We start from the raw sequence: 144,179 nt of genomic DNA, 5'->3' as shown, positions 1-144,179 counted from the left end.
CAAACCCAAAACAATTAAGAAAATGGTAATAGGAACATACATATCAATAATTACCTTAAATGTAAATGGATTAAATGCTCCAAGCAAAAGACATAGACTGGCTGAATGGATAAAAAAACAAGAACCGAATATATGCTGTCTACAAGAGACCCATTTCAGACCTCGGGACACATACAGACTGAAAGTGAGGGGATGGAAAAAGATATTCCATGCAAACGGAAATCAAAACAAAGCTGGAGTAGCAATTCTCATATCACACAAAATAGACTTTAAAAGAAAGACTATTACAAGACACAAAGATGGACACTACATAATGATTAAGGGATCAATCCAAGAAGAAGATATAACAATTGTAAATATTTATGCACCAACATAGGAGCATCTGAATACATAAGGCAAATGCTAACAGCCATAAAAGGGGAAATTGACAGTAACACAATATTAGTAGGGGACTTTAACACCCCACTTTCACCAATGGACAGATTATCAAAAATGAAAATAAATAGGGAAACACAAACTTTAAATGATACATTAAACAGGATGTACTTAATTGATATTTACAGGACATTCCATCCAAAAGCAACAGGATACACTTTCTTCTCAAGTACTCATGGAACATCTCCAGGATAGATCTTATCCTGGGTCACAAATCAAGCCTTGGTAAATTTAAGAAAATTGAAATCATGTCAAGTATCTTTTCTGACCACAATGCTATGAGACTAGATATCAGTTACAGGGAAAAAACTGTAAAAAATGCAAACACCTGGAGGCTAAACACTATGCTACTAAATAACCAAGAGATCACTGAAGAAATCAAATAGGAATTAAAAAATACTTAGAAACGAATGACAAAGAAAACACGATAGCCCAAAATCTATGGGATGTAGCAAAAGCAGTTCTAAGAGGGAAGTTTACAGCAATACAATTGTACCGCAAGACACAAGAAAAATCTCTAATAAACAACCTAACCTTGCACCTAAAGCAATTAGAGAAAGAAGAACAAAACAACCCCAAAGTTAGTACAAGGAAAGAAATCATAAAGATCAGAACAGAAATAAATGAAAAAGAAATGAAGGAAATAGCAAAGATCAATAAAACTAAAAGCTGTTTTTTTGAGAAGATAAACAAAATTGGTAAACCACTAGACAGCTTCATCAAGAAAAAAAGGGGAGAAGACACAAATCCACAGAATTAGAAATGAATAAGCACAAGTAACAACTGAACCTGCAGAAATACAAAGGATCCTGAAAGATTACTACAAGCAACTATATGCTAACAAAATGGACAACGTGGAAGAAATGGACAAATTCTTAGAAAAGCACAACATTCTGAGACTGAACCAGGAAGAAATAAAAAAATATAAACAGACCAATCACAAGCACTGAAATTGAAACTGATTAAAAATCTTCCAACAAACAAAAGCCCAGGACCAGATGGCTTCACAGGCGAATTCTGTCAAACATTTAGAGAAGAGCTAACACCTATCCTTCTCAAATTCTTCCAAAATATAGCAGAGGGAGGAACACTCCCAAACTCATTCTACGAGGCCATCATCACCCTGATACCAAAACCGAGGAAGATGTCACAGAAAAAGAAAACTACAGACTAATATCACTGATGAACACAGATGCAAAAATCCTCAACAAAATACTAGCAAACAGCATCCAACCACACATTAAAAGGATCATACACCATGATCAAGTGGGGTTTATCCTAGGAATACAAGGATTCTACAATACATGCAAATCAATCAATGTGATACACCATATTAACAAACTGAAGGATAAAAACCATATGATCATCTCAATAGATGCAGAAAAAGTTTTCGACAAAATTCAACACCAATTTATGATAAAAACTCTCCAAAAAGTAGACATAGAGGGAACTTACTTCAACATAATAAAGGCCATATATGACAAACCCACACCCAACATTGTTCTTAGTGGTGCAAATCTGAAACCATTTCCACTAAGATCAGGAACAAGACAAGGTTGCCCACTCTCACCATCATCGTTCAACATAGTTTTGGAAGTTTTATCCACAGCAATCAGAGACGAGGAAGAATAAAAGGAATCCAAATCAGAAAAGAAGAAGTTAAATTGTTACTGTTTGCAGATGACATGACACTATACATAGAGAAACCCAAAGATACTACCAGAAAACTACTGGAGCTCATCAATGATTTGGTAAAGTAGCAGGATACAAAATTAATGCACAGAAATCTCTTGCCTTCCTATACACTAATGATGAAAAATCTGAAGGAGAAATTAAGGAAACACTCCCATTTACCACTGCAACAAAAAGAATAAGATACCTAGGAATAAACCTAACTAACTAGACAAAAGACCTGCCTGTATGCAGAAAACCATGAGACACTGATAAAAGAAATTAAAGATGACACAAAGAGATGGATATACCATGTACTTGGATTGGAAGAACCAACATTGTGCAAATGACTATACTACCCAAAGCAATCTACAGATTCAATGCAATCCCTATGAAACATCCAATGGCATTTTTCACGGAACTAGAACAAAAAATGTCACAATTTGTATGGAAACACAGAAGACCCTGAATATCCAAAGCAATCTTGAGAAAGAAAAACGGAGCTGGGGGACTCAGGCTCCCGGACTTCAGACTATACTACAAAGCTACAGTAATTAAGATAGTATGGTACTGGCACAAAGACAGAAATATAGATCAATGGAACAGGATAGAAAGCACAGAGATAAACCCACACACCTATGGTCACCTTATCTTTGATAAAGGAGGCAAGAATATACAACAGAGAAAAGACAGCCTCTTCAATAAGTGGTGTAGGAAAACTGGAGAGCTACATGTAAAAGAATGAAATTAGAACACTCCCTAACACCATATACAAAAATAAACTCAAAATGGATTAAAGACCTAAATGTAAGTCCAGACACTATCAAACTCTTAGAGGAAAACATAGGCAGAACACTCTATGACATAAATCACAGCAAGATCCTTTTTGACTCACCTCCTAGAGAAATGGAAATAAAAACAAAAATAAACAACTGGGACCTAATGAAACTTAAAAGCTTTTGCACAACAAAGCAAACCATAAACAAGACAACCCTCAGAATGGGAGAAAATATTTGCAAATTAAGCAACTGACAAAGGATTAATCTCCAAAATTTACAAGCAGCTCATGCAGCTCAATATCAAAAAAACAAACAACACAATCCAAAACTGGGCAGAAGACCTAAATAGACATTTCTCCAAAGAAGATATACAGATTGCCAACAAACACATGAAAGGATGCTCAACATCACTAATCGTTAGAGAAATGCAAATCAAAACTACAGTGAGGTATCACCTCACACCATTCAGAATGGCCATTATCAAAATATCTACAAACAATAAATGCTGGAGAGGGTGTGGAGAAAAGGGAACCCTCTTGCAGTGTTGGTGGGAATGCAAACTGATTCAGCCACTATGGAGAAGAGTATGGAGGTTCCTTAAAAAACTAAAAATATAACTACCATAAGACCCAGCAATCCCACTACTGGGCATATACCTTGAGAAAACCATAATTCAAAGAGTCATGTACTACAATGTTCATTGCAGCACTATTTACAATAGCCAGGACATGGAAGCAATCTAAGTGTCCATCGACAGATGAATGGATAAAGAAGATGTGGCACATATATACAATGGAATATTACTCAGCCATAAAAAGAAATGAAACAGTTATTTGTAGTGAGGTGGATGGACCTAGAGACTGTCATACAGAGTGAAGTAAGTCAGAAAGAGAAAAACGAATACCGTATGCTAACACATATATATGGTACTTAAAAAAAAAAAGTTTCTGAAGAACCTAGGGGCAGGACAGGAATAAGGACGTAGATGTAGAGAATGCACTTGAGGACACGGGGAGGGGGAAGGGTAAGCTGGGACGAAGTGAGAGAGTGGCATGGACATATACACACTACCAAATGTAAAATAGATAGCTAGTGGGAAGCAGCTACATAGCACAGGGAGATCAGCTCGGTACTTTGTGACCACCTAGAGAGGTGTTATAGGGAGGAAGGGAGGGAGATACAAGAGGGAGGGGATATGGGGATATATGTATACATATAGCTGATTCTCTTTGTTATACAGCAGAATCTAACACAACACTGTAAAGCAATTGTACTCCAATAAAGATGTCAAAAAATTTTAAAAAGGACACATAATCGTTTTCTACATAGCTAGGGGTTTTAGATAGACAGACAGTATTTCAGGATAAATGGAATTCCACCCAAAAGAGTTGCGTAATTTCTACAAGTTTCGATTCTTAATATGGTGCTAATTCTAAGTTAGCCGATCGTTTTAGGTTCAGAAGAGGCCTGAAGAGATCACCTTGCCTCACCTCCTGTGTTCTGACCACCAAGATTTAATTATGTCCCTGTCCTCATTTTATGGAGTGAAGTTCAATGTTATGCTGGGGTTTCACTGCAACTCAGAGAGCATGAGAATCCAGGACAACTGCCTCTTGTGGAGGGCCTTGATCTACCACTACACCATGCTGTTTCTCTCCTAGACCACTGGCTGATTTAAGCTATATTATTATAAACCAGGCCATAGACATTAACTTAGTAACTGAGTCCTGTGAAATTTCCAAGCTAGATTACAATGACTCAAGAGTGTCTTCACAATAAAAATTTCATAATTAAAAGAAATGGTTTTGTAGAATATTGTGGGCAATAAAATATATTTCTTTTTAATAAAGTGGTAAATAATAGGAGGCATTATTGTTAATTATTTTGATTCCCATATGAATGCATATAATTATAGAATTCCTACATATCATAGTGAATGTATTCCTGTCTGAGATATGATTCTAGAATCAAGAATTGCAATCAGAGAAAGAAACCAAAAAAATCACTATACAGAAAGATGTGGTAGCACATGCTGGTAAAATATGGTAAGAAATTTGCTGTGATCCCATGTGTCCTTTAGTAGATGGATCTAGAAGGGGTTAATAAAAAAGGATACGGGGGGCTTCCCTGGTGGCGCAGTGGTTGAGAGTCCGCCTGCCGATGCCGGGGACGCGGGTTCGTGCCCCGGTCCGGGAAGATCCCACATACCGCGAAGCGGCTGGGCCCGTGAGCCATGGCCGCTGAGCCTGCGCCGGAGCCTGTGCTCCGCAACGGGAGTGGCCACAAGAGTGAGAGGCCCGCGTACCGCAAAAAAATAAATAAATAAAAATAAGGTTACAGGAAACCTAGGATTAGACATTTCCAAATGGGAATGATGAGCTTTACACTCTTCCTCCCTTGCTCCAGAGAATGCCCTCACTCCCCACCAAGCATAGCTCACTCAAAACCCTGGTTTTCCAAGGAAGCAGATTACCATGCAACATGCACGAAAAAGAGGGAAGTGGTATTTCCACAGATAGTCTCAAGAAGCTTGGTGGTGTCTCAAGCCAGTCTTTGGGAAATCCGCATGTCCAATGAAAAACAGGGATATGGAAAATACAGTTTACTATTAAAAATACATCTTGTTATAAAATGTTATTAAAGTAATTAAAACAGGTATTTCTATGACATGGTTTCAACATATTTTATGAAACTGAACATTTGATTCTTGACATTAACAGTGAGAACGAAGACTTCTATCTGGTAAATTAACACTCCTAACCGCAAGTGCATGTGACCACGTGTATTCTTATTTTTGCTTTAGATAAAATTTTTCGGTTTTTATATTTACCATAAAAATACAGACATTTTAAAAACAAGATCCACAGGGACTTCCCTGGTGGCACAGTGGTTAAGAATCTGCCTGCCAATGCAGGGGACATGGGTTCAATCCCTGGTCTGGGAGGCTCCCATATGCCACAGAGCAAGTAAGCCCAAGCACCACAACTACTGAGCCCACGTGCTGCACCTACTGAAGCCCATGTGCCTAGAGCTCGTGCTCCACAACAAGGGAAGCCACAGCAATGAGAAGCCCTTGCACCACAACGAAGAGTAGCCCTCACTCGCGGCAACTGGAGAAAGCCCACGTGCAGCAGCGAAGACCCAACGCAGCAAAAAAGAAAAAAACCAAGATCCACAAATTTCTTTTTCAAGCATTGTGGTTATATTTTTTAACAATCTCGTGTAAATTCTATATGATTGATGAAATTATTATTTTTAAAAGCAATATTCTTATGTATTTTTTATTTATGGGTGAGAGTATTTCTAGGCAGGATGTCTAGATTTACTTGTTTATATATCACTTTATACATTGCTATGTCCCTGAAAGAATGTAGGGGAAAATAAAAACATATAACCCATATGAATCTAACTTTAGATGATTAGATTAATTCAAGGTTATATTGTAAACAGTTGATTTGTTAGTATAGGCTAGACTGTGCTTTGGTTAAAAAAAAAAAAAAAAAACACCACCCCAAATCTTAGCAGCTTAATAAAATAAAAAATTTGTTTTCTTGTTTACTATATGTCTGTTGTGAGTCAAGGTAGCTCTTCAGGCAAATATCCTTCATTAGGAGACTCAAGAGATTGAGGCTGCTTTTACCATCTTCTAATGGTGATATCATTTTTACTTTTATCAAAATTATTTGAGTGAGGGCATTCTTTAAGTGCTGTATGATGCTATCAACTGTAATTTTTATTCTAAGCTATAGTATCTTCTATAAATATAATGCTAGCATAGGTTTTTTTTTTTTAATCTATCTTCACAATATTTATACTTGCTACATTGCTTGAAAGGCGTGCTTACGTGATTATCTTTGTAAGGTCACACATACCGTCATCACCTCCCACCCCTGCCAGAAAAACTAAAGCAGTTTACATTATTGTGCCTCCTTTTTTTCTCCCCCTTTAAAACAGTTCAGTCAAGTGACTTATATAAGCATTTAAAACTAGCATTGATTTTGGCCATATCAGTTTAATTGTTTTCCCCAAACAGTATTTGTTTAAAATAAATTTAGAAAATGCCCTAAAATATGAAAGACTTACAAGACTCCGAATGTAAGACAGTATCCTTTTATTCTGAGGCATACTTTTGGGTAAAATATTAAAAGTCTATTAAATTCTTAGCATTATGCTAAGTCCTAAAACGAAGATAATGCACAGAGGCAGGGATGGACCTGAGAACTGGGGGTGTGGGCACGGGTGCATGTGCCATTTTGACTCTGATATGGAGGGTAGGCTCCTCTCAGGGGTGATAAGCATGCTGAAGGCCAAGTGAGATAGACAGTGAACCATGTGAAGCCTGGCGGAAGATCATTCCTGCCAGAAGGAGTATTAAGCACAAAACACAATAGCCGTAAGGTATGAACAAGCTCCGTTTGTTCAAGAGTCTGAAAGTGAAAGAAGGTCATTCTCTGGACAGAGAGCTGTAGAAGATTAGTTGAGAGAAGTAGGTAAGGTGTGACTCATGCAGAGTCATACTGGCCCTGGAGTGGAGTTTTGATTTAAGTGTGCTAAGCAGTAGCCCTTGGGGTATTTTTAGGATGTAGTATGATCTCGTTCCTATTTGACAAAGGCCACTCTGTCTTGCACAGAGAATTGGATCCAGGAGACAGAAGTGGAAGCAGAGACTTGGTAGGAGGCCGAGTCTCTAGTCCAGGTGGGAGCTGATGGAGGTTTGGACCAGCAGTGGAGAAGGAGAGAAACAGAATTCCATAGGAAATTCCAAAGACACACAATGAACTGGAGAAATATTTGCACTTCATATCACAAAATGTTGTTTTTCTACAGATCAATAAGAAGAAGACCGATAACCTGAAACAAAAATGAACAAAGAATATTAACACGCAGTTTGCATGTTAAAAAAAGGAAATTAAAAAAGGCTTCTAAATATATGTTAAGCTGCTCAATCTCACTCCTAATAAGATAAATGAAAATTAAAATTACACTGAAATATTTGTTTAACTAGAAGACTGGCAAAAAGCAGAGTTTAAAAGAACACAGGAGAGACAGAAGATGGCGGAAGAGTAGGACACAGAGATCACCTTCCTCCCCACAGATACATCAGAAATACATCTACACGTGGAACTGCTCCTATAGAACACCCACTGAATGCTGGCATTAAGACCTCAGATCTCCCAAAGGCAAGAAACTCCCCACGTACCCGGGTAGGGCAAAAGAAAAAGAAAAAACAGAGACAAAAGAATAGGGACGGTACCTGCACCAGTGGGAGGGAGCTGTGAAGGAGGAAAGGTGTCCACACACTAGAAGCCCCTTCGCGGGCTGAGACTGCGGGCGGCGGAGCGGGGGGAGCTTCAGTGCCACGGAGGAGAGCACAGCAACAGGGGTGCGGAGGGCAAAACGGAGAGACTCCTGCACAGAGGACCGGTGCCGACCAGCACTCACCAGCCCGAGCGGCTTGTCTACTCACCTGCCGGGGCGGGTGGGGCTGGGAGCTGAGGCTTGGGCTTTGGAGCTTAGATCTCAGGGAGAGGACTAGGGTTGGCGGAGTGAACACAGCCTGAAGGGGTTAGTGCGCCACGGCTAGCCAGGAGGGAGTCCGGGAAAAGTCTGGAGCTGCCAAAGAGGCAAGAGACGTTTTCTTGCCTCTTTTCTTCCTGATGCCGAGGAGAGGGGATTCAGTGCAATGCTTAAAGGAGTTCCAGAAACGGGCGCGAGCCGCGGCTATCAGTGCGGATCCCAGAGACAGGCATGAGACGCTAAGGCTGCTGTTGCCGCCACCAAGAAGCCTGTGTGCGAGCACAGGTCACTATCCGCACCCACCTTCCGGGAGCCTGTGCAGCCCGCCACAGCCAGGGTCCCGGGATACAGGGACAACTTCCCCGGGAGAATGCACGGCGCACCTCAGGCTGGTTCAACGTCACGCCGGCTTCTGCCGCCGCAGGCTCGCCCCGCATCCGTACTCCTCCCTCCCCCCGGCCTGAGTGAGCCAGAGTCCCCAAAGCAGCTGCTCCGTTAACCCCGTCCTGTCTGAGCGGAAAAACAGACGCCCTCAGGCGACCTACACGCAGAGGCGGGGCCAAATCCAAAGCTGAGACCCTGGGAGCTGCGAGAACAAAGAAGAGAAAGGGAAATCTCTCCCAGCAGCCTCAGAAGCACCGGATTAAATCTCCACAATCAACTTGATGTACCCTGCTTCTGTGGAATACCTGAATAGACAACGAATCATCCCAAATTGAGGAGGTGGACTTTGAGAGCAAGATTTATGATTTTTTCCCCCTTTCCACTTTTTGTGAGTGTGTATGTGTATGCTTCTGTGTGCGATTTTGTCTGTATAGCTTTGCTTTCACCATTTGTCCTGGGTTCTGTCCGTCCGTTTTTTTGTGTTTCTTTCGTACTTTTAAAATTTTTTTTTCTTAATTATTTTTTATTTTAATAACTGTATTATCTTACTTTATTTTATTTTATCCTCTTTCTTTCTTTCTTCCTTCCTATTTTTTCTCCCTTTTATTCTGAGCCGTGTGGAGGACAGTCTCTTGGTGCTCCAGCCAGGAGTCAGGGCTGTGCCACTGAGGTGGGAGAGCCAACTTCAGGACACTGGTCCACAAGAGACCTCCCAGCTCCACGTAATATCAAACGGCGAAAATCTCCCAGAGATCTCCATCTCAACACCAGCACCCAGCTTCACTCAACGACCAGCAAGCTACAGTGCTGGACATCTTATGCCAATCAACTAACAGAACAGGAACACAGCCCCATGCATTAGCAGAGAGGCTGCCTAAAATCATAATAGGGCCACAGACACCCCAAAACACACCAACAGACGTGGAACTGCCCACCAGAAAGACAAGATCCAGCCTCATCCACCAGAACACAGGCACTAGTCCCCTCCACTAGGAAAGCTACACAACCCACTGAACAAAACATAGCCACTGGGGACACACACCAAAAACAACGGGAACTACAAACCTGCAGCCTGCAAAAGGAGACCCCAAACACAGTAAGATAAGCAAAATGAGAAGACAGAAAAACACACAGCAGGTGGAGGAGCAAGATAAAAACCCACCAGACCTAACAAATGAAGAGGAAATAGGCAGTCTACCTTAAAAAGAATTCAGAATAATGATAGTAAAGATGATCCAAAATCTTGGAAATAGAATAGAGACAATGCAAGAAACATTTAACAAGGACCTAGAAGAACTAAGATGAACAAGCAACAATGAACAACACAATAAATGAAATTAAAAATCCTCTAGATGGGATCAATAGCAGAATAACTGAGGCAGAAGAACGGATAAGTGACCTGGAAGATAAAATAGTGGAAATAACTACTGCAGAGCAGAATAAAGAAAAAAGAATGAAAAGAACTGAGGACAGTCTCAGAGACCTCTGGGACAACATTAAATGCACCAACATTCGAATTATAGGGGTTCCAGAAGAAGAAGAGAAAAAGAAAGGGACTGAGAAAATATTTGAAGATATTATAGTTGAAAACTTCCCTAATTTGGGAAAGGAAATAGTTAATCAAGTCCAGGAAGCACAGAAAGTCCCAAACAGGATAAATCCAAGGAGAAACACGCCAAGACACATACTAATCAAACTGTCAAAAATTAAATACAAAGAAAACATATTAAAAGCAGCAAGGGAAAAACAACAAATAACACACAAGGGAATCCCCATAAGCTTAACAGCTTATCTTTCAGCAGAAACTCTGCAAGTCAGAAGGGACTAGCAGGACATATTTAAAGTGATGAAGGAGAAAAACCTGCAACCAAGATTACTCTACCCAGCAAGGATCTCATTCAGATTTGATGGAGAAATTAAAACCTTTACAGACAAGCAAAAGCTGAGAGAGTTCAGCACCACCAAACCAGCTTTACAACAAATGCTAAAGGAACTTCTCTAGGCAAGAAATACAAGAGAAGGAAAAGACCTACAATAACGAACCCAGAAAAATTAAGAATATGGGAATAGGAACATACATATCGATAATTACCTTAAATGTAAATGGATTAAATGCCCCCACCAAAAGACACAGACTGGCTGAATGGATAAAAAAACAAGACCCGTTTTTCTGCTGTCTACGAGAGACCCACTTCAGACCTAGGGACATATACAGACTGAAAGTGAGGGGATGGAAAAAGATATTCCATGCAAATGGAAATCAGAAGAAAGCTGGAGTAGCAATTCTCATATCAGACAAAATAGAGTTTAAAATAAAGACTATTAGAAGAGACAAAGAAGGAAACTACATAATGATCAAAGGATAAATCCAAGAAGATATAACAATTATAAGTGTTTATGGACCCATAATAGGAGTACCTCACTACATAAGGCAAATACTAACAGCCATAAAAGGGGAAATCAACAGTAACACACTCATAGTAGGGGACTTTAACACCCCACTTTCACCAATGGACAGATCATCCAAAATGAAAATAAATAAGGAAACACAAGCTTTAAATGATACATTAAACAAGATGGACTTAATTGATATTTATAGAACATACCATCCAAAAACAACAGAATACACATTTTTCTCAAGTGCTCATGGAACATTCTCCAGGATGCATCATATCTTGGGTCACAAATCTAGCCTTGGTACATTTAAGAAAACTGAAATCATATCAAGTATCTTTTCCAACCACAATGCTATGAGACTAGATATCAATTACAGGAAAAGGTCTGTAAAAAATACAAACACATGGAGGCTAAACAATACACTACTTAATGACGAAGTGATCACTTAAGAAATCAAAGAGAAAATAAAAAAATACCTAGAAAGAAATGACAATGGAGACACGACAACCCAAAACCTATGGGATGCAGCAAAAGCAGTTCTAAGAAGGAAGTTTAGAGCAATACAGTCCTACCTTAAGAAACAGGAAACATCTCAAATAAACAACCTAACCTTGCACCTAAAGCAATTAGAGAAAGAAGAACAAAAAAACCCCAAAGTTAGCAAAAGGAAAGAAATCATAAAGATCAGACCAGAAATAAATGAAAAAGAAATGAAGGAAACGACAGCAAAGATCAGTAAAACTAAAAGCTGGTTCTCTGAGAAGATAAACAAGATTGATAAACCATTAGTCGGACTCATCAAGAAAAAAAGGAAGAAGACTCAAATCAATAGAATTAGAAATGAAAAAGGAGAAGTAACAACTGACACTGCAGAAATACAAAGGATCATGAGAGATTACTACAAGCAACTCTATGCCAATAAAATGGACAACCTGGAAGAAATGGACAAATTCTTAGAAATGCACAACCAGCCGAGACTGAACCAGGAAGAAATAGAAAATATGAACAGACCAATCACAAGCACTGAAATTGAAACTGTGATTAAAAATCTTCCAAAAACAAAAAGCTCAGAACCAGATGGCTTCACAGGCGAATTCTATCAAACATTTAGAGAAGAGCAAACACCTATCCTTCTCAAACTCTTCCAAAATACAGCAGAGGGAGGAAAACTCCCAAACTCATTCTACGAGGCCACCATCACCCTGATACCCAAACTAGACAAAGATGTCACAAAGAAAGACTACAAGCCAATATCACTGATGAACATAGATGCAAAAATCCTCAACAAAATACTAGCAAACAGAATCCAACAGCACATTAAAAGGATCATACACAATGATCAAGTGGGGTTTATTCCAAGAATGCAAAGATTCTTCAATATACGCAAATCAATCAACGTGATAGACCATGTTAACAAATTGAAGGAGAAAAACCATATGATCATCTCAATAGATGCAGAGAAAGCTATTGACAAAATTCAACACCCATTTATGATAAAAACCCTGCAGAAAATAGGCATAGAGGGAACTTTTCTCAACATAATAAAGGCCATATATGACAAACCCACAGCCAACATTGTCCTCAATGGTGAAAAACTGAAACCATTCCCACTAAGATCAGGAACAAGACAAAGTTGCCCACTCTCACCACTGTCGTTCAACATAGTTCTGGAAGTTTTGCCACAGCAATCAGAGAAGAAAAAGAAATAAAAGGAATCCAAATCAGAAAAGAAGAAGTAAAGCTGTCACTGTTTGCAGATGACATGATACTATAAGTAGAGAATCCTAAAGACGCTACCAGAAAACTACTAGAGCTAATCAATGAATTTGGTAAAGTAGCAGGATACAAAATTAATGCACAGAAATCTCTGGCATTCCGATACACTAGTGATGAAAAATCTGAAAGTGAAATTAAGAAAACACTCCCATTTACCACTGCAACAAAAAGAATAAAAATATCTAGGAATAAACCTACCTAAGGAGACAAAAGACCTGTATGTAGAAAATTATAAGACACTGATGAAAGAAATTAAAGATGATACAAATAGGAGATATAGCATGTTCTTGGATTGGAAGAACCAACATTGTGAAAATGACTCTACTACCCAAAGCAATCTACAGATTCAATGCAATCCCTGTCAAACTACCAATGGCATTTTTCACAAAACTAGAACAAAAAATTTCACAATTTGTACAGAAACACAAAAGACCCCGAGTGGCCAAAGCAATCTTGAGAACGAAAAATGGAGCTGGAGGAATCAGGCTCCCTGACTTCAGACTATAGTACAAAGCTACAGTAATCAAGATAGTATGGTACTGGCACAAAAACAGAAATATAGATCAATGGAACAGGATAGAAAGCCCAGAGATAAACCCACGCACATATGGTCACCTTATCTTTGATAAAGGAGGCAAGAATATACAGTGGAGAAAAGACAGCCTCTTCAATAAGTGGTGCTGGGAAAACTGGACAGCTACATGTAAAAGTATGAAATTAGAACACTCCCTAATACCATACACAAAAATAAACTCAAAATGGATTAAAGACCTAAATGTAAGGCCAGACACTATCAAACTCTGAGAGGAAAACATAGGCAGAATACTCTATGACATAAATCACAGCAAGACCCTTTTTGACCCACCTCCTACTGAAATGGAAATAAAAACAAAAATAAACAAATGGGATCTAATGAAACTTCAAAGCTTTTGCACAGCAAAGGAAACCATAAACAAGACCAAAAGACAACCGTCAGAATGGGAGAAAATATTTGCAAATGAAGCAACTGACAAAGGATTAATCTCCAAAATTTACAAGCAGCTCATGCAGCTCAATAACAAGAAAACAATCAACCCAATCCAAAAATGGGCAGAAGACCTAAATAGATATTTCTCCAAAGAAGATATACAGACTGCCAACAAACACATGAAAGAATGCTCAACATCATTAATCATTAGAGAAATGCAAATCAAAACTACAGTGAGGGTTTCCCTGGTGGCGCAGTGGTTGAGAGTCCGCCTGCCGATGCAGGGGACACGGGTTCATGCCCCGGTCCGGGAAGATCCCACATGCCACGGAGCGGCTAGGCCCGTGAGCCATGGCCGCTGAGCCTGCGCGTCCGGAGCCTGTGCTCTGCAACGGGAGAGGCCACAACAATGAGAGGCCCGCGTACCGCAAAAAACAAAAAAAAAACTACAATGAGATATCATCTCACACAGGTCAGAATGGCCATCATGAAAAAATCTAGAAACAATAAATGCTGGAGAGGGTGTGGAGAAAAGGGAACACTCTTGCAATGTTGGTGGGAATGTAAATTGATACAGCCACTATGGAGAACAGTACAGAGGTTCCTTAAAAAACTACAAATAGAACTACGATACGACCCAGCAATCCCACTACTGGTCATATCCCCTGAGAAAACCATAATTCAAAAAGAGTCATGTACCACAATGTTCATTGCAGCTCTATTTACAATAGCCCGGAGATGCAAACAACCTAAGTGTCCATCATCGGATGAATGGATAAAGAAGATGTGGCACATATATACAATGGAATATTACTCAGCCATAAAAAGAAATGAAATTGAGTTATGTGTAGTGAGGTGGATGGACCTAGAGTCTGTCATACAGAGTGAAGTACGTCAGAAAGAGAAAAACAAATACCATATGCTAACATATATATATGGAATCTAAGAAAAAAAAATGTCATGAAGAACTTACCTAGGGGTAAGACGGGAATAAAGACACAGACCTACTAGAGCATGGACTTGAGGATATGGGGAGGTGGAAGGGTAAGCTGTGACAAAGTGAGAGAGTGGCATGGACATATATACACTACGAAACGTAAAATAGATAGCTAGTGGGAAGTAGCCGCATAGGACAGGGAGATCAGCTAGGTGGTTTGTGACCACCTAGAGTGGTGGGATAGGGAGGGTGGGAGGGAGGGATACTCAAGAGGGAAGAGATATGGGAACATATGTATATGTATAACTGATTCACTTTGTTATAAAGCAGAAGCTAACACACCATTGTAAAGCAATTATACTCCAATAAAGATGTTAAAAAAAGAACACAGATTTAGGGACGGTATGAAGAAATAGACACTCTCATACATTTCTGGTACGAATGTAAATTAGCATACTCTGTGTAATAGACAATTTGGAGATGTGTATTAAAATTACAAACATACTTGTCCTTTGACCCTACAATTCTGCTTATTGTAATTTATCCTCAGATGAACCTTTATTCTACATCCGTGTAACAGATGTTGTCAGTGCTTTGCCCATATCCCTCAGATTTGCGACCTCAGTCAATGACTCTCAGATGCTGGTGTGTATTTACCTCCTCTCTCTCACTCTCGAGACTGAGTAATCGGAAGGGATGTGTTTTGCTCCTTTCTCGGATTTCCCCATTTTTAACTTCCTGTGAGGTTAAGCTCCAGTTACCCACTGAGGTACCTGGCTTAACCGTGCACCACTGGTTGCCTCCTTTTCCCTGGATCACTTTCCCTTCCTTTACTAGTCTTCCTAGTGCCTCTAAACAAACTACTTATAACCAATGTTGCTTTCTGGAGGAACCCAAATAAGAGAATTCTCAACCTCTTCTCTGGTTAGATTCCCAATGCAGGTGCTCCTGGCATTTGGGCAGAGTAAGTCTATGTTGTACAGGCCTGCCCCTACCTTTGAGGACTTTTAGTATCCGTCTTCCCTGGACACTAAACTTTGATAGCACTCCAGCTACTTAATGAAAAACTTAATCCATGAATTTCTACGTCTCCACATGTCCCTGTCTCTTCCCTGGGAACAAAGCTTCTCCACAGCCCTCACAAGCAGTACCAATGTCTTCCCTCATGTTCCTCTTACCACTGGGCCTGGTGGTGGGCTAGGCATCCTCCTTACTGTTTTCTACTGCTTCCAGATCATTTTCTCTTACTCTTCCCCTCCAACTCCAGCTTTGAATCCCATTCCTTCCCACCATAATATGTACGGTTATCCCTCGTCACAGGGGTACCACCTGAAGACTCCTCCTTACTCCTTGAAGATTTTAGCCCCTAGCTAACTGTCATTTTATCCAACACTACTCCTACAATAATTCTTGGTGACTGTAATATTTACCATGGCCTCTCAGTTCCTTGACCTTCTCTCTTCTCTTTTGCAGTGACTGTATCTGTCCTTCAAAAGAGAACCTCCAGAAGTTCCCACTACGACATCTATCTACTTCTCTGCATCTATGCCACATACAGCCTTCCTTTCTGTTACTACAGATGACCTGTCCCTTCCCCTATCTGGACCAACACGTTCTCTAGTATCCGAACTGCATACTTTCTTGCCTACTCAAGGACATGACTCCAGGAAATCACATCTCTCCATCTGCATCACCAATTTTTCCCTTTCCATTGGGTTACTACTTTCAGCATTCAAGTACACTGTAATTCTGCCCATCTTAAAATATTAATACACTCACCTGGGTTTTGTCCTACTTTACTGGCTGCTTCATCATAGCCTTCCTTGCTGGTTCTGCCTTATTCTCCTGACTTCTAACGATGGAAGCGCCCCAAGGTTCAGTTCATGGTCTCTTCTCTATCCATGCTGCCTACATTAGAGATTTCATCCAGTTTCATGGCTTTAAATTCCATATACACATGAACAACTCCAGGATTTACTTCTCTAGCCCTCTCCTCTGAATTCCAAACTCATATATCCAACTCTACTTGATATCTCTATCTAGATACCTGATAAATGGTTTTAAATGGAAATGTTCAAGTCAAACGTCTTATCTCTTCCTACCCAAACATGCTCCTTCCATGGTCTTCTCCAACTTGGGGAATGGCATACCCATCCTTCCAGTTGCTCAGACCATACTGCTGGTATCATTTGATTCTTCTTTTTCTCTCATGATCTACCTCTACTTTAGTAGAATAGAATTCAACCACCACTTACACCTCCATTACCAACGCACTAGTCCAAACTATCACTTTTTAAAAATTGTAATAGTTTTCTGAGTTTCCTATGTTCAGTTTTGCCACCCTCCCCAGGCCAATTTCAAAACAAAAATCAGTGTGACCTTTAAAGACTTGTTAGATCACGTGAGTACTTTGCTCAAACTCCTGCATTTCATTTGGAGTAAAGGTGAAAGTCCTTACAATGGCCCACAACTGCAGAGTGGGGCAGATTCAGCATATATTTGGGGGTTAGAACTATTAAGACCTGCCAATGGGTTAGATGTGGTAAGATTAGGGAAAGAGAGCAATCAAACATGGCAAATGACTCCTTGGTTTTGGGCCTGAGCATTTGGGTAAATGATTGTGTGTTAACTCTCATAAGAAAGACAAGGGAAGAGTAGTAGAATGGGTCTGATATGTGTATATGGGATGGGGTTACAATGAACAGATAAGAATTGTCATGTACATTCTGGGTTTTAGGGACCTATTAGACATCTAAGTGAAGATTATGCATATGCAGCTGGTTATATAAATTTGATAAAAGAAAACTAGGTGTGATTTCATGGAACAATACAAAGTAAAATGATATTTTGAAAAGGATGCAGTGGTAAACTATTTTTGATGTTGCTAAGAGTGAATACAATTAGGACACAGGTTGACAATGAATTAGACAAATGCAGGTAATTGATGACCTTGAGAAGATTGTGTCAGTGGAGCTGTGGGATGGATTAAGGAGAGAATGAGAGGAGTTAAATGGAGGAGAGTTTATATAACTGATTTGAGAGTGGGAAGGTAAGTTGGTTCCCTTCTGATTATAATCATTCTTGAAACATATTTATTGTGATATAATTAACCATAAACTTTAAATTGAATTATTCATCTTATTTTTGAGTTGTAAAACTTCTTTATATATTCTGTATACAAGTTCCTTATATGATATATAATTTGCAAATATTTTCTCCCATTATTTTGGTTGTCTTTTCATTTTCTTGATAGTGTCCTTTAATACATGAGTTTTTAATTTTTTTTTTTTTTTTTTTTTGTGGTACGCGGGCCTCTCACTGTTGTGGCCTCTTCTGTCACAGAGCACAGGCTCCGGATGCGCAGGCTCAGCGGCCATGGCTCAGGGGCCCAGCCGCTCCGTGGCCCGTGGGATCTTCCCGGACCAGGGCACGAACCCATGTCCCCTGCATCGGCAGGCAGACTCTCAACCACTGTGCCACCGGGGAAGCCCATGAGTTTTTAATTTTGAAGTCAAATGTATCTAGATTTTCTTTGGCTGTTTGTGCTTTTGGTGTCATATCTAAAAAACTGTTGCCTAATCCGTGGTCATGAAGATTTACAATCATGTTTTCTTTCAACTGTTTTATAGTTATAGCTCTTACATTTTGTCTTTGATCTATTTTGAGCTAATTTTTGTATATGTTATGTGACTATTATTTTGATACTGCTATGCACACAATTCTTTTATTAATTTCATTCTTAATTTCCTTCTGCCTGAGGAATGGCTTGTAACTTGTCTTATAGGATCTGCTGCTAATGAATTCTTTCAGGTTTTGTATGTCTGAAAATATCTTTACTTCACCATTGTTTTTGAAAGATGTTTTAGTGCGACATACAATTCTAGGCTGACAAGTTTTTTCCTTTCATTACTTTAAAGATGTTGCTCCACTGTGTTTTCACTTGGATTGTTTCCAATAAAAAAAAAATCTCATGTCACTCTTACTTTTATTGCTCTGTATGTAACATGTCTTTTATCCTGGATACTTTTAGGTTCTTCTTCCTTATCGTCATTTTTTTGACAATTTTGTGATAATAGACCTAGGTGTAATTTTCTTCATGTTTCTTGTGATGGAGTTTCATTGAGCCTCTTGGATTTATGGGCTTATAGTTTTTATCATTTGGAAAATTTGGGGACATATTTTCCCAAACATTTTTTTTTTCCCTACCTTCTTTTCTCCTGTGGAGACTCTAACTGCTCACACCTTAGGCTGCTTAAAGTTGCCCCACAACTCACTGATGCTCTTTAATTTTTTTGGATTCTTTTTTTCTCTCTGTGTTTCATTTTGGATGGTTTCCATTGCTATGCCTTCGAATTCACTAATCTTTATCTCCTGCTATATGTAATTTGCTGTTAATCCCATCCAGTGTATTTCTCATCTTGGACACTGTACTTTTCATCTCTAGATATATGATTGGGATCTGCTTGTAAAATCTCTGCTTAACTTTCTGAGTATGTATAGTATAGTTACACTAATTGTTTTAATGTTCTTTGCTGCTAATGACATCAACTGTGTCAATTTGGGTCAACTTTGACTTATTGGTTATTCTCCTCATTATGGTTGCATTTTCCTATCTCTTCGCATGCCTGGTAGTCTTTGGTTGCATGCATACTTTGTGGATTTTATTTTGTTGGGTGCTGGATACTTTTGAATTCTCATACATTTTCTTGTGCTTCGTTCAGGAATGATGGTAAGTTACTTGGAAATAGTTTGATCCCTTCAGTTTTTGCTTTTATGGTTTGACAGCTTGGGAGCAGTTCTCAGTCTAAGGCTAACTATTCCCCACTAATGAAGCAGGACCTTCTTGAATAATCTACCCAGTACCTTATGAATTATGAGTTTTCCCAGCCTGGCTGGTGAGAACTGGCAATGGCATGGGTTCTCTCTATTGCTTCCAGATGATTCTTTCCTGGGCTTCACGTAGTTTCCTCATTGGTACATGTTGATCAGGACTCTGCTGAATATTGGACAGGGGTCCCTCTGCAGACTGCCGATGTTCTCTCTGTGCAGCTCTGTCCTCTTTGTCACTTATCCTATCAACTCTGTCTTGATTTCCCTGGACTCTCACCTCTGTCTCTTCAATTCATGGTCCTAACTGGGCTTCACCTCGGTTCCTGTTCCATATGTCATGGCCTGAAAACTCTCTTAAGTGAATACACCTGGGCAATAGTTGGTCCCATCTCTCATGTTTCCTTTCTTTCAAGAATAACTGTCATTCACTGCCTAATAGCCAGTATCTTGAAAACCACTGTTTCATGTATTGTTTTTGTTTTGTTTTCTTTTTGTTTTGTGTTTTGTTTTGGTTGTTACAAGTGGGAAGGTAAATCTAATCCCTGTAATTTAACTCTTGGTCATATACCTTTTCTTAATCAAAGATAGCAGGGAGGAATCTGAAATGGCCCATCATTAACATCTTTCATTCCCTGTTTATGATGAGAATGGGAAATTTGGCTCAGATCATTTCTATACATATTTACAGTTTTTCGTTTCTCAGATCTCAAAAAACATATGAGGCAAACACTGATACTTCAAATGGATTCCTTCTCCAGAAACAAGAGACTTCCACTGGGGAATACTGATTTATAGTGTGGGATGCTAGCCAAAGCTTTGTTCTGGCAGAATTTACAGATCCAAACATGTCCACAGGGGTCTGATAGATGCGAAGTTGCAGGCCAGAAGTCATATGTGATAAACTGGGGAAATGGCAGTGAATGTAGAGGTAGGCCTGGTCCAAAGTCATCTAAATTCAATAGTAGGATAGCAAATAAGAGGACTCTAACTTTCTGAACCAACTTAATGGCACTGTCTACATCCTAAACTCCTACCACCTACCTCAATCATAAGATTGTTTTTTTAAAAGTACTTTATGAAAAAAACCTTTAAGAGCAATATATAATACTGAAAGCAAACGCAAGTCTGTGTGCCCGAGGCACAGTGAGGCCAAACAATACCAAAACGTAGTAGTATGGAGCAGAGAAAGGTTTATTGCAGGGTCATACAAGGAGACAGGTGGCTCATGCCTTAAAAACCTCAGACTCTCCAAAAGCTTTTAGCAAAGCTCTTTTATAGGAAAGGTGAGGGAGGGACGTAGTTAGTTGCCACAAACTTCTTGGTGTCAGATCCTTTGTTCTTGAGGTTAGGTCACAGTCAGGTCACAATGTTCCTGTAAACCTCCACCAAAACAAATGTTATTCTTTGTTCTGACAAGAAAGGGCAAGGTCCCAAGGCTCAACTTTCGCCCAGGCCCCGCTGAAGTTAGATCTCAGCTGGCGGCGCCCTGAGGGCCAGGTCTGCAGACCCTGCTCAGCCGTCATGGCTGAGCAAGCAAGGCGCCCAGGACCCAACCAGCCCTTAGGCTTTTCATTTAAACTGGAGAGAATCACTTATATAGGATCAAATACATGTTGTAGCAAACACCAATCAGGTGAATTCCCAGCTCACAACAGCTGCCCTTCTCTGAGAACAGCCCCAATCACACAGGTAGACCTGAAGTAATGCTGCGCCGTGTCCTTGCAACTTAACCCTGACCTCTGGCCACCACCTAGCGGTAGACAACAGATCTAAGGGGGACCAATTTTTAAAACGTGGAGAGACTGAAGGCTGGTTGAAACTGTTACCTTAATGGCAGTGTCCATATACTCCAGTTGCTGAGGTCTCCATGGACCGCGACCCACAGAGACTGCCGCCGCCATTAGGTCGAGGAAGTGGGGACTGGGGAGAGGCTCACTGCTGCCTCAAGGCCTGGGCGCCGCCAGTGGGCCGCCATGGTGAGGGCTCTGGAGCTCTGCGGAACACAGCTCTCAGCTTGTCCCCAGGCCCCCCGGCTCACCCGCCAGCCCGAGGCCACAGGACCTGGAGGGCCTCCAGGGAGAAAGCCACGATCCGCCCCTCACTGCACTCGCTGACGCGAGCACCACCGCGAGGCTCACTGTCGCTGGAGCGGGACCACTAACCACCAAGCTCCGTGTCTCGCGATAACAGTCTGGCGCTGACGGCCGCGTGCTAACAGCTGCGTGCCCGCTCCACCTCTATTACAGTATTAACCATTTTACTGATATTATTGTTGATGCTGATAAGTCCTTCAAAGAGGGTCCATATGAGCCTGCGCGTCTGGAGCCTGTGCTCCGCAACAGGAGAGGCCACAACAGTGAGGCCCGTGTACCGCAAAAAAAACAAAAAAGAGGGTCCATAGTCCCCCAAAGAAGATTAACCAGGATAATGCAAAAAATATCATAGATGAGGAAATGAATTTAATTCTCCTGATGCAGTATCCTTTTTTACCAATCCTGGAAACATTGTGTGTCCACAAAGCTTAGCAGTATATTCGTGTTAAGGATAATACAGCTTTTCTGTCTTCCCAGCAAAAGTAGCCCTATTGCTACAACCCGTTTCTCCTGTTTTACTATCTGCTTTGGTCAATATTTTCTTAAGCTAGTAAGAAAGCTAACTGACACAGTTGAGACGGGAAACTGGTTTTAGAAATCTGTTGACAATATAAGCTAGAAGAGACAGTTTTAGAGACCTGGCATCAATATTTTTAAAATAATAATTTCTGGATTTTTTTTTTTTTTTTTTTTTTTTGGCCACACTGTACAGCTTGTGGGAGGCTCATGGGATCTTAGTTCCCCAACCAGGGATTGAACCCGGGGCCACAGCACTGAAAGTACGAGGTCCTAACAGCTGGACCACCAGGAAACTCCCAATAATTTCTTGATTTTAAATAGCTACAGTTGGGTTTCCAGTGTCCTAGAAATCCAATGACAAAAACAGTATCTCATTAGGAATCAAGAATATGAAAAGTTCTACTGATTATGACCTAGCAGTGATTCTCATAAAATTCTAACTCCTGCTGCTACTCAAGGTAGCCTGTATAAGTATAGATCCAGAATATGAGTCATATTATGACTGAAATATACGTTCCTACTAATATTCGAGTTCCCTTGCCTTAAAGGACATCAAAAGATATCAACATATGATAGTCAGATATAAAGTATTAGTGTGGTTTTGTAATACCTAGTAAAAATAACAAAAGGTATTAATTGTATGAAGAAACCCACTTAATTAGGCAGTCCAATCACATATTCAGCAGGAAGATGAGTCTCTCCAACATAAATACTTTACTAAGACACATGACTGCTATGATAGTGATCACTGACTTTCACTGCAGGGTTTATGCATCTCTAAGGGTATGTTTCATGACCGAACTGCATTTTAATTTTTATTTTATTTATTTATTTTTGGCCGTGTTGGGTCTTCGTTGCTGTGCATGGGTTTTTCTCTAGTTACGGGGAGCGGGCTTCTCATTGCGATGGCTTCTCTTGTTGCGGAGCACGGGCTCCAGGCACGTGGGCTTCAGTAGTTGTGGCACACGGGCTCTAGAGGGCAGGCTCAGTAGTTGTGGTGCACGGACTTAGTTGCTCCTCGGCATGGGGCATCTTCCCAGGGCTCGAACCCATGTCCCCTGCACTGGCAGGTGGATTCCTAACCACTGCGCCTCCAAGGAAGTCCCTGAACTGTATTTTTAAAAGTCCTTTTCCGATATCTTCTTTGAAAGTCAAACTTTTTTTTTAACAGCTTAAATTAAAAGGAGGTGACACGTTTCCCAAGTAGGTTTGGTTAGATCAGGGGTTCTCAACCTGGGCTTTTGTTTGTTTGTTTGTTTTTTGTTTTTTTGCTCCACCCTTCCTCCTAGGGAAGTTTGGCGATGTTTAGAAATGTTTTGATTGTCAAAAATGAGGAGGAAGGTGTTACTGGCATCTAGCAGCTAGAGGCAGGGATTCCACTAAACATTTTACAATGTACAGAGCAGGCTCCTACAACAAAGAATTATCCAGTCCCAAACGTCAATAGAACCATGACTAAGAAATCCCATGTTAGATGAAGGCTGTGTGATGCTATTAAACTTCACTATAAATTTGAATTGAGAAACACCTTTGTGCTAACTTTTAAAATTACGTTTGTTTCACGGACTTCCTTCGTGGTCCAGTGGCTAAGACTCCGCGCTCCCAATGCAAGGGGCATGTGTTTGATCCCTGGCCAGGGGACTAGATCCCACACACCGCAACTAAGAGTCCACATGATGCAACTAAAGATTCTGCACGGATCAACTAAAGGTCCCACATGCCACAGTGAAAATCTCGCACACAGCAACGAAGATCTCTCGTGCCTCAAAGACCCAACACAGCCAAATAAATAAATATTAAAAAATAAAATAAAATTACACCTGTTTCAAGAAAAGATAGTCTTATTCACTGTTTTTAAATAATAACTTCTTACATTTCATCATTTACAAAATCCTTTCATTAATCTCATTTGCTCTTCAGAGCTCTGATGAAGAAGTCATCTTTTCCCCTGTTTTACTACCAAGGGCACTGTTGTGCAGGAAGAGGCTGAGGGATTCAAGCAAGATCACAAAGACTCAAATTCTGGGTGGATAATCTAGTGCCCTTTTTGCTATCCTATAGCTGTGACACTTTTGTTAAGAACACTATATAAAACAGGATTTAAAAAATTTAAAAGCCGGTCTTCCCTGGTGGCGCAGTGGTTGAGAGTCCGCCTGCCGATGCGGGGGACACGGGTTCGTGCCCCGGTCCGGGAAGATCCCACATGCCGCGGAGCGGCTGGGCCCGTGAGCCATGGCCGCTGAGCCTGAGCATCCGGAGCCTGTGCTCTGCAACGTGAGAGGCCACAACAGTGAGAGGCCCGCGTACCGCAAAAAAAAAAAAAAAAAATTTAAAGCAAATTGTTGTGTATCTATGTGCACAGAAGACAGAAGACATGTCATATGCTTTAAGGATGGAGAATGGGAGAAGGACTGGGCCTGGGTTGGGTATTATCAGAGGTGGGAAGCAAGCATGGAAGGTAAGGAGCTAAAAGAACGATGACATTAGCCAAGCCACATGGAGGAGAACAGATAGATCCCTAAGTTTAAAAAGGTGACTTCTTGGGACTTCCCTGGAGGTAAGACTCTGTGCTTCCACTTCAGGGTTTGATCCCTGGCCAGGGAACAAAGATCTCACAAGGCACACAGCATTGCAAAAAAGAAAAGAAAATGACTACTTCTCTGTGAAAATCATTCCTTCCCCTATAAATAGGATAAGACCCTTATGAAAACATAAAATGGACAAATGTGCTGAGTCCAACCAGAAAAAAAGAAACCACACTCATTACTTCCAACAGAGGATTTGATACATCCATTGTACAGCTGACGGAAAAACTGAGAAGAATTCAGGGATTAACAACCACAGGAAGCCATTACACTTTTAAACAGGCCGGAGGGAGGAGGCAGTATTGCCAGGGCTGATTTGGTGATAGGCTTGTGCAGCAGGAGCTGGAGCCTGGGAGAAAACACAGTTGCTGCCGGGGAGGGTGCCTAAGGCATAAAAAGAGGGGGAATACACTGGCTTCTCCGTTCCTCCCTCCCTCCAGGATCCCGACAGTGCCTCCTATGGGCCGAAGCCGGCAGGAAGCCAGCTGACACAGGAGGCTGGGAAACAGCCTGCAGGAGCTGGCTGAGATGTGGAGCAGAGAAGGGAAAGGGCAAGGGATGGCTGGGATGGCAAACGGGTTCAGAACCATAGCATGTCCTGCAGGCTTTGTGCCAAAATAAGGACACCACGACTAATTAGCGTACGGCATCAGGTGAATATTCCAGGAGCTAAATCATGTTTTCCTTCAAGTCAAGGAAAACGTATCTTGAATCTATCCTGGACCAAACAAATAAACAAGTAAAATAAAAATCAAACTCAGAAAAGGAACGTGACAAATGAAGCACAACAGTCTGTGTAAATATCCAGACTTTTTATGGTTAAGTAATTACAACTGAGAAAAATAAAAAACAGAACAAAAGAAAGAAAACAGCTCTAACGGGTGTTCAGAAAGGAAGCTGGGCTTTTGTCACACCTGTTTTGCACACAGTAGGCTCCACATTCAAAACAGAAGCAAATTCTTGCTGAGCTCTTGACATGAAAATAAAAACATTCATCACTTTTCCTCTCAAAATTGTAGACTATAGCAGAACACAATTTTTAAAAGGCTAGCCTAATTTTCTTTCTGGGGAAAAAAAATATTAAGAAAAGACGACTGAAGAGGCAATAGTATATTGCTGCAGGCTCTCTCTCTTAACTGGTTCACTCTATGCACTGAATATGCATAATTCAATTTTAAGAAGTATATTGAAATTATAGAATCACTAGTATAAAATCCAGAAATCCTAGAAAGTAAAAGCCAAACTACTAATGGCTATTTCAGCTTAACAGTTAATACTTAGAAGAGATGTAATCTGGGGTAATTGCTGGGGACATTTTGGTTTCTTTTTTTTTCTTCTTTTTTTTAATATTTATTTATTTATTTGGTTGCACCGGGTCTTAGCCGCGGCAGGCAGGCTCCTTACTTGTGGCACACGGGCTCCTTAGTTGGGGCAGGCATGTGGGATCTAGTTCCCTGACCAGGGATCGAACCCATGCCCCCTGCACTGGGAGCACAGAGTCCTATCCACTGCGCCACTAGGGAAGTCCCTTGGTTTCTTATATATAAGCTCAATCTGCAAGAATGAGTAACCAGGAAAACTTCCAGAGAAGTGTAGCAGTGATGACATATGTAACAGAGGCGTACATAGTGCTTCCTTCAGGGAAGGAGACACTCAAAACAGAGAGAAATGTGAGCAGGCGCTTAAGGAGAAAAATGTAACGTGTGGTTTCTGATAGCTATTCTGCTTCAGACACAAGTGGGCTTTGCTGGTCAGTCCTAGCAGACAGGGTAAGACTGAAGCATCCAAAATGCAGTACGGGTGGGCGGTAACTGTCTCATACAGCAGGGGGTGGCGGGTGGAGCTCCAGAGAGCTGGATCGAGCCGTAGATTTACAGAGGTCCAGTCTGAGAACATCGTCATATCTACAGGGTCAAGCGAACAAACGCCATATTTAAAAGCTGCAGCCTCAGAGGGCGAAGGGGCTTCAAGACAATACCCAGGGCCCTCAGTGGTGGAAGGAGCGCTGTGAAAGGGAATCTAGGGGCTGGTGATGCTGTGAAATCCAGACTGGCCAGCCGGCATTGGGAATAAGGGGAATGTCACATGTGAGCAGCATGGGTAAAAGGTGAGTGACCAAGGCAGGGATCAAACAGAGAAGCCCAGTTATTAAAAACTGGAGAAGAGAAAGATTTCAGTGATGATGAGGTTGGGGAGAGAAGCCTTGAGAAGGAGTCAGGTGTGGAAGGGCTTACCTCCCTCCCTCCCAGAGCCATTTTCTTAATCCTTTTAAGGCTCAGGTTCTCACTATAGGCAAGTGCCCAGGGCCCATAAGTTTTTCCAGGTTTTATCAAATGGTTTGAGAGCTGGAAAAGAAACGGTTTGGGGCTCTAAAATACAAAGAAAACTGCAAAATGAAATTATTAAATATTTCAAAAGGAAAATTACATGAATCTCTTTCATTTTGCATAACAAAACATTGTATATTTCATGCGAGACACGGCTGCATTTTTTTCCGTGTTTGACAGAATGTGGGATGAGGCCTCTAAGAGGCCTATATAATCCAGGGGTTATATAGCCCTTGAGTTGGCCCGTCTCCAGCCTGGCATAGTTCAGGCAGAGAAGGTCAAGGGTGCTAAAACTTCAGGAAGGTTGGACAGGCAGGGAGGGGAAGGCAAAAAAACCAAACCACCTAGGCTAGAAATGCGGGGGTGGGGGGGGGGGAGGAAGGCTTGGGGGGAGGGTGTTTGGCACCATTGCAGAGGTTGGGCTTGACAGGCTGCTGGGAGGTGAAGGCGCAGTGTCCCCGGAGATGGCGTGGTCTGGTTTCTAATTTTGGAAATGGCCATACCAGGATTTCCAATTTGGCAGCCAGGCTGGCAGCGAAGGGCTCTGAATAGCAGAGAGAACCATCTGGAGGCAGGTGGCCATTCAGTGTTGTGTAGGGGTATGGATGCAGATTTGGCAACAGCTAGACAGCAGGGCTTAGTTTCTAAAGCAGAGAGATGGCAGAAGGGGAGGGAAGAGAGTGGGAGAACTCAGTCCTTCTGAGGCTGCAGAGCAGGGGAAAAGCAGCAAGTCAGGGAACACTGAGGCATGGAGGTTCCAAGGCTCCCGGGTTCACCTAGCGTCTGATTGGCCGCAGGACAGTCCCAGGAACACCGCTGCAGCTCACCCAGTGGGCCCTATAGGGCTTCTAGATTGCTGGTCTGGGAGCAGGGCCCAATTCTACATGCTTCCCCTTGGAGGAGGAGTGCCTAGTCTGAGGGAAACAGAAGTCCTTCCGAGATTCTGCTGGAGGCAGGGCCCCTTAATATTTCCAGAGAAAACGCCATGCAGCTGCCATTTCTTGAGCCAGGGTCAGAAGGAAGTGGAGTGAAGTGACCCCAATTTTCGGGGAGAAGAAGGCCAGAGAGGCAGGGATGCGTGGGCGTTGCAGGGACAGATGTTTAAACAAACTCCTCTAGCCAGAAATTGCCCTGATAGGCATTAGGGTGTGTCTCTCTGGGAGGGGACTGAAGACTCTGACCCGGAGGCATTGTGATGACTGAGCAGAGGTAAAAGAGGAGGAGACAGAGCTGCTACACCTCTAGAGCCATTTGGGGCTGCTGCAGAGGCTGCTGACCCTGGCTGGAGAGCACAGTGGAGAGCTCCAGCCTTCCCCTGGGACTGTCTCCAGGGTCCAGAATCAACCGCAACTTCTTGGGTTACCTGAGAAGCAGAGAAGGGGCAAGGCCAGTGCACCAGCAGAGGAGAGAGAACTTAGCTGGCCAAGCTGAAGAAGGGAGAGGTCATCAGGGACTGCTAGATCATGGCAGCAGCGACCGCCTGGATCCTGGCACAGTAAAAATATTTCCAGCAACCGTAAGTGACCTTGGATGAGAGTTCTCAGGGCACATCTGGAGCGATGCTGTAGGGGCTTTGGGTAATCTTGTAGAAGAGAACATTTTGGATGTTTTTCTCCTATTACACTGTGAATAGAGGACTTGCAAGTTGGGTGACCAAGCTTTTTCCAAGACGATATATTGTGTAGGTAGAGGTATCACTATTTCTCATTAACTGGGCATTACTGATCCAGAATCTAGGATTGCTGATGGTTTAAGGGCCTCAAAGTGTTTCAGACTTGGTTAAATTTAGTATTTAATTAAATGTCTAGAAAATGTAACAGTATGCCAACTAGTGAACTGCTGCAACTCAACCCTTACTCTTCACGTGGTGATAGAAGAACAACAAAAGTCCTCCCTCCTATAGCAGACCCGACAGATTATGCAAAGGACCAAAGCATTAAATATATGAATGTGTTTGAAACAAGGGAGCAACTTGAAATATTTGACATAATGTGGTTGAGGACATGAAAATAAGGGTTAAGACTTAAAAGACTTAAAAGACATAAGATCCTGTTCTCAGAGTTCTGGGCAGGTCCTGTTCTCAGTTTTCTGAGAATGGTTTTTGAGTGATAAGTACATGAAGTTTACTGGCCCTTTTTTTTTTTTGCTACAGGCATCACTACACAAGAGTTGTAGGTATAATGCTAGTGTTCTGAAGTTTTTAGATCCTTAAAAAGTGAATAATAATATAATGCAAAAGTACTACAAAAGTAGGAATTCATATGCAAGATGAAAAGCCAGAGACAGAAGAAATGGAGACAAGGGAACAGAAAATGAAATTACATGTAATTTACAGGTAATTTACAGGTTATTCAACAAGGGTTTTAGTGTTTTCCTCCAAATAAAAGGCCTAATATTTATAACAATGAAAAATTAACAAATGAGTTGTTCTTTTCTTTCCACCTAAATTCCAAAAACTAAATGTTAAGTGTCTGATCACAAGTGTTAGCTTGTGGGAAGTAAGACCTGAGTTTGGTTCCCTTGAAGAAAATTTAAGACAGGAAGGGATAATGGTTAGAAAAACATGGGGAAGCCAGCTCACTGAGAGAAGAGCTTGGTGGACCACATTAACAAGGGTAGGGGTATGAGCAAAATGTTCAGGGAAGCTCAGAGAGCACACCACTTAGGATTCATGAAGAATACAATGTTTGCTAACAAGCACATTATTACCTTTTTTTGCTCTCTAAACTGAAGATAATAATGGATTTGTTCATCGTTTGCCACTGTATGTTTTAGGTTTTGACAGAATTGGAAAATGATAATACAAAACAGAGTAGTGGCATGCAAGGCAGTGGCAAGTCCATTGTGCCATGAAATGGAAGGAGCTGTGATGTTTAATTTAGAAAAGAGGAATAAGATGCTGCAGTCACTAAAATATCAAAGTGGAGTGCTTGGATAGCTCCTCAGACAGAGCCTCATAGGGCTGAGTCAAGAAGATTCAAAATCTGGTCCTCATCTGCATGCATTAAGGTCAGAGAATAAATGGCTCTTCTGATCTTTACTAGCTGCTGACCTATTATCTACAATAAGTAGAACTTCCAAGTCAGCCACACTCATTGAGAAATCTGAATGGTTTCCTACAGAAAACTGAAAATGAGCACCAAAATGAGTATCATAAAGTTTCTTGGCATCTAAGGAGTTGGATGGTCATAATGGCTAATGCCTTAGCAATGCAAATATGAGTGGAAGCACACTATGCTCTACATCAGTGATAGAGCTGTTACTTATTTCTCTATCTATAAAAGTCACTTATGGCTGCAATAAACTAAAACCTATTTTTTCTTTTTCTTTTTTTTTTTGGCCACATGGCACGCGGGATCTTAGTTCCCCGACCAGGGATCAAACACGCGCCCCCTGCAGTGTCCTAATCACTGGACTGCCAGGGAATTCCCAACTAAAACCTATTTTAATAATCTAGTTTTCCAACAGTATCCAGCTAGTAGGAAATCAGATCAAGAAAGGGAGTTCTTTAGGGGATTGATAATATAGCACCAAGCTTTAATCCAGGTTTATTGACCATAGAGCCATCTTTTACTTTGCCAAACGATCACATTTTTGTTAGCATTATTTACAAGCCATATTTACTCTATTTACTATTATCAGTGGATAAAGTCACCAAATACTTCAAGAAAAGAATGATATATCCTAATACTGCAAAGAGATCAAGCCTAGGGGAAAGACTCTGATAATACCTTGACGAGCAGTCTGACATCCTTGTGGTGGAAGTTTATTGAACCACTCCCCAACTAGAACTCAGTCAAGTATCAAGAGTCCCCAAGTACCACTCATTTCTTAACTCCCAATTGGAAATCTACTTGAAGGATTTATTGCAGTTTGATTCCTTGAGCCTATTACATTCATTAGTGCCTAACAATGGTTGATTAGCAAAAGAAAGGGCATGAGTGCTAAGGGGTTGACAGAGCTAAAAGGCCTGGGCAAAAATTACATGTAATTTTCACCCTTTCTGTCACATACCATAAAGTTAACACAGACCCACAATGAGTACAGCAACTAATATTAACTGGTTTTTGTTCATGTTTGGAGAACGAGAAATTCTGCACTAATAATTTCCTCTCCCCACAGGCCCCAACACATCAATGCTCACTTCCACTTCTGTTTTTTTAATTCTTGGCCTAAGGCAACTTCGATTATGCGGATCCTATCTCCTTCCTGAAAATCTAGGTGGAGCTGCTTGTATTCCACGCACGTTTTTCTGTGTTAAAACACGTGAATAAGATTGCCAATGTAGTATCGTGGTCACCTTTCTCTGAACTCCGTGAGGCAGTCCTCTCATCTCTTAAGACATCTGCTTAGACATAGCCCTATTTACCACCAACGTCCAGTCTCGGGAGCCTGCTCTTCCGTGCTTCACAAGCATCCTCAGCAGCCCCTCGGCAGACCCCTCCCCTCCTAAGCCTGAGATTTCAGGTTCATCTCCAACCGAAAACCGCTCCACCGTGGCACTTCATCTTGTCTACCACACTGCTGTCTTTATCTTTATCCCTCTTTGGAGACTGTATACTGCTGTTTTGTTTGGGCAGTTCATACGGCTCTTGGCTCGCAACAAGAGCTTGGTACAAGTTGTACCTTGGCATTCTAGCCTGGTACAGCTCTAAAGAAACCGTGCACAGAAACGGCAGTCGCCTCTCACCCGACGTGGTCAATCAGACCAGCTACGAGGAGCTATTCAGTGGGGTTTTTAGTTAAGGAAAGTTTGACGCTGGGCCGAGGAGGCGAGGGGCGGGGGGGAGGAGGCGTCCTCACCAGGCGAGACTCGGCCCGGGATGCGGAGCCCGCCGGGCTACTAGCCCAGGGCCCCGCGCAAACAGCGGCGGCTACATTCAACCCCCAGTCTGATCCGATCCGGCCCGGCCCGGAAGTGCCCGGCGCCGGAGGGAGGAAGGGAGGGAGGAAGGGCCTTGCGAGCAGACGCTGCCGCGCGCACGCGCCGTCGCGGGCTGGTGGCTGGAGTCGCAACTCGGAAGCCGGAGCCCAGACGGGCCCGGGGCGGGGGGGCGGGAGCCTGCGCGGGGGCGGGAGCGCCGGAGACGGCCGCCCCTGGCGGCGGGTTTGTTTATCCCGGGGAAGAAGTTTAGGAGCGAGAGATAGGGAAGGAGGGCGGGCCGGGGAGGAGGGATGCGGTTCGGCGGAGGCGGCCGCCACAGGGACTCGCCGCCATCACCTCAGCCGCCTCAGCCGGAGAGGAGCCGCCGCCGGGGCTGCCCGCCGCAGCCCCGCACGTCCGGGTAGGTGCCCCTCCCCCTCCGGGGTCCCGACCGCAGCCTTGGTCGCTGGCTGCCCCCTCTTTCCTGGGACTCACCTGCACTGAAACCCAGCGACCTCCTCCTCTCCCATTTCGGCGCCCCCATCCCTCTCGGTCTGGGACCCCCGCTCCTGAGGCGTGCCTTCCGCCCCCGCCCTTCAGCCCCACCTCCGCCCCCCGGACCTCCCTAACCTCGCACGTCTCTACTTCCCCTGGGAATTACCCCTCCCCCATTGATCTCCCAGCTTCCGTCTACCAGGATCCCCCCGACTTTCCTCCACAAGCCTTGCGCCTTTTTTCTTTTCCATTCTCCCCCCTTTGTACCTGTAGACCTCCTCGCCCGCACCTTGATACCTTGTCCCTTGGCAGTACTGCCCAAAGCGAGAAACTGCAGGCCACCCCCGCGTTCACGTCCATCCCTCCTTATCCCAAACGTATACGCCTGAAACAGTCCCCACTAGCCCATTTTAGGGTGAATTCTCAGCTCTCCAGCCAGGCCACTCGGTGCCTTCACCCCAGTGGTCATGCCCTCAACCTGCCTACCTCCAGGCACACATTGCCCTCTCATCCGTTCTCTCTCCCCAGGTACATCAAGCTCACTCTGCAGTTCAGGGTCCAAGTCCTGACTTACCCCTTTCTGCTCCCTTCTGCTGCCCTTTCCCCTTACAGTTCTTCTTGCATTGATGCATTTGTGTACTAAATCACAGAAATGGGAGGAGATGGGTGGGATTTCCTCTCTCAAAGCAGTAGATCCAGTAGAAATAGGATTCACCTTCTGCTTAGCCCAACTTTTGGCATCTTTCTCTGTGAATAGTGCCATTCAGCCATACTTTTGAGGCTTCTGATGATTTGTCTGTATTTGAATACTCCTGGGCCTAGGTTGTTTTATTGTAGTACTCATCTTCCCAGTTTTTCCATATAGCTGAACCTCCTGTTTCTTAGACTGGGAACTTAAGTAATAAAAGGTTCATACCTTGGAAAATTACATTTCTCCTGCCATAATGGGAAAGGTGGAATATTTCAAATTATCCTTCTATTATTCTTGAGAGAAATGGTGCCTAGTGGTTAAGAGCTCAGACTCTGTAACTGAACTGCCAGGATCTAAATCCCTGCCTTTCTGTCTACCAGGTCTGGCCTTGGGCAAGTTATTTAATCTCAGTATTCTTACAGCTGTAGAATAGGGTTAGTGATGTACTTCATAAGATGGTGGTGATAATTGCATAACTTAATGCAGGTAAAATACAACAGTGCCTGGTAAGAGTTCAATAAATGTTCTTTATCATCATCTCTTAGCTTGACTTGGTTTGGCTATTGGTAGGATAATTTTGAGAGAGGAAGGGGGAATGGAAAACTGTCTTTTTGCTCTTTTTTATTTAACACCTCTTTTGAGGTAGCTATGATTCATATTTTGTTACTCTATAAATTAGTTCCTTCTGGTGTGAAAAGTACAGTTTTAGCTCCCTATTTTCAGGTGAGTTACCAGGCTACATGCAGTCCCATTTTCAGGTACCTGTTTGGAAATTTTTATCTTTGTTTTGGGAATAACTGAAGTTGAATTATGTAGCAGATTTATCATAGGGAAAAATGAGGATTTTTGCCAATGAGAATTTTAGTACTACAATTAAATACTCAAACCTGGTTGGATACTTCACACCTACCTGTCCTTTATGTTGAATTGCTACTCAGGATAGAGCTTTGGCTTCATTCCAAAGACTGGTGGCTTTTCTCTTACTAACATGTTATGTTTTATTCACATGACCATGCCATGATGTGTCCAAAAGTTTACTCTTTAAAACCCTGACAATTTCTGTCATATTTGCTTACCTCCTGTGCGTTATTATTCTTTTGATACATTTTTTAAACACCTCACAAAAAAAAATCTGAATAGGTACTGTTAACTCAATGTTGTTGTAAGTAGTAAAAGTTTGAAATCACAATTTGCTGTCCCAATTACACATAAAAATGTGTGCATATGGAACTATCAAAGTAAAGTTGTTTGCCTGTGTATAGCTTAAAATATTTTTTGTGTGTCACCAATGGAATGTTCATTAAACTTTGGGTAACACTGCCTTTGCTTATGCTATTCCCTGGCCTAGAATAACCTTTGCTCTTTCCCCTGCATATTCGAGTTCTACTTATCTTTCACCTCTTACTATTTTCATAGTTCTTGCCAACATTGGTTTCTATTCCTTGGCTTTCCTACTGTCTGTATTCTGCATTTGGCTTTGAATAATGCAGACTGCCCCAGTTCAATAAAAATGACTCCCATAGAATCATACTTTTAAAGTTTGTAGAAACTTTGAAGGGGTGGAATAGAATTGATAATTAGTATCTGCTCTGTGCTGAGCACTATTCCTTTGGTTTTGTAAATATTCATTCTTTCCAAAAATATTTAATGAGCACCTACTTCATGCCAGGCATTGGGCATACACAAGAGCAGCCCTTCCCAACTGGGGTTCCAGTAAATATTAAGCCCTAATGTTCTAAAGTATCCAAGGTATGTAATAACTACTCTCCTGTGCACCTAAAATGGTCGTATGTCCCATTCTTGAGAGAGAGAACTGAGGAAATAGTTACTTAACTCAGTTTCTGTAGGGTTTAAGTCTTTGAGAAAAGCTCCACCAGAGAATAATAGCACAGACTGTGCTTTTTTTGTAATTTATATCAGTGTGGCACTGGCAGACAATAAGCAAGTAAGAAGATAAAATTATCTTATAAGAGCACTGATAATGTTAAAAACACTTACAACCGCTAATACTTATAAAGCACTATGCCAGCCACTCTTTCAAATGATTTATATATATTACCTTGTTTAACCTCTCAACAATCCATTGAAGAAGGCTTTATTATATCTCCATTTCACAAATGAGGAACCTGAGAATCAGATTACTTCCACAAAATCACACAGCTAAGTAAGCAATGGAGCCAGACAATATGGTTGTAGAGACTGCTACCCTTCGTTGCCTCTCAGACCTTCCAACCTTCCAATTTTTTGTTGGTTACTTTAGACAAGATTCTTCACCTTTCTGAAAAATCGTTTTTTTTTTTTAAATCTCAACAATGAGATTCCCCTGTCTTTTAGGTTGTTTAGGGGAGTAAAGAAGATTTAACTTTGTAAAGCACCTGGTATACAGATGTATCCCAAGTCTTATATATGACTAGATATCGCAGGCATTTGCATTTCGGTGGTCCTGGTCACCATTTTGTTTCCTGACTTAGGTTTATTCACTTAGCAAAAGTTTATTGAACATCTGATCTGTGCCAGGCACTTGCTAAGCTGTGGTGACACACGTTATGGAAAGAGTGTACCTGTATTCATGATGGCAAAACTCTGTTGGGGAATAGAGAAACTAAGCAAATTATTACAAAAATAATAATTACAGTTACGATAACTTCCACAAAAGAAAATTATTGTAAACAACAAAAGCTCACTAATGTATCAGAGAACGTTTGTCTGAAGAAATGACTTTCAGGCCGAAGTCTGAAGGATGAACTGGAGTTACCCAAGCAATGCTGGCGATTTCAGCTTTCTAGGACTGAAAAGTCCTGTGGAGACTGGACCTTAGCACATAAGGCTGGGTGATATGAAATGAGACAGGAGCAGATCACAGTGGTCAATTATTGCTAAGCTCTTTGTACTTAATCCTAAGAGCAGTGGGAAGCCACTGGACAATGTTAAACAGCTGAGTAAGTTACTTAAATTTTTGCTTTAAAAACATCACTTGGCTGCTCTGTGGAGGACAGATTGGAGAGGCAAGTGTAAAAGCAGGGAGACGAGTTAGGCCAGGGCTCCTCAAACTTATCTGTGGTGAAGGACATGTTTTGTTTTGTTTTACTTTCTAGTTTGTGCTGGTACTTTAGTAATACACAGTAAAATGGATGTTGTGGCAGTGTCTGTCAAATTGCTATAAAAATTTCTAAATGCTGCCTCTCAGTTTCTGTATTTACCTTGTCTCACGCCAGTAACAGTAGTTCATGGGTCAGTATTGGTCCACAGCTCACACTTTGAGCAGAATTGAATTCACCTATTATAGTCATTTAGGCAAGAGATGATAGAATCTCGGTCCAGACTGGTGGTGATAGAGATAAAGCAGCTGGATTTGACAAATATTTGGGAAGTAAAGTTTAGGATTTGGTGATGGATTTGATTTGAGGGTCTACGGAGAGGAGAAGGCTGATTTCCAGGGTTAGTGGTTCTTGTGCTTAACCTGGGGGAATATTGGGGGAGGAGCAGTTTTTTGTTAGTTTATGGAAACGGGGGAGTATTGATCATAATTCAGTTGGGAATAATCAGTACATAGCTGATAATGGATGTTTCAGTATGGAAGGTGGGGGATGAGATTGCCTAAGGAGAGAGTATAGAGAGAGAAGATAAAGGGACGTGGTCCCCTATGATTCTTCAACATTTAACGTTGAGGAAAAGAAATGGAGCAAAGGAGACTGAGAAGATATAGCCAGAGGTTGGAGGAAAATTTCCTTAGCGTCACTGAAGTCAAGGCAATAGACCAAAAAAGGAGGGTGTGGCTAATCTGCTATGTTGATTGAAGCTGAGAAATCAATTAAGTTGGGAACTAAAGAGTACACATTGCATTTAGTGACAGGGAGAAAATTTTATGTCTCAGTCGTCAGTCCATCCATAAACTATTAGATGATTTTTGTTTTAATCTGCCAAAGCCACAATTCTAAATTTAGGGTAGAATTTTATCTGTAACATGAACCATGTCTTCCTTCCTGAGCTCAGACCCATGTTTCTATTTATCACCATCTGGGTGTTCTATAAGCATCTCAGACTCTACAACTTGTTCATTCAGAACCTACTCAAATAGAATATGTTTTTTAAGTACTGTATATTAGGCAGTAACTATTAGACTTTTAGGAATGCAATTAGACCTCAGAGTCTAGGGGCAATGGACAATTAAATATTGTTCAGTGTGATTAGTGCTGTCATAGCAGTTTATTCAGGTTGCCTTGTAAGCACAGAAAAGGAACCTTAAGGAAGGCTTTCTAAGGAAAGTAGAGTGTTGGGCAGAGTGTTTCTGAAGGACAAGTGGAGAGATGGAAAGGGCAATGCAATGGTAGAGGAGTTTAATTTGAAAGCATGCAAGTTTGCTGTTTTGCTTAATGTCATCACTACCCATTTAGTCACCAAACATGGAGTTATCTTCAGAGTGTCTTCAAGATTTAAAGATTTTCCAATAGAATTAGAAATGAAAAAGGAGAAGTAACAACTGACACTGCAGAAATACAAAAGATCATGAGAGATTACTACAAGCAACTTAATGCCAATAAAATGGACAACCTGGAAGAAATGACAAATTCTTAGAAATGCACAACTTGCCAAGACTGAATCAGGAAGAAATAGAAAATATGAACAGACCAATCACAAGCACTGAAATTGAAACTGTGATTAAAAATCTTCCAACAAACAAAAGCCCAGGACCAGATGGCCTTCACAGGCGAATTCTATCAAACATTTAGAGAAGAGCTAACACCTGTCCTTCTCAAACTCTTCCAAAATATAGCAGAGGGAGGAACACTCCCAAACTCATTCTACGAGGCCACCATCACCCTGATACCAAAACCAGACAAGGATGTCACAAAGAAAGAAAACTACAAGCCAATATCACTGATGAACATAGATGCAAAAATCCTCAACAACATACTAGCAAACAGAATACAACAGCACATTAAACGGATCATACACCATGATCAAGTGGGGTTTATTCCAGGAACGCAAAGATTCTTCAATATATACAAATCAATCAACGTGATACACCATATTAACAAATTGAAAGAGAAAAACCATATGATCATCTCAATAGATGCAGAGAAAGCTTTCGACAAAATTCAACACCCATTTATGATAAAAACCGTTCAGAAAGTAGGCATAGAGGGAACTTTTCTCAACATAATAAAGGCCATATATGACAAACCCACGGCCAACATCGTCCTCAGTGGTGAAAAAGTGAAAGCATTTCCACTAAGATCAGGAACAAGACAAGGTTTCCCACTCTCACCACTCTTAATCAGCATAGTTTTGGAAGTTTTAGCCACAGCAATCAGAGAAAAAAAGGAAATAAAAGGGATCCAAATCAGAAAAGAAGAAGTAAAGCTGTCACTGTTTGCAGATGACATGATACTATACATAGAGAATCCTAAAGATGCTACCAGAAAACTACTAGAGCTAATCAATGAATTTGGTAAAGTAGCAGGATACAAAATTAATGCACAGAAATGTCTGGCATTCCTATACACTAATGATGAAAAATCTGAAAGTGAAATCAAGAAAACACTCCCATTTACCACTGCAACAAAAAGAATAAAATATCTAGGAATAAACCTACCTAAGGAGACAATAGACCTGTATGCAGAAAATTATAAGACACTGATGAAAGAAATTAAAGATGATACAAATAGATGGCGAGATATACCATGTCTTGGATTGGAAGAATCAACATTGTGAAAATGACTCTACTACCCAGAGCAATCTACAGATTCAATGCAATCCCTATCAAACTACCACTGGCATTTTTCACTGAACTAGAACAAAAAATTTTACAATTTGTATGGAAACACAAAAGACCCTGAATAGCCAAAGCAATCTTGAGAACGAAAAATGGAGCTGGAGGAATCAGGCTCCCTGACTTCAGACTGTACTACAAAGCTACACTAATCAAGACAGTATGGTACTGGCACAAAAACAGAAAGATAGATCAATGGAACAGGATAGAAAGCCCAGAGATAAACCCATGCACATATGGTCACCTTATCTTTGATAAAGGAGGCAGGAATGTACAGTGGAGAAAGGACAGCCTCTTCAATAAATGGTGCTAGGAAAACTGGACAGGTACATGTATAAGTATGAGATTAGATCACTCCCTAACACCGTACACAAAAATAAGCTCAAAATGGATTAAAGACCTAAATGTAAGGCCAGAAACTATCAAACTCTTAGAGGAAAACATAGGCAGAACACTCTATGACATAAATCACAGCAAAACTCTTTTTGACCCACCTCCTAGAGAAATGGAAATAAAAACAAAAATAAACAAATGGGACCTAATGAAACTTCAAAGCTTTTGCACAGCAAAGGAAACCATAAACAAGACCAAAAGACAACCCTCAGAATGGGAGAAAATATTTGCAAATGAAGGAACTGAAAAAGGATTAATCTCCAAAATTTATAAGCAGCTCTTGCAGCTCAATAACAAAAAAACAAACAACCCAATCCAATAATGGGCAGAAGACCTAAATAGACATTTCTCCAAAGGAGATATACAGATTGCCAACAAACACATGAAAGAATGCTCAACATCATTAATCATTAGAGAAATGCAAATCAAAACTACAATGAGATATCATCTCACACCAGTCAGAATGGCCATCATCAAAAAATCTAGGAACAATAAATGCTGGAGAGGGTGTGGAGAAAAGGGAACCCTCTTGCACTGCTGGTGGGAATACTACGGGGCATATACCCTGAGAAAACCATAATTCAAAAAGAGTCATGTACCAAAATGTTCATTGCAGCTCTATTTACAATAGCCCGGAGATGCAAACAACCTAAGTGTCCATCATCGGATGAATGGATAAAGAAGATGTGGCACATATATACAATTGAATATTACTCAGCCATAAAAAGAAACGAAATTGAGCTATTTGTAATGAGGTGGATGGACCTAGAGTCTGTCATACAGAGTGAAGTAAGTCAGAAAGAGAAAGACAAATACTGTATGCTAACACATATATGGAATTTAAGAAAAAAAAATGTCATGAAGAACCTAGGGGTAAGACAGGAATAAAAACACAGACCTACTAGAGAATGGGCTTGAGTATATGTGGAGGGGGAAAGGTAAGCTGTGACAAAGCGAGAGAGTGGCATGGACATATATACACTACCAAACATAAAATAGATAACTAGTGGGAAGCAGCCGCATAGCACAGGGAGATCAGCTCAGTGCTTTGCGATCATCTAGAGGGGTGGGATACGGAGGGTGGGAGGGAGGAAGATGCAAGAGGGAAGCGATATGGGAACATATGTATATGTATAACTGATTCACTTTGTTATAAAGCAGAAACTAACACACCATTGTAAAGCAATTATACTCCAATAAAGATGTAAAAAAAAAAACCAAAAAAGATTTAAAGATTTTGTTTGTTATTGTCAAAGGTGGTGTTTTGTTTTTGTTGGTTAGCTTTATAATTTATTATATCTATACTTATGGAATAATTAAGTAATAGTAGAATGTAAATATTTCGGTTATGCTTTAATGATTTTTTTTTCTGAATGGGAGAAATTTTATACATACAACTTTTTCTCAGATTTAGCAAATTAAAATTAAAGCCTTGGTAAGGATTGCTAAGAATTTACTGCTAAACATCAGTTATATGGTCAATGATGGTGTTTTGGGCTCAGTGGTATAATAACACTCCCCTGATACCTTAAATGCTATTTTAGGTAGTTGTCTAAATGTCCCTAGACTTAAGTCTTACATCATAGTAGAACACAGTTCATCTTCAGGAATTACTTTATGAAGAATACTGTAGTTGGCAAAACCTTAATTGACAAGAAAATAGTGTATTAGAAGGGTAAATGATGTTAAAATGGATTTTAAAAACACAGTAAATAAAGGTTCTATAAGACATCTGTTTTAAAATAACAGGAAGATAGGGTCAATCAAAATTTTTGCTTCTGAAATACCTTCTTGAATTTTTGTAGAAACATCATTGTGTTATTCTGATCTGCTAAGGCAGTCTTCCTTATATTTTATATTAAGAAAGTTGTAACTTAAAAATTTTATTTTTATTAGTTCCTACTGGCTTTTACTCTTGTCTTCTCCCTGGTTTTTTTAAAAATCTTAATAAATTCTTGTACGACAACTATATATTTTTCATATATTATGGTTCTTATAGGTATACTTTCCCAGGCCTTTTGTTTATATGCATAAGTAGAATTCTTCTGATATTCTTCAGACTTGCCTACATGTTCTAAAGGACAGAATAATTATTAGCATTAAATTCTGAATTATATAACTCTGTGAAACAGCACTTTACATACATAAAAAATAGCAGTTTTTAAAAAATTTGACCTACAAATATAAAATTGCATTACCTCAGACTTTGGTTGGGGTATGTTGTTTATACACTTGAAGGGAAAGTAATATAGTAATAAAAATACTTAGGAGTAACAAATACAAAAGAAAGAGGTTTCACTCTGATATTAGGTAATGCAAAGTCTCAAAGGTTGTAGTGTAACTGAAATGTAGTATGAGGCTTTTAAAATCTTATTTGAGATATGTTAAAAGAAGATACTGTGTTTCCTGTTTGGGTATGTTTTCTAAGCAAATTTCAGTTTTTCCTTGTGAAAATGCATTTTAATCCCCTCCCTTTTGCCCCATCAAAATTAAGTGATTTTTAAGGTAAAGCGTGCTCAAGGTGGTTTTTTGTTGTTGTAATTTGGATGCAATTTTTGGTGTTTTAGTGGGAAATTACCCTGAAAGGTAGTTTTCATCCAATAAGACAAAGGCAACCCCCCCCAAAATATTGAATATTAATTAAGTCATCCTGAAATTACCAAGGCAAGTATTGACACAGGAATATTTAAATGAATTGAATTTTATTTAATTAAAATTTTTTGGTGGTCACTCTTAGTATCAGTTTAAACCTTTGTTAACCAGTTATTTAACATTGTGGTTAAGTTCAATATGTCCAGTTTTGTTAGAAAAGCTCAAGTAGGGCATGGGCACACACCAAGCATATTTAGTTATTTGCATTCAAAGTGTATTTTTTAAAAAGTGAAGATACTTTTTCATGTCAGCATTTTATCAGTGGCATTTGAGAACTGGCTTGAATCAAGTGGTACTTGGGAGGTATCTTGAGTTATGCTTTACTGTTGATAATTTTTATTTTCTCAGGTGTCTCATTTTCACTGTTGTTTTGTCTGCCTGCCTTCTCCCCAGCCAAAGTCCTTTATTTGTTCATCAAATTGTATAATGAAACCAGTTATTTTTCCCTAGTAGAATATAACCAGGTTTAGTTGAACATGGGCCTGAGAAACTGACAACTTACTACAGTGTAAATGGAATATCCTCATAGATCATTTTGGTTTAAAGGGGAAAAATGCCCTTTTTTAAAGCATTTGTACCAGAGTTGTCAAGTACTTTAGATATTTTATCTCATTTACTTCTTATCACTAACCCATGAGGGTCATACCATAAGTTTTTGAATCGTACTTACCTGCAATTACCAGATGCACCACTGCTTTATGTACGCCACAGAGAGACAGCACTGTCAGTTAAAATTGTAAAATGCCATCAATTTTAGATATGTTAAAATATGAAAAAAATATGGGTATCCTAGAATTTATTAACCGTGCCATTAGTGCTGCTTCATTTTATGGTTATCACGCAAGGTCTTCAAAATAGCTAACCTCCCAGCGTCAGGTGAAGTCAGGATAAATTTAGTTTTGCTTAACTTCAGAGATCTCTGGGCAGTATAGCACAGAGGTTAATAGAGTGCATCCAGTCTGCTTTTTAGTAGCTTTGTGACTTTAGGTAAGTTACTTAGCATCTCTGCCTCAGTGTTCTCATCTGTAAAATGGAAAGGATAACTACTTCCCTTGCAAGAGTTGTTACAAGAACCAAATGAGTTATATTTACATTTAGAATAGTGCTTTCCACATAAGTTGCTTTGTGTAAATGTCGTTTAATTAAAACAGTGATGCTATTTCTGATCTAAGATAAATAAGTAGACAGTGTTCTTAAAAGGAAGGGAAAAAGGGAACCATTAGAACCTTATCTAATGGTTCATTGGTGTTTTGTGCACACGATGGAGATTAAAGTATCTTATTAATTTGTCTTTTAAGTCTAATGTAAGATTGCAGTCTTGATGATTTCGATATCTAAATTCATAAAAATAATACCACTGTATAAAGGTTCAACTGAAATTCGCTTTCCTTTCATTTCTGTTATGACATATTTAGTCAGAATATTGATGTGCTATGATAGATGACTTAAAAATAACCTGTTATATACTTATGATTCCTGTCAAACTCATAGGAAATTCATTCAGAAATATTTTTAAAGGATTTCAGTATTAAAGAACCATGTTTAAATTTTAGTTAAGACATCTGACTTCTTCATTTTGAAGTATATGGAGGAAAAGTAATACTGAGGCAGTTTTTATTTATTTTAATGGTTTTAATATGTACCTGATTCTGTTGCTTCATTTGAGATTTAAAATCTTGTCATTTACCCTGATATAAAAATAAGGCCTTCCTTTGAACTTCTTGATATTTCCCGTTTTCCCACTTTTGCCTTGTTTTTATTTTATTCTTTTTGTTTTGAGCTCATATCATTTATTTACTCCATTAATTGACCAACTGTTAAATGCTGGGTTCTGTGTTTACAGTGATGAATTGGAAATAGCCCTTGACCTGTTAGAGTCACTATTTGGGATTTTTTAATACTGTTTAGTCATTGAGTGCTTAGGCACAGTGCTGAAGACTTCATATATCTGCTCTTTTTGTTTCAGTCCTCATAACTACCTTTCTAGGGTGTTCATTACTTTAAAAATATTTCCACTAAATAAATGGCAGAGAAGAGTGAACTCTTGGTAGATGGAAGGGTGGTGAAGATAATGTGGAGAGGGAGAGCTTTGGTGTTAAAATTCTTTTCAGATTAGTGTTTTCTCTCCTAAAAAGGATATGACTCTTGCATTCTGTTACCCTAATATAGCCGCCTTTGTTTTAATATAAAAATGTATTAGATTAGCATGAGGGAAGATTTTTAAAAGTGTTCTGTCCCAATTTTAGGGTGGAGGGAACATGACACTGGGAATAGGATTGTATTATAAACATTTAGGCATCAAGGTTGCTCATTTATTGAATATTTATTTGCTTTTTTATTTTACATAAACTTTTATGGAGTATAACATACATTCAGAGACAAGCATGTAACATCGTACAGCATCAACACCCTTGTTTATGGCTTCTTACATCAGTTTTTATGTGATCCATCCATGTAGTGTGTAGTGGTAGCTTCTTCATTCTCATTCTATTGTATTCCATCCCATTGTGTGACTATGTATATGTACCGTAATTTATCCATTTTATTGTTGATGAACATATAGGTTGTTTCCAGTTTTGAGTCACAATGAATAGTGCCCCTTATAGAATATTCTTTTATCAATACATATCTTTTGCTGCACATCTGCACATCTTGCTGTAGTAGAACTTTTTGGACCGTGTGTGCTTTTGTTCAGTTTTAGTATACATTACTCAGTGTTTTCCAAAGTGTCTTTTCAGTAGTGAATGAGAGTTTTATTTGTCCCACATACTCTGCAACGTTTGCTTGATATTGTTTCATTTATTTAGCTATTCTGGTGGGTGTAAAGTGGTATGGCTAGTTTTTCAAAATATACACGATTCCTTTCTTCACTCATACCCACGTACCCCTCCCATGTGCACACCAAGGGAAAGTGGAATAGAGACGTGTATATTTTCATAAAACCCATCAAATGATTCTGGTTGCCTTGTCAGTTGATAAGATGCAGAATATAAAACAAATGTAAGTATAATTTAAGGAAAATGAGACTGTCATGAAAATTACAACTTCACTGTATAGTTTACTGACTTTCTTACAAATGGTGCATTTCTGCCTAACTATTGCTAAACATGGGACAGGTTTTAAGATTTTGCAAGCTGGTGAAAAGTTTTGTAGGCCCTTTTATTGAGTGAGTCTGCAACATTTCCCCAAAGCTCTAATTATGCAATACTGGGATGCTCTTGCTCTTATTTGATTATCTACCCAGATTGTAGGTTATGTTCATTCATTATTTTGTGAGGTTTTGCTACCCCTTAAATAAGGGAAGTGCTGTCTACCCAGCAGAGTTGACTCAGTTTTCAGAACTTGAAAGTTGAGCAAATTTTACCAAATGCCCACAGCATGCTACGTATTGTTTTAGACTTAATTTCTTGTTATTTATGGAGTTTTTCTTGTGTCACAGAAGGCAGTGTTGCTACTAATTTTTTTTTAAAATTATCCAATTGTGTAGTGAATACCAAGGATGTGAAAAATACTTTTGCCTGTGTATCTTTTTCAGGGTTAGGATTGTGATTAGTCTCTTCTCATTCCCCAGTCAAGTAGATCATGTTAGAATCATATGTAGGGATGCACCATTCCTGTACCTTTTGTGAATCATAATTAGTTGTTGATTTCTTCTGTTAAGTCACACATACAGACTCATAACTGCAGATAAGCTCATAGTTTTCCCTTTTTAACGTTGTCTTATGCCTTTTTAGAGCTAATATTTTAATATCTGACTTTATTTCTTACTGCTGCAAAGTACTGTTCGTGGGTAGCACAGCTGTTTGATAAATACTTGTGCTCTACATATTCATAAGTAGTTACTGATTATTGCTATTCATAAGAATCTTGGAATTATTAGCTCATCATCGGAAGAACTGAGATGGCATTCATGTACTTAAAGTGTTCTCTTGAGGTATAAGAACAACTCAGTTTATTTTTTTGCAAAGCATTTCCTTGAGAGGCAGGGCTGGTAGGTGGATGGCAATAGCCTCCTTTGATTTAGTCTAGCTTGACCATTTGTTACATTATTTCAGAAAAGACTGGATTAAAATCCAGGGTGTCCTAACACAATGCTTTTCATGGATCATTTTGCTTCATTTCTTTCTCTTTCAACTTCTCTCTTTCTTTCCTTTTTTTTCCTCTTTTCTTCCCCTGTAAACTAAGTAACTATATGAAATGTTTTTCTTTAAGAAAGTTTGATTCCTTAAGGAGGAGTAAGCCATTTTAATGGTTGTAGACATGCAGGGTGTAATGATAGAGACATATAGATCCCTACAACCCTGTATCCTAAGGCATGCTGTTTTGCCCATTTCTTTCCCCTAGATTTTATGATTTAGAGTTCCCCAAAGTGGTAGTTCCTCTTATCTTTTTCAAGGATGGTGGTTTTTCCTGCTTTTGTCTAGGATAGTACTAGTTTATGTCTTTTGTCCCAGCATCTTGTCCAATTTAACATTTGTAATGATTGTTTAATTTTTACTGAAATACTATTATTAATAGTTGCATTAAAATAAGCCTTAGTGGGTTTGGTAGAATTTTTATTTCCAGCTGCTGCCATGGTCTAGTCTAGTGATAGGTGAGAGACATGTGTAATAATGAGTTCTGCCTTTAACAGGTGGTAAAATCTGAAAGGAATCTTAAGTACACCTCTCTTTCCCTAACCCATCTCCGATACAGTGTAACCAGTGACAGTATCAAGGTGAGGATCTCCATGATTAGAAGTGGGCTGGGACATAAATGATTAGGGGGTAACTAACTCCTCTTGGTCTCAGGTGACAGTAAGAGATTTGATGCCTTCGCCTTCATTGACTGCTTTGGGTACCAGCCTGTTCCACGTTCATGCAGCTTGCAAGATTCATGAAGTCACAAGGATAGCAATAAGTGGTGTCAGTGAGAAATTGTAGGTTATGTAAGCTGAAATAGTGGTTGAGCAGTTCTGCCATAGAATGAGTGAGCAGCACTGTTTAGTAAAGCTTTGTGTAATGATAGAAATGTTCTACGATTCCCACTTTCCATTATGGTAGCCATTCACCACTGTGTATGTTGAGCACTGAAAATGAGTCTAGTATAACTAAGGAGCTGAATTTCTAGTTTAATTATTTCATCATTTGGTAAGACTCTTATTTTGCAACAAATCCTCTTGAAATCAATTAGTTAAAAACAGAAGTACATATTTAATGAAAGTCTACACTTCAGAAGCTGTTCTGCTCTTTTTAAAGATTTTCTACACCATTGCTCAGCAACCCAAATAACAGCGTACAGTGGGTGGTTAGACTGATACAGAATGGAGGGTTTACAGAATTGTTGTGATAAAAGAACAAAGGAGTGAAATGTTAAGCGTGCTTACTAGAGAGTTTTTGAAGTGATCCACTGTGGGTTTTGAGTTTGATAAGGAAGGAAGGGAAGCCATAAGGGGGTAATGACTTAAGAAGAGTGGTATGGACTCAGTGAAGTGTTGGTAATAAGAGATGTTGGGGGATTAAATTGATGACAGAATAGGAATAAGTTCTGTTATTAAAATGATATATTCAAGTTTATTTCCATGGTTGATCAAGCTATCCTAGGTAGTAAGTTCCAAGTCAGAATCTCTGAAAAAGATTGCTAAAATTTTAAGTGGGTGAGATCATTCAGGAAGGTAAAAGAACTTTGATGCTGGTAGGGAAGAAGTCCACTGGAGTGCAGTCATCCAGGGTGGTGGCAGGAATAGTAAAGAAGACAATGGAGACAGTGGTTGAAGTCCTCCATAAAGGAGTCTAACTCAGAGAGGTGAGTAGGTGATTGCAAGAGAGAAGAATGTAAGAGAATTTTGTAAGAATGGACTCATGCAGTTGCCATACAGTTTTGTTAGGTTGCAAAAGTAGTCTGGAAGCAACAGTGGTGAGTCAGCAGAACTCTTTAACTACCTCCAACTCCTTTTACTATGGGGTTCGCCAAAAAGTTCATTTGGTTTTTTCCATAAGATGACTCTAGTGATGCTTAGGTGTCTTTAACTTCATTCGAAACAAATTTTGTAGATTGTATTGTGACAGCTGTCATATCAGCGTGCATTAAAAAAAACTTATCAAATTGGTGAATTTTTGTGTAGCCATTTTAATATTGAAGGTGGAAGAAAAACAACATTTTCAGCATAGTATGCTTTATTATTTCAAGAAAGGTAAAAACACAACTGAAACGGAAAAAAAAGATTTGTGCAGTGTATGGAAAAGGTGCCATGACTGATCAAACGTGTCAGAAGTGGTTTGCGAAGTTCCATGCTGGAGATTTCTTGCAGACGATGTTCCGTGGTTGGGTAGACCAGTTGAAGTTGATAACGATCAAATTGAGACATTAATTGAGAACAATCAACATTATACCATGGGAGGTAGCTGACATACTCAAAATGTCCAAATCAAGCATTGAAAATTATTGGCACCAACTTGGATATGTGAATTGCTTTAATGTTTGGGTTCCACATAAGTGAAAAAAAACCTTCTTGGCCATATTTCCGCATTCAGTTCTTTATTTAAACGTAACAAAAATGTTCCGTTTTTAAAACAAATTGTGACAGGCAATGAAAAGTGGATACTGTACAATAATGTGGAACGGTGGTGGGGCAAGTGAAATGAACCACCACCAACCACACCAAAGGCCGGTCTTTATCCAAAGAAGATGACGTTGTGTATATGGGGGGATTGGAAGGGAGTCCTCTATTATGAGCTCCTTCCAGAAAACTAAATGATTAATTCCAACAAGTTCTGTTATTAACATAATATATTCAAGTTTATTTTCGTAGTTGGTCAAGCTATCCTAGGTAGTAATTTCCACTGAATCCCAATTAGACCAACTGAAAGCATCACTCAACGAAAAGTGTCCGGAATTAGTCAACAGAAAACACATAATCTTCCATCAGGGTAACACAAGACCGCACGTTTCTTTGATGACCAGGCAAAAACTGGTTCAACTTCACTGGGAAGTTCTGATCATCCACCGTATTCACCAGACATTGCACCTTCGGATTTCCATTTATTTCGGTCTTTACAAAATCCTCTTGATGGAAAAAATCTCAATTCCCTGGAAGACTGCAAAAGGCACCTGGAACAGTTCTTTGCTCAAAAAGATAAAAAGTTTTGCGAATATGGAATTACGAAGTTGCCTGAAAAATGGCAGAAAGTAGTGGAACAAAATGGTGAATACGTTAAGTTCAGTAAAGTTCTTAGTGAAAATGAAAAATGTGTCTTTTATTTTTACTTAAAAACCAAAGGAATTTTTTGGCCAACCCAATAGATCCTTCACAGGTGTAAGAAAAGGATATGATTTTAGCAGTTCTATTTGATCTGCTTTAGTTAGGTATTTGCCTCTCTGACCTTATCTTTGTTTCTCCAGTGCCTGACCGATTTAGGTTCTTAATAAATGTTTGCTCAGTAAATGCTAGATGAATGTGAAGTTGTTCCAGTGTCCTGGAATTCTAGAACAAAGAACATTGCTTAGACACTTTTAAATTGAAAACTAGTAACAGGAATTGTTACTTTGTTTTGTTTTGTTTTTGGCAGCACCGGGTGGTTTGCGGGATCTTAGTTCCCTGACCAGGGATCCGAACCCAGGCCCTTGGCAGTGAAAGCGCGGAGTCTTAATCACTAGACCCCCAGGGAATTCTCACTTGTTTGACTATAATTAAATGAGAAGGAAGAGAAATATGAAGGCAAAAGACTGTATTATGACTTGTTAAAAAAAAAAAACTAAGGAGGCAAAAGCTTTAATCAAATGTTTACTCATATTTTTCTAAAATAAAAGAGATGAGGGGAAGAGTAGGAGAAGGGAGAGGGAGAGAATGTAGGTTTTATTTTGGAGGAATGTTTTAGGACTCAAATAAATCTGAAAAATGACTAGGGTTAATGTTAAGTGGATCCAGAACTGGCAACTAACTGTGCAGAAACTAAGTACTTTATAGACCTTATCTCCTGTAACACTCATTATATTCTTTCTGTATGAGAAATTATTCCCTTTCTGAAGTTGAGAAATCTAAGGGCCAAAAAGGGAAAGTAACTTGTTCAAGGGTTATAAAACCTAAAAAAACTTTTTTTTTAAACTTGCATTGTTTCATATACACATCTTTTCTTACGTGTACATTTCAGTGAGTTTTGACAGATACGTTCACCTGTGTAACAACAGCCCAGTCAAGAGACAGATCAATTCCATTACTCCAGGAAGTTCTCTAGAAGGTTACACAATTCCTGAGAGACACTTTGGATGTCAGTCTATCTTTTTACAACTATACCTCCACATTACTTGCATTAAAAGGGAGACGGAAGTTGTTAGAGAAAAGCAGTATGAGAGCAGCAGCGTGAGAGCAGTGTTCATAGCTCATGTAAATAGCTCATGGAGAGCCAAGTGATAAAGATTGAAAGATTGAAAAAGTAAAAACAAAACCTCAACAACATACTTAGGCAAATTTAACTCTGTTCTTCTTCATAGTTCATGAGATTATTACTGTTTTGTAAACTAGTTCTACTTTTTAGTTTCATATTAATACTCATACACATTAAACTAATTTATTGAGTGCTTTCTGTGTACCAGACACTATACTAGGTGTCTTCTATACATTCCCATTCAGTACACCAGTCATTTGAGATAATTACCATTTATTATTCCCATTTTACAAACGAAATTGAGGCCCAGAGAGCTTACACAGCTTCAGGATCTGCACCTAACTCTAAATTCAGAAACCAAATTCTCAACCCTGATGGTGTTCCATGGATAATTCTGTAATACTAAATTATATCTGGTACTTTGTTTTTCAGGAGGCAATAAATTATGTACTGTCTAGTAAATATGTAATACCTTTCTAGTAGTTGACTTCAAATCTAGTCAATATGTCTTTGCTTAGTATCTGCCATCGTATACACTAGGCAGTGGTTACGTAAAGGTGAAAATATAATCTCAAGGAGTTCAGCATATTTGATGGATTGAAAAAAACGATAATATTTTCAGTTAAAAATCCTGGATTCAGGGACTTCCCTGGTGGTCCCATGGTTAAGACTCCGTGCTTCCAATGTAGGGGGCGCAGGTTCAATCCCTGGTCAGGGCACTTAAGATGCCACGCACTGTGGGGCATGGCCAAAAAGTGGAAAAAAAAAAAAAAATCCTGGATTCAATTTCTGAATTTTTTTGTCTTTTTTTTTTTTTAAATTCTATGACCTTAGATCATATTGCTTCTGTTTCAGTTTCCCTTTCTGTAAAATAGAAGTAACTACTTCACAGGGTTGTTTAGAGGATCAAATGAGATAATATGTATAGGAGTAAAATTCTAAAGTGTGAAGTAAGATCTTACAGATTATTGTACTCATAATTACAATAAATTTGATTAATTCTATATAAGAGGCATTGGTTATGAAAGTGCTTGGGTAGCTAAGGAGTAATTCATTTTACTGAAGAAAATGGTATGGGAGTAAACAAACGGTTGGTTAGTAAACATTTTACAGAAGAAGTGGCAATCAAGATCAACAGATTAAAACACTGTTGGTGCTTAAAGAAGGAATAAGGTTAAGTTATCTATTGTTTGTTGATTGAGATAACTTACTCCTCTTGTGTTTGATAAAGAGTGTGTTGTTATAATTTATAAATTAGATCTTGAATAAAGATTCTACCTGAAGGGACCCCTGAGATCAGTTCAAATAATGCCATCCTTCCTTGTCTCCACAGGGCTTAACTCAGCGTAGAACCTCCCAAGATACTCAAACAGGTCAGTGAATAAGAGAGAGAGAGAGACTATAAAGGAAGAAATGAATGAGTAAAAAAACCCCAAAGGAATGGGGAGTGGGGTGGGGTCTTGCAGCTTGGCCATAGTGAGTAGTCTCCTGACTGCTAGTCTTGCCCTGTTTTGGTTCACCACAGTTTATATATCACTATAATTTAAAATCTTACCTCATGAAGTTTAATGACCATAGTCATAAACTGCCATGCTGAGTATTTAAATAAGGCTGATTTTTTTTAACTCCCAATACTGTCTTTATAAGATTTCTGGAAATAGCCTCCTTTTACTTATATTTTTTCCTTCACCCTCCTCTGGAAATAGCCTCCTTTTAAAAAGTGAAATATTTGCTTCATACATTTTAAGGGGATATGACTATTAATATAGATGCAGATAGGCTTATAATTTTCTTATTGTGCCTTGTATATGTTATTACACAAGTAATATGAAAACAATTGAACTTGTAGCAACTAGCATGACATATAAATCTAGTTTTGTTTTTTGGGTTTTTTTTGCGGTACGCGGGCCTCTCACTGTTGTGTCCTCTCCCGTTGCGGAGCACAGGCTCCGGACGCACAGGCTCAGCGGCCATGGCTCACGGGCCCAGCTGCTCCGCGGCATGTGGGATCTTCCCGGACCGGGGCACAAACCCATGTCCCCTCCATCGGCAGGCGGACTCTCAACCACTGCGCCACCAGGGAAGCCCCTAGTTGTTTTTAAATGACAATTTTTTTTTTTAAATGGTTGCCAAAGAGCCAGACTGTCCTTAATATGTAATGCTACAGGAAACGCAGTCAGGTTCTGAAGTGATCTGTAGTCGATTTTTTTTTTCCCCAAGTTCATTGCACTGTGAGGAAATCATGTAGTGATATTGAGTACATTTTAGTCTACAGTGTATGAGTCTTACTGTATAAGCTTATGTTAGAACTGGATAGGATTTAGTGATTCTCGCCCTGAATGCTTTGTTTAGCCAACAGCTCAGTGATGTGCAAAAGGGCATGTGTTCTGAAACCAAAAACGGCCAGGGTTAGAATCCAGGTCTCCCAACACATGGACCCCAGGGCTTTTTTCCATTTTTACCTTTGTTAAGGAAAATGACATTGCATCTATGTCAAGAAATGTTAAATAACTTTTAGTTTTAATCTTTTTTTTAAAAAAAATACATTAAAGCGACAGAAATGGAGTGATTTTTTTTTGGTTACAGTGTGTGTACACGGGAGTTGACTTTTAGTTTTTTGGGTTTTTTTAAGGGAGAACCTTGGCATTGAATGACAAGGCAGCAGTAAGCAGAGGCTTTAAATCCCTGCTTCTGTACAAACCTTCACCAACATGTATTAATGGCTTTTAGGATTTATCAAATAGAGAAAGAGTTCGTCTTAAAATGTCTGTATTTTCCTTTACTAATAAAGTTTCCATATATATGTTATTAGAACTACCTCCTTACTATCGGTGTTAGAGGGTGTTGTAGATTTCAAAACAGATTCCATAACACTGGAATAGGACCCTGAAACAAAGAAGTTGAAAACTAGCCCAAGAGATCTACCTCTCAGGATAATACTCAGGTAAAATGGAAGACTTAGTCATAAGTAGAGGACAGATGGATAGCTGCAGCAGGGATGGTGAGATTTTTGTATTATTGGTAATAATAGCTTTCTGGTCTAATCCTCACACTAGAAATGTGATTCTCAGTGTGAGATCCCTAGAAGAGCAGCATCAGCACCCTCTGAGACTTGTTAGAAATGCAAATTCTGGGGCCTAACCCAGACCCCCTGAATCATTAATCCTAGGGTTGGGGCTCAGTATTCTGGTTTCACAAGGCTTCCAGGTGATTCTAATGCACAGTTAAATTTGAGAATCACTGCCCTAGAAAAATATAAACCTGTGAGTCTACCATTTGTAATCACTTAGAGGCTGGCAGTACTTGGTTGGACCATATCAAATTACCCATAGTCTCCTGCTTTTGATTTACCAAAATTTCAAATTACCAAGTTTTAAAGAAAAGTCACCTTTTATTTTGGGCAGAGAGTTCAAACTGTAAAACTGCCATTTCACTTAGGCCTCTCAATAACCAAAGTAGGAAAAATTAAGGGCCCCAGTAAGAGACTATAAGGTAAATGGAAGTACTTGCGCAACGTGTGTGTGTGTGTGCGCTGACGCGCACGCCCTGGGTGATTTCATCATAAGCCGTGACTCCTGTGTGCCCGTCCACTCCCCCGCAGCTCTTTTAGCTTTCCTCTTCTATAGGAGTATATATAGTCAGGAAGCAGGAATGGTCTTCCCACCCCCAGCCATTTTTTTTCTTGAGGGTTCAGAATATTTCCGTTGCTATATCCTTCATCAGCTCCTGTTCCTGCCCCCTAAGATTTTTACTAGAACCTGTGTCTAGATGTGCTGCCACTGAGTTGAATCACTCTCCTGAGAGTCACAGCTGTTTCTGTTTCAAAGAGGAGCCTTTCTCTCCGTGTTATATGCATTTTAGTGAACTTTAGTAAACTTGAGATAAACTGGTTTTAAGTGATTGGAACTACAAGATGGCTTTTCTCCATTATTTTCCTCAGACCATTTAATTAGTCCCTTCCCTCTTTTTAAAAAATAAACACTGAGCATTGTGCTAGGCTTTGCATTGCAGAAATGAATAAAACAGAAAAACCTTCAAGAAGATCATAGTTTATGTAAAAACACAGCTGTTCTGTGCACGTAAAACTCAGTAGTAAAAGGCAGTAAATGAACGGAGGGTGATGGAGGTGGTAGGTGTATTTAATGGGAGCTGACTATGGCAATCAGTAACCAATTTCAGTTTTCTAAATGGGCATACTGTGTTATGTACTGCTTTCCCTCCTGCTTATAACGCTTCTTAAAAATAGAATTCGTAATTATATTGCGATTCATATTACATAAGAGTCAAAAGAATAGGAGGTCACCTTCCCACCCCCAGTTCCACTTCCCACTGTAAATTGTGCCTGCTTTTAGTTCTAGACAGTATTGCCTACCTCTGTGAATGATAGTCTTGTTTCTCTCCTCACTCCGTCAATCTCCCAATTATTATTCGTTGTTAAGGCTACATCATCAATGTGTTTGCATTTTAATTTCTTTTTTGCTTTATTTGCAGACCAATTCTAAAAATTTTAAACCTGGAAATATTTATAATGTGATTATATAAATACTTACTATAGAACAAAGTAGGGTGGCCTCACAGAAAATGAAATGTAATCCTATGTACATAAAAACTTTACCAGTGGAAAATTTTCTAAGTGTCAAATTATAGTGAATTCTCCTAGTTCTTTTTTAGTTTCCTTCTCTACTGAGACCTGTTCAATTCTGTTGTTTTTTCAAGCCCATGGTTTCTTTCTTTAGGGTTCGTTTTCATTTGGTTAGAGCTGTGGTCTTCAAAACGAAGCATCCACATAAACGGGTTACACAAGATAATTTTGGGGGGTGTCAGAATATATTAAAAATTAAATTATTTAATTTTTATCTGATTATTTTAAATTTTAATTTTGATATGCTTTATAATATATATAAATATATTACTATAATAATACATTAATTTATAAATAGACATGCATGCTTAGAGCAGATGATTTTTAATCATAAAGGCATGTTATACAAAAAAGTTTGGAGTTCATTGGGTTCACTGAGTAATTTTCAATATAGAATGACAGACTTTTCAAGTATTTGCTGTCTGAAAATGTCCTTTCTTCAGCTTGCATTCCTGAAGAATTTTGAGTATGAAATTCTAAATTCAAAATTTTTCTTAAAAACCTTAAAAGCATTTCTCCTTGTATCTTAACAGCATTTAGATTTCAGTGTGACTGGTTCCTTTGTAGATAACATGAGAAGTTTTAAGATTTTCTCTTATTTGGTGGAACTTTGAAATTTTTGCCAGGATGTGTCTAGGTATAGATCTTTTTTCAGTAGGCATTCTTGGTACTTGGTGAGGCCTGACTGGGAACTTGTGTCTTCCTTCAGATCGTGGAAATAGTCTTCTGGTTTTTTCTCTTGATGTATCTCTGTTATTTCTGTCTTAATCCCCTTCAGGAGCATTTAATGGCTCTCCTGTTGGAATACTGGATCTCTTCTGTCTGACCTCCATGTCCCTAACTTCTCTTATTTCCTATATTCTTTGTGTATTTAGTTTGTGTCTTCAAAAGTAGTCTTTATCTTTTATTCTCCATTAATTATAAACATTTTATTGTTTATCTTACCCATTGGAATTATCATTTAAATATATATATATTTTTTAATATTTATTATTTTGGGCTGCGTCAGGTCTTAGTTGCGGCACACGGGCTCTTTGTTGCAGTGTGCAGGCTTTTCTCTAGTTGTGGAGTGCAGGCTTCTCTCTGGTTGTGGCACGCGGCTCCACAGTGTGTGGGCTCAGTAGTTGCAATGCTTGGGCTCTCTAGTTGTGACACGTCGGCTTAGTTGCCCCCCAGCATGTGGGATCTTAGTTCCCTGACCAGGGATTGAACCAGCGTCCCCTGCGTTGGAAGGCGGATTCTTAACCACTGGACCACCAGGGAAGTCCCCCATTTATATTTTTACTTAACAAGAATTCTTGTTTTCTAACCACTTGTTCAAAGCAGCTTATTCCTGTTTTATTTAAGTGTACCATTCTGTCCCCTAAATTGTCTCCATTTCTACCAGGGTTATTTTGTTTTATTTTGTTTTATTTTACAGTTTTGGACCTTTTCCCAATTGTCTGTTGTGATTTTCTCCTTTAAGCTTCTCTGCTGATTTGTTCCTATCTAATTGATTTCTCTGCTAATTTGTTCCCATTTATCTGCCTTAAATTTCTCAAAATTTCTGATCCACCAATATCATCCTTTTGTATTTTCCAGCCCAGTTATGACTACATTCTTTTGCAAAAATTTGTTTTCATCTCATTGGTATGTTGAGAAATAAAAAAGACAGATAAATGTGCTCACTTGACTGCCTTGAACTGTTTACTGCTTTCAAAGTTCCATCTTGGGTACAATATCTGATCCAGACATCTAGAAATTAGAAAGTTGATGGAAGGCCATATAATCTGTCACATGAGTTTGGAAGAGAGTATGAAACCCCTTTGTTTGTTTGTTTTGTTTTTTGTTGTTTTTTTCTGTTACTAACATGCTAGAAAGGTTGTCTTTAAGAATTATAAGCTTAGGCTGAATCCAGGCAGGCAGGCAGACATTGCCAAATTTTAGCATTATAATCCTGGGTAGATTATGTAGCCTTTTTGCACTCTAGTTTACTCCCCTATAACATTGGCAGAAGCAGTGATTACTCTCCTCGTAGAGTTATTTTGGGAATCAAATTAGACAAATACTTAGGCCTGGCATATAGAAAGCCTTTACAAAATATTTATTCTTGATATTGTTAGATTGCTTCTATTCAGGAAAAAGTTACACATTTTAGATAACTCCTTATAGAACAGATAAGTTTCTCTCAAGTTGGCTATGAAGTTGATTATTATAAAATAAATTTTCACAATGATTCTTTGTATAGTACTGAAGATGCATTTGCAGAGAAAACTTCCTCAATTCCATGAGTTGAAAACCTTGGATGAAGTCTGTTGGTGACTTGCTGGAATCAGTAGCAAATATACTTTGCAGTAACTGCTAGAGATTTTTGTTCCCTCTTAGTAAGCACCTACTGTAATAGTAATAGGGTTCTTTGCATGATTGGACTCATAGGAAGCTAATAAATAACACTCATCTCATTGTATCATTTTTCTGTGTGTGTACTTCTGTAAAGTTATAATAAATATGTATATTTTTATGGTCTTCTTGAATGTGATGATAATTCCACTTCCTCTCCTACCCCCAAACTGTTAAATTGTCCAGAAACGCAGCTTCTTATTGTCTCTTACATGAATCACCTTTATCATTGACTTAAGTCTGTTTTCTAAACTACAAACCTTGATATCCATAATTCCTCAAAACCTTGTCACTTATACCTCTGCTCTTCTGACTTCATTCTCATTGCTGTATAATATTTCACTATATGAATGTACCATAGTTTACCCATTCTATTACTTAGGAATAATTGGGTAGTTTTCAGTTTTTGACAATCACAAGAGCTTTACTGCTTTGTTTTTATATTTATATGTAGAGCCCATCAATGAGCAATCTTGTACACATATTTTGAAGAACATATGAATGTATGCTTCTGGCTGTATACCCAGGAGTGGAATTGATGGGTTTCAAGGTATTCAATTGTTTGGCTTTAAACAATAGATATTGCAAACAGTTTTACAAAGTGGCTAGACTAATTTATACTTTTACCATCAGTGTAATTTTAGAGATTCATTTCTCCCTCTCTGGCAACATGTATTATCTTTTTTAATTTTAATTTTAGCCATCCTGTTGTGTGAGTAGTGGTTATCACACTGTTGTCTTAATATATTTGTCTGATGACTAATGAAATTGAACACCTTTTCATATGTTGACTAACCTTTTGGATATCTTTTTTTTTTTTTTTTTCACTTTCTATGAAGTATTTAAGTCTTTGGCCAATTTTTCTGTTCAATTCCCTGCACTTTTTATAATAATTTGTAGGAATTCTCTGTATACTCTGGATATAAGCCCTGTATCAGATCCCTGTATTGCAAATATCTTTTTCTACCCTGTGTCCTGCTTAAGAAATATTTGCCTACCCCAGAGTTGTAAAGATATTCTCCCATTCCCCACTCCCTCCAAGTTTTATTGCTTTACTTTCATATTTATATCTGAACTAAATCTGGAATTGATCATTGTATATGACATGAGGTAGGAGTCAAGATTTTATTTTTCTCTATGACCGTCCATTTGACCCAGGACCATAAAGACCATCATTTCTGTACTGCATTTCGTTATTTGTCATAAATATGCTAAATATGTGTACATCTGTTTCCGGATTCTGTTTTCTTCCATTGATCAGTTTCTCCAATTTTTTCACCAGTACCACTCTGTCTTAATTTCAGTAGCTATATTTTAAGTCTTGAAATTTTATACTTAAGTCTTGATGTCATACACTTGACGTACTTATAGTCCTTTAGCTTTGTTGTTCTTCAAGAATGCTTTTGCATATCCATATAAATTTTAGAATTCATCTGACAATTTCCACAAAAAGCAAAATTGGGATTTTGATAGTGATTGTACTGAATTTTTGTCAATCTGGGGAGAATTCTTTATAAGATTTATTTTACATTTCATGAACCATGGCATATTTCTTTTTACTTTACTTTTCTCTCAGTACCATTTTGTAGTTTTCAGTATAGAGTTTGTGAGCATCTTTCATTAGATTTACTTCTAGGAAAAGTGGATTTTTTAATTATATTATAAATGGTATCTTTAAATTTTTCTATTTTCTAATTGTTGCTAACATATAGAAATACAATAGATTTTTATATGTTATACAGCAACTTGTACAAAATTCCTTGTTAATTCTGTTACTTTGTACACAATCATGTGTGTTATCTGGGAATGATGATGATTTTCTTTTTTCTTTTCCAATTCTTATGCCTTTATTCTTTTCCTGCTTTAAGGTACTGCCTGGGACTTCAAGTGCAGTGTTGTGTGAAAGTGCTGATAGTGGTCTTTCTTGTCTCATCTCACCTGGAACTCTTACTGTAGGGGTGTGGGTATGTGTTTTAAGACACTTTTTGTAAAATTAAAGAAGTTCTTTTTTTTTTGGAAGTTCTCTTTTATTCACAGTTTTTTAAAGAGTTTTTATCCCAAATGGGTATTAAATTTTATCAGATGCTTTTTCTGCATCTGTCAGAGTGATCTGTTTTCCCCCTTTTTTGGTTAATAGAAAAAACTAATAGATTCTGATGTTAATCACCCTTGCATTACTCAAATAAAACTTCATTGGTCATGAAATATACTTTTCATGCAGTCCTAGGTTTGACTTGCTATTAGTTTGCTTAGGATTTTTATATGTATGTTCACGAGACAGACTTTCCTATATTTTTCCTTCTTGTAATGTGCTTGACAGGTTTTGGTATAAAAGTTACACTGGTTTCATCAGACAAGCTGTGAAGCTTGTTTTCCATTTTGTGGAAGAGCTTGTGCAGTGAAGCCATTCCTGTAAGTTTTCCTTGTGAGAGGGTTTTTAATAATTAACGTTTAATAAAAATAGGACTTTATAATTTTCTCTTTCATATTGTATGTCAGTTTTGGAAAGTGATTTTTTCAGGTAATTTTCTCATTTTACTTAAATTATCAATTAAGTTGGTGTAACGTTTTCATGATAGCCTCATTATCCTTCAGAGCATCATTTTAGGTGTTGTAAATTTGTGTCCTCTCTCATTTCCCTTGATTAGTCTAAAGCTATCGATTTTATTATTTTTTTCAAAAATAATACAAAGCATTTGGCTTTGCATTTTTTTCTGTTGTCTGTCGTACACTTTTTTTCCTAGTCATTGCTTTCTGCTCATACTTTTATTACTCTCCTTTCTTTGGGTTTGACATACTCTTTTCTAGCTTCCTTAGATAGAAGCTTGTCACCGATTTTCAGCCTTCCTTATCTGATATATGCATGAAAGGTATAAATTTCCTAAGCATTGATATAACTACATCTTACAAGTTTGGAAATTTCTTATCTTTAATATTCAGTTCAAAATGTTTTCTAATTCTCATTGTGATTTCTTTTTTCACCCATAGATTTAGAAAGCTATTATTTAATTTTTGGAGATTAGGTATTTTCTAGCTATCTTTTTGCTTATTGATTTTTAACTTAATCCCACTGTGATTAAGGTTTATACTTTGATTGATTTCATTGACCAGTATTTGTTTGTAAGGCTTTCTTTATCTTGCAGTAATATGGTCAGTTTTGGCCAATGATTCCTGTGCCATTGAAAATAATTTGCATTCTTTTGCTGTTGGGTGCCATATCTCTCCCCTCAACTCCTGCCTCTCTCCCTCCCTCTGGCCCCTCATATATATATATGAATATGTGTATGTATATTTACCTATATATGTCATTACAATTGTTCTTTCACTTACTGAGAGAAGTGAATTAAAGTCTCCCAGTGTGATTTTTGGAATCATCCTATTGCATACAGACACATTTAGTATTATGTTTTTATGATTGACCTTTTTTCTCCTTTTATTCTTTTCCTTTTTATGTCTCTGAATACTTCTTGCTTTAAAATTTCTTTTAAATTTTAAATTTAGCTAATGTAGCTGTACCTGCTTTGTTTTGGATAGGATTTGTCAGTTATATATTTATTCTCATTATTTTTAACCTAAACCTTTCTTTACCCTTATACAGTCACAACGTTTATTGCATTTTGCTTTATTGTGCTTCACAGATAATGTGTCTTTACAAATTGAAGGTTGTGGCAACCCTGTGTTGTCAGATGATGGTCAGCATTTTTAGCAAGAAAATACTTTTTAATTAATGTATGTACATTTTTTTAGACATAATACTACTGCACACTTAGTAAACTATAGTATAGTGTAAACATAACTTGTATATGCACTGGCTTAGTAGTTGTAGCTCATGGGCTTAGTTGCTCCGCGGCATGTGGGATCTTCCCGGACCAGGGCTCGAACCCATGTCCCCTGCATTGACAGGTGGATTCTTTACCACTGTGCAACCAGGGAAGTCCCCATATGCTTAATTTAAAGAGATTTAAGAAGCTTATGATACATGTATTGTTATTATTTTATCTTTATTCTTCCTGATAAGTCTTAACAAAACTGTTGAACGTTATATATTATTATATATTAAGTTACATACTAACTTATTTCATTATGTAATTATAGTTGATATATATAAAATTGCCTTGACCTCAGACAGTATTTTCAGTTATAACTTCATGAAGCAGTTCTATAACTTTTAGGATAAATATGGTAGTATTTCACAGTTGCAGCATGATTTACATTTTGTTAGTTGAAGAATTAATACACAAAAATGTTATGATCAACATCACATTTGGTTAAGAAAGCTCCTAGAAGACTTGCGCTGATTACAGATGACGGTACAAAAGAGGTACCTCGTAAATACACAAGTCACATTTTATAACTGGATAGAATTTCGATAATATTCTTCAGACAGTATGGCTTTAAAAAAAAAAAACCTGAACTTTGCTGGATAATTCATATATTCCATTAGTCTGGAAGCTTGATAGCTAACACACTAGGAATACTACACAGCTATTGAAAATGTCTCTCTTGGGAGTTATTAAAAATAATCTCGTTAGTACTTTATTCTCTAATAGTAGCTAATTTAGTCTCAACAGTTACAGAAGAGACTTTATAATTCCATTATTTTTAATGACAAAAGAAATATGTGTATATATGTAGATATGGACATGTATGTGCATATATTTTTTAAATGAGGTAAAATTCATATAACGTAAAACTAACCATTTTAACAGTTGTTTTTTTTTTAATATTTATTTATTTGGTTGCACCAGGTCTTAGCTGTGGCTCGTAGGGTCCTTAGTTGCAGCAAGTGGGCTCCTTAGGTGTGGCTTGCCAACTCCTTAGTTGCAGCACACAGGCTGTTTAGTTGCAGCATGTGAACTCTTAGTTGTAGCCTGCATGTGGGATCTAGTTCCCTGACCAGAGATCGAACCCGGGTCCCCTGCATTGGGAGTGCGGAGTCTTATCCACTGTGCCACCAGGGAAGTCCCAAAATATTTATTTATTTATTTATGGCTGTGCTGGGTCTTATTTGTGGCACGCAGGATCTTCATTGCAGCATGTGGGCTCTTAGTTGCAGCATGCAGACTTCTTAGTTGTGGCATGCACGTGGGATCTAGTTCCCCGACTAGGGATTGAACTCAGGTCCCCTGCTTTGGGAATGCGGATTCTTACCCACTGGACCACCAGGGAATTCCCTTAACAGTTTTGAAGTATACAGTTCATTGGTGTTTATAGTACATTCACAGTATTGTGTAACCAGCACCACTATCTAGTTCCAGAACATTTTTATTACTCCAGAAGGAAACCCCATACCCACTGAGCAGTCACTCCCCATGTCTCACCCTCCCTCTAGCACCTGGCAACCACTAATCTGCTTTCTGTCCATATGTCATATCATATTCTGGATATTTCATGTGGCCTTTTGTGTTTGGCTTTTTTCATTTAGCATGATATTTTGAGGTTCATCCATGTTATAGCACATACTTCATTACTTTTTCTGGCTATGTGATATTCCACTGCATGGATATACATTTTTTTTTTTTGCGCTACGTGGGCCTCTCACTGTTGTGGCCTCTCCCGCTGCGGAGCGCAGGCTCAGCGGCCATGGCCCACGGGCCCAGCCGCTCCGCGGCATGTGGGATCCTCCCAGACCGGGGCATGAACCCATGTCCCCTGCATCGGCAGGCAGACTCCCAACCACTGCGCCACCAGGGAAGCCCCACGTGGTTATACATTTTGTTTATCAGTTCATCAGTTGATGATTTGGATTATTAGCCAATAAACTTTTGGCTATTGTGAATAGTGCTGCTGTGAACATCGATGTACAAGTTTTTGTTCCAACACCTGTCTTCAGTTATTTTGGATGTATAATTAGGAATGGAATTACTTTTTGAGGAACTGCCAAATATACCACAGCAGCTGAAATGAACCATTTTGTTTCCACCAGCAATATGCAAGGTTTCTAATTCCTCCACATTCTCACCAATGCTGGTAATTTTCCATTTTTTAATTGTAGCATAACCATCCTAGTGACTATTTTTTCCTTGTCTTTGGCTTTCATCATTTTTACTGTGATGTGTCTATGGATCTCTGCGTGTATCCTACATGGAGTTAGTTGAGCTCCCTAAATGTGTATATATTGTTGTTTTTCAATAAATTTGGGAAGTTTTCAACGTTTCTTAGAATATTTTTTTCTTCTGCTCCATTTTGTCTTTTTTTTCCCATTATATGTATGTCAGTGTACTTAATAGGGTCCCACACTTCTCTTAGGCTCTGTTTATTTTTCTTCATTCTTTCATCTATGGATTGCATAATCTCTTGATCTCTCAGCAGGTTCAGTAATTCTTCTGCCTTCATATCTGCTGTATATGAACATGGCCCCTTATGTCATTCTTCCATTTCAATTATTGTACTTTTCAAGTCCAGAGTTGCTTTAAAAAAATAATAATAATTTTTACCTCTACATTGATATGCTCTATTTTTTGTGACATTGTCAACATACTTTACTTATTTAATCACGGTTTCCTTTAGTTCTTCACATGTGTATACAACATCTCCTACATAGACAGTTTCTATTACCTACTTTTTCCCCGTTATATGGGTCATGCTTTCTTGTTTCTTTGCATGTTTTTTGCAAAGAAAATCTGCATAATTTTATGTTTGAAACTGGATATTTTATATAATGTTAGAAATTCTTGGAGTTGGTTTCTCCCTTCCAGTGCATATTATTGTTACCTGCTTGTTTATTTGTTCAGTGACTTGCGGGATTATTTTAGTGGAGTTTGTTTTCCTCTCCTTCCATCCACCCCACTCCCCCACCACACCCCCCAACACGTACACACACACACACACACACACACACATATGTGCGCGAACACACACAGCCTCTGATGTTACTTATCTAGGGTTATAGCCCTACGTTTTCCAATGGTTAACGCTGGGATGACAATGATATTGGCAGAGTTCTTGACTCTCTCTTTCCCTGACAATTTAGAACTGTTATGGTCCACTAATCTAAGGCTAATTGCACTATAATTTTAGCAATGGCCTGAGGCATTAATTGCTTCACGTACTAATCAAATTTGAGTTCCTTTGGAGGAAAGGTTTCCTAAATCAGTGCTTGAGATATGTTCTGACCCCAGGAAGGCTCCTCCTAGTTGTTTCCATTGCTCCCTAGCAAACAAACCAGCCTACAGTTTAGCTTTTACGTCCCGAGATTCCTCTAATCTCCTCTCAATTGCCTTTCACCAGGACCTCTCCTGTTTTTCAGAGCACCCTTGCTCATTCCCTTGCAAATGAATTGCTATTTCTCTAGGAAAAGATTTGAAGCTATCAGTTTTATGGCCTCCTTGCCCCACAGGAAGTATCTCCAGGTCAGGTCTCTGGAGTCTGGAGTGAGTACAGTGATGTATTTCTCTCCCAGTGATATCTCTGCTCTAGGAGCTAAGCACTTGGTGGAATGGGGGTAGAGGAGGGGAATGGCACCCTCGGGTCTTCCTGGCTTGGTCCTCCCAGTATGGGACTCCCACCTTACAGGCTGCAACAGTAGCAGTCAGTGCTACAACAGCACCACACCCAAGGTAGATCCTACACTCCCCCCCCCCCCGCCCTCCAACCCCCACCATCTCTTGGCCACATTCACTTGGGAACTTAGCTTTAGCAATAGAATGCGAAGTGTTGACATCCTGCTCTTCCCAGTAAGATGGATACCTGAGCCCCAAGGGGGAAGAGGGAGCGCAATCAGAGAAGATACTTTTTCAGTATTTTAAAATTTGTCAGAGACTTGTTTTGTGGCATAGCATACAGTCTAAGTGGAGAATATTCCATGTGCACTTGAAAAGAATGTGTATTTGTATTCTGTTGTCGACATGTGAATGTCTGTTAGGTTAGTTGTTTTATGATGTTGTTCAAATCCTCAGTTTCTTTATTGATCATCTTCCTGGGTGTTCTATGTATTATTGAAAGTCACGTATTGATATTTCCAACTATTATTGAGCAATTGACTGTTTCCAATTTCATTAGTTCTTTCTTGATATAGTTTGGAGCTCTGTTTGCATATATGTTTATAGTTGTTATGTCTTCGTCATGGTTCACCTTTTTATCAATATGTACTGTACTACTTTGTCTCCTGTGATAACTTTTGACTAAAGTCCATTTGTCTTACTACGATAGCTACCCAGCTCTCTTTTGATTCTTCACATGGAATATCTTTTTTCATCTTTTTACTTTCAACTTATTTTTGATTTCCATAAATACACGGAGCCAAAAACATACTTTTCTAGTTTTGTAGAAATTGGCTTTTTCTTTTGAGCACTCCTTCAAAGCTTCACCATTTACAGCTCTGCCTTAGTCTTCACTTTCTGCTTGTGTGACACCTAAAGGTCAGCCAGAGTTGATAGCTTAGGGTTGTCTCACATTTTTTCCAAGGATATGTTTGGACTCAGTTATGCACATGACCTTCTAAGTTCCCCTGTATGTGTGAGAGCTTTTAAAAGCCCTTTTCTCCCAAGTATCTTTCTCAGTTTCTTTCTCCTCAGGCTTTCTTATCTGGCTGATGATTGCCCCAACACTTACCCCTGTTCCAGACAGGTACAGTAATACATTTGCTTTTAAATGGTTTTGACAAATGCTGCCACCCAGAATGCTGCTTCTACCCTGCGGAAGCTCCAAGACAGGTGAGACAAAGGCAAGCCCTTAAGCTGATCCTTCAGGAAGGTTACCAGCCTGCACAAAGCACACCCCACTTTGCCATTTTCAGTGAGGTCTATATGCATATAATTTACTACATCTGTAAATTTCTATCTATATAGTTTAGGGATTCACAGATACACAAGAATGTGAAGAAATTCTTTGCTATGCTAGAACTTTAAGATACAGATAACTTCTGATAGGAAGAAGAGGTTTGGTGGTAGGAAGATGGTTGTTTGACATACGGTTCTTTATATATATTCTGGATATTTGACATTCTTTATGGTGAATTTATGTAGCTGAGTGTGTGTCTGTTACGTATGCCTAATAGAACAGGGGTCCTCAACCCCCGGGCCGTGGACCAGTACCGGTCCATGGCCTGTTAGGAACTGGGCCACACAGCAGGAGGTGAGCAGCAGGCAAGCGAGCAAAGCTTCATCTGCCGCTCCCCATCGCTCACATTAACGCCTGGGCCATGTCACCACCCCCCACCCCCGTCCGTAGGAAAATTGTCTTCCATGAAAGCAGTCTCTGGTGCCAAAAAGCTTGGGGACTGCTATAATAGAACGTTAAGTCTGGCACTCAAACATTTTTTTTTTAAGTAGAAAATTACATATGTGTTTATTCTAATGAGTCTTGCTTTTTAAAATAAAGCTATAAAACATCACACTTAAAATTTTTAAAAGAAACATATTTAGAATATGGATGAAACCTTTATTTGTTAATTTGTGTAGATTGTCTACAGTTATTCTCTAGATTTTATATTAGTTGGGCTCTTTCTGCAAGAACAAGAATAGGAAGTCCTGAAGGTCTTGAATGTAGCTGATGGTCTACTATCTTTTTTTTTTTAACGTTTGAAGAGAAGAAAAAGAAAATAGAATACTGGCAATAACACTAAAATGGACATTAGGAGATCTTTGTCTTTGTCCTTCTTCTGATATTTATCCAGCAATGTAAACGTGGGCAGTTTATTTTTCTAGTCTAGTCCATTTCTCTCATCTTGGTCCTCAACTGTAAAGTAAGAGCTGGACCAGACAGGTTAAGGACTGTTTCAGCTCTATTATATCAGGAGCAGCAGCATTATTCTATGGAAAGAGTGTAGACTTTGGAGCCAGGCAAATTTGTGTTCAGCCACTTTCTGGTTAATAAAGTCTAAAGTCAGCTTTCTAACTTGTCTAGTCATTTTCTCATGGTTAAGGTGGGGTTATTAACATCCATCTCATAGAGTTGTGGAGGAATAAACAAGGTACATAATGTCTTGTAAGTATGCACAAATGCAGTCTGCTCACCAGTATTCTTCATACCCCCATTACATAACTACATCATTTGAAGTAGTTGGAAAAAAGACAAAAATCTTTGTAACCTTTTACTTGGTTCTTTTATATATATATATATATATATATATATATATATATGGATTATGTTGTGAGTTACACTTGAGCAAGGTAAAAACTCTTGTAGAGGCATTAAAGAACTGTTTTTTACTCTAGATTCTTTAAACTTACATTTTATTTATTTTATTAGTATTAAATTAGCATCTTCTTATAGAAAGTTAAGTATTAAAGATTATGATTAAAGTTTTCTTTGACTTACCATCTTCTTTGACCTAATGTCTCTCAATGTCTACTACTTGAAAAGTCTCTCTCTCTCTCTCTCTCTCTCTCTGTCACACACACACACACACACACACACACACACACACACACACACACAAACACATTTTCTGTGGGCTAATGTAAGCATGCAAATAACTGATTTTCTACTTCTTTTAAAAATAATGACTTGTATCTCTGTTAATTAAAACATAACATACTTAGAAAATATAAACAAATAAAAATAAGCAAAAATCTCACCACCCAGAGGTAGCCTCTGTTAATACTTAGATATATATATCTTAGCAGCATTATCAGTGCCAAAGTTCAACTCAGTGTGTCTATGTGCCAGTCTGTTTTTCTTTATGCACCCATACTTGTAATAACTCTACAAGCATACTTCGTTTTATTGCACTTCACTTTTTTGTGCTTCACAGATGCTGCACTTTTTACAAATTGAGGGTTTATGGCAACCCTGCATCAAACAAGTCTATTAGTGCCATTTTTTCAACAGCATTTACTAATGTCATGTCTCTGTGTCACATTTTGGTAATTCTTAAAATATTTCCAACCTTTTCATTTGTTATGGTGATCTGATCAGTGATATTTGATGTTACTATTGCAAAAAGATTATGATTCTCTGTAAGCTCAGGTGATGGTTACATTTTTAAGCAATAAAGTATCTTTTAATTAAGGTCTGTACATTTTTTAGGCGTAATGCTATTGAACATTTAATAGACTACAGCATGGTGTCAACATAACTTTTATATGCATTGGGAAACCAAAAATTTCATGTGACTCACTTTGTGATAGTCGCTTTACTGTGGTGGTCTGGAACCGAACCCTCAGTATCTTGAGCTATGCCTGTATGTGCTATTTAAAGTGAGGTCCTTTAAGGCATACTCTGTTTAATGTTTAACTTTAAACATATGTTGAATACTTTACCTGTCATTAAGAAAATTAAGTACATTCTTAATGGTTGCATAGTTCTGTGTATATAAATATATCACAAAAACATACTACGCTTATACTTAGTTATCTTTTCCCACAGTTGTGATATTTGTCCCAAGATGAATTTCTAGGATGAATCTGACAAAAAAATTTCTTTTGATACTAATTGTAAGATTGTCCTACAGAAAAGATTTGCCAGTAAAGTAATATTTGCTTCTCTGCAGTTTTCCTGGCTATAGGAATTGACAGTTTAAAATAATCTTTGAAAATAAATACTATAGGTGGAAAATGGTATGGATTCTTTTTTTTTTTTTTTTTTTTTTTTTCCAGTACGCGCGCCTCTCACTGCTGTGGCCTCTCCCGTTGCAGAGCACAGGCTCCAGACACGCAGGCTCAGCGGCCATGGCTCACGGGCCCAGCCGCTCCGTGGCATGTGGGATCTTCCCGGACCGGGACACGAACCCACCTCCCCTGCATCGGCAGGCGGACTTTCAACCACGGTGCCACCACGGAAGCCCCATGGATTCTTTTATAAATGATTATAAAGGAGGTTAAACTCCACTCTCCCTCTTTTTAGCTATTCTCCTGCAAATTGCTTCTTCATCTCACTAACTTTTTCTGAATCTTTTTGAAATCATTCTTAGTTGACAGAAACCATATAATTAGTGTTATTTGATGTCCATGAGAAGCATCAGCATTTTTATACTTGTAAAATAGTAGTTTATTTATTAGCATCATTTCCTTTCCCTTTTGCCAGAAATTTCACCATAAAAAAAATGAGGAAGGGGCTTCCCTGGTGGCGCAGTGGTTGAGAGTCCGCCTGCCGATGCAGGGGACGCGGGTTCGTGCCCTGGTCCGGGAAGATCCCACATGCCGCGGAGCGGCTGGGCCCGTGAGCCATGGCCGCTGAGCCTGCGCGTCCGGAGCCTGTGCTCTGCAATGGGAGAGGCCACAACAGTGAGAGGCCCGCGTACCGCAAAAAAAAATGAGGGAGGTTATTAAAACAACTTTACAATTTATATACATTCCCACAAGAAATGTATGAGAATGCCTATCCTTAAACTCTCACCACTTTTTTTGGATTATCACTAGTGTCCTGGGTTAAAAAACGGCTTCTTAACTTAGTTTCAATTTATACTACTCTAATTATGAGTAAAGTTCTTTTTCTATGAATTATTTGTAGTCTTTACTTTTTCTTTCTGATTTTTAGGAATTCTTTATGTATTAGGGAAATTACCTTTTTGTGTGCTATATGCATTGCAAATACTTTTCTTGGTTTGTTGTTTTCAAGGTTGGTTATTGTGGCTTATTTTATTAGCTTGCTTCAGAATCAGTGGCAAAAGTATGACTAGGACAGGCTCTTTCACATATTCCTAATGGGTAAGTTGATAATCGTTGCCCTTTCGGTACATTTATTAATTGTGAATTTGCTTAAGAGAAATATCCAACTCGTGTTTCTGCTCCTATTTCCACCTTCAACCCAGTAGAAAACACTGGTAGTTTTACTAGTCTGGGGCTAGCCAGGAAGACCAGCAGCTTTGCTGCCAGATCAGGTGGACTTGATTCGGGGCTTGATTTGGGGCCAAGGAGGGAGTGGGAGGAACTTGGCTTTGTCAGCTAAAAGTAGCAAACTTCGTTTGAAAGAAAGGGGACAGCCTGCAGCTTTGCTAACCAGGCAAAAAAGTTAAGAATAAAAAGCCAAACAGATATCAGCAGCTATACAATATGGTGGAGATGGATACTGCAGTTAAGTCCTAGCAGGTTACTAAAAAGAAAACAACCACCCATAGAAAAACAAATGAGAATCCAGAGTTGCTACAGTGTATTGACTAACAAGTCCAGCTTTCAGCCAAATATTATGAGATATGCAAAGAAACAGGAAACTGTAATACATATTCAGGGGAAAGAGCAGAAGCCACACATAAAACTACATGTTGTACAATTCTATTTACATGGAATTTCTAGATAAGGTGTAACTATGGAAAGCATGAGTGGTTCCCTAAATTTGGGGGTGGGAAGGACCTTTTGGGATGCTGGAAGTACTCTAATACTGTACTGATGAGTGGACAACTGTATAAATTCACTAAAAATCATTGATCTGTACATTTAAAATGAGTGAATTTCATGATATGTAAATTATACCTCAGTAAAGCTGTTAAATATGGAGGGGGAACCAACATCTTTGATGGTGCTCTGGATCTCCCTGTTGTGACTACCTGTTTGCTGTTCTGTTTTCAAACGTAAATAACCACTTGTGGTTTATAAAAGTAACTGAAGATAACAGCTGGAGGTACTTACAAGCAGTACCTCATTTTTATGTAGAAGTGAATAATTCTTGTTAAAGTGACAGTGTACAATGCTCTTAAATTGTGTATTCACTTTTCTTTGAGGCACTCTTCCTTCCTTCAACCATTTATCTCCTCTAGCTTACTTAAGTAAGGGACATCCACTTTTCTTCACCTCTCCTTTAATGCTGATTGTGACTTTTAAGTGCTCCTCATAGAGTGTTCCCAATGTTATCATCCTGACTTTCTTGCCTGGCTACTTTGCTGATTGCCTAGTTGTGTCATGCTGCAAGTACATGATGTGACAGGAACTCTTGTATGTGAGGAACCTACATAAATACATTTGGGTGAGTATATTAGTATAGATGCCATTACTGAAAGGGAGAATTACTCAAACAATCCAATCATAAAGGAGTAGAAACATGATATAGTGCAGAATCTTTGTGCTACAGCCCTTTTCCCCTTAGACCTCTGTAGTAATTAATCCTGTTTTCTATATGTATTTAACAATGAGGAGAAAAATGGGGCCATCCTGAATTTTGTTCCTTTAGTCAAACATGATACTTGTGATTTTTTTTTAATCTTGGTGGTGGTTTCTTATTTTTATTATTTCTAGTACAGATTTTGAATGTGCGTCTTCATTTGTAGTTTGGCATTTTTTTATACCTTTTATATCTTTTTTGATTTTTGTTTTTGGTTTTTTTGGGGGGTTTTTTTGCGGTACATGGGCCTCTCACTGTTGTGGCCTCTCCCGTTGCGGAGCACAGGCTCCGGACGCGCAGGCTCAGCGGCCATGGCTCACAGGCCTAGCCACTCCGCGGCATGTGGGATCTTCCCGGACCAGGGCACGAACCCGTGTCCCCTGCATCAGCAGGCAGACTCTCAACCACTGCGCCACCAGGGAAGCCCTCTTTTTGTTTTTATGTATCTTTCAGGTAGCTTTCTTCAGTCTTTGTTTTCTTATTTCATACTATTGTTTCATTGGTTGTAGACACAGAGCAGATATTTTCTTCTACATTTTGAATGAAGTCCTTCCTTTTTTTTCCCTTAGTAGTTTCTTTTTATAGGACTCATGTGCTTTTCTTCACTCATTAATTATTCTTAAATGAAAACAGTGTTCTCCAGACTTGATTCCTTGTACTGGAATGTAATCTCAACACCGCTGCCTATACCCCTGCAAAGTGCAATACTTACATAGCTCTTCTGGATTTTGCCTCTTTTCTTTTATAGACTTTTCCAAGTTGCAAAGCACCATCTAGTCACTAATGTCCTGGCCAGGTTATGATGATTAATTATGTGTCCAAATAGATGTAGTTCAAGAACAGCCAATTGGGAGGAAATTTTATGAGACGGTACATATTATCTGGTAGGGAACACTCTGATAGGGACAAAGTCTTATCTGAGAACCTGTGTGTCTGAGATAGAGGTAGATTTCTGTGGAATATAATTCTTCAGCATTGCCTGTTATGTCTCATTCTGTGTTTTTAGTTGGTCAGAACTTGGGGGTCTGAGAGACGAGTAATATTTGTAGTTTCCAGGGCTGTTCTAACTTCGTAGCCCTTTTGATTTTCATAAATATGTCAACGGAAAGGTGAAGGAAGATGAATCAAATATTAATTGTTACAAGTTTCCACGTTATTTTGTGATTTTATGTTTTTGATCTTACTATTAAGCTATATGTTATTTTTTGATTTGTGACAGTTTTGGAAAGCATGGCTTTGTATAATAAAATCTGTAAGTATTAACTTCATTCAGATTTCAAGTATTATATGGCATAAAGTTTTATGGTTTTATTTCTAAAAAATTAATTTTCATTAATTTAAATGAAATCCTCATGTTTCCTCATAATGTAATTTGAGAAAGTAATTGTTTTATGACTGTTTAAATACTTCTTTCCTCTTTATTCAGTTAGTTAAACTTTTTGATTAGTAAATTAAACTTCTTTTCTTTGTAGTAAAGCACTCAACTGTGTGGGATATTGCATAAATCTTAGAAGACTACAATAAAGTGGCAATGTCTCAGGAACCCACCCCACCTCTCTCTGGAGATATGTCTACTGGTCCTATAGCAGAAAGCTGGTGTTACACACAGGTACATGCTGTTAAAAATGCCTTCCTTTATGTCACTTACAAGTTGTGTAGTATTTTGAGAATATTGTGAAGCACTTTGGCATTGTTACTAGAAGTGTTAGAAGAGTGGGTCAAAGAATGTTTAACATGTGACAGGTCAAGAGTGTAAAAGTCATCATTGTAAAAGTGCTTTTCTGAATGTTTTAGGTTAAAGTTGTAAAATTTTCCTACATGTGGACCATTAATAACTTCAGTTTTTGTCGAGAGGAAATGGGTGAAGTGTTAAAAAGTTCAACATTCTCATCGAGCCCCAGTGACAAAATGAAATGGTAAGATGTTTGTTTGTTTTGGGTATTTGTTTTTGATATGATCATCGGCTACTTTAAAATTTTGTTGTTACTGTTTCTGAATGGATATTTGTCTAATTTTATATTAGATTTATAATAAGTTCCTAATAGTATAGAGAATTGTAAAGAACTGTGAGGATATTGACAGGAGTGCTGTTCTATTATTAAGATTTAACATAAAAAAAAAGAAATAAGATAAACTTACTTTGTAAAAAAAAAAAAATATATATATATATATATAAGTGGATAATTGAAGACACTTCTAAATTAAAACCAGTTCTCTTAAAAAAAAAAAAAGATTTAACAAATGATTTCAGTATCCTCTCTCTTGAATGTTTAAAGTATTATTTTCCTCCTTGTGAGCCTATTGTTTTATTTTAGGTGCCTGAGGGTAAATCCAAAGGGATTAGATGATGAAAGTAAAGACTACTTGTCCTTATATTTGCTTTTAGTCAGCTGTCCAAAAAGTGAAGTTCGAGCAAAATTCAAATTTTCCCTTCTGAACGCTAAAAGGGAAGAAACAAAAGCAATGGGTAAGTGATTTCCAAACTGACTTGAAGAAGTCTCTGTGTAACTGTGTACTGTGACTTCCGCACTTTTACTTAGAAAAACTTAGGATTTTTTTTCCCTAAAACCTAAAATCTGCTTAACCCAAAACATTTCATTTTGGCTGTTAATTTTAAATACCAGTGTACAGTTACAGTTGTTTTACTAAGTCTTAGACTTCCTAAGACATGTAAAATTAGTTTTAAATCATATTAAAATTTAAATTTTTTATGCCCTAAAATGACATTCACTTTTCACTTGTAAAAACAGCTACTGTCAGGGCAAGATGCCTGGTTCAATGCCTGGCATATGTAATAGGTGTTCAGGAAACATTTCTTTTTCTTCCTTGCCATTTTTGCCAGATAATAAAATCTGAAGAACAATGTGAAAGGAGTTTGAATGTCCTGATATTTTGTCACTAGAATTTTTTTGAGCAGTGGGCTGAACACTGACTGAAAGGAAATCAGTTTTTTTTAGTCTCAGGACCTGTTAAATTCATTTCAAGCTTCTGAATTATAGCCAGCTGAAACCATGTAGCCTGGCACTTCATAACAGAAGATCATTGTAGGAAATGTACAGTGTGCGTAGTAGGAAAATATGAACTGCTGCATTAAATTTGAAGTGATTTCTGGAAGTGAATAACAAAAATCAAGTACTAACCTCACTACAAAAAACCCTCCAAGTACACACTTCAATAATATGTTTTGTTGCTAAGGTAATACATAGTTTCACATGTGTTTTCACATTGTCTGACATTTAAGACAGGCGAGTGTCTTAGTTCAGGCTGCTATACAAAGTAACATAGACTGGGTGGCCTATAAACAACAGACATTTATTTCTCACAAATCGGGAGACTTCGAATCCAAGATCAGGGTGCCAGCATAGTCAGATTCTAGTCCGACTGTTGTACTTGTAGACTGCCAGTGTTTCACTGTGTCTTCACATGATGGAAAGGGCTAGGAAGCACTAATCCTTACATTCATGAGGGTATCTACGCTCATGACCTCATCTAATCCCACTCACTGGCCTCTTAATACCATCACTTTGGGGATAGGGTTTCAACATGAAACTTTTGAGGGGATACAAACATTCAGTCCTTAACATGGAGTATCTCAGTTAAATTTATTACTGGTTTTCTACCTTCAGCTTGTATAACAGATAATGAATACTTTCTGTAAAGGACCTTGTTTATTTCATAGTATACAGCTGTTAATCAGTATGTTAGGCATTTGAAACATTTACTTCAGACATTTATTAAATCTTTTACTAATCATACTAAGACCGTCTTCTGGACTTTTATGAAAATTGTTTTTAGAGGTAATGGGACTATGTCTGAAGACCTAGAAATGATAGGGGACTTTATTTAGCTTTTTTACCAGTTAATGGATTTTTCTCTAGTTAATGCAACTTAAATCAGTGGGATGGTTATCCCAGGAAAGCTTACAGGATGCCCTGGTGATATAGAGCATCCATTTTTAAAGGGAGAAACAAGAAATGAGAGGTATGTTTCTAAGTTGGTTCTGATATTAGATGATGAATAGTATGCCTATGCCAATGTATTTTAATCCTACTTCATTGTTAAAGGGCTTAGATTGTTTGAAAGATCTCTTCCTTCTCCTTGACATTTGATCTGGCTTTTCTTCTACTTAGATATCTAGGAATCTGAAAGTGAGCTCATTGATAATGGCCAGAAATTTTGGTAGACTGTGAAATGATCTGGTTCTACCTAATGTAACTCTTTTGACATTTTACCTATGAACACACATATCTGTAATTTTTATGATGGATGTATTGGCCCAGTCCTATTTTTCACATTCATTTAACTGTGTTATCATTAACAGAATGTTTCTTGGATACTTGTTTATTTAAACTTTTATTCTGTTTTCCACCAGAAAGCCAAAGAGCATATCGATTTGTACAAGGGAAAGACTGGGGTTTTAAAAAATTCATTCGAAGGGATTTTTTGCTTGATGAAGCTAATGGTCTTTTACCAGATGACAAGCTTACATTATTTTGTGAGGTGGGTACAATTTTTATTCAAGGAACTCACTGTTTGGCTATATTTAGTGATGAAGCAAAAATATACACTAAGTAACTGGTGTAATTGGTAATATTTTATATGTAAATATTTAACCATGTAAAAGCTGACTGGATTTTCTTAGAAATCAATGTAGTAGCCCAGTCTGAAAAAATTCTGTCATGTCTTTAAGCTATAAATTGTATATACAGTTATACTACCACATACTAAATACTTCTTCCTCATAGGAAGACTATGGATGTGTATAGCTTCATATCAAGATTTCTGAATATCTTCTTCATTCTGAATAATTCTAAATAGATGGTCAGTATTTTCTGTCATATTCAGATTGATGATATTAAACATTATTACTAGTTTATCAGTTTGAATCCATACTTAAACGGAAGTGAAAGTGCCTGAAAAAAGGCTGGGAAGCTTTTTGTTCATTCAAGCAGTTAGATTCATTTATTCAAATAGATGTTAGCATTATAAGCAAAAGCATCTCAAAATTTTTAAGATATACCTATGTCTGTTGACAGACTTATAAGATATAATTATATGCATGAAATGTCATCTTTTGAAACTTACCAGCATTGCCGCTTCTAATAATTTACACTTATGATTTGTCTTAATTTGAGGCTTGAACTTGGTTCTGTCATTGTTATTACGTAGCTTTATCTATATGAATTGTTGAGATGATCAGGTAACCTCAGCATTAAATATATTTCAGTAGGTTATTGTAGACAGATGAGTGTCTTGGAAGCACAATAACTTCCTTAACTGCTACTAAGGTAGATTTACTCTTTTTATAGAAAATGTGTAAAATTTCTTGGCAAGATTTACAAACTAATTGAAATATGGCCCCAGAGACTACATAGTGCAAATATAGTGCATCTTATTTTCACTTAGACAAGTTAAATGAACTGTATGATGAATTTGTTATGAATACAATTATTTGGTTGATAAAGCACATACCACAAGTGTCTTGAGCAGAGCTTATCATTAAATAATTTGATAAAAATACATACTAAAGCATTTGTTGCCAATAGATAAAATGCTCTAAGTAGTATTTTAAATAATTGTAGGTTATGTTATTTAAGCATTCTTTTTTTTATTTATTTAAGCATTCTTAATGTAGAATCTTTTCATAATTTTAGCAGTTATCTTAAATTTCAGCATGTTAATTTTTTTTAATCACATAATCTTAGAATTTAAAGGATCTTAAAGGTTGTGTAATCCAGTTAAGAAAAAAAACTACTGCAGCTAAAAGTCTTTTTGTGAATAAACATTTTAAGACAATATTTCTTTTTTTAGAATTGAAATATTGTTTACTAAGTATATTTCCCTAAGTATATTTTATTGGAACCTAGACAACCAAAAAGTTCAGAATGAAGGCTGAAATTAAGATCTTTTTCTGATATAAGTTTTTGAAGTATACTTTTTATTCACATGCTAAATTATACAAGCTAGTGACCTCCTAAAAATCGAACCCACCATGACATGTATTTTAAGTTGACATTGATCAAATTCAGTTTTGGATACTGTAATACATACCTTTACTGATGTAGACCTTTATACCCTGGGCACTGTATTTAACATAGGTGGGCAAAAAGTGCTTTGAACAAACATTCCTTGTGCCCTTTCCTTCTTTATTCCGTGCCTCTCACTGATGCCCTTCCTTCTACAGCATCTCCAGCACTGCTTGCAGAAGAGGAGGAAGCATTGCACTGGCCTACCTAAAGAACTGCCTCCTCCCCTCCCCTGCAAGTGGTGCTGTAGACAGGTAAGGCAGTCTGGTGCTACTCTTTGGTGCAAGATGTAAATAATCTTGCAAGTTCCATACTATGAGTCAAATAGCCAGAGGTAGAAATTTCTGGCAGTGTAAACAGTTCTGCCCCTTCTCTCCCAAAGTGATGCAGAAAACAGGCATTGAGGAATAAGTAGGAAAAATAGAAAATTGGTTAAATTGCTTTATCTTTTGGAATCCAGCAGATTTTAAATAATCTTATGGTCCAAAGACCCATGCTATTCTATGGTATACAGAAGACTATATATACAGGTAGAATATATGTAATGAATTGTTCATAAAATTAAATTAATTCATTTAGAAGGACTTTTTTTCCCCTCCTATTTTTCTGTTGCTAAGTTAACCTTTCTGTTTTAAAATACTTTTGATAGTGGATGGAAGTTGGGTTTTATTCTCTAAAAATGACAAAATGGAAAACTGACAACCTGATTTCTATCATCTGCATTCTAAAAAAGGATACCTGTCTATGAAAGCCAGAAAGTCTAAGACCCAGTATTCTAGAAGATGATATGAAATTGGACTACTAAAAGTTTATCACTTTGGAGCCAGTGTAGGGGATGGTTAGGTAGTTGATTAGAGTGGCAAAATTTGTAGTACTATGCACCTTTGGATATTTCTAGCTAGCCTTCAGAATTAGATTAGAGAATTGAGAGTTTTAAAAATAGGAACCAGTAGTCCCAGATTTCCAGGGAAGTCACAGCTGATTAGAGCCTGCACATGTTCATCTTTAGTCTAAATTATATTCTCAGAGTTGATCCAAAAGCAAATTTGAAAAGGAGCTGTCAAATGATTTTGAGGTTTTACGTTGTCAGTTTTGAGTATTGTGCATTTGCTGTTTTATTTTGAAAGAACAACAGTTTAACCTCAGGAAAGAATCTCAGCCTTTCTTCTGAATTTTTTTACTCTAGCTTCCATTCAGTAAGAATGTTCATTACCTATATTTGAATATGTACTAGAAAAAATGAAAATTTTACCAATTTCTTAATTATAGGTATCAAAGAAAATAATCATCAGAATTCATTGCATATCAGTTTTAATTCGATCATTAATTTCTGCTCTATAAATAGTCCCTTGAATACTCTTCAGAATATGAAATGTTAATTATGTCTTACTTAAAATTTGTGGTTGCTGTGATAATAGTATGTAGATATGTATGCCAATAATATAAATTCTTCTGAATTGTGATTATATATACAAAGTACAAATATATCATCATCAGTATCTATGCCCGATAATAATGGCTTTATTTTTTGATCCTTTTTTCCTTCTATCACCTGATTTTTGTAAAATTTTTACATTATATATTGTTTTGAATTAAGATAATTAGATAATAAGTAGAATTTAAGAAATCTTTTCCTAAATTTAAATAATATGGTCACATTTTCATGACTCCACTGCATACTTTATGCAAGTAATTGAACTGTTCAGTTTAATCCAGTTTCTGCTCTCTAGAAATTTCAAGAGCAGTGCGGATATGAACAAGCAAACACTGTCTTTGTGATCCTAACTAAACCCTGAATATTAATACCAACATTTTTGATTTATGTATCGTTAAGTTATAATGTATGGTGTAACAGAGCAATAAGGTAAGGATTAGTGAAGCTTTTTTTTTCTGTTTTGTAGTTTGTAAAATTTTAGAAACAATTTGAATAATTAAAAACTTAATAGAAGAATCTTTATTCATGAACTTATTTATGTGCACAATGTCTTGGCTCCTATATTTAGAAGAACATCTCAGAAGATTGTTGTGATAAATCCCTTCAGAACCATAATTGCATTAACGTACTACTAATTTCTTTAAAAATCCAAAGAAATACTGTCTAGTACAAAGAATGCTATAAAAAGGGATGTAGGTCTAGTCTTCCTCTGATACTGACTAGCAGTGGATTTAGGACACTTTAGTTACCTTCTCTGGATCTCACTTTTTCAAATTTTTTTTAAAAAATGAGGTGATTGGATTAGATGATTTCTATGATGTGTGATTCCAAAAGGTTAATAAAAGCGGACAAACAAAATGGTTAATCAAAATATCCTCAGAAAATAAAGTTTTCTTTAGAAGCCGTCTATTCATTCATATGAGATACATGTTATTACATCTGGGTGAGTGAGTACTAATGAGATTTAATATTCTTCAAACATTTTATATTGGACCATTATACTTTCTTAGCATGTTAGTAGTTTGGTCCAATTTATCCATTTCCAATTTACAATTTCTACATAGTTTACTGTATTTGTCCTTACTTATACTTACTTTTAATTAACAAAAGCCTTATGAAATATGTTTTTAAATGAACAGTCATCTATCGCTGCATAACAAACAACCATAAAACTTAGTAACTTGAAATAGTAGATAACTAATATAGCACTTTTTGTGAAAGATGGTTCATTTACTCTTGACACATTTGATTTACTAGTTGAGGTAGTATTTTCTTCAATTTATTAAATGTAATATGAAATTCCTAGTAATAGTATATTCCTTTTCCTAAAAAATTAGTGTGCCAAACTTAGTCAGTAGTGTTTTAAGACTTCATTCAGTATGTAGTCATCTGAGAGATAATTTAATCCATATATATTGGACTCCATATAAAAGCAATGTTGCAGTCATACCAAGTTTTATTTATTGATTATTTTACAGGTAAATAAAAGGTCTGCAAATCGAATTAAATTATATTTATATTGTTCTTACTGTTGATTTTTTTAAATAAAAGATTTCCATGAACATTAATAACTACATTGGTTTTGTGAGAATTCTCATACTTTAAAATTTAAATCAATATTACTAGATATTTAAATCAATTTGTTTAGAGTTGAAACATATAGGGACAACACTTAAAATACTTCCCAAATTGCATATTGTAGTCTGTAGTTTTAAAAAACATTTTAAAATACTCTAAAAAGTCACAAGTGTGATGCTGTGTTTATTGAATGTATAATAAACTTTAAATGTTGATAGGTCTGTAGTGTGAGGAAATAAAAATTAAAGAAATTTCTTACTCCTCACAAAAATACCTTCTCCTTGTTTGAATTTGGAATCATATTATGACCTTTTTCTTGTTGAGAAATACTTTTTGTGATTAATAGCCGAGCATTCCAAGGAATCATTAAGCCATTTATTTACATAAAATGTCACTTTAAAATGATCTAGTTCGTTTCAATTGTTTTCTATATTATTTCTCTCCTTTAAGTTGTGTCCTTAAATTCAATTCCCAAGTATTACTATCTTTGATCAGGAGTACATTGAATTTTCTACATGATTTTAATGATAAGAAGTTTAAGTTTAGACTTAGTAGCTTATTATTGATATTAATTTATAAAAGTGTTTTTTCTTGCTGTCCCTTTTTTATTAGGTGAGTGTGGTCCAAGATTCAGTAAATATATCAGGACATACTAATACAAATACTTTAAAGGTGCCTGAATGTCGACTAGCAGATGATTTAGGTAATCTCTGGGAAAACACAAGATTTACAGATTGCAGTTTTTTCGTGAGAGGACAAGAATTTAAAGCTCATAAATCTGTACTTGCAGGTACTTTCTACTTTTGGGTAATATAGTAGTACCTTTCTTTCATAAATTTGTACATTAAATAATGATGCTTAATCTTGTTACAGCTCGATCCCCAGTTTTTAATGCAATGTTTGAACATGAAATGGAAGAAAGCAAAAAGGTAAACATGGTTTAAAGGGCTAATATTTGTACAAATGTAGAATAGTGGAATGTATATTTTAAAAGTAAAGGTGCATTTTCTTATTATGATTTTAGAAAGAAATAGAAGGATGGGGGAAATATGTTCTATCATAGAAAAATAGATGTAGCTTACTGTGGGTGAATATTCCACGTAACAGCTATTTCAGCACCCTTCTGGTAGCAAAACAAGTGGGTAGTTGTTATCCAAAAGGATAGCTGTCCAAAAGGACTGTACTGGTCCATAACTATTTGAGAGTTCTCCAGTTAAGATGTATATTCCTTCTTTCTAGACTTTGAGTTGATTTTGGAACTTGTTTTCTAGAACAAAGACAATTCCTACATTCTTTTTACCACTATAATAAGAGGATATTTATTAGATTTAATAAAGGACATAAATTATGTCATTATTAGTATGCATGAATTGTAATCAAGATACTACCTATTTGGTTTTCTCAGATATTTCTCTTTCACCTGTCATCTTGAAATGTAGTCAGATTAAAGACCAGAGGTTGATTTTTGCGGGTTGCATTACACGTGAGCCTTATTGCTCCAACTAGGCAACTCCTGAGTTTATTTATACGTCTCAGCTTTATTCTCCCTGCAGAACTAGAAGCTGCAACGAAGTAGCTTCCTTCTTTCTTTTGATTATTGGTCTGGGCAGGTAGTATGATCAGTCTTCTGATCAATGATGTCAAATGTTATTGTCATCAAAGGGTCAGAAAAGTTTGGTATTGTTTAGTGTTAACTATTTAGCTTCATTGATCTCAGGAGAGAGACCAAATACAAAGATACAGGAGCAAAAAAGCAACTGGTCCTCTTTGGACTTGAGTATGTCTCAAGTAAAGAGGTGAGGTGCCCGTAGATAATATTACATGCCGTTTTTGTAGGAGAGTTCTGAGGTAGTGGGCTCTGGTATGTTCTCAAATACCTGACCTTACCTTTGCTTAAAGCTGGGACTAGAACCAGTGGCTATTGAGTCTTAGGCATTGTATTACCACCTAATTCTTTTCAGCAACAAAAAAAGTTAATAACCATCTTCTTCTAAGATAGAGGTCAGAAACTGAATTCAGATGTATTTAGTTTGGCCTTACAGGTTTTTTTGTTTCTGTTTGAACTCTTTTTAACTGAGAAGTTGGGGTTTATGTTCCTCCATGGTAGTGCTTGACTTGGTGTACTTCTCTTAGACCTGCCTGCTTCACTTTGACTACTTACTTAGCCTACTGAAGATTTACTTACCTCAATTTTAAAATACACTTTGGGGCTTTTAAGTTGCTGTCAGTTTTGCTTTGGTTCATTTGTGTATGTGTGTGTTCTTGAAATATAACTTTTTTGTTGTTGTTTTCAATACCAGAATCGAGTGGAAATAAATGATGTAGACCCTGAGGTTTTTAAAGAAATGATGAGATTCATTTACACAGGGAAAGCGCCAAATCTTGATAAAATGGCTGACAACTTGTTGGCAGCTGCAGACAAAGTAAGTAATTCGGTCTTAAAGAGCTGAAAAATGTCCTCAAGCTTGATGTATCTAGAAAACTATCATCAAATGAGAACCCCCAATAACTTGAAATATTGAACCAATTTATACCGTTTGTGGATGGCTCTTGAGAGTATTATGAAATAACACAGTGGGATAATATAGAAATGAAATTTTTTTAAATCAATAAGACATAAAAGTATCTTGAGCCAATTTACAGAAATGGCAGATTAACTGTAGACTCAATAGTTTTGAGTGTATCATTACCCTGTTTTATGAGAACACACACACAATGGCATATATAGTCTATTGCAATTTTGAGATATTCTTAGTGTTAAGATACAGTGCATGACCTTTGTCTAAAAAAAGGAAAAAAATATTGGGTATTTTTTTCTAACTTAATCTTGTATTCATAGATTTCTTTTCTAATATAAGAGTATAGAGAAAAAAACAATGTTAATTTTATAATGTTCTTTTATAATGGTGATTTCCTGAAGGTAGGGAAACTACAAAAATTTCAGGAAATCTCAAAGCCAGTAGTTCTCAATCCTCAAAGCACTAAAGCACTTTGGGAGCTTTCTCCAAAAGTATTAATGTCCATGCCACTTCTGTCTGTGTGTGTATGTAAGTGTGTGTGTGTATGTGTGTATGTATATGTATATATAGTGATAATTATACTCATTTTGAAAAATGGTACCATTGGGAGAAACTGGGCCAAGTGTATATTACTATCTCAATAAAGATTTAAATGTAAAAATGCCATTATAATAGAGTCAAAAATTTGAATTACGTAGACATAAATCTGACAAAATATGTTCAAGACCTGTATGCTGAAAATTATACTGCTAATAGAAATTAAGGTAGACCTCAATAAATGGAGAGAAAAAACTTGTTCATGGACTAGAAATCTTAACATTGTTAAAATGTCAATTCTCCTTTGATTAGTAAAACCAACATGTCACTATCAAAATCCTAGCATGCTTTTTGCAGGGGAAAAATTGACATGCTGATTTAAAAATTTTATATGCAAGTGCAAGGACCTAGAATAGTCAGATAACTTTGAAAAAGAAGATCAAAGTGGAGGACTCATAAAGGTTCAGTATTTAAGACAGCATTGTATTGGTGACAAGAGAGACAAATAACTCATTGAAGCAGAATATAGAGTACAGAAATAGACTCACATGTATGACTACTTAATTTTTTATAAAAGTGCAAAGATAGTTTAGTGGAGAAAGGATAGTCTTTTCAATAAATGGTGCTATAGGAGTTGGATAGCCTATGTCCAAACAGATGTACTGTGGTTGAACTCATTTGAAAAAACTTTGTATGCGAACTTCACATCATATACAAAAAGTAACGCAAAATAGATTATAAACCTAAAAATCTTAAACTTCTAAAAGAAAACATAGGAGAAAGTCTTCATGATCTTACATTAAACAAAGACTTCTTAGCTATGACACCAAAAACATAATACGTAAAAGGAAAAATGATAAATTGGACTTCAATGAAATTTAAAACTTCTTTTCTTCAAAAGACATAGGAAAATAAAGACTAGCTGCAGACTGGGAGAACATATTTGCAAAGCGTATATTTGATGAACAACTTTGGGGTTTGTTTCTGTTTTTTGTTTTGTTTTATTTTTTAGCAAATTGTATATTTATTTATTTATTTATTTTTGGCTGTGTTGGGTCTTCGTTTCTATGCAAGGGCTTTCTCTAGTTGCAGTGAGTGGGGGCCACTCTTCATCGCGGTGCGCGGGCCTCTCACTGTTGCGGCCTCTCTTGTTGCGGAGCACAAGCTCCAGACACGCAGGCTCAGTAGTGTGGCTCACGGGCCTAGTTGCTCCACGGCATGTGGGACCTTCCCAGACCAGGGCTCGAACCCGTGTCCCCTGCATTGGCAGGCAGATTCTCAACCACTGCACCACCAGGGAAGCCCCTGTTTTTTGTTTTGATGATGAACAACTTTTGTCCAGAATATAAATGATTAAGGACTTTTGTATTCAGACTGTATAAAGACCTCTCAAAACTCAATTATAAGTAAACAAAGTTATTTCTAAAAATAAAAATATTTGAACAGACACTTCCTAAAATAGTGTCATTCAAGTATATCAAAAGATGCTCAACCACATTAGGGTAGTGTAAATTAAAACCACTGTGAGATACTTCTGTAACTATATTATAATAACTAAAATTACAAAGACCATACGAAGTATGGTCAAGGATATGGAAAAATTAGGACTCTCATATACTGCTAATGGGAATGTAAAATGATACAACCACTTTGAAAGACCATGTGGCAATTTTTTTAAAGTTTTACACATACCATATTATTCAGCGAGTTTACTTATAGGTTTCTGCTCAAGAGAAGAGAAAGCATATGCCCATACAGTGACTTGTATATGAATGTTTATAGCAGCTTTATTTGTAATGGCTAAAAACTGGAAACACCCAAATGTTTGTCAGTAGATCAGTGGAATACTATTGATCAATAAAAAGCATAGAACTATTGATACATAGACAACAGCATGCGTGAATCTCAAAATAATTATAATGCGTGGAAGCCAGACAAAAACAAATGCAAATTGTATGATTCCATTTATAGAAGACTTCAGAAAATGCAGACTGTAGCAGTAGAAAACACATCAGAGGTATTGCCTGGGGTGGGGTGAGGAAGAAGGGTTACAGAGAGATAGAAGGAAACTTTGGGGAGTAATGAATATGTCCACTCTCTTGATTTAATGATGGTTATATGGCTGTATAAACTTATCAAAGTATATACTTTAAATATGTGCTATTTATTTTATGTCAATTTTACCTCAATAGATTGCCAAGGATGTTCTGACAACATACACTAAGTTTTTAATGGTTATGAATATGATTTGTTTAGCCTTATAATTTATTTTTCAGAATTAAGTAGTGACAACATGCAGTGTACTGACTGGTGTTTAAAATAGTAGAAAAGAGAAATATACTCATTAAGAGTATTGAGTAATAAGGGGTTTTTAAAGAATAAAACCTTATTTAAAAAATATCCTGTATCTTGCACTTATGCAAATAGAAATTTCTTAAGAAAAATTAGTCTTTCTCTTGAATGCATTACTTCATACTTTCTTTATATTTAAAGTAATTTAAAGACTTTTAAAGTACCCTCAGTTCAATGTGTAATGGGCTTAAACTTCATTTTCTAAGTTACAAATATCGTGTATTTAAAAACTTGCTAGTTTGAGTAAATGTTTAATGTTATGTTTTCCTTTTGGCTAGTATGCACTGGAACGGCTGAAGGTCATGTGTGAAGAAGCTTTGTGTAGTAACCTCTCAGTAGAAAATGTTGCTGATACCCTTGTCCTTGCAGATTTGCACAGTGCGGAACAGTTGAAAGCACAAGCCATAGACTTTATTAATAGGTAAGCTATGCTTGTATTTCAGTGGACATGACACCTTCAACAATTCTTCACCGACCTTTTTCTTAAGTGTGTTTAAATCTTCAATGCAGGTGCAGTGTACTTCGACAGCTTGGGTGTAAAGATGGGAAAAACTGGAACAGCAAGTAAGATGACATCAGTTTCTGACTTAAAGTTGATCTGCATACATGAAATTAAGTGTTTGCATAGCCTTTTGTTCATCTCCAATAAGTATGAATCCAGATATTAGTTATATGAAGCAAACTGCCAGTTTAAAAAATAATAATTTGACTACTTAGTGGATTCTTGAGGCTATGTTCTGTTGTAGATCAGCTTCTAATGTGAATTGGGATGGACGCTCTAATGTCTTAAGCACGTATGTTCATGTAGTATATAGCTGAGTCCAGGTATTTCAGTGGCTGGAGATCCTGCCCTTGCCCCTTCAGAAAGCATTTCTAAAAATGTGGGAAATATTTATTTTATCCTATGAGGAAATGTACCCTCCATATTTGCCTAGAAACTCTTGACATTTGAATGCTAACCCACTGCTTCTTAAGGTAGCCAGATAACTTGCATCACATGTTATATTAGGCTAACTGCCTACCATTCCAGAAATAGTAGCAATTTGATCTTTCCTTTCCCTGGTAGATTATAATGAGCAGGGTAGTTGTGACATCTTTCTAAGCCTGGATCTTCGGAATATGATGTAACTATTAGAATTTATTATTCCCTTTTTTTTCCTTCTTCTCTCATTTTATTTATTTATTTATTTATGGCTGAGTTGGGTCTTTGTTGCTATTGCTGTGCACGGGCTTTCTCAAGTTGCAGCGAGCGGGAGCTACTCTTCGTTGTGGTGCGCGGGCTTCTCATTGCGGTGGCCTCTCTTGTTGAGGAGCACGGGCTCTAGGTGCGCAGGCTTCAGTAGTTGTGGCTCGTGGTCTCTAGAGCGCAGGCTCAGTAGTTGTGGCACACAGGCTTAGTTGCTCCGCGGCATGTGGGATCTTCCCGGACAAGGGCTCGAACCCGTGTCTCCTGCATTGGCAGGCGGATTCTTAACCACTGTGCCACCAGGGAAGCCCTTCACTCATTTTTAGAGTAACATTTTTACTCTTTGCAATTATTCAGTATCAGGAGTCAGGAGGTTGAAGAATTTGCATATGCTTTTGGTTAGTTTTTGCCTGTAAACCCTTAAACTACATTTTTGCAATTTATCAAAAGTTGATACAACTTTTGATAAATTGCATTAGAGACAAGAAAATGAATATTTGATTTATGGCCCCTCGCTTTCGTCTGTTTTGATAGAATTTGAAGTTGGTTAACTGAATTCTTAACAGTTTGTGAATTCTGTTTTATGAAAGTAAAAATTAGTGGCTACTTTTAAGATATTGATTATTCTATATATTGGTCAGTGTGTGATAATACGTTATCATGGTATGTGATCCTAGAAAAAAATCAAATGACTGTTTTGTGATTCTTTGTACTTTGCCACTTTCAAGCTCTAGTTTTATTCTGTTAAGAAAATATTTTGCCTTGTATAGCTTTTTCAATGTCAAAAAATATAAGCTTATTTTATATCCCGTGTAGAAGCTGTATTGTACATAGAGACCTTCAGTAGCTATTTGTTGAATTAAATAAATGAAAATGTCAGGTAAATTAAGAAGTATCTGTGTGATTCTAAACGAGTTGAAATTATAAACATGACGACACACTGGTAATTGGATGTTAGGCAAATTTTTTTTTAAATTGTTATTAGCTGCTATTTAGTGAAGCAAACATTTGTGTAGCATCTATTGTGTCTCAAGCACCATGCTGGGGTCCTGCATATAAAAACAATTATGGGGAAAAATCCTGTCCTTGAGAAATTGATCTAATGACAGGAACACATCCATGAATATATCATTTTATTATAATATGGTAAGTAATGTGTTAAAGAAAGTTATGTGCAGGGCACTTGACTAAGGCTGGAGGTTTAGGGATGAAGATGACTGAGGCTTGTCTTAAAACAGGAATAGGAATTAGCAAACTAGGAAGGAAATAAGCATTGCAGACAGCATAGCTTGAATCAAAGTATAGACGCGTGAAGCAGTAGTTGATCAATCGTTTGATAGATATTTATGTTTATTATCCAGTAAATTCCCAGGGCACTGTGCTTACTTAGTACAAAGAATATAATGGTGAACATGACAGATGTTTTCCCTGCCTTCATGGAGTTCATGTTTTAGCAGGAGATGTATAAGAATTAAACAAGTAGTTGAAGTTAAGTGTAATAATAGGTAATGTAGAGCATACCCATCTGAGCATATAGCAAAGGGACCGAATCTAATCTAGGGGTCAGAGAAAACCCTTTTGAAGAATTGTTGTATAAATAGAGACCTGATGAAGAAGAGCAAAGAGGTGGGAAAGTATATCCCGAAAAAGACATTCAGGTGTGCAAAGTTTTGGTGATAAGAAAGAACAGTATGGAGGGTGGGGCATGAGAAGCTGGAGGAAGAGAGCAAAGATCAGATCACAGAAGGCCTTTTAGACATTATTCGAACAGGAATGGGCATACAGTAAATGGTTTTAACCTAGAGTAGACTGTGATCAGGTGTGTGTTTTTAGCAATGTCTCCACATGCATGGTTGTGGGGAGGTTGAGTTGGTGGTGGTAGTTGAGGAGCAAGGTTATATATAGGTAGGCCAGTTGGAAAGTTATTGGAGTGTTTCAGGCAAAAGATGAGGGCAAAATTAGACTTGACTGGCGACAGTGTGGCCAGAGGGAAATAAAAGGATATAATATTTTGAATGGACAATCTATAATGCTTGGATATTATTTGGATGGAGGGTAGTTACAAAGGAGAGAAGACAGGAGACAAGGAGGGATAACTAGATTTTTTGCTTGGGTAATTGTGTTTACTCAGAGCATGTTGTACATCAGGTACAGTAAACAGTTCAGTATTATTATACAGAGTGCCAGAGCATGGAAGTGGGAGGTAGAAGGCTAGGGGGAAGAACTAGGAAACTTTCTCTTTCTAAAGAACTTGGGTACCGGCAATGGAGAAGAGTAGAAGAGGATGTGTTCATGTTAGTGTTTATGTTACTAAGGCAGCATGGAAGCTGGTTTGAGAGGAGCAAGATAGGAGAGTAGAAGACAAATTAGGAGACTCCCATAATAATTCAAATGTGAGATGATGTGGGCCTTAACTAGGGATTCAGGATACCTTTGGGAATTAAAATAGGGCTTTGATGACTGATTGGAAAGGATGGCATCTAGGGTGACTTCCAGGTTCCTGACTTGAATCACTGGGTGATGGTGGAAGCATTCGCTGATGGGAAATGAGAGAGGAAGAATTTGGGCCTTGGGAGAAACGTGTTGAGTTCCCTTCCGACAGTCCCAAATTTATGGGTCTCCAGGCACATCCAAGTAAAGAGAACAAGTGGTTGGGAACAACCTTTGTGGGGAGGCCTAGGACTTAGCAAATCATTATTTATCATCACTGAATATGATAGTTAAAATTGTGAATAGTGGATAAGATAAGATAAGTAAAGAATGTTAAGGGAGAAGAGTCGAGGGCAAAACTTAGAACTCTAAAGAAAACCTGCATGTAAGAGCCAGGGAAAAGAGCTCTTGAAAGAGCGGGTATAGAAATGGTAACAGTAGGAGTAGAACTATGCAGACAAGTGTCACACACTTCCAAGAGTAGAATTTCCAGAAAAATTGAATAGTTTCATTTACAAAAGAAAATACCAGTAAGGTAAAGATGATATTTTAATGAATTCAAATGGTTAGAATACATAGAGAGGCAAACAGAATGTTCCAGACATTTTGAAATCTGTAAATTAAAAAAAAAAAAAATTGACAGTGCAACAGTGCATTTTGAAAAGTATTCTTTAGTAAACATCTCTTAATTTTATTTTTCAGCCAAGCAGCAGACATAATGGAAACATCTGGGTGGAAGTCCATGATTCAGTCTCACCCACATTTGGTAGCAGAAGCCTTCCGAGCACTAGCATCTGCACAGTGTCCACAGTTTGGTATTCCACGAAAACGGCTAAAACAGTCTTGAAATCTTCCATGAACTGTAGAAAAATGGAACTGACTTTTACTCCTCCAGGTCCAGAAGGATTCTAATACACAAACCATAAGCAAGAGTTGTTTCTGTTGTCTTGTCCACAGAACAGAAGCTGAGAAAGCATATTGCTTGAATTTCAGGTGGATAATTTATGGTTTATTCTTCAGCTTTAAATTAGACTGATTATACTCTAATTCACTTCAAGGCCTTAAATTATCTTCAGTGACTTCTCTTGTTCATATATATACTTTAATTTTTTTATTGTGCCTTGTCATTGTGACCAAGGCTATGCAGGATTGCACTAGCTCCATAATGCAGTAATATTGATAACTGAAGATAATAAGTTTCAAAAGGATCTTCCATTAGTTTGAGAAAGGCAAATGAATATTATAGGGTTTGTCCTATGCTATCTCAAAGTTTAAAACTAGGCTTTCCTTAAAAAAGCACTTCTATTGGAGATTACTGGTAACGTCTCCAGTCTAAGTTCTATAAATACAGGAGAACCTGCTTACCTTCAAGGTAAGTTATGGCAATACACTGCTTCAATTCTAATTTATTTTTCATTTCAGGGGGCAAATATGCAATGAGTTGGCCCAAATTTTTAATGAAATTTGTAGTGTTTTTATGTTATCTGTCCAACAAACTAAGAGAAGCATAACAAACCTTTGCTTGTGTTTCTTTGTGAGTTTATCCAAGTTTACAGTGATTGAGAACTGATTGAGGTTAAGATTTCAATAAGAAGAAAGCATGTTTTGTGCTGAATTAATTTTTTTTTAATTTATAGTGACCTACATTTATATGAAGAATTCTGTACATGTTAAAAGTAAGGATGACCAAATGTAAATTTAATGAGTGGGCCAATTAAGAAGATATATATGCACTTTTAATGTGTAACTTTTTTATACTGAATGGTACTTTTTTTTTTTTTTTTGCTTTTGAGAGAATTGATAAGGTATAATTAATTGTCTTAACTTTTGAAAGAATTTTTAAGACAGATGGAGGCAACTGGGATGTTTGTGATAATAGATAAGGAAGATATTCTCGATTATAGTTAAATTGGTTTGACTTCCAGATATTCATTATTGAATTCACGCCTGTTTATCACGCTTTGGAGAAGGCACCTGACAGTAAATGAATCCTGGACAGCCTACTCTCCTTCTAAAAGCAATGAACTGCTATTATTTGCAGACTAAAGGAGAGAACCCTTAGAAATATGTCAGGCTACACTCTGAAACCTTTTTTCCTCCCTAGCTTTCTCCTTTCTGTCTCAGTTACTGTACCAACATTGTGGATGATAGTGAAATTCTGCATAATGTGAACAGGATAAACTATTCATAAACTGCTTTTCACGGGCCAGTTCTTTATTATAAATGAATTTTAGCTTTAAACACATACACATCTTCAGTTTTCGATAGCTCTGTTTACAACAGAAGTCTGTTCTGGTGCATTGTCCTGGTGAAGCAGGAGCAATCGATGTCAAGTCACTGCATCTGATTTCCTGTGACAGTGGCAGTATCCTTCTTAGGCAAGATTTACATTTGACCACAAGGGAAAAATTTTTTTCACTGGAAAAAAAAATGCATATACCTATATATTTACATATATAACTTTATTCTCCAGATTAAAATTTGTATAATTCGTTTATTTAGTTTTTGAATTTAGGACAAAAAGAAAAAGATGAAGCCTGAAGTTTTAAAATAGATTTTATTTTTGTTATCTGTCAGTTAGGTATTTACTGAAGCAATCCTAATATACCAAGAGTGATTCATATTTACATTGAACAAACACTGTCAAATAATCATTTGTTATCCACATCAAACTGGAGTTCAAAAAGATCATATTTTTAGATATCTTCATTTCTTGCTGTGTAGCTTGAGTCTTTGTTGTGTTAACCTAAATTTGAAATTGGAAGACTCCCTTCGGATAGAAGAAAGATTCTTACATATGAATGGATTCCATCCTATGTAAGAGTATTATAGGGAGCAGAAATTCACTTCCTTAACTTCACCATAAGATTGAGCCCTTTAAATTTAAAATGTGCAATTTAAAAAAGAAACCACACACACATACATATACACTTTAAGAATTTGAGATTTTGCCAGGGTCTTAGAAGAAAATAAAAGTTCATCCCTCAGGCCCTAGAATTTTGTTGTCATATATTAAAAAAATACTGGTGTATTCATTTATGTCAGATGCACACAGGCGCATTCTGAATTAATTCACTGCTTGGGTCTACATTTCTAACCATAGTGACTTCAGTGATAACACCTATTATAATGAACATTTCAGCTTACCCTTACTTACATACTTACTTTAGTGTTTGTTGCAAATCTGAAGGGTTTTATTATAAAGTTTTTTTTTTTTAGTTTGGTAGCACATTTTGTACCAAAAACGTCCAACACTGTGCTGTAAGAATATCCACATTTGTAGAAATGTCCACTTTTCAGATAATATAATTCCTACCATTATACTAACAGAATCATATGGTAGTTGATTTATTTTTTTTATTTATTATGTATATTTTTGGTATTGTGGGTTCTTGAGACAATGATACAAAACTGTTAATGTATTCTGACGTGAGTGCTGTAATAGCTTTTTTTTTTTTTTTCATTTTTAAACTACAGACATTGTTTTCGGTAGGCACAGATTTTGTCCTGAGCAGTGTTGACTTTTGAACTAAAGCCTGCTCCTGTTTCCCTTTTGTCACCTAAACAGAGCTTTTTCTTAGAAAAGTAGTAACTGGTCTTAAATGTTCCATATTATAAAAGTAACTATTGGAGAACTGTTCTTTAGATTGAGATACAGAAACACTGTATTTGTGCCTTTTTCATTTTTTAATATTAATGTGTATCGGTATTTGGAGCACAAATATGAAGGTGCCATAACATTATGGCCTGCCATTGTTACCTCCTTGAATACTCATGTGTCATTGTCTTGAAATAGTAATTGGAGATTCTTGCATGTATTCCGTGGTCATTTGGGCATGTGTGTGTGCGTGCGTGCACGCGTGTGTGTGTACATGTACTTGTATTTGCTTGGACTTGTGTGTGGTATGTTCAAAAGAGTGAATTTCTGAAAATAGAACTCAGTTAAATGTTGAAAGTTTAGGTTAGTTGAAGTGTATTCCATTTAAATGTGCTTTGAGGGGACAACTGAGAGGAAATTATAATTCTCAAAAATGTGACCAATTTACTGCATGATGAAATGTGAAAACAGTGCCTTTTAAGGACATCAATTTTAAAATTAAGTTTTAAAATATTAACAAAGATTTCTTAAAAAGTTGTCATGAACATTATTGGTTTATTTTTAAACGAGACCTAAGTTAGAGCTTAAATGCCAAAAGTATAGTTATTAATTTATTTACCCATTTGTTTTGTGCATAAATTTAAAACCTAAGCAGAATTGTTTATAAAATTGTGGATCATAGATGCTACCCAGTGTTACTAAAATAGAACACTAGGGACTTTAGTAAGTTGTTTTGTTAAAATCCAACTCAAGCTTTTCTCAAAGCCAAGTCTCCTTGAAGAGGTGAATTGTTCTGAGTTGGATGTTCATGCTCTTTGATGGATAAAATGAAAATATTCAATGTCTTCTTGCAAAACAACGTGGGTGGTTGGGTTTTAGTGTTTTTCAGATTATAAAGACAGCACTTTCAACACACATAAGAGTATTTTGCAAACCTCTTTTATACAGATTACGAGCTCTAGTTTATTTAAGTGTTAAATGGAATGATGTAAATTTTAGGTCCAGTTGAACGAATATTGAGTGCCTACCATGCGAGACTTCTTCACTAGGAATGAAATCACCACACTGTGTCTTCTGTTTGCAGTATGTGGACTTCACGTTTGAAAAAGAATTCTTATATTTAAATCTTTTTCTGTTGTTAAGGGTTTATCCTTGTATACTGTAACCCAGTTAATTTTTGCATTCAGTTTTTTAGAATGAAGATATAACTTAAGTGAGTCCCGTTTTTGAAAATAAAATTCTGCTGAAATTATTTAAAAATCAGTTCTGGGGCAAATTGATGTTCAAGATTCAAATGTATAAAGACATTTTGAACTTTTCAGCCTCATTTTTAATCAGCTGATGTCAATGATGAGATACATACTTTTTGTATCTTGTTGCTGAAAATATTTTTTGCATTTCAGCACATTGAGTTAAAATAAAGTTGATACTACTTATTCAGAATTAATTGGTTTATTTTGTGTTTATTTGAAAACTATGAATAGTTCTTTATCCGATTACTGTGATGCTTTACAAAAAGAGCCATGTATTTGATATGGTAACTTTTAGAATTATGCTTAGTAATTGTCTTTTCTACATAAGAAAACTAGTGTTTTTTTGGAACCTACTAAAAACTTATTCCTTGACTCTGAGATGTTACATATATATGTACTTTAACATATGCATACCATCAATATTGCGTGACTTATGCTAATGCTATGTAATTTAGATCACCTTTCCCTGGTCCTCCTACCCCTTCTTAATTTCAGCTAATTATTTGCTGCTCTCAAAAAGAGCAAATTTGGGGCAGTGTATTCCTACACCAGCTTAGTAACAGCAACATAATTAGTGCTTAAAAATTACGGCCAAAGTCACAGAAATGCACAGTGAAAAACCTTCCATATTCTCAACACACACATACACATGTCCACACACACTGAATTACCCTTAAAAGAATAAAAGAAGGGTTGAAACACTTAAAAAATATTACCTATACAACTATAGTAAGATAGGACAAGTGGTCATATTCTAAACTTTAAATGAACTGTATATAACCTTTTCCCTTACTCTGCAGCAGCCAGCACCCTTCATACTTTGTTTTAGAAAATTGGAATGTTGTGTTTCCTCTGTTCTGTCACCTCAGAATCATTTGTTTCTAAGAGAAGGCCAAGACTGGCATTTGCTTTTTGATCACTGTTTTTAAATAGAAGACATTGATAGAGATGTTTACATGATTGCTGCCTTCTTATTTTTTGTACCAGGGAGGTTTGCATGCAGATGTCTGCAATGATTAGTGGCAAAAAAGTTTGTCATTCCCGTTAGGAGTGCTTCCTTTCCACCTCTCCCTCATCTCTTGCCCTCCACCCTTAATTCCTTTGTAAAGGATTCAAGTGTAGTCCTGCTTCAGTCTGTGACATCAGAGCCAAACAGTTCCTATGGTATCTAATCTTACCCTTTTGTCCAAATTCAAACCAGGGCTTTCGTCCAAATTCAAACCAGGATAAGTGCAAAGAAAGAAAAATTGTGAGGTTTAGGAATAACATTTGCAGCACGCACACACACAAAGGCAACCAGTGTCCTGAGGACTCTGATATAACTGCCACAGCAGAAGGTTTTTAGAATGTATACTTTATAAATGCCCCCCAAATGTGCAGGTCATTATGAAAATTGGGCAAAAATGAGGAAAAGTGAAAGTGGCATGCAGTTGAAAAAGAGTAGTGAAGTTAGATGCATTAAACTTGATAAACCTTCCTGAGGAAGTGATGCTCATCTCAAATTGAGTGGGAGTTAGGCAGTTTAGTGGTGGTATCATCCAACCGATTGTGTGTTGGCAAGGTTCATATGGAACATTTATGGGAGTAAAAACAGGTGTGGCTATATCCCATTGTATAAAGGGAAGAGAAATCTCATGTTGTAAACCAGTTAGCAAAGATCACGATTGTTTAAAGATCTTATTAGAAGAGTCGAACTTATAACTATGAGTGTTGAGTATGTCATCAACAATCTGTCAATCTTCAGGTGGGTTGGAGGGGCAGAGGAGAGAGGGTAAGGAGACCCTCTTAAGAGGTGAGCAATACTAGTGCTTTGTGCTAGGCTAGGAGACCTGGGATGGAGAGATTGGAGAGGAAATTCTGAGAGGACTTGGAAATTCATATGGTAGAAGGAAGATGGCGGAGTCAAGAGTGACTCCCAGGTTTGATATTTGAGCAACTGGGTGGAGGATGGTACTGATACATTCACTGATACAGTAATCACAAGAGTAGCAGCAGTTTGTGGAGAAAAAAAAAAAAAAAAAGGTTATTTTGATTTGGAGCCTGTTGATCTTAAGGTTCTTATAGGGCATTCTGGTTGGATATGTGAATCATAAACATGAGGGTGATCTCAGTTATAAAGTCAGGAATCCTTAGTATTCTACAGATGGTAACCAGTGTATGCGGGCTGAGGTGAGAAGGCAGCACAGGGCAGAGACAGGGACGAGCAGAGAGAGAGCAGCTTGCAAAAGAAGATGCATGATCACAAAGTCAGAACCAGAAGACTGTCCATCCTAGCAGTTGGAGAAGAGAATGCTTCAAGAAAAGGGATGGTTAACAGTGTCAGGTGCTACCGAGCAGTCAAATAGGCAACTAAAATATAAATTCCATTTGTGAGGGAGCAAATGAAAGGAGTCTTTGGAGTGGGGAAAGCAGTAGGATTAGAGTAAGGAAATGTATGCTCTGAGTAGAGACCGTGGGGTGTCCAGCGAAGATGGCAAGGCAGAAACCGTAGCTGTAAGATGGGGTTTAGGTTCAGTTTCTTACTTTGATTTGTTTTCCTTTATGGTGGGAGAAATGTCAGTATATTAGGATGTCATAATAAGGAGTCAGAAAAATAGAATACAAAAGGGATTACTGATGTCCTAGTCTGAAGAGAAGAGGAGTGCAATGAGATGCCAGACAGACTGCCCCTAACGCATGTGAAGGGGAAATGCAAAGGATGTCGAGTCAGATTTAATACTTTTCTTTTTTTTGGCCTGAAAGTTGGTATACTCATTTTATGTCTTTTATTCCTTGTGAAGTCATCTATTCAGAGTAAAGGGGGTGGATGATGGGTTTAGATCAGGGGTCAGCAAACTTACTTTGTAAAGGACTAGGTAGTAACCGTTTTACCCACTCGGCTATGCCATTGTAATGTGAAAGCAGCCATAGACAATATGTAAGCTCACGAGGTGGCTGTTTCCATTAGAACTGTTCACAAAAGCTGGCAGTAGGCAGGATTTAACTTTGGTGCCATAGTTTGCTGATTTCAGAGATTTGAGAAGAGCAGAGGAGTTTTGGAATAGCAGACGTGAAGAAAAAACATGATGGCCCAGTTGCAATTGGAGGCCATGACTTTACAGAGGATGAGTTAAGGAGACTCGGTGTTTGCATAATTGGTGCAAAATAATAATAATAATAATTGGAATAGAATCAGTGATTAAAGATACTAATCATTTTTCTTAAAAAAAATTAAGAGTTTTAGAAATAAGAAAATTCATAGTGCTCCAGGTGGAATTCATGAACAGATGTCCAAACCTAGACATACTGGGTGACTTGTAAATTGGAAAGATAAGTAGTGTGAGTATCCAAGCAATAAAAAAAAAATTTAAAGTCATGTTTCTCTGGCAATACTTTTAAGTGAAAAAAAATTTGACCCCAAAACTCTTAGCTGTTTAGCGATTCATTTCTAAAGTTAACACAAATTATATAGAGGTAGTATATTAACATAGTACCCAAAGCATAGGGAACATTGATCAAAAGTAATCCAAGCATAGGAAGCTGAGGCTTAAAAGGACTGGCAATAAGTATTAAACTGTTAGAGGGAAGACTGACTAATTGTAACGTTGTAAACTTGAATGCAACCCCTCTCCCCAACCTTCCACACTCCCACCTGCTTGCCCCTCCTCCCACCTCAGGATCACACTCAGAGATAGCTGTCGTCCTCCCGGAAGAAGGTCCTCCTTCCCTTCCCTCACTGATGAACCCTGGCTGGTTCACAACTGTAAAATGTAAAATGTGAAAGTGTTCATCTATTGTAAGTAAAAAGGAAATTAGACAAGACGAAGGGGGGAACTGGCATTGGAAATCAAAAGTGCAAAAATTCTTCCTCTTCCATAAAATGAGAATTTAAACTGTTTTCTCACTGATTTTAAACTTTGAATTATAAACATTTAAGCATTTTTTAAAAAATAAGAGGCTCTAACTATCCACTGGTAGAGTTTAAAATAGACTATATATCCTCCAAAGCACAAAATACTGTGTGTGTGGCAAAGTCAGGGGAAAGAATCAACTAGGATACCAAAAAGGGAGAAGGCAAAGATAATATTACAGAGATGTAGCAGAACTAGTATGACAAACAGAATAGGTAAAACATGTGTTCTATCAGAAAAACCTTTTCAGTAATGATCTCTTTTGTGGGTATGTAATAGACATGCCCTGTTCTGATGGAATTTAATAAAATCAGTAACAAAATATAAGCCTGTGAAAGGGGAATAGAGGGTATTGTGTTGCACATCTCAAGAGTAAATTACTGCTAGCCAGGCATAGAGGAGAGTGTTTATATAAGGGAATAAGTATGGAGGCTCAGGGGTCAGAGGAGTTGGTGATTTTACTGAAATTCAGTAGAGCTGAAAAGTAGTGCTTTTTGTTGATGTGTAGTACCTCTGTGCGTGCAGGTCTTTTTTTTTTTTTTTTTTTTTTTTTTTTGATGAGGGTAAGAATGAATCCAAGTGAGAGAACTCTGAATATGAGAGTACATAGGACTAAGTCAGGAAAGGCCTTTTAAGCTCTTAATTGCCCAAATTCACAATCACGGGAAAAATGGAAACAATTATAAAATAATTACCTCCAGAAAAGTCTTGGAACTAGGTTGACTTTCTTCAAACTTTCTAGGAACTGATAATTCCCATGATATGTGCATTGAAGAAAATACTGAAAAATAAATTTAAGCAATACTTTTAATCAAACTAGTATGAAACCAGATAACCTTAGAAAATTGCCAAAAAATAAATGAAATATATGTAAGACACTAATACATTGTCCTAGAGGTAGCAGTAGCCTAGTAAATGCTGGTTCCTAATCCCTTTCCCCATTTTCCTAAGAGAATACCCAAAAAGGAAGGCTTACAGACCCATCTCTATTATAAATATGAGTGATAGAATCCTAAATAAAATCCTAATAGCTAGAATTTAGTAATAAAAAGAAAAACCAGGTCACCTAAGGTTGGCCTAGGACTCTGAGGATGGTTCAGTATTACGGTAACAGTTTTGTACCACATCAAAAGGTAAAGTAAAAGCCATGATCATCTAGTGGAATTCAGCAAAATTGCACATTTATTTTTTTCACAAGATATCCTTACAAACCTAGTATGGGAGATAATTCAACACCATTGAGACTACCACCCTCACACCATTAGCCAAAAACATCATAATGACAACCCATTAGAGTCAGCCAAAACACAGGTAGTTTGGATAATATGTTTATTTAAAATTATTCTAGAAATTTTAGTGAAATATATATGAAATAAATAAGCAATATAAGTATGGGAAAGGAAGCCTATATTTGAAAGTTATATACAGTTGTTTTCCTAGAAGACCCAAATTCATAGTAAACTGGCTAGGAAAATGTAGAGATAATCTGCAAGATAATATATCCTGGCAGAAACCATTTATGAGAAATAAGATCCCAATTACAGTAGCAGCAAATAAAATGGAAAAGGCCTAGGAATGACCTTAGGTTGAAATGTAACAGCACTACAATGGGCAAAATGAACCTATCCTATTATATGAGAAAGGGAAAGAAATGAATTGTGAAGTTAATTAAAAAAAAAATCTGTTGGTTTTTTTATCTTGTTTAGATAAACCATACTATTATATACCAATATTTAATAAAAATACACTTGAGGGAAATATAAGGATATAATAAGAGCATTTGTCTTTGGATTATGTACTGGGAATCATTTGTTCCAATGGACTGCATTTTCCAAAATTTCCATAAAACAAATATATGTTTATATTACTAATGAGAAAAAAGATTAAACATTAAAAAATGTACATTCTGGGAAAGTCAATAAATTGATTTTTTTTTTAAGCTATCCAGAATGGTAAATTTGGTAACACTGAGAACAGAAGTTACTGATACAGCTTCTGCTTGGGGAAGATAATTATGGTCATGTAAGCTGTTTTGCTAGTTTGTACTTAACTCTTAGGCAGACCATCATTAGATAATCATATGGAAATAAAGTGGCATGCAATTGCTAGAATAATGTAAATTCTTATTTTCAAAACATAACATTTTCCATGAAATGAGGATTGGGTTTTTTTTTTTCCATAAAATGAATGATAATTAAATGCTGTTTGGTTTTTGTTTGTTTTAATGAGAACTGGTAACACTCAAACTTAGGAGAATCTAGCACATTGGAGTCTTGATCTGATGCATTCATCTTGGACCTTTCAGGTTTGAGGCTGAATGGAGGAGTATTTCCTCAATTATACAGTTGAGCCCTTATTCTATACAAGTTGCAGTGATGGTAAAGCAAAACAAAACAAATTCAAAGACAGACCCCTTACTCTCATGCACCTTCTCACAGATTAGTAGAGGAACAGTCATGGATCAATAATGATCCGTCCTTATAAACAGTTGTTTTAATGGAAAATTTAGCGGTAAATATTCAGAGTGTGTTCTAAAATTGTATAGTTTTAGGGCTTAATTTAAATACTTTGACTATGGCATGGTCCCTCCACCAACTAAGCTGACTGGCATCGTATTTTGAAGCATACAAAAAAAGAGTGTACACTGTGTATCAGTAAATGGTGGCAATTTTCTAAATTAAAATATGTAAAGCCTATATAAATATATGTGGGCAAGTTGTTTTACAAGAAGCAAACAGGGAGCTCAGTCCTCGTGTTTCTACCACACATTTATATTACCACTTCACCATGCTCAGCATCATAGAAGGACCATTTAAGAGCAGGCCTTTAAAAACAATCTATAAATCTGTAAGTTTAAAATTAGTTTAAAACAAAAGTTGTTTAAATATCCATAAAAAATTAATGATCGGTCTTGCTATATGAATATAAAAAACAAACTTTTGACTTAATTTTCTCTGTTGTTAGTCCATTTCCTACTTCATCGATGTCCCCACTTTATTACTTCTTCATCGTTTCTTGGTTTCTTAAGATGGAAGCTCAGATTGTTAATTTTTACATATTTCTTCTTTTCTAATCATGTAAACTACTGATTTTTCTCTAAGCACTGCCTTAATTACATCTTACAATTTTTTGTATGTTGTATGTTCATTATCACCAGTTCAAAATATTTTCTAATATCCCTTGTGATTTATTCTTTGGTCCATGGGCTTACTTCCTATATTTGGGAGGATTTTTCTAGGTATTATATTTTTACTGATTTCTAATTTAAATCTATAGTGGTCAGAGAATAGACCCCATATATTTTCAATAAGTTGATATTTATTGATACTTGTTTCATGGCACAGAATATGATCTATCTTGAAACTTCTGTATGCACTTGAAAAGAATGTATTTTCTGCAATTGTTGAGTACTGTATGCTATATATGACAGTAAGGTCAAGCTGATTGATAGTGCTGTTCACATCTATATGTTCACTAGTTTTTGTCTACTTTTTTCTAGTAATTACTGAACAATGAGTATTAAAATCTTCAAATTTATCAGTGAATTGGTCTGCTTCTCCCTTATCTGTTAATTTTTTGTATATTTTGTTGTTGTTGTGTTTTTGCGGTACGCGGGCCTCTCACTGTTGTGGCCTCCCATTGCGGAGCACAGGCTCCAGATGCGCAGACTCAGCAGCCATGGTTCACGGGCCCAGCCACTCCGCGGCATGTGGGATCTTCCCCGACCAGGGCACGAACCCGTGTCCCCTGCATCGTCAGGCGGACTCTCAACCACTGCGCCACCAGGGAAGCCCAATAGTCTTTATTTTAAAGTCTATTTTGTCTGATATGAGAATTGCTACTCCAGCTTTCTTTTGGTTTCATTTGCATTAAATATCTTTTACCATCCCCTCACTTTCAGTCTGTATGTGTGTCTAGGTCTGAAGTGGGTCTCTTGTAAACAGCAAATATATGGGTCTTGTTTTTGTATCCATTCAGCCAATCTGTGTCTTTTGGTGGGAGCATTTAGTCCATTTACATTTAAGGTAATTATCGATATGTATGTTCCTATTCCCATTTTCTTAATTGTTTTGGGTTCGTTATTGTAGGTCTTTTCCTTCTCTTGTGTTTCTTGCCTAGAGAAGTTCCTTTAGCAGTTGTTGTAGAGCTGGTTTGGTGGTGCTGAACTCTCTCAGCTTTTGCTTGTCTGTAAAGGTTTTAATTTCTCCATCAAATCTGAATGAGATCCTTGCTGGGTAGAGTAATCTTGGTTGCAGGTTTTTCTCCTTCAACACTTTCAATATGTCCTGCCACTCCCTTCTGGCTTGCAGAGTTTCTGCTGAAAGATCAGCTGTTAACCTTATGGGGATTCCCTTGTGTGTTATTTGTTGTGTTTCCCTTGCTGCTTTTAATATGTTTTCTTTGGATTTAATTGTTGACAGTTTGATTAATATGTGTCTTGCCGTATTTCTCCTTGGATTTATCCTGTATGGGAGTCTCTGTGCTTCCTGGACTTGATTAACTATTTCCTTTCCCATATTAGGGAAGTTTTCAACTATAATCTCTTCAAATATTTTCTCAGTCCCTTTCTTTTTCTCTTCTTCTTCTGGAACCCCTATAATTCGAATGTTGGTGCGTTTGATGTTGTCCCAGAGGTCTCTGAGACTGTCCTCAGTTCTTTTCATTCTTTTTTCTTTATTCTGCTCTGCAGTAGTTATTTCCAGTACTTTATCTTCCAGGTCACTTATCCATTCTTCTGCCTCAGTTATTTTGCTATTGATCCCATCTAGAGTATTTTTAATTTCACATATTGTGTTGTTCATCGTTGTTTATTTCATCTTTAGTTCTTCTAGGTCCTTGTTAAATGTTTCTTGCATTTTGTCTATTCTATTTCCAGGATTTTGGATCATCTTTACTATCATTATTCTGAATTCTTTTTCAGGTAGACTGCCTATTTCCTCTTCATTTGTTAGGTCTGGTGGGTTTTTATCTTGCTCCTTCATCTGCTGTGTGTTTTTCTGTCTTCTCATTTTGCTTATTTTACTGTGTTTGGGGTCTCCTTTTTGCAGGCTGCAGGTTCGTAGTTCCCATTGTTTTTGGTGTCTGTCCCCAGTGGCTAAGGTTGGTTCAGTGGGTTGTGTAGGCTTCCTGGTGGAGGGGACTAGTGCCTGTGTTCTGGTGGATGAGGCTGGATCTTGTCTTTCTGGTGGGCAGGCCCACGTCTGGTGGAGTTTTTTGAGGTGTCTGTGGACTTGTTATGATTTTAGGCAGCCTCTCTGCTAATGGGTGGGGTTATGTTCCTGTCTTGCTAGTTGTTTGGCATAGGATGTCCAGCACTGTAGCTTGCTGGTCGTTGAGTGAAGCTGGGTGCTGGTGTTGAGATGGAGATCTCTGGGAGATTTTCGCCATTTGATATTATGTGGAGCTGGGACGTCTCTTGTGGATCAGTGTCCTGAAGTTGGCTCTCCCTCCTCAGAGGCACAGCACTGACTCCTGGCTGCTGCACCAAGAGCCTTTCATCCACACAGCTCAGAATAAAAGGGAGAAAAAGTAGAAAGAAAGAATTAGTAGAAGTAGAAAGAGAGAAAGAAAGAAAGAAAGGAGGGAGGGAGGGAGGAAGGAAGGAGGGAAGGAAGGAAAAAAAGAAAGTAGATAAAGTAAAATAAAATAAAGTAAGATAAAATACAATAAAGTTATTAAAATAAAAAAAGTAATTATTAAGAGAAAAGAAATTTAAAAAAAACAACAAAAAAAAACAGACGGATAGAACCATAGGACAAATGGTGGAAGCAAAGCTATACAGACAAAATCTCACACAGAAGCATACACATACACACTCTCAAAAACAGGAAAAGGGGAAAAAATCATAAATCTTGCTCTCAAAGTCCACCTCCTCAATTTGGGATGATTCGTTGTCTATTCAGGTATTCCACAGATGCAGGGTACATCAAGTTGATTATGGAGGTTTAATCTGCTGCTTCTGAGGCTGCTGGGAGAGATTTCCCTTTCTCTTCTTTGTTCTCACAGCTCCCAGGCGCTCAGCTTTGGATTTGGCCCCGCCTCTGCGTGTAGGTCGCCGTAGGGCGTCTGTTCTTCGCTCAGACAGGACAGGGTTAAAGGAGCCGCTGATTCGGGGGCTCTGGCTCACTCAGGCCGGGGGGAGGGAGGGGCACGGAGTGCGGGGCGAGCCTGTGGCGGCAGAAGCCAGCGTGACGTTGCACCAGCCTGAGACGCACCGTGCGTTCTCCCGGAGGAGTTGACCCTGGATCCCGGGACCCTGGCAGTGGCGGGCTGCACAGGCTCCCCGGAAGGGGAGGTGTGGATAGTGACCTGTGCTCGCACACAGGCTTCTTGGTGGCGGCAGCAGCAGCCTTAGCATCTCATGCCTGTCTCTGGGGTCCACGCTTTTAGCCACGGCTCACGCCCCTCTCTGGAGCTCCTTTAAGCAGCGCTCTTAATCCCCTCTACTCGCGCACTGGGAAACAAAAGAGGGAAGAAAAAGTCTCTTGCCTCTTCGGCAGCTCCAGACTTTTCCCCGGACTCCCTCCCGGCTAGCTGTGACGCACTAATCCCCTGCAGGCTGTGTTCACGCCGCCAACCCCAGTCCTCTCCCAGCGCTCCGACCGAAGCCCAAGCCTCAGCTCCCAGCCCCGCCCGCCCCGGCGGGTGAGCAGAGAAGCCTCTCAGGCCGGTGAGTGCCGGTCGGCCCTGATACTCTGTGCGGGAATCTCACTGCTTTGCTCTCCGCACCCCTGTTGCTGCGCTGTCCTCCGCGGCTCGGAAGCTTTCCCCCGCCGCCACCCTCAGTCTCCGCCCGCGAAGGGGCTTCCTAGTGTGTGGTAACCTTTCCTCCTTCACGGCTCCCTCCCACTGGTGCAGGTCCCGTCCCTATCCTTTTGTCTCTGTTTATTCTTTTTTCTTTTGCCCTACCCAGGTACGTGGGGGATTTCTTGCCTTTTGGGAGGTCTGAGGTCTTCTGCCTGCATTCAGTAGGTGTTCTGTAGGAGTTGTTCCACGTGTAGATGTATTTCTGGTGTATCTGTGGGGAGGAAGGTGATCTCTGCATCTTACTCTTTCGCCATCTTCCCGGAAGCCTCTCCCTCCGGTTGCTTTTAAAATTCATTCTTTGTTTTCGGTTTCCAGCAGTTTGCTGTAAAGTGTCTAGGTATGTTTTTCTCTGAATTGCTTCTCTTTGGGTATCTTGAGCTTCTTGATATATAGGTTGGTGTTGTTCATCAATTTTGAAAAATTCTCAGTCATTATTTCTTTAGATATTTCTCCTTTCCCATTCTCTCTCTCCTCTTTCTGTGACTCCAATTGTGTATGTTAGATCATTTAATATTGCCTCACATATTTCAGATGCTCTGTTTTGGTTTTCTTGTTTTTTCATTCTGTATCCTACTTGTTTTTGAGTTTGTGTACTATCTGTTGACCCATTTTCAAGTGCACAGATTCTTAAGTGGAATCCACTCTGGTACTAATCTCACCTAACGATGTAATTTTCACTTAGAGACTTTCCATTTGATTCAATGTTTTAGTGTCTCTTCTGAAGTTTCTTATTCTTTTCATGTATATTGTTTAGCTTTCCATTTCCTTTAGCATTTTTAGTATAGTTTCAAGTCCTTCTCTGTTAATTCCAACTTCTGGGCTATAGCTGGATCTGCTTTTATTGACTATTTCTTTTCTTGATGATGAATCACATTTTCTTCTTAATTTTGCTGGTAATGTTTGATTTTATGCCACATGTGAAAAAAAAAAGCAATAAAAACTAAAGTAAATAATATGTACTTCCCAAAAAGTGCATGCTATTTTTTGTCACACCACTAAAGTGAGGCTGAGTCAATATCTGTAGTGATTCTGTTCTGGGTTTTGTCACAACTTTGTATTAATGCATTTTACCACTGGCTTCATATACTTTGAAACAAAATGAAGATTTTCCCTTCTGAGCACTGGCAATATTCCAGATGTATTTTGTGTTTTATAGCCAAGCTGCCAGCTGAGAAGTGTCATTTGCTCTTCAGTCTTGTTCCAGGCTTTCAGTTCCCTGGGAGATCTCTTTCTGCCTTGGAGAGGTATCTCCAACTTCACCCCCATACCTTGGAAGATGAGAGCCTGCAATACCTAGTGTGGGGAAAGGGGAGAAAGGCTCTCTACATTTTAGCTTGGCCCTCAATATTTCCCTGGTAAAAGTCCTGAGTACCTTGAATTGATTTCCCTCATTCCCTTTGCCCATCCAATTCAGTGGGTGGTTGCCTTATATTTGGGAGAGGCTCCTCTGGCATAGGAGTGTCTTTCCTGCCCTACTCTGCCCTCAGTTGTGGTGTACTGTGCCTAGTCCTCTGTAAAGCACTCTGTAAAGTCCCATAGGAAAGATTTGGCAGGTTAGTGCCTGACTTCCTCTGTGACTGTGGCTTTTCAGAATTTCAGAATTATAATTTGTCATGCCAGTCCACAGACAGCCATTAAGTGGTTTAAATTTTTTTTTGGTTAGTTTCACCTTACATCTGTGGTAGGTTCTGCTTTACCCTGCTGTTTCACCAGAGATGAGAATAGCCATGGATTTCTTCCACCTTATAAAGAACTAGTCACTTTCTGGAGTTCTGGAGTCACTTTCTGGAGTTTTTGTTGTTTTTGTTTTGTTTTGTTTTGTTTCTTTGTTTTGTGCATCCTCAGTTCTCTGATGGGTTTTGAAAAATTAAGCCTTATCTGGTTTATTTTTGTTGTTAGGGTGAAAGTGATAACCTCTTGCAACCATTTAATACTAACTGGAAGTAGAAATCCTGGTATTTTTAAAAATTTATTTTCCATTATTTGTTTCTAAGGTATAAATATGCAATTTTTATATTTTCTTGTATGGCCTTCTACATTTACTTACTAACTCTACTAGGGGTTTTTGTATATTATTGTTTTGTTTTTTATATATTCCTTCTGATTTTCTACATAAATTTTTATCCTCTGGAACAAAAGAAAGTTTTACTTCTTCCTTCTTATTCTTTATACTTTCTGTTTTGTTTTGTTTTGAGGAGGGGGCTTATTTCATTATCTAGTACCTCCAGTGCAATGTTGAATAGAAGTGATGAGAATGAACATCATTCCCAGGTTGCTGAAGTAAGCATGAAAAGTTTACTACTTTTCCATTAAGTATGGTGTTACCTGCAGTTTATCACAGATGCCTTTAACAGACTGAGAAAGCTTCCTTCTAACCCAGCTTTACAAGTTTTCTCATGAATAGGTGTTAAATTTAGTCAAATACACTTTTTTTAATCTATGGAGATGGTTACATATTTTTCTCTTTTATTGTTTTAATGTGGTGAATTACATTGAGTAATTAAAAAATTTTAAAACAATCTTGAATTTCTGGAATAAGCCCAAATTGGCTGAGTTACTCTTTTTCTATATTACTGATTAAATTTGCTAATATATGTTTAAGGAATTTTTGTGTATATGTTTGTGAAGGATTTTGGTCTGTGTGTGTGTGTGTGTGTGTGTGTGCTTTCGTTTTTTCTTGTAGTAGCTGTATTAGGTTTTGGTATTACAATTATTCTTGATAAATTATTCTAAAATGGGTTGGGTAATGTTTCTTTGTCCTCTATTTTCTGAAAGAGATTGTATAATACGGCATTATTGCCTTCTTAAATGTTCGAAATAATTCACCAGTGAAGTTATCTAGACCAGAAATTTTCTCTATACGGATTTTCTTTTTTTGCAATTTATTTAATAATGTAAAGCTGTTCAGATTTTGTACTTCTCATGTACATTTTGGTAAGTCATGTTTTTCCACTTATGACCATCTTATATATGTTGTCAAACTTAATTGGCATGAATTAAGTTGCTCATACTATTTCCCTTTTTTATCCTTTTGATGTTTGTGGATCTGTAGTGATACCTATTTATCATTCCTAATATTGGTATTTTTTTTCCTTTATTTTCTTGATTGGGCTTCATAGCTTTATCAGCTTTAATTAATCTTTTTTAAAGGTCAGATTTTTTTTAATCTTTTGAATTTTCTTTTTTTATTGTTGGTTATTTCTATTTTATTGATTTCCAACTTGTCTAATTATTTCCTTCTTTTTATTTTATTTATTTATTTTTTTTTGCGGTACGTGGGCCTCTTGCTGTTGTGGCCTCTCACATTGTGGAGCACAGGCTCCGGATGTGCAGGCTCAGCGGCCATGGCTCACGGGCCCAGCCACTCTGCGGCATGTGGGATCTTCCCAGACCGGGGCACGAACCCGCGTCCCCTGCATCGGCAGGCGGACTCTCCACCACTGCAGCACCAGGGAAGCCCCTCCTTCTTTTTAGTTGCTCTAAGTTACATTTCCTCATCTTTTTCTAGTTTTTTATTTTTTTATTTTATATATTTTTTATTATAGTTGATTTACAATATTATATTAGTTTCAGGTGTACAACATAGTGATTCAATGTCTTTATAGATTATACTCCATTTAAAGTTATTACAAAATAATGGCTATATTTGCCTGTGCTGTAAAATATATCCTTGTTGCCTATTTATTTTATACATAGTAGTTTGTGTCTCTTAATCCCATGCCCCTATTTTGACCCTCCCTTTTTCTAGTTTTTTAAGATAGAATCTTAGATCATGGATTTTACACCTTTCTTCTTTCCTATCATAAGCATTTAAAGCCATAACGCTTCCTCTAAAAAAATCTTGAAAGTGATCTTAAAAATTGCTTTTTTTTTTTTTTTTTGCGAACGCGGGCCTCTCACTGTTGTGGCCTCTCCCGTTGCGGAGCACAGGCTCCGGACGTGCAGGCTCATCGGCCATGGCTCTCGGGCCCAGCCACTCCACGGCATGTGGGATCCTCCTGGACCGGGGCACAAACCCGTGTCCTCTGCATCGGCAGGCGGACTCTCAACCACTGAGCCACCAGGGAAGCCCAAAAATTGCTTTTTGTTATGTTTCTTTATTGTTCCATTTGACCATTTTCTAATTTCCCTGTGATATTTTTCTTTGACCAATGAGTTATTTAGAAGTGTTTTATCTTGATTTCCAAATAGTTAGGAATTTTTCTAGATATCTTATTTTTTAAATTTAATTCAGTTCTGTTGTGGCCAGGTGATACGCTCTGGCCTTTGATATTTATTGATACTTGTGTTATCACTCAGCATGTAATCTGTCTTGGTAAATGTTTCACCTGCATGGGAAAGAATATGTATTCTTCAGTTGTGTAGCAGTCTATATAAATGTCTGTTAGATCAAACTGGTTGAAAATGCTATTCAAATGTTCTATACCTTTACTAGTTTTTTGCATTCTTTTTTATCAATAGGTAAAGATCCTGAGAGAGGGGTGTTCATCTCAATCTCGCCAACTATAATTGTATATTTGTTTATTTCTCCTTTCAGTCCTGTTGATGTTTACTTACTGTATTTGAAGTTTCTTTTTATTAGATACACACACTTAGGATTTTTATGTTTTTCTAATGATAATCTTTCTATCATAATAAAAGTCCTCTTTATCTCTGATAATACTTTGTCTTGAACTCTACTTTAGTAATCTTAATATAGCTACACCAGTTTTTTAAAGCTTATATTAACATGGTACATATATTTCCCCCCATCACTTTCATCCTATTTGTGTTTTTATATCTAACGTGAGTCTTTTATAGACAATATATAGTTTTGTCTTATTTTTAATTTAGTCTAATAAGTTCTGCCTTTTAATTGGTGTTTGTCAATTTAAAAAAATTACATAAATTACATTATGTAATTACTGATATGTTGGCATTTACATCTACTATCTTCGTATTTCTTTTCTGTATTTTTCTTCCTTTTTGTTGTTGTTGTTGTTCCTCTGTTGCTCCTTTCCTGCTCTTCTTGTGTGTTTTTTAATGTCTTTAATCCTATTTCATTTCCTCTGTTTACTTTTTAAGCTATACGTTTTTGCATTTTTAGTAGTGTTAGACTTATAATGTATATCCTTAACTTATCACAGTCTACTTATACTTAATGTTGCATCATTTCATGTAAGTTATAAAAAAGTACAACTATTTAATTTCATTTATTGCCTCCTCCATCTCTTGTACCACTCTTGTCATGTGCTTTATTTCTACATACAGTTATCATGTTATAGTTATCGCTCTAAACAGCCAATATCTCATAAAGAAATTAAAAGAAAGAAAATATTTTCTATTTACCCACATATTTAGTATTTCAGTGTTCTTTACTTATTCATGTAGATCTGAATTTTCATCTGTTGTTTTTGCACTTATTTAGAGAATTCTGGAGAGAGTTTGTGAATTAAGTTAATGATTGATAACTAGAAAACTAAGCACATATACAGACAAAAACATTTGTTAACTCCAGGGAACTAAAATAGTCCTACAGAGAGGAAATGCAGTCAGGTCATACTATTGGGCTCAACTGGGAACAGTGTTTTTATACTAGCACAATAATGTAAACACTGAGTATTGCCGTAACCACAAACTGGGATTCTATGCTCTTAATCTATCTTAGTGGGAAATCGATAGATAATGTCAAAGTAAAAATAAAAAATTAAATAAATAAGAAATAATAGAGGAATTTCCTGGCAGTCCAGTGGTCAGAGCTCTGTGCTTCCACTGCAGGGGGCATGGGTTCGATCCCTGGTTGGGGAACTAAGATCCCACTTGCTGTGACGTGGCCAAAAAAAAAAGAAAAAGAAAGAAACAGTAAATAGCCATAACAGCAAGTTTGGAGTTTGGAAAGAGGAAAGAGTTGAGAGTTGGCTGAGTTTGCCTCTGGGAAAAGCAGGAGTGGCAGTAAAGTAGGGGCTGCTCTCTCTCATAACAGGTTTAGTTTTACTGTTTGTCTTTTTGTATTATGTACCTGTACTACTCTGATAACAAAAACAATCCTTAAGCTAATGGGAATATCCCAGTGAGAGGGAAGATATGAGTATGTAAGAAACAGGCTAATGGACTATGTAGGATTTCTGAATACACACATTGGGATGATGTTCATTAACATAAGTGGCTTTAAATAGAAGAAAAGACAATTGTTCTGGTCTGTTAACAAGAGGGGAGGAAATAGGATTAAAGCAGATGATGGTAAATCTATGTGTTTGGCTAACTGAAGGGCATCCTGGTTCTATTTGCTATAAAAACTTGGCAGGAGAGTAAAATGGAAGTATGAAGTGTCAGCTGGGGGCTTCCCTGGTGGTGCAGTGGTTGAGAGTCCACCTGCCGATGCAGGGGACATGGGTTCGTGCCCCGGTCCGGGAAGATCCCACATGCCGTGGAGCGGCTGGGCCCGTGAGCCATGGCCGCTGAGCCTGCGCGTCCGGAGCCTGTGCTCCACAACGGGAGAGGCTGCAAGAGTGAGAGGCCCGCGTAATGCAAAAAAAAAAAAAAAGCTTCTTTGAAGTCTCAGCTGCTTTTCCCTGAGGCCTAGCAGTGATGAAGACGAGGGGATTTTGTTAGTCATTTAAAAATTTTCCATTAATTTTGGGGGTGTATTTTTGTTGTCATGTTCATCCTTATAGCCTGATACTTTACTTCTTAGTTTATTTTATATGTATTTCCTTTCATAATTTTTCATCCGCTTGTTCTCAGGTTTACTTCCCTGAAAGACATTTGTAGTCCTTTGAAGACATGTTCTTTTTCTGTTCTTTGAATATGCAAAATAAGCTTTATTTATGAATATTTGAGGGCTGTTAGCATCTGAAGAAAAATTATAAATGTCCATGTCATCCCTGTAATTTCTTAACTACTATGCTTTGGAAAGTATATTGTCAAGAGGCTAGGGAAGCTGAAAATCGAATGGGGGTATAGCCCAAAGTCTCCTGTGTGTAACTTCCTGTCTTAAAGAGCCAGATAGATGTGCTCTGGACCTAGAGAAAAGATTTAGTAAACCTGATAATAGGGACTGGAGAAAGCTGCATAGACATTGAAGGGACACTCAATCTAAGCTGAATGGTTAGAACTTGGGTCCACCAACCAGCTGTGGTTTCCTGCCCTCAGTACACACAGATTTAACTAAGCCGCTGGGAGTCAGTATCACTGCAATGGAATCCTCCACGGCTTACCAGCTGTATGTTCTTGGGCAAATGACTTAAACGCTGAGCTTAATGCTCCATTTTTAAAAATGTTAACGGCTTTGGTACCTTATAGGAATGTTGTGAGGATTGAATGACAAGAGTGGATGTGAATGCAACTGTCACACTGACATACATACAGGCACATACTTGGCTACAGGAGAAAGAAGCTCTCATCACCACTGCAGGATCAATCAGTAGCTAAACTGAACACTAACTCTTCTAAATTTGAGGAAACTTACTTTTTAGAGGATCAAGAGTTTTCACGTTTCAATGAGGCAATTGGCAATTAGTTTAAGATTCTGATGTGGGAAGTGGGAAAACAAAATGGAGAAAGATGAGAGTAATCTGGAAAGTTAGGAAAAGTGAAAGATGGGGGTTGGAGACCGAAAGAAGAGCATGAGAGCAATTGCAGAACAAAGATGCCGAGGTCTTAACTGGGATTGATGGCCATGAGCATGAACGTAGGGGAAGACCCAACATTTCCAAACTGTGCTTATGTGGCCAGTGTATGAATGTGAGTTTCCCATGAAATGAATAAAGCTTCTGCTTCAGAGCCCCTCACATGGGCTCCTTCCAAGGCTCTGGGACAGATTCTGGTAATGTGATTGCATATTCTTGTGTTTTCATAAAATTTGCAAAATAAGATGTTTGGACTGCAATTGGCTAAGGCTGTTGCCTCTTTTCACTTCAACTTTCTCTCTGACACTCTTCCTCTTGTATTGGGTGGTGTGGTATTGTATTGGAGTGGCCCTAGGCATTTTGAGGCTACGACCAGGGAAAGATTGAGTTTGGGAACACATTTAGTTTGAGTTTTGTGGGATCTATGGAGGTGGATCACAGCATCCACGTACAGTTAATTATTGCTAGCTGTTCTGGTGAAGGAATGACTTCCAGGAATAATCCTTCTGCCTACCATGCCAACTTCCTGAAACAATGTAAAAAAAGGTTCAGGACCAGATGTTATATCATGATATAAACGTGTCCTACTGCACCTGGCATTATGTATATGGGTAATAAAGGAGAAACAATATTTGAAATGTATAGAGCCATGTGGCCTGTGGAAAAGTCTTCCAACCCTCAGATGTACAAATTTGCAAGAGGTGAATTCAGTTCTCATTAATACCTAGGAAAGATGGAAGTTGTGTCCTGTGAGAATATAGTACCTTATAATGCACCATCTATAATTATCAAAGCACATTTTTTATTTCTTGATGGAATTTGTGTAAAATTTATCAAAATTTCTATGTGTGTGGGGCACAAAACCGGTAGCATTATTATAGACGCAGTACAACTGAGTGTCAAGTCATGTTTTATGCATCCCAACATACAGCATCTCATTACCAACAGCAAGTTGTGAAGCTGAACTTTTTTTAAAAAACTATCAGTATTATAACACAGATTTCATCCGCCATGTTTCAGGCTGATTTATGTTTCTGTTACTTCTTTAGAGATAATATATTACAAAATTGTCAATATGAAGAAGTGTTCAAAGGTTATGCAAATTTTAGGGAAAAAGAGAAGTATAGTGTATGTCAGACCATTAATTAATAGAAACATTGTTATACTGATTTTGTGATTCTGTATTTATCAGCTTTTAAAAGTGTGTAATTTATTGTGATTTCTTTTCTTATTCAAAATAAATATTCACTTTTCTAACAAATTTTGCAATAATTTAAGTTTTTTTTCTTAAAGAGCACCCCCAAAAGTGGTATAAACTTCAGCCTCACAAAACCTGACACCACCCTGGACGAGTTAGATAGTACAGGATAGAACAGTTTTTCTAGAAAAGGACATTAGTTCACTCTTGACACCACTGAGAGTTTCCAGTTAATCACTCAACTCAAATGAGTGATTCCACAGACTGGACTATTCTCAGAAATTGACTTTTCTTTTAGTACCTTGCTACGGACTCTTAATTCTCCATAATGGATCAGCTGCATCCCAGAGCAGATGTTGGCCAAAACCTTCGGGTACCCTTGTGCTTAACGACTTTGTCTTTCAAATTAGCATGAGACCTCTCAAACTTTCTTGTTTTCCTCCCAGCAACATGGGGCATCCAGGACACAGGACCTTGAGATACCAAAAGAAAAGTTGTGATGTTCTCTTTGTTAGTACTGTAAGTAAAGAATTTATCCTAATTTATCTCTTCCTTTTTTTTTTCAATGGAGTGCAAACCTAGGAAATCCTCTTTATGTTTTAGACCCAAAATTGGGCTTGCATTGTTTCTGAGTTAAAACCAGGCGCTCTTTGTTGCAGTGATTACCAATGAAATATTGATATGGAGGATATTCACAATGTAATTCAAATGCAAACCGCTATTAAGAATTTGTTCAACTCATTCTGTGTTACTAACCTTCAAATGTCTCTGTAAACTTCTATAGACCTTGTCATTAATTACACATTGAAAATTGAAAGTAGGAAGCAAACGGTTTCCACTGTGATCTTTTTTTCTCATAGAATTGTAGAGAGCAAGACAGCCCAATAGACTGATTTACAGTAGGATCAGTTCTCACTTAAGGGACAGTTGTCATCCTACCTTGTGTAGTTTCCTGTAATCTTCTCCTTTGTTCACAGTTTTGCAGTTATAATCTCTGATATCCTAGGAGCAAATCCCTTGGCATTTCCCTAGGAGAAAAATGACTTCCAATACCATAGATAGTATAGAAAAAGGAGATGGAGAGCATCAGATCAATTTAGGGAATATCTGCTTATTTTATTTTATTTATTTATTTTGGCTGCCTCGGGTCTTAGTTGTGGCATGCGGGATCTTTCTTGTGGCATGTGGGCTCTTCGCTGTGGTGCACGGGCTCCTCTCTAGTTGTGGTGCAGGCTTCTCTCTAGTTGTGGCTCACGGGCTGCAGAGCACAGGGGCTCAGTAGTTGTGGTGCGAGGGCTCCAGAGCACATGGGCTCTGGAGTTGCGGCACTTAGGCTCTCTAGTTGTGGTGCAGGGGCTCAGTAGCTGCGGCACACGGGCTTAGTTGCCCCACGGCATGTGGGATCTTAGTTCCCCGACCAGGGATCTAACCAGTGTCCGCTGCATTGCAAGACCGATTCTTAACCACTGGACCACCAGGGAAGTCCCAAGATCTGCTTATTTTAAACTTGACTTTTATCTTTATCGAGGCTGAACCAATGGATTTTTTTAAATAAGACCTACGCTTTGGTTTCTTAACTCTCAAAAAGCATGATGAACCAACTTCCTGAGCTAGAAGCCATAGGAACGAAAAGCCAGCAGAGCAAACAGATGAAGCTGAGCGTTTTGTTAATCCGTAAATTCAGCGTTCCTCCCGTGGTCATATTCCTTCCTCCTGGATCAGACATCTGCTTATTTGTGTTTTCCAGCTGGGCAGCATTTCATCCCTTCCCTTCCTCTCCAAAATGTTTCTTCTTTTTTCTTTTTTTTTTTTTTGCGGTACGCAGGCCTCTCACTGTTGTGGCCTCTCCCGTTGCAGAGCACAGGCTCTGGACGCACAGACTCAGCGGCCATGGCTCACAGGCCCAGCCTCTCCACGGCATGGGGGATCCTCCCGGACCGGGCACGAACCCATGTCCCCTGCATCGGCAAGCGGACTCTCAACCACTGTGCCACCAGGGAGGCCCTCCAAAATATTTCTTGATTTTCAGGTTTGTGGAAAGACCTTTAAGTGATAGCTATATTTATTCCTTTTGTAGCTCTTGGTGTAATAAAATGTATCTCTCTCATCTACATTTAAGTTTAGTGATTTCCTATCTTCTTGGTCAATGTTTGTACCTCTTAGGGTTTTGAGTTTGTTTTGTGAAAAGGAGGCTGAGAATTTCTTCCCCAAATTGTCTCAAGTGAAGCGACCTTCTGCTGAGAGTCTTCAGACCTATATTTTTTTAGCTGACTCTCTCCTACTCCTTTTCTCTCCATTCCTCCATCCTTTCCTCTCCCTGGCCCCTTCCCCTTGATTTCATTGTCATTCAGGGAAGAATGGGAGAGCGAGAAATTACTCACTGGCTCTCATCCTCTCTGCTGGGACGTGAAGGGACTTAGTCACCTTGTCCAGGTGACTACGGACGACATCAGGCAGAAGACAGCTTCTGCCTAGAGACCACTTGGATCTTATACTGAATTGTAACCAATGGTGAAATCAGAACAATACTCCAATACACAGTGAGTGATGGTCAGCTTAGAGAGGGAAATATTTCTCAGAATTGTGAAAAGAAGATTTATCTCTCTGCTTCTAGGAGAGCTAGCACCCCCATCCTGCATAAGAGGTCATTTTGAGAAAATACTCATGGTACAGAAAACCTTGAAAAACCTGGATTAGATCATATGTCTCTCCAGCCCCCGAACCTGAGGTCCAACCTGCATTTTTATTTGGGTTTAATTCACATTCCGTACTTTTTTTTTTTCTGGCCATGCTACGCGTCTTGTGGGATCTTAGTTCCCTGACCAGGGATTGAACCAGGGCCCTCGGCAGTGCCAAGTCCTAACCACTGGACCACCAGGGAATTCCCCACCCAGGTTTCTCCTTAATAGCTTATCTAATACATCTTCCTGTTTTTCCTGCACCACTGTAACATCTTCAGGGCTCCAAATGACAGCAAAAATGTTGTGTTTATTGACTCTTTGATTACAGTATACTCAGTGATCTCCAGTACCTCTTAGGTGACTATGTGAACTCAAGCCTTAATTTATTAGGGTATATCCCACCACTATTTAGGTCTTCCATTTTCCCTAGACAGGAAGGATCACCAGTTTTACCAGCTACAATTATTTTTATACTATACCTCTTACAAAAAAAACCTCACTTTTCAAAATCATACACAAAAATTAAGAAGAAAAAAAGCAAGAGAAAACATGACAACCATTAAATGTCAAAACATTTTTGAGATTCCAGTTGGTCAAGGCACAAAGAAAAAGCTGGTGAATTAACATTATCCCATAGAAGACAACATAATCGTTCCTCAGATGACATCTTTCTGAATTTTGACTTCATGCCATTGATAAGATTACAACTTTCCAATAATATTAGCACCTCCCATGTTCTTCTGTACTCTCACATATATTCAAAATCTGTAACATGGCAACAGTAACTATTAGAAATTGCCATTTTTGTAGGTCAAAATAGTTAAATATTACCAATTTCTTATGAGATAAACCCATACCTTGCGGGGTTAAGATTAGTAATAGAGGGAAAAATTGCTCTCACTTCTACCTCCATCCAAACTGAATGCTCCTTTTAATGATTTTTGTGTCTCCTTCAAGAATATCTTTATATCAATATAAGCAAATAAAAATATGTATTTTTTTCTATTCTTGCAAAAAAAAGTATACCATATTCACTATAGGCCTTGCTTTTTAAAAAAAATATATTTTAAGTGTCAGTAGCTTCAAATCCCCCTCGCCCCTCCTTTTTTGAAACAAGTATGTAAGTATCTTACTGTAAGAATGTAACATGACTTGTCTTATCAGCCCCGATTGATGGATTTTTCAGGTTGATGATATTTTTAAGATCACTATTGATATGACCATGCAAAGCTTTTGCTATTATAAACAATGTTACAATGGATAACACTGCCATGTGTCCTATGTGTGCAGATATATGGTTAAGACACATTCTCAGAAATGAAGTTCCTGAGTCAAATGGTAAATGTATTTGCACGTCTGATAGTTCACTGCTAGGTTACCTCCACAGGGGCAATTTGTGCTCCTGCCAATGAGTGAAAGTGCTATTTGCCTACAGCTTCACCAGCATGATACACTGTTAAATGGTTGGAATTTTTGCCATGAGGAAAGTCATATTTTAGTATGGTCTTATTTTGTATTTCTATGTATACATGAATAAATCTTAGAATGTTTTTCATTTAAGGAACATTTTTTCCAATAGAGAGCCCATTTAGCCTATTTATCTCTTTTTCCCTTTGATGTTGTCGATCTTAATCTCATCATTTGTATAGACGCTCTTTATATATTTAGGAAAATTAGCACTATACTTCTAATATAAATTGTAAATAAATACTTTTCCCAGTTGATCACTTATATTTTGACTTTGCCTGTATTTTTTTTGAATTTTTGAATTTTATTTTATTGATTTTTTTAAATAGCAGGTTCTTATTAGTTATCCATTTTATACATATTAGTGTATATGTGTCAATCCCAATCTCCCAACTGCTTGTATTTTTGTGTTTCATTGAGTAGAAGTTTTTATTTTTATGGAGATGAATGTACCCATTTATCCATCTTTTCTTTAATAGATTCTAGATTTTGAATCAGGTAGAAAGGACACTGCAAGTTTGCAAAGGATTTTCCTGAAGTTTTCCTCTAGTAACTTGATATTTTTTTTTAACATTGAATTATTTGATTCATATGGAATTTATCATAAAATGTAAGATTTAAACCAACTTTTTTTTTTTTAGGCGATTATCTAGTTTTTCCAGCATCACCTATTGAAAAACTCATCTTGTCTTCACACATTATTTTCTTGTTTATTTTTCCATATAAACTTTAGAATCACCTTTTAAAGTTTTTTTAAAAGTATCCTGTTGGCACTTTTGAGATTATATTACATTTCTATATTAATGTAGTTGAGAACTGACATCTTGTTATTTTTTCCCGCTGGAAATTATATCTTTTTTGGTTGTAATTAGAAATGGGATTTTTTTCTTCTACTACATTTTGTAACTTGATTCTGGTATATATGAAATCCACTGATTTGTGTACATTAATTTTCTACTCTACTACCTTATTGAATTTTCTTACTGCATGCATGAAGTAGTTTTCAAGTCAATTTTATTTTGCAAATATATAATTGTATCATCTGCAAATAATGATAGTTTTATCTTCTCCTCATTTTATATAAGCAATATATGAATATATTATCACTGAATAAAAATTTAAACAATACAGAAACATTTTGAATCACAAACAAGAATCCTTCCTAACTTGCCCCACCAACTATCTTTCCCAAATATAACTATTGTTCATCTAAAGCTCTTTCTGTATATTTCCATAGGTCTGTATGTAAAGTTATACATAGTTTTTTCTGTTTTCATATTTGGAATAGACTTTATGTACTATTATTTTGTATAGTTGTCTTCAAGAAAATATTTTTGAAACAATTGCAAAATTAGAAGTTGCGAGTACAGAACAAAGAATTTATTCTCCTGAATCATTTTGAGGAAGTTACTGACCTGATAATCCGTAACTCTCAATACTTTTGTGTGAATTTCCTACATCAGGGATGTTATCCAAATAGAACCATTGAAATCAGGTAATCAACATCAGTACATTAAACCTGTCTAAACTGATACTGCATTCTCATTTTGCCAGTTGTTGCAGTCATGTTCTTTATGACAAAAGGATCCCGTTCAGCATTGCATGTTGCATTTAATTGTAATAATGGCTCTTGAGTCTCCTTCAGTCTTTCCTTGAGTTCCATGACCTTGCCAGTTTTGAAGATTCCTGGCCAGTTATTTTGTATAATGTCCCTCAATTTGAGTTGGTTTGGATTTTTTTTTTTTCTCATGATTAAATTCTGGTTACTTGCAGGAATACACTGGGAGGAATATCACAGAAGTAAATCTGTGTTCTTCTCATTGTAGCATATCTGGTGGCACATGACTCCCATTTGTCCCATTATATTCACCTTGATTATTAAGTTTCTGTCAGCCGGGCTTTTCCACTAGAATGTAACTTTTTAATCTTTTTGAAATTAATAAGCCTTTTGTGAGGAGTTACTTTGAAACCATGTAAGTATCACAAGCTTCATGAAACATTTTTACTTATTTGGTTATGTATTTATTTATATCTGTATGAACATCATTTTCTATTTATTCAATGGGTTACAGTCCTTTACTATCATTATTTCTTTTAATGGTCAAATTGTCCCGGATTTGGCCAATGAGGGCTTCATCAAGCTGAGTTCTGGGTCCTTTCGTCATGTCTCGACATTCTTTAAGCACTTCCTTGCTTCCTGAAATAGCAAGATGTTTCAGACATATACTTCTGCCTCAGCCCTAGAATCAGGTTTTCTTCAAGTAACCCCAGTTGCTTTTAGTGGAGAATGGTATGTAGAAGCCAGGATATGAGCACTTGGCATGCTTATTGCTACTGGAGTATCCCTGTTCTCAGATCCTTTTAAGGGCTAGAGCAAGGGAATATATGTACATGTACATGTTCATGTACATGTATATGTGTACATATATCATATGCATATATATTTACGTCCTTTTTCCTATGTTTATTATATGTCCATCTGTGTATTTTGAAAACCACAAGGTCACATTGATACTTCTAAATCCAGTAGTAAACGACAGGATTCATTTTAGTGTTCTCCCTTTCATAGTTGTAGACCCTTTTCCAGCTAATGATAAACCTATCTCCCATTATCTTTAATATACTTAGTTATGTGATCGGTTTTCTTGAGTGTACTCGATCTCCCGTCTCTGCTCCCCAAGTTCACGTGGGCATTCTCCTCACCCGGTTTGAACCCTGACATCCCACTCTGGGCCACTACAGCTCCCCCTTTCTCTGGTGTGGGCACCTACCTTGTTCCCTTCCACTTAATGACTTCAGAATTGAACTGTTCAGGAAGGGGTAGAGGAACAGGAAGTACAGATACCCTAGACAAAAAATTTAATTGTAAAATAAGCCAAACATCAACTTTGAAATCAAAATCAATTGTATTTCAATTTGCTTTTTATTTTATGTAATGCATGTATTGAACATCTTTCATTGTGAATGTACATATATCTGCTTCATCCTTTTTAAATTGCCTTGATGAATTCTGTAATATGGCTCTACTGCAGCTTGTCAGTAAAGGAATGGTAAAATATACATTTGATTTCTTGAACTTTTCTATGTTATAAACAATGGATATCACGTACATATTGCCTCTTCGTGTATTTTCCGTGTAGAAAATGGAAAGTGGAATTTCTGGATTAATGGGTATTATTGGCACTTTATTTTAGTCCGTAGTTTTGCTGCAGGACTCCTAGTCCCCAGAGCTCCTAGCCTAACAAAGAAAAACTTGAACTGGGCTCTTTTATTTTATCTATTTGCCTCAAAAATGTCTAATACTAAAGGCAGACTGTGATGAGTAAAATGCTTAACGTCCCTACTCTTGAGGTTATAGTCCAGCCGAGAGGAAGCTCTAGCTACATACACAGCCAAATCCAATAAAACTTTATAAGATTATTTTAATGTTTAAAACTCTATGACTTCATGGAGGAAATGAGATATATGAAAGTAGTTTGAAGATAAATAAAACACAGACAAGTGAGATGATGCAGTATCTGTCTTTCTGTGTCTGGCTAATTTCACTTAGCATAATGTCCCCCAGTTTTATCTATGTTGTCTCAAATGGCAGGATTTCCTTCTTTGTGGTGGTTAAATAATATCCCATTGTGTGTGTGTGTGTGTGTGTGTGTGTGTGTGTGTGTGTATCACATTTTCTTTATCCATTCATCCGTTGATGAATGGGTTGGGTTGATTCCATATCTTTCCTGTTGTGAATAATGCTTCAGTGAAGATAGGAGTACAGATATCTCTTCAAGATCTGATTTCATTTCCTTTGGATATATATCCAGAAGTGGGATTGCTGTATCATAGGTTAGTTCTATTTTTAATATTTTGAGGAACCTCCATACTGTTTTCCATAGTGGCTGCACCAATTTACATTCCTACCAACAGTGACAAGGGTTCTCTTTTCTCCACACCCTTGAGAGTCTAAAAAACTCGAACTCATAGAAGCAGACAATAGAATGGTTGTTGACAGGGGCTTGGGGTGGGGGAAATTAGGAGGTGTTGGTTAAAGGGTACAAACTTTTCACTAAAAGATGAATAAGTTCTGGGGATCTAATGTATAAAATGTTGATTATAGTTAATAATACTGTCTTGAACACTTGAAATTTGCTAAGAGGGTAAATCTTAAGTATTCCTACCACACAGAAAATGTTTCATATCTGAATGTAGGCATTGCTTTAAGCATTTTGTTGAATATTCCAGTTGTTCATGCCTCAGCAAAGTTTCTCAAGATTAAAATTCATACAAACTACCTAAGAACAATAACCACTCAAGGAATTCAGTCTAATTTGTCAATACTGTCAATAAAATACAAACTATGTGAAAAGCTTGATAACAACAACATAATTAGTACATTTTCTGAAATTAAGGCAATAAAAAGAAATTCTATGGAATAAATATGATAATTTATGAATTATGTATGTTTTTATTTTATTGTTCATCCTAATATCACCAACCTGGGTGTTCTACAGAACACCCAGGCAGATCACCTTTGATATGTTGCTGATTTTCAATTAAATCAAAACCACAGCTTTCCAATTTCTTTGTAAAGTTTGTAGTAATGAAGGTGTGTTTGTCAAAAGAGGAGAATATAACTTATTTGACAATTTGTAGCATGAAATATGACTTTAAATAATTAGACACATGCCATGTGGGTCACTTTGCCGTCTTATCCTGAGCCCAGCAAATGTTAAGGGTGGGCTGGTCTATTGTGATTATATTACTGACCCCTATATATGCATTGGGTGAGTAATCATGAGTGTTATAGGTCTTAGCACAGGGGAAGAAAGGGGCTGAGAGTGAAGAGGGAAGGAGGGGAACCCAGACTACTGTACTGCTTGTTTTTCTGTACAAGCATCATGGTGTTACAAGTCCCTCTGGGCCTGACTTATGATAGTCTTTCTATCAGAAATATCTTCTTGGGACTTCCCTGGTGGTGCAGTGGGTAAGATTCCACACTCCCAGTGCAGGGGCCCTGGGTTCAATCCCTGGTCAGGGAACTAGATCCCACATGCATGCTGCAACTAAGAGTTCACATGCCACAACTAAGGAGCCCACCAGCCGCAACTAAGACCCTGTGCAACCAAATAAATAAATAAATATTTTTTAAAAAGAAAGAAATATCTTCTCCTCTGTGTTCACTTAGATGCTTCCTATTTGTTCTTCATGCACCAGTGTTGTGGTTGAATTGTGTCTTCCAAAAAAGAAATGTTGAGGTCTGGAATGAGTGAATGTGACTTTACTTGTAAATAAGGTCATTGTGGATGTACTCAAGGGAAGATGAGGTCTATTGAGTTAGAGGGGGCCCTAATCTGGTGACTGGTGTCCTTATTAGAAGGCCATGAGTGACACGTGAGGAGCGCCACATGACGGTGGAGGCATAGATTGGAGTGATGCGGACAGAAGCCAGGGGATACCAGCAAGCACCAGAAGCTGGAAGAAGCAAGAAAGGATTCTTCCCTACAAGCTTCAGAGGGAGCACGGTCCTGAGAACATCTTGATTTCAGACTTCTAGCCCCCCAAAATGTAAGACAACAGATTTCTGTTGTTTTAAGCCACCCAGCTCGCAGTACTTTGTCATGGCCGCCCTAGGAAACTGATACGAGCATCGTGGTGTTTCAAGCCCGTGGGCCTGACTCATGAGACTCTTTCTACCAGAAACACGCTCTCCTCTATATCCACGTGGACACTTCCTATCCATCCTGCACATTCCACTCACTGCTTCCAAGTGGACTTTGTTGACTGTCTAGAAGAGGACTGGCTTCATGCGGGCCAAGGGAGAGCTGAAAGTAGAATGCAGCCCGCTAGAGGATGCTGCTGCTGCTTCTACCTCGCATTGGCTCGTCGTTTCCTCCTGTAATTAGGAAGAACCATGTGCAGTCTCGCAGCAACAGCAAGTTCTCCTGATCTGTTCCTGGGATCAAACAGTCTGACAAATCAGACTGGCATAGCCCGGGTTCATTCCTTCCAACTGTCTCCTTTTGGAAGGTGGCAACCTTGGCCAGCATCTGCTCACGGTCTAGGAAGGACAGATATCTTGATGCTTGTTCATCTGGAGGACAGAACAGGCTTTTGGCGCTGCCGTGATTTGTTCTACCAGATGCAACGGCTCAGCTTCTCTGGGCCCTGGAGTCTGAAGTCTCCAGGGCCACCTACCTGGCATTGATGTCAAGAGCAGCACTTTCAAAAGGACCCTGGTGTCAGCAGCTACTTGTGTGGGTAACACTAGGTGTAATCATCCCCTTAGGCCCTCGAATTAAGAGTTGATTAGGCCAATTGTATCCAGATCATGTTTCCCCTATGAACAATGGCAACTATGGGGCACATTAAAAAAAAAAAAAATCTAGTCTAAAATGGGAGAAAAAGATACTGTTTTTTCTTGTTCTTGGAAATGAGAAAATAGATTTGGACTCAGCTTCTGAATTATATTTTCTATCTCCCTGGGTTTCAGTAGCAAGCCTAATGTAGAAAAGAATCGTTTTACTCTGGAGGGAAGGAGTTTGTCCTCTCAACAAATCGACATTCTCTTCTCTTCCGTGCAACACTTGAGCTTGAATATGCAAATGATCCTCTAGTAGGAATTATCATTAGTCATTCTTTCACAAAGAAATAATTGAAGAACATTGTGGTAGATGACAGCATTAAGATTCATCAATGTTCAATTCTTCTGATCTGTCATCCTGTCAGGAAGCAGACGTCTAATTTTGTGGCCCTGCTGGTGAAACACTGGACTCTTTCTCCTGTTGCACAGTTGAATCACCTCCTATAATTTGCTTTGAAATGAACAAGACCTGGCACGGTACGTCTTCTATTTAATGGGCAATATTACGAACAAGATAAAAAGAAATGTCTATAAAGCTGTTGTCTTTGCAAATTGGATTTGGCAAGATACTACCTCAGGCAACCAATGAGCTTACTGGATACATTATTAGGACTGATCACCAAACTCGAGAATGGCATCGTTTTTTTCCTTATAAGCCTTAGTAAATATATGGGAGGGTTTGTCATTCTAACAGTAACAGTTACAGAGAATCTAGGATGGATTTCAGCAAGAGATCATGTGACTCAATTTTAGAGGCAAATAAAAGACCATTATTCAGTCTAATTTTTATTGTTGACTTTGAACTTTGGGGTAAAGTGGGAACAGAGTTGGGGAATCTGTACGTTTGAAAACTTTTACTATTCCCTCTAATATTAATGATAGATCCTCTTTACTGAGTGGTTACTATATGTCAGCCATTGTATTTAGTGTTTTCCATTTAATCCTCCTAGTGGTACAAGGAGGTAAGCAGTATAGTTATTCCCATTTCAAGTGAGTAACATGAGGGTATTAAACATTAACTTGCCTAAGATCAGCAACTAGACAGGGCGGTCAGAATTAAACCTCTGCCCATCTGACTCTAGAGCCAGGACTTTGAGTCACTGGGTTAAATACCTTAGAGCCAGAGAAGAACACTCTGCATGGAGAACTTCTATTTAGGAAGCTGACTGAGTCTCCTGATTTCCTTGGAGCCGTAATCTAGATCTGGGGAGCGAGGCAGCCCCGAGGAAAACACAGAGTGCACTTGGCTCTCACGACTGACATAACTTCTCCTCTCTGCTTTTTGCTCTCTCTAGATAAATAGACGTTTTGTACCTATGGAAGCAATGCACCTTCTCAAAAGGGAAGTCTTAGGTGTATGATACTGTGATCTATAATAAGAAATATGTATTTGGCCTTCACCCCCTTTCCTGGCCCAGAGCTCCTAAAACTCTTGGAATTCCCATGTGAAAAGAGCCATAAAGGTGTCTTCATATTCATAACAAACCCCTTCTAACCACGCCTGAATTTATGTTAATGAAGTGACTTTTGGAAAGGACCTGGGGGGGGCGTTGGTTGCCAGAGGGGCCAACCCAACCACGTGTGATTAGAGGGTTCAGTCCCACCCCAGACCTCTGGGAAGGGGAGGGGCACTGGAGGTTGAATCAGTTGCCAATGTCCAGTGATTTAATTAATCTTGCCCCTGTAATGAAGCCTCTATAAAAAACCAAAAGGATGGGCTTCAGAGAAGCTCTGGGTTGGTGCACACATGGAGATTTGGGGAGAGTGGCGTGCCTGGAGAGGGCATGGAAGCTCTGTGCGCCTCCCCCACATACTCTGCAATTCTGCATCTCTTCCATCTGGCTGCTCCTTTTATTATTATTTTTTTTTGCGGTACGCGGGCCTCTCACTGTTGTGGCCTCTCCCGTTGCGGAGCACAGGCTCCGGACGCGCAGGCTCAGCGGCCATGGCTCACGGGTCCAGCCGCTCCGCGGCATGTGGGATCTTCCCGGACAGGGGCACGAACCGGCGTCCCCTGCATCGGCAGGCGGACTCTCAACCAAGGCGCCACCAGGGAAGCCCTGGCTGCTCCTTTTATAACAAACCTGTAATCTTGTAAGTAAAATGTGTCTCTGAGTTCTAGGAGCAGCTCTAACAAATTAATCAAACCCAAGGAGAGGGTCATTGGAACCTCCAATCTATAGCTAGACAGTCAGAAGCACAGGTGACAACCTGGACTTGGTGATTGACATCCTAGGGTTGGGGGACAGTCTCGTGGGACTGAGCCCTTAACCTGTGGGATATGATCTCCAAGTAGACAGTGTCAGAATTGAATTGAATTGTAGGACACCCAGCTGGTGTCAGAGAATTGCTTGGTGTGGGGAGAAAACCCACACACTGGAACTAGTACCAGAATTGTGGGTGCATTAATGTGGCTGTAATTCAAAGCTTTCTGTGCCAGATAACTTTAAATAATCCCTCCCCCACGCCGCCCCATTGCCCCCAATATTCTCAACTCTCTTCTTCTTGCCATTTGCTGACTTCCAAATACTCAATTGTCCAGGCTCCGCTGAGCTAGATGAGACCATATGACCCACGCCTAGCCCATGAGAAATAAGTGCCAGTCTGTACAGGGTGCACTGTTCTGGGAAGTCTGTGCTCTCCTGATAAAGGGGGCAGAGGAGACTGTTGATCCCTGAACCAATCCCAGTGATCGCCTACTCTAGGCTTGTTCTACGAGAAAAATAAACCCAATTCTTCAAGTTACTGTGAGTTGCGTTGTTTGCTTCTTTTACCCCCAAAACACTCCTAACAGCTACACTTCCTGATATTTTAACATATCAAAATTTTTTCTTGCTCAGTTTAATTAGTTCAACAATCACATACACTAAATAGCATGATATTATCTCTATTTTAAAGCTAAGAAGAACATTACCTAGGGTGACAAATCTACCCAGTGCACAAGCTGGGGCTGGGACCCAGGTCCTCCAGCCCTGCCTGGGGACTCTTTGAAATACTCAGTGAAGAAGCTGTGAATGCCATGAGGTCTTTCCTGACCTTTGCATTAGAACCATTGTGGGTCTTAAACATCATTGCAGGTTGATTTAAAGTGGAGAAAGGGAAAAACTCATTAGACAGTCCTCTGAAAGATGAAGGGAGTCATTTATGAAATAGAGTTAGATTACAGAATGTAATGGATATGAGAGAATTCTTCAAACACAAAGAGAAGCGGCGGAATGAAAGGGAATGAATATAAACTTCTGTTATGGTAATGAAGAATATAAGGAATTAGCACAGAACGGGACAAGGGATTTACCTAAATATTTTAAGGTGTTTCCTTTATTCCAAACTAAGTAAAGAGAGCTTTTATTAATGAACAGAGAATAGGTGGAGAGAGAGGAAAGGAATGAGAAAGAGAGGAAGAGAAAGAAAGAGGTTGAGAATATGAGCTAAAAAAGCTGGAGCAAATTCCAATTGGAGGAACAATGAAGCAACGTGCATAACATAGATGTTCACCTTCTCCTCCTCCTCCTGTCAAGAAACCTGAATTGAGCCTTCAGAAAAGATCCTGTTTCAAGTCCTTCCACTCTCATTTGGAAAAAGTTGGTTTCCACACTGATGGATGTAGTCTGTCACGCTTGTGATATAGACGAAGCCTTCCCTTGGCAAAGATGTCAAATCCATAGTAGGATATTCTGATTGACTCTGGCCCAAGGCATTGAAGGTCCTATTTAAAGAGCAAATTTTTGAAAGGCATAGCCATTGCCACTCAAAGACATACCGAGTCAGAATGTACCATAGATGCCAACAGATGGATAGTGAGGGACTTCCCTTGTGGTTCAGTGGTTAAGACGCTGCGCTCCCAATGTAGGGGGCCTGGGTCCAACCCCTGGTCAGGAAACTAGATCCCACATGCCACAACTAAGACCCGGCGCAGACAAATAAATAAAAATAAATAAATATTTAAAGAAAAGATGGATAGAGAACGTAGAGTTTGGGAGCGAACCCAGTGACACAGTTTTGGAACCCAAGTACATGATTATCAACCTAGTTGGAGTGCAACAGAAGGAGAGGTTAAAGATATTCAGATGAGGTGAACTACCTGGGCCAGAAGACAGAGGGAAGTCAAAGAAAAGTTTGTCCAGCTTTATCCGAAATGAACGTGCCCCCAGATTCCATAATGGTTGCGATCCCTGGGAGGACTGTCTGGTCCTTGCCCTTGAACAACATTCTTCGGTTTCTGATGCATAACAACTTCAAAAGTTCAGTGTTTTCCAGCAATGCTTACAGTTCTTCAGGTCAGCTAAGCAAGGCGGTGCTTAGCTGGGTCAGGCTGGACCCAGGCTTCAGGTTGTGTTCAGGTCAGCTCTACATGGCCTCACGCTGGGGCTTAGGCTGGAGGGCCAGGGGCTCCCTGAAACGGCTCACGGAAGATCAAAAGCCAAACATGAAAGCATATTTAAAGTCTCTGTTTACATCTCGTCCACCAATATTATACTGATCATAGACAGTTACATGGCCAAGGCTACTGTGAGAGTCACTTCGAAGTTACGTGGCAAAGGACGTGGGTGTAAAATCCTATTCCAGGGGAGTGAAGAATTAGGAACAATAATCCAACCTGCCATGGAGCTGCTCCAGCGCCATCTATCCAGCTGCCTACTAGAGACAAATGCCTCTGGATACCGCTAAGGCACTTCAAATTCAATGTGAGCGAAACCAAACGCCTGATCCATTTCCTCACCCCATACGTGCACACACAACCCATTCCTCCTCGTGTTTCCTGTCCTGGTGAATGGCACACCATCCATCCACCCACCTGTGTAAGCCAAACCCCAGAAGTCATCCTTGGTGTCCCTCTCTCCATCACCTCTCCCTAACTCATCAGTCACCTGGTCCTGTCGATTGCTCTCCTAAATATCTCTTGAGTCCATCCACTTTTCTCCATTTCTAATCCTATCCTTTGCCAGAGCTGCCATCTCCTTTTGCCTGAGCTGTTGCAGTACCTCCTAAGCAGCCTCTTCAAATCCACTGTCACCCGCTTCTCTCATACCCTTTGCACTATAGACAGAGTGGTCCTCTAAAAATGCATATCATCTTCTTTTGCTTAAAGCCCTCTGTTGCTTCCCATTGTCAAATGAAGTCCTCAGCATGGTCTGTAGGGCTTGTGTGATCCAGTCTGTTCCTAACTCTGCGGCCCCATCCTATGACACTCCCTCTCTCTGCCCCTTATACTCAGGTATCACTACCCTTATTTCCATTTCTAGATGGCTCTCAGCTCCTCTGCCTCAGGGCCTTTGCCCAGGCTGCTCTCTCTCCTAGGAACGCTCTTACCCACATCCTTTGCCTATTTAACTCTGATTCAGCCCTCAAATCTCAGCTCAAATGTCACTTCCTCCAAAAAGCTTCCTCTGTCCATGATGACAATGACAGAGTCCTCATTATACATTCTCTTGTCACAGTATACCTTTTGGGGGGGGGCCGTCATCACAGTGTTTACTATTATGGAAGTAATAATAGTAAACAGGAAGTAAACCCATACTGGAGGAAACTTAATGAAGAATGGTTCCAGAGATGCTAAACACGGGGGAGACGACTGTTGGAAGCCCCTGCCACTCTTGGGTCTGGAGGGTGATGAAGAAGAATATTATTAGAGCTGAAGAGCTGGGGAGGCCTGGGAGGCACTGGAAACTTGGGGGAGAAGCCACATGGTTTGAGTTAGAGCCATAGCCAGGGCTGTCCGGAGGAAATGTGGTGAGGGAGGAGAAGCTCATGGCTTTTCCCCTCCTCCCACCCTCCAGTCTTGCCAGGCGCCTTCTGTCAGCTGAACTGACCAGAAAGCCAGAGGGTGGAGGAAATGCAGCAGATCAGGGGAACAGCAGAAAATAGCTTCGAGAACAAACAAGCACAGACCCACAATTGGCAAGTTATAGGTTTGTTTCCGTAGTGATCTGTACACTGCTTGGTGCCCACACTAGACTGAACCTCCTTGAGCAAGGGCGGGGTTCATTTTTCCCATCACTGATTCCTCAGTGCTTTTCATAGGGACCAAGACTGGTCCCTAATATTAGTTGAATGAATGAATGAAAGACATTCAAGAGAGCCTGAGAATAGAAAATAAAATGATCTGTTAACATTTTGGCAGGCACTAACTCGAGAATGGGCATACTTTCTCTCCTCCGTCTCTTCCCTTATCCAATCCACTTCTTTTCCAGAAGTTTCTGATTAGGGCTTACCATCCTAATTTGGAGGTATGTTGTCGGAAGAACTGACAAAAGAAAAGAAGACTGGGATGCTAATTGTTCACATTGTCAAACACACACACACACAGAGTTTCTATTCTCTTCCCTCAGCTACAGGAGCAGGACCCTAAGGAGGGTCTTTTGTAGTTTGCAGTCTGTTCCTATCACAGCAGAACCTGCCAGATGTCAGGCTCCTCCTTCCCAAGGTGAATATCAAATCATGGTATCTGGCCCCCCTGAATCCAAGCAAAATGTAAAACAAAATAAAAATCGACGTGCTTACATTTATAACCATCTCACAAAATGACTGAAATGGGTTGTTGGCACACATGTTTTTGGCCTTATTTCCAGAACTTGTCATGAAAGTATTTTCAGCAGTTTCGGGGGAACATCTGTACTTTGGGTGAGCTGTCTTGTGGAAATCACAACTTCAAGGAGAAATAATAACCATAACCATGGATGGGGGTGGTGGTGGCAGAATCTGGGTGAGATACTCTGCCAGGTGTCCTTCCCAACGAATTCTACCTGTTGTGTGAAATTAAGAACCTCGCAGGACCCCCTAAGTTGACGCTGGTAGGAGAGTAAGGCAGGCAAAGGGCCCATGAACACTCCCTGCTTTGTGTGTTCTTTCCTTGATACCCATAGTGACCAGTGTGGGAGAGACAGTGGGGTTCTGCAAACATTCCCATGTTGCTCTCCTACATTTCCCAGCATCCTCGCTGGTAGACAAGGTTATATGATTGGTTCCGGCTAATGGGCAGTGGTTGGGAATGATGTGTGTCATCTCCAGGCCAAGGCATGGAAAAGCTGCCTGGTGCCTGAGTAGGACTCCTGTTGAGACGCACGGCTTGGATTGCTGTGTCATACACGAAGGGAATTTTGCCCTAAAGAGTCATATGGACCCACAGCAGATGTTTTGTGAGTAAGAAAGAAACCTCTGGTATGTTAAGCTACTGAGATTTTGAGATTATTTGTTACTGCAGCATAAGCTAGCCTATTCTGACCAACAATGTGTGGATACAGCAAAACCAGAAAGACTTCTAAAAATCTTGTTTGGTTATATAGCTTTGCTTTCTCTTTTCTCTCTTTCCTTTGAGAGTGTGAGGAATACACTGGGGTGAAAAATAACAAGGTTTACAAATGGAGCTTATTTGGAATTGGGTTGTGGCAGTCTTTATTCCAAATATATATCTAGATCTACTAATACAAGAACAAACTTCTGGTTAAAATGGACAGGCCAAATCCTTCTTCAGAAGCCATTGAACTTTTTACGACAGAACACCTCCTAGGGAACATTCCTGGGCAGAACCTGCAGGCATCATGTGATGTGGGGAGGGGGGTGATGCAAGAAGGCTTCTTATGCCTCAAATGATCATCTCACCAATCCTCAAGAAGACATTGTTTGTTGGACTTAGACGTGTCTCTTATTAACAGTCATGCTTAAAACGGGCACTGAGGAAGACACGGAGGAAGAGAAGATAGAAGCTCCCCTCAATGCGTGAAGGAGTTCACAGGCCATATACTCTTGTAGTTATAGCAAGGCTTTAAAACCAGTGGCCAGCCATGAAAAAATTAAGCCAGATCTAGAGTCACAGAACCTACAAGACTATTTCATCACCCTGTTATATTTCTCTCGTATCCCTCCTCTTCATCTGAAGTTATTTATTTATTTTTAGCCTACCTGGTTATTAACAGCTTCCTCCATCAGAATACAGTGTCACAAGAGCTAGGGAGTTGTCTGTGTTCATCACTGTATCTCCAGAGCCTAAAAGAGAGCCTGGCACAGAGTAGATGCTCAATAGTATATTTGCTGAATGAATGAAGGAATGACAAGACAGAAGGGCCACTGTCCACAAACGTGGGCACAGAATCCGGAAAAGTCAAGGCTGGATGGAATGGATGAAGAATGTCACCTGCCATATCAGTAAACAAAGGATGTTGGGGCCATGAAGCCATCAGCCAGCCACTGCAGCCACCCCCAGTGGTGCACCCTGCGGGGATTCAGGATGGAGAAAAGCAGGGCACTGGCCCTAGATAGTTAAGATGCATCTCAAAGGGATGACTTCAGTGAACCCAGACTCTTGCATCTTCCCATACACAGAAAAGCCCTAAATTCATTAACCTGAGAAGTCTAGTTTTCTTTAACTAACAGTAATGTTTTGATGTTCTGACCTCGTGGTTTTTGTTGCAAAAACTCCTGTATACACTGGCTTCTCCCCCACCGCTTCAGAGCAGTCCCTCAGAGCTGTCTGAGAGGCTGCCTCCCAGGCTTAGCTCCTCAGGGAGTCTGTCGAATAAAACATAATTCTCCCTTTTAAGTTGTGCATTTATTTTTCAGTCGACGGTAGTTTCTTTAGCGTTCAGCATCTACAGATGCTAAGAATTCCTAAGTGTGCCATTTTGATGGATTGCTTTTGACTCTATTCTTACGAAAAGTGACAGAGAAAATAAACACAAATGGATATTTTTGCAAAGTAAAGTAATCCCTGAAATACTTCAATATTATGTTCTGAGCTGACACCTCTTAAGCACCTTTTAAGATCCTCGAAGCTGTGCCTTCCACTGGGGCTTTGGGGCACTCGTTTGGCCCCAGAGGCTGCTGTCGCCTGAATTCACACAGGTGCAGCCTGACAGCACTGCCTGGGCTGGGCTTCCTCCTGGCAGAGCTAAGGATGCTTGGACCACTCAGGCAGGCACGACTGCCAGGGTGGTGGAGTTAACGCCAAGCTGAGATGCAAACTTTTGACCAAGGAGAAATGGAAGCAAAGAAGCAATAGTTTCTTCCTCTCTCTCGCACATAGTGAACCACCTCGAGTGTCCGTCTTCCAAAAGGCCTCTCAGAAAAGTGTCCCTTGAGATGGAGCCCGTGGCGGCTGGCTTGGTGGCTTGGTGACTTCTCCCCCCCCACCCCCGCACTCTGCTGCCCTTGCCGCCATTCCTGCTCCCTGGGGAGCGTATTCTCTGATAAATATTAGTCCATACTTTTTGCCTCCGGCTCTATCACCTGGGAACCCAGGATAAAACATTGTCTAAACGTTTCCTCCCAGAAATGATGATAAACATCAAAAGAAAAATATGACTTGAAAGTTAAATATTTATTGTGTGCACATTTTTTTGATGTTGATGCCAAATAGAATAAAGAAAGGCCAACTGCTTTGGGGATCCTTTGGAAGTTCAGTTTAAATGAAGTCCAGATTCCTGCCAGTGGAAGCATTCCCATGGATTATAGTAAATAAACCATACGAAGAAGGAATTAATGCCTTTCACTGGAAAGCTCTTTACAATTTCAAAGTTCTTTCAGATTACCTTTATATCTTTAAATAATACTACTTTTACGTAAGGGGAAATGGAAAGTAGGAGTTTTAATCGACATGTTCAAAGTCAAACAATAATAAGGCCCCGGAACAAAGTGTAAATAGTCTAAGTTTTCTCATCTTTAACCAAGGTTTCTTCCGTTATACTTGCCTGCTTGCTTCTCCAGACCTAAGTCTGTTAAAAAGCACACAGAGAGGGACTTCCCTTGTAGTCCAGTGGTTAACACGCCTCGCTTCCACGGCAGGAGGTGTGGGTTCGATCCCTGGTAGGATAAGTTTCCTGCATGCCACATGCGTTACGGCCAAAAAACTGAAAAAAAAAAAAAAAAAGAAAAAACAAAGAATAAAAAAGCATGTGGAGAGATGCACACAAGGGCTTGTAAGTAAAGAGCAAGCACATTGGCCGAAATGGGTAGAAAGCCTCAAATACAACTCACACTTTAAATACAATCTTGCTTCCTGGAAGATCATTTAAGTGTTCCATTCAAGCTGCTTCTGTTCTGGTGCTTTGTCTGATGATACATTATTAATAGCTTGGCTTGAAACTTATGATTTAACAAAGGAGTCCAGATACCTTGTGCCAAATTGTTGGATGCAAAGTCTGAGAACCAAGAAAAAAAAAAAAAGCACTGATTTAGAATAAAAAGAGAAAGAAGAACTAGTAAAGACATCTCGAGTCATGTGAAGGTCAGGAGACATGAGTCTATAATTTTATTTTGCCATTTGAAGTGTTTTCAGAAAGATGGCATTTTCGGGTATATTCCTTGTAGGGGTGTTCGGTTGACATTCACTCTGAAAGGAAGGGAGTGATTTACAGATCACTGGGGTTAGAAAAGATGGGCTGTGCTGGACTCCCCACCCTCTCCTCCACCAGGGAGACTTAGTATCTGAGCTGAGCCCTTTTTGCATCCTTAGGGTAAGCTGTAGACTGTTTGCTGACTGCTTTCCTGGTGTGAAATAGAAGGACCCCGGAGATCATCTTTGGACAAGACTGGGATAGAGGTTCTCCCCACCAAAGGAGGCAGGGCTGGGGCTGGCCCACGCTAACGTGACCTTTGCATGAGTTTGAAGAAGGCACAACCCCTCCCAGGGGCCTCTGTGGCTGCTGCCCTCTTGGAACGGCTACTCTGCTGGTTACAGCTTCCTCTGGTGGAGACGGCTGCTGAAATCCCCACTGGTCTTTGGAGATCACTGGCAGTGCTCTTGGTAACCCTCCCAGCACACCTGAGACACCCCGGTTGGGACTTCTAAGTAGACTTGGCTGTGAACTGGGGGACAGCAGCAGTGCCACACAGACTGAAACTTACAACTGCATCTGGAAGGACCAGTCTTTGCTTCCATAGATTCCAGATAACTTTTCTTGGAATTTAGGCTACAGATCCTTGGTTCTGCTTTCAAAGTATTCGCAATCCAAGGGAGAGGAAGAGGATTGCCCTTACCTTGTTCATGCCCTGGGATTAGCCTCTTGGAAGAATCCTTGACCGTCAGATGAAGCGGATCACGTGCTTACTCTTGGGATGGAATCTGGCCAACAATTCCTTTCCAGTCTGGTTCATTCAGCCACGCAGCCCAACGTGTGGCGACCCACAATCCCATCCCAGGAGCAAGGTGCCAAGTGCAGCCCTCATCATCACCAGTTTCCTCCAGCACCGAGGGCAGAGAGCATGTCTGTGCTCATCTCATGAAATAGCCTGGCCTCTGTGCTCATCTTGAAACCGAGCAGGACCTTGTGGGGCTCCTAGGCATGAAAGCCATTCTCTGTCCCCCTTTTCTTGTTTGTAGGAAATAGGCTCCGGCCTCCATGACCTTCCCTGAGTTCCAAAGGGCAGGACCAAATATTTGCTAATCAGGGAATGAGGGGATGCAGAGACAAGGGAGGATCACCAAGAAACAATAGTGTAGCCTTGGGGCAGGGTCCTGGTTCCTCCTCAAGGGATACACATAACAATATCTTTGAGCTCTTCTGCAAAACTAAAACCCCCAACAAATGGAAGATGTTAACTACTTGATGAAGCATTCTTCATTCCAGAGAGAAGGTCACAGTTTGATAACCTCGAGAACCACAGGGGCTCATCAAGAGACCACCTGAGGCCAGATTAAAGGAGTGCGGCCCTGCACACACCCTGACCCTTATCAGCAACCTCTCCCTTGAACCATTGCTATAAAACTCCTCACTAAATCCCCCCGGGTGGGAACATACCGTTTATGAGGGTATGAGCCCGCTGTGTCCCTCTTTCCCTAGCAGAGCAATAAAGCTATTCTTTTCTACTTCACCCACAACTCTGTCTCTGAGATTTGATTCGGCACCGGTGCACAGAGGCTGAGTTTCGGCATCAGTCTCTCATGAATAATTGTTTAGGTGAGAATTCACATGCATCTCTCAAGAACAAGCCACAGTTTTCAAGCACAGGACAATCGATTCCTGTTTTAGGGTGAAGAATTTAACAATTCAGGGATACTCTTTGCTAAAACCTCCACTTTACATTGCTATGCAGTTTACTTAATATTTCTTTTTCTTTTTCTCTTCTTTCCTTTTTTCTATTCTGTGTGGGTGTGCGGTGAGAACAAATAAAATTTATTCTCTTAGCAACCTTCGAGGATATACCACAGTATTGTTGACTAGAGTCACCATTCTGTACTTTAGGTCCCCAGAACCTATTCATCTTATAACTGAAAGTTTGTGCCCTTTAATCAACATCTCCCCCTTTTTCCAGCTCCTGGCAACAATCATTCTACTCTGTTCCTATGAGCTCGGCTTTTTTAGATTCCACATATGAATGTGAGATCATGCATCCTTTGTCTTTCTCTGTCTGGCTTATTTCATTTGGCATCATGACTTGTTGTCACAATTACATGGGGTTTTCTAACTTCTCTTTCCCTTTGCTGTGAGACTTGCCATGTTCCAGATAGAGGGTGCTCTATTAGGGGGTCCTAGCTGGAGTCTAACTGTATCAGACATGTAGGAAGTATACACAAGAAATAAGCCTCCCCTGTTGTAAACCACTACGATTCTGGGATTGCATGTAATCCTAGCTTATCCTGGCTGACCATTCAGAAACACACACATGAATCTATTGCTTTCCATTAGCTACAAACTCAGGGCATAATGTCTTTAGTATGACATCCAGGGACCTTCAACATATGTCCACAGGTCACCTCCTTAATCTGATTCCACCAGTCTGTCCTGAGACACTCTGTGTTTAATCCATACATAATTTTTAAACATCTCTTAAACATCAACCTGAAAATCTGAAGACCTCTTTCCACCTCTCTCTGAGGTCCTATCTCTCCTTAGCAACTGACTTAGGAAAAATCGAAATAACTTTTGACTCTAGTGAGTTTAAGGCAGGATTTATAGCCGATTGTTAAATCGTTTACAGAATCACTGGAGGACAGAGGGAACTAATTCTATAGGCAGAGTTTCCAAGAAAAACTCCCGAGGCCATACCCCAGAACCGGGCTGACAAAGGAGGAGCCACTTCAACCACAATCACTAAACTGCCTTTCCTATCCAGAGGTTACCTATCCAGCTGCCTGCTGCAAAACCATGCCACTTCTGTAACAGTTGGCACAAGCAAAACCCGGGCTCTTCACTACATCCAATCCCGTACTCAAGTCTCTCATAAATGCGTGTGATTGGCAAAACTCAAATTACACCCAGACTACCAGTTGCGAGATCATCTGAGGAATGTCATTAACTTCTGGGCCCCACAATATAGGAAGGCATCCTAGAAAGAGGTTGGAATAGATGCTGATCAGATCATCCCACAGTCTCCAACATATAGTTTATTAATTTCTATAGTGCTTGGCCTTTGGTATGGACTGAATGTTTGTGTCCCACTGTCTGCACCCCTCTCCCTGCCCCAATTCATACGTTGAAGCCCTAACCACTAAAGTGATGGTATTTAGAGGGGGGGCCTTTGGGAGGTAATTTAATTTAGATGAGGCCATGAGCGTGAAGCCCCTGTGATGGGATTAGTGCCCTTTTAAGAAGAGGAAGAGAATAGAACACACAATATCTCTCCTTTAACGTGAGAATATAACAAGAAGGTGGCCTTCTCTAAGTCAGGAGGAGAGACTTTGCTGACAACTGAATCTGCCAGCATCTTGATATTGGACTTTCCAGCCTCCAGAACTATGAGGAATGACTGTCTGTTGCTTAAGACACCACATAGTCTATGTACTTTGTAGCAAGTGCTGACTAAGACAACCTACAATAATGAACCCTCATGCATCTTATCTTGCAGAGACCCCTTGAGGTTTGTAGAACCAGGATCATTATTCCCATCTCTGAGACTCAGGTAAGTCACATGGTCAAACCAAGGCCACAACTCAGTTGTCCTAGATGCTAGTCCAGTGCCCCTCCCAATCCACTCAGGAATCTCAGTTTTCACTAAATCCTAGCATCTGAGAATTTAAAAATCTAGAGTGACAACTGCAGCTGCTACTGTTTCTCTGCATAAGGCAGTATTATCGGTGATGCAGGAGAACTGCTGGAGGGAAAGATCGCCTCTTACTGGGGGGGAGTCACTTCCAGGGGAAATAATTAATCCTTTAGTCCTCTGATTCCTATTAGGATAGCATCTCTCTCATTTGTTATCTTTAAATGAAGTGAAGTGGTGCTTCTTCCTCTGCTTGCTGGGAAGTTGGGGGGAAGCAAAAATATTTTCTATGTTTTGATTTTCACTGGAAATTTTCAGTGGAAGAGATAAGTCTTTGTGGGCCACTCATACCCCTAGTAGATCCCATTTGCTGTTTTACAAATCTGACCGGAAAAGACAATGATTGATTTGCCTGGGAAATCCTGAAAAGCTATTAATGCGTTTATGCCTACATGCACTTAGAGTGCCAGCGTGAGAACATTCTTCTAGAGGCAGACAGCACTTCTAGAAAATGATTCACTCCAAGGCCAAAGAAGAAACGAATTTTAAAATTCAGGAGTCGGAAATACTAATTTCATGTTCTAGAAATTATTGAATCTTAGAATGTTTGAGCCAGAGGAAATCTCAGAAATGATCTGATTTTAACCACATTTAAAGCGAGAAAACGTTTTATTCAAATAAGATGTTATGGGAAACTCCCCACCAGATGAAAACAGAACTGTTCTGAATGAAATGGGGCAAGATTGCCACAGCTGATACACGTGGCTGCCTTCTCACAATGCCTCCATGCCCACCACGTCTCTAAGGAAACCGAAGCTTCAGAGAACATAGTTCAAGGGCCATAACGTTGTCCAGCTGAAGGCCAAGTAGATAGTGCCAACATTGGAATTGGGATTCAGGTTTTCTGATTTCCATATTCTTTCCTTGAAGAATTCCTGGGACGGCGTTTTCTTTGGTGACCTCTGCAGATTTCCCTTTACCTCATTCCCAAGCCTCCACACCTGCTTCTCACAGCAGCTTAAGGGGCAGCCCCTTTTGCTAATAGCTGGCATTACTCTGCTCCTGAGACTCTTACTTTCCAGGACCAGCTACTGTGCCAGGCATCAGGGATGCGTCGGTCACAAGACATTGTCCATGACCTTAAGGGGGAACACAGTGCTGTGGGTTGTTTAAAGGGGAAGCCCAGAGATAGCCAGAGGAATGAAAAGATAAAGACATGGATTTTGAGCAAATTCTAATTAATCTTAGAAACTCCTGGGACCTGACTTTTGTCGTCTTCTTTTAGGGTCCGGACATTTAAAGGGACAGAACTGGGACAAATCATCCTTTCTCTCTTCTATCCATTTCTATCTCCTTCACCCAAGCACTTCTCCAAATCCTTCAAGGCAATGGCTCTCAAACTAGTTCCAAGGGTGAATTCTAACAGCGGCAGGCATTTGCATAAAAATTAAGATAATTGATAGAATTTTCTCAAACTAAAGTTTATCTCCCAAAGTACTTTTTAAATGTTGGTGTCTACTACTGCTGGTCTGTCACTGAGAGCTAACAGATGGCAAAATTAATAAACATATAGATATAAACATATATAAATAAAATATTTATACAAAACCTAGAAGCAGCTGATTCTGGTCAGCTTAGCAGCTTGTTTCTTTGTAGACTTGTGGGCTAACAGCTTTATGCTATATACATCCATATAGTGGAGGTTGTCGTATGTGTGGTGAATATAATTGTTAATAATTCATATAACAAGAAGAATATCAATTTTTATGCTTATATATGCTCCGGATAGCTCTGCTTCATTGCCAAGAAGCTGGTCATAGTGGTAGTGTCTGAAAAGATAATAGATCTTTTATTAAGAGGTGGGAGGAGACGTTTACTCTCTATCCTTGTTTTTGCATATAAACGTTTACCGTGTGCATCTTTTCAGTTTCAGAGAAATTAAAATTGAAAAACATGTGCTTAAACAATATGATGCTGGGGTCTCACCTCACAGATCCTGACTTAATTGGTCTGGGGCATAACCTGGGCATTGGTTTTTTTAAGAGCTCTCCACATAATTAGAATGTACAACCAAGACTGAGAACCACATCTCTAAGCTGTTATCAGAAGCTCTTTTACTGTCTTATACTGATAACTGTAAATTATTTAAGGCAGGCATTCCTAGCTTTTTTGAGCAGGGAAGTACTCCTTGAGTGTCAGGAAGTTTCACAGTCCCTCACACCACAGTTGACCTATTTTTGGTATGTGCTGTGAGAAAATATCAAATATCCAAAGTTACTATGAATTAATCTCAGTGAAATTGATATACGCTTGAAAAGTAGTAGTAGGTATAGAAATACAGGTGAGATGCAATACCAATGCTCTTTACAGGTAGTTCTGCATTCTTATATCTTCTTCTGTAAGATTTGCATATCTACAGGTATAAGGGTCCCTTGCAAAACCCCTAGCTCCTCTCCAGAAGTCCACAGTCAATGAAGTAGGAGTCACTGAATTTAGGAATTGCTTTTCCTGGACAGGACTGTAGAGAGACATTTTGACCTGTTGGGCTGTAGACAGCAAACAGCAAGTGTTTTCATAGCGTTGACTTGAGAAGTGCTTGTTTGCTGTTACTGATTTGTTTACACTTCCACCTATGTCCTAATATTCTCTAGGACACAAGCTCTGCCATTTTACAGGCTTTGCCTACATAGGCACCAGGCTCTTCTCTCTCTCGGTAATTTGACTGGGGCCGTTTGCTTTGTTGGGAACAATAGCAGAGCCTGACCTCGCTCTCATTCTGATCCCTGCTTCCTCCATCATGGTGATGCCCCCTCTCAACCTAGCTTACGGTGAAAACCCCTCCTCGCATCCTTTGTTAACATTGCGAGGTAACTAGCCCTTCCACTGTTTGAAGCCAGCCTGACATTCCTCTTTGAGGGGAAAGATTAGGCAGTCTCCTGTTCCCTTGTTGGGTGTCAATGGAATAGCGCTGTGAGGATTTTTCAGGGGAGCTGGCTGCTTTAGGCTGCCCAGGGAAGCTTTGGACCTCTTTCCTAAGATGACACTATGACATGAGACTTTCATCAGAAGCTCATTCAAGGAAGGAAAAGTGCCAATCCTGAAAGCTCCATGCTATGTTACCCCAAATTATGTGGTCATGGATTATAGTTACTCTTTTCACCTCCAATCAAAGATCAAGTTTCATTCAAGCAAAATTAAAACATGCGAATCTAAGGAGAACTATTCTATTTATTGGATTTTTCTTAGATATATTACCACACCATGGTACTTGGCATGATTTTTATTAAGGCTTACATATTTTCCTGTCAGTTCTGAAAACTATGGATTTTTTCCTCCCTTGGGAATATCTGACTCTAAAGTTAAAAATCATTAAAGAAATAGAAAAGCATTTCACCCCTCGAATGTGCAATAAATATATAGTTCAAGTTCTACCCATTTTGCAAGCAAGCAGGACTCCAGCCATCAATCAACCTGTAGTAACTTTTATTTAATTGTATTTTAAAGGGATATGAGATGACAGTAGTAGCTGGAAAAAGCCTGTCTCACCTAAATTGTCATATCATAGTTAACTAATAGTGCCAAAGGGTTCTCCGGAATCTGCTTCCAAATCCTCAGGAAGCCTGGCTTGTTCTTTATGTAGATATTCCTCTGGCTGTTTCTCATTCATCCTTGTGAACTCCTGAATTATATAATAAAGTTTTTCCCTCTTTCTTTTTTTTTTTTTTTTTTGGCTGTGCCGCATGTCTTGTGGGATCTTAGTTCCCTGACCAGGGATTGAACCCAGGCCCTTGGCAGTGAGAGCACAGAGTCCTAACCACTGGACCCCCAGGGAATTCCCACATTCTTTTTTTATATAATCATAAAAGTAATCCATGCTTATTATAGAGCATTTTGGAAGAAAATACATATTTGAAAAATCCTTAAGCTCACCATTATATCCTATCTTTCAGAGATAAATAACCACTCAACGTTTGGTTGCATTTCCTTTTCTCTTTTCTCTATGTAAATGGTGTGTGTGTGTGTGTGTATGTTTATACATATATACACACAAATTTATAAACAAAATAGGAGCATACGGTATGTGGACACATTTTTGTGTTCTGTTTCATTCTCTTAAAATCTATCATTAGCATCTGGGTCCCCATTTCCCATGTCTTCTCTTCTCTCTTCTCACATTCATTGCCCCAATGCCAGATCTGAGCTCCTCTCTTCCAGTTTATTCCAGTAGCCTCCCTCCTGGGAGTTTTCTCAGTCCTCACCTTCCTCCCCCTCCCCCCAATCTATCCTTAGTGCTGCAGTCAGATGCATTCCTCTACGGTATGGTACCAATCACATCACTCCCCTATTTTAAAGCCTTTGACTTGTTGCCTCTCTGCCCACAGAGTAAATCCAAGTTCCCCTTAGTTTCCCACGTGACCGTCACCTCCTTACTCAGCCCTATCCTTCAGTCACATCCAGTTGTCCTCTTCCCTCTGTGTCTTCTATGCTATTGCAGCATTTTTCAAAGCATGGCCCACAGACAACCCGCTTTAGAGTCACAGAGGAACTTTTAAACAATGCAGAATCTTGGGTTACACTCTAAGCACCTTGAATCAGAAACTCTAAATATGGATTCCAGGATGCTGTATTTTTAACAAGCTTTCCAAGTAAAATCTGAATAGCTTACAACATGAAATCTTATTTTCTAAAACCATCTAATAGAAAAAACGAAAATGGATTGTTTAAAGGCATTTCCCATCAGTATAGACCTCACTTGCATTGCTCTGAAGTCAGTTTTACTATTATGCTAGTCATTCCACAGATGAGGAAACATATGGATGAAGCAAAGACATTAAGAGATTTGTCTGATATACATAACCAGTAAGGTCTGGAGATAACATTCAAGTATGCTCCTTTCAAATCCAAACTCTACGACCTGTCCACTGTACAATACCAGCTTCCCGCTTTGCTCTGTAAAGACAGTGACTTTGTTTTACGTGCCTTTGGTAGATGTGCTCATCCTTCAAGGTTGTAGCAGATGCTGTAGGTACCCTTCCCATGTGCCCCCAGCACTCACCTTTCCAGTGCAGGTGGTCGATCAGCGCTCTACTGCAAGCACCTACAATTCTCTGCTTAACATCTTTCTCTTGGCCTGAGCAAGAGACAGAGATGTGCCAGGGAGTTAGAGATCTCAGGAGCCAATGACAATGGGGCCTAGAGGTAAATACTGGAGCTTCCTTACCTGGAGTGGGGAGAGGGGACTCGTGTGCGACAGAGAGGCCCAGAGATGTTCACAGTGATGCACCGCTTCGTAAAGGAGATTTCTCTCTGCTTTTCAAGTTTTGATATATCATACATACTATTGGTGTACCAATTAGTTCATAAACTTTCTGTTTATAGCAGGACTAAACATAAATTAATTGTGTTATTCTTGAATATGAGCCCCAGGAAATCTCAGAGAGGAGACTGACTCAAAATTGGGGATCAGGGACTTCCCTGGCAGTCCAGTGGTTGGAACACCACCCTTCCACTGCAGGGGGCATGGGTTCGATACCTGATCGGGGAACTAGGATCCCGTATGCCGCAGGGCGTGGCCAAAAACAGAAAAAGAAATTGGGGATCAATGTTGTTTCCCACTTAGATCATAAGAAAAGTACATCTCCTCCCTGTATCCAAATGCCACTGCTGCCTTCTTACCTCAGAAGTAGCTTGCTGTTCAGTCTGTCTTCAAATTATTTTAAAATCCATTTCATTCACTAGTTCTCACAACCCTGAGAGAAGCCTAAAGCAGAGGCCCTCAAGTGTGGTTTGTGAATGTTTGATGATCCATATAAGATAACTACAAAAACTGAGAATAAGAATACAGCAATTTTTTTTTTTTTTTAATTTTTGGCTGCGTTGGGTCTTCGTTGCTGCACCTGGGCTTT

The 144,179-nt window shown here is 38.6% G+C and overlaps 1 protein-coding gene across 4 annotated transcripts; it reads left to right on the top strand.

The window, feature by feature from the left end:
- The first annotated feature begins 32,364 nt into the window (after positions 1-32,364).
- On the top strand, positions 32,365-92,970 carry SPOPL (speckle type BTB/POZ protein like). 4 transcript variants are annotated; one of them, XM_060302481.1, is made up of 13 exons: positions 32,404-32,502; positions 51,782-51,821; positions 72,919-73,055; positions 73,241-73,362; positions 73,762-73,913; positions 75,819-75,946; positions 77,631-77,726; positions 81,098-81,275; positions 81,359-81,414; positions 82,786-82,908; positions 86,172-86,314; positions 86,404-86,457; positions 90,212-92,970. In XM_060302481.1, exons 3-13 carry the CDS (start codon positions 72,978-72,980, stop codon positions 90,354-90,356), a joined length of 1,275 nt encoding a protein of 424 aa, XP_060158464.1. In that variant the 5' UTR covers positions 32,404-32,502; positions 51,782-51,821; positions 72,919-72,977; the 3' UTR covers positions 90,357-92,970. The 4 variants fall into 4 exon arrangements, with proteins under 4 accessions (XP_030738900.1, XP_069902107.1, XP_060158464.1 ...); XM_030883040.2 differs by lacking the exon at positions 51,782-51,821 and having other exon boundaries at positions 32,365-32,502; XM_070046006.1 differs by lacking the exons at positions 51,782-51,821; positions 77,631-77,726 and having other exon boundaries at positions 32,365-32,502.
- The last annotated feature ends 51,209 nt before the right edge of the window (positions 92,971-144,179 follow it).

Source organism: Globicephala melas, chromosome 7, assembly GCF_963455315.2.
Source record: "Globicephala melas chromosome 7, mGloMel1.2, whole genome shotgun sequence".
NCBI classification, from domain to species: Eukaryota; Metazoa; Chordata; class Mammalia; order Artiodactyla; family Delphinidae; genus Globicephala; species Globicephala melas.
Note: the sequence above shows the minus strand (reverse complement) of the source record. Positions and strands in the feature narration are given on the sequence as shown.

What these genes read in the sequence shown, in the direction of transcription:
- SPOPL (XM_030883040.2), top strand. Translation starts at nt 72,978, where the DNA reads ATGTCTCAGGAACCCACCCCACCTCTCTCTGGAGATATGTCTACTGGT. An exon ending in CCCAGTGACAAAATGAAATG is followed by an intron (nt 73,363 to 73,761) that starts GTAAGATGTTTG and finishes GTTTTATTTTAG; the next exon opens with GTGCCTGAGGGTAAATCCAA. An exon ending in GGGAAAAACTGGAACAGCAA is followed by an intron (nt 86,458 to 90,211) that starts GTAAGATGACAT and finishes TTTATTTTTCAG; the next exon opens with CCAAGCAGCAGACATAATGG.